At 42.8% G+C, this 143,557-nt stretch overlaps 3 protein-coding genes across 4 annotated transcripts in view; 2 read left to right on the plus strand and 1 right to left on the minus strand.

Annotated features, from left to right (window-relative positions):
• The first annotated feature begins 21,785 nt into the window (after positions 1 to 21,785).
• On the plus strand, positions 21,786 to 103,128 carry SMAD3 (SMAD family member 3). Its single transcript, XM_068410098.1, has 9 exons — positions 21,786 to 22,044; positions 79,466 to 79,659; positions 80,528 to 80,662; positions 81,362 to 81,436; positions 83,708 to 83,758; positions 90,758 to 90,970; positions 92,306 to 92,443; positions 95,383 to 95,527; positions 98,469 to 103,128. The coding sequence occupies exons 1-9, from the start codon at positions 21,839 to 21,841 to the stop codon at positions 98,590 to 98,592; spliced, it is 1,281 nt and encodes a 426-aa protein (XP_068266199.1). The 5' UTR covers positions 21,786 to 21,838; the 3' UTR covers positions 98,593 to 103,128.
• A 3,075-nt stretch (positions 103,129 to 106,203) lies between these two features.
• Positions 106,204 to 127,258, minus strand: AAGAB (alpha and gamma adaptin binding protein). 2 transcript variants are annotated; one of them, XM_068410462.1, is made up of 10 exons: positions 127,168 to 127,258; positions 118,944 to 119,134; positions 117,905 to 118,001; positions 117,029 to 117,118; positions 114,616 to 114,699; positions 110,241 to 110,323; positions 109,689 to 109,782; positions 108,598 to 108,702; positions 108,073 to 108,122; positions 106,204 to 107,565 (listed from the first exon to the last, which is right to left on the minus strand). In XM_068410462.1, exons 1-10 carry the CDS (start codon positions 127,238 to 127,240, stop codon positions 107,488 to 107,490), a joined length of 945 nt encoding a protein of 314 aa, XP_068266563.1. In that variant the 5' UTR covers positions 127,241 to 127,258; the 3' UTR covers positions 106,204 to 107,487. The 2 variants fall into 2 exon arrangements, with proteins under 2 accessions (XP_068266563.1, XP_068266564.1); XM_068410463.1 differs by lacking the exon at positions 127,168 to 127,258 and adding an exon at positions 121,354 to 121,434.
• A 186-nt stretch (positions 127,259 to 127,444) lies between these two features.
• Positions 127,445 to 143,557, plus strand: part of IQCH (IQ motif containing H) — a 65,843-nt gene continuing 49,730 nt past the window's right edge. Inside the window, exons 1-6 of the mRNA XM_068410569.1 lie at positions 127,445 to 127,489; positions 128,124 to 128,240; positions 128,603 to 128,700; positions 129,043 to 129,160; positions 133,562 to 133,684; positions 143,392 to 143,503. Of these exons, the coding sequence (XP_068266670.1) occupies positions 127,445 to 127,489; positions 128,124 to 128,240; positions 128,603 to 128,700; positions 129,043 to 129,160; positions 133,562 to 133,684; positions 143,392 to 143,503 (613 nt within the window). The remainder of the gene's footprint in view (positions 127,490 to 128,123; positions 128,241 to 128,602; positions 128,701 to 129,042; positions 129,161 to 133,561; positions 133,685 to 143,391; positions 143,504 to 143,557) is intronic.

Below are 143,557 nucleotides of genomic sequence, written 5' to 3' on the forward strand. Positions count from 1 at the left end.
TGACCCACATCCCATTGAAGTCTGCGTTTTATTATTAGAATCATTATTATTTGTATTGTGGTAGCATCAAGTGGCCCCAACTGGGAGAGAGCCTCATTGTACTAGGCACTAAACAAACACAGAATAAGAGACACTCCCTTCCCCATGGGATCTGCTGGCAGAGAAGACACACAGAGGGCTGCAGAGGACAGGAAATTATCATTTACTGGCATTTGTTGTAAGTATAACGGCACTTCTGTGCTAATGAGACTGTCTCCCACCACCCTCATTCCCATGGAGGGCCTGATTCAAAGTCTGGTGGAGTCAGTGGAAACGTGGACTTGAGCACAGCACAAGTCAACGCATTTATTTTGCTCCCTTCCTGCATGTCTGTCCACACAGCTCCTAAATATGCAAGAATTCTGGTTTCCAACCACCACTGGCTGAATAAAGATGCAGCCTTGAGACAGAGGAGAGATGGGGAGATACGTTCACACTCCTCCCAGAGCTGGTAAGTCTAATTTTAGGTTTATCAGCCTTGATGAAGTGCTTTTAAAGACTGACCCAGGAGGGAAAAGCTAAGTATGCAGCTGCGCGGTCACGCACAAGGATCGCAAAAGTCTCTCTGATTCCCCCGGCCTTCAGCTTTGTAAGCTGGAGATTACTACAGCAGCCTCAGAAGGGAAACTTGAGACAGATCCAAGGTTTACAGGTCTCCCTGGATTAAGGTCACTTTTTTTAAAAATTGTTTAGTTCCACATTCAAGGTTTTATATCTAAGTGGCTGGGAGTCCCTGTGTACATCTCCAGGGAAAGTGGGGCAGGAAAGGATATTCTCCAGGGACTCAAATCCTAAAAGACAGCCCTTGTGCTGCCAGATATGTGACAAATAATAGTTCAAATTTACGCCATTTTTCATCCTTCTACATTATTCAACTGACTACTACCAGAAGTCCAAGTGTGGCAGGTGATGAGCACTTTGAAATCCATGCAAAATGATGGGAGCTGCAGAAGGAACTTAGCACCACAGCATTGCAGTCAACAGTGCTCTAAGGGAGGCAACACTCCCTGCTTCAAAGGCAAGTCCAAAACCTTACAGTGGGTCGTAGTAGGAGGTTCCTTGCACACCCTAAGCAGTCTGCTCGTGGACTCACATGTAAGACTGTATATTCCCAATGATCTTGCTGAGCCTGACAAAAAGTCTTTGCACAACCCAGCTGAAAAAAACCCCTAGTGCTCCACCGCCGCTCCCTCTGCAATGCGTGGGAGTTTTGCCATTTGCCACGGGCATGACCAAGGCTATTGTTGATGGAGGTGGAACAGAGCTACTCAAATCTCAAGCAGAAAAAAAATCAAATGTGCTGCTAGTGAACTCCAACCTGTGTCGCTGCATTGCTGATCAAGAAGCCCTGAGTCTTTTCTTTCATTCCTACATCTGGCACAAGTCCAGTGGGCAGTGTTGTGCTACTTGGTGCTGGCTGGCGTGGTAGAGCAAGCACTCCAGCCTTAGCCTGTGACCAAAGGCCATCCTAGGGTTATGCTGAGTGTGGATGAGTTTCCACTGTCCGTGCAGGGCTGCTATTTGTCTCCAGCTTGTGAGCCATGTTTCAGACACAACCAACCCACCACCTGCTCTCCCCAGCATACAGGACCGTGGTACAGAAGAAAAACCCTACCACCACACCGCAAAGCCTGAGCCACGGCTATGGGGTCTGTGATGGAAGAGATCAGTGAACGGTGTTTAGCAGGTTGCTGGGAGAGCTGCATCATCTGGCAGATGCTCCTCTAAGACTTGAGGGATGTTCTAGCAAGGGGTGAGACCGGGCAGCTCCCCGCAGCCTTCCCTGAAGTGCCGTGGGCAGCTACCTGCTGGTGTCCCAGGGAAGGTGACATGAGTGCAGGCAAACACAGCAGCTTCTGCCCAGGTTTGTGGCAGCTCTGAGAACAGGAAACTCTCTAGACAATTTTTCAGAGAGGTGTGGGCAGAGAGCCATTTGTAGGCAGAGACCAAAAAGCAAAAAATCTTTTCCAGCGCAAAGTGACCCTTAACCCTTTTCATTGCATACAAAGCATCTACCATCTCTCTGACTTGAATGGTGCTTCTTTTTCACAGGAAGGCTTATTTTGGTACTCAAGCGTCAAAATCAAGTACTCAAATGGTGACGAAGTCAAGTACTCAAAAGGTAGGAAGCACCAGTAAGAAACAAGGATGCTCACTGAGTGTATTTAAACATATATGTGCCCTTGTGTTACGATGTCATCTTCTACTCTATGACTATGCCCATTCTTTCTCGTAGGGCTCCTGTCTCTTTCCATGTACAAACTTGCCTAGTGAACCACTATTCAACCTCTAGCTCTTCCTCGTTGTGCAATGTGTGGCCCCATGCCTTGTTTCTGCACACTACTCAAATCCTGCTATGAAGACAGAATTATTCATTTCCTTATGAGCTCTCTTAGGGCACCGATGACAAGCATGAGCGAATTTATTTTTCACCGTTCCCCTGTGAGATGTGGGGGTGGTATGATGCTTGGTTTATAGATGACATTTGAGGCAGAGAGAAATCAAGTTCAAAAGTATTCACCAATTCTGGGTTTGGACACGACGCGTCTGCGATCGTAGTCCCATGCAGTGCTGCAGCCTTGCGAAGCCCGGCTGTCTTCAGATCCAGTCGGGAGTCAGGAACTCAGCGAATGAAGAATATATATTTAGTGACCATCTGGGAATATTTTATTTAAGTGACTTGCCTAATTCTGCTCAACAATTCTGTGGCAGAGGCAAGAATTTTACAGACATTTCTTCCAGGTCAGTTTTCAGCTGCGTTAACTGGTTCTCTTCCTAATTTCCCCCTTAGTTCACTACATGCTTCACACCTCCTGCAGCAAATGGAGTAGGGGCCCATCAGGTTATGGCCTCCATCACCTTGCAGTCCTAATTCACCACTTAGTAGGGTCTTGCCTGCACGCTGATAGAAAATGTGGGGAAAACAAGGACATGGTTTTATAATTTGTAATAGATGGTTTTGTGGGGGCCACAGGAGGATGACACAGGCAGATCATCAGGTCTGTGTCTTCTCTGGTTCCTTCCACAACTCCTACTCCTTTCCAGTTCCATCTTTCTCCCCACTCCTCTTCTGCGTGTATCTCATGTTCCGTCCTCTAACCCATAGCCAAGATTTCTGCCCTCTCTTCTCTCCTGCGCTGGCGTCCATTCCCAGTTTCATTGCCCAAACTTTGTTCTACAATATTGCCACAGCTTCCAGCTCCTCTCCATGTGTAGCACGTCGGATCCCATGAGCTGCGGTGGCAAAGCCAGGTCTGCTGAGTCTCCCTGAGCACTGGGCTAACGCCTGCTCTGCCAGACCTGGCCATCCACGGAGGACAAGTGAGCATCTAGCAGGTCCCACTTCCAAACTGCAGTTCTTCATTAGTTTGTAACTTGGGCAAACGGGAGTGTTTTTTTTTTTTCCAAAAATACTCCCCTTCCCTTGCCAAATTTCAAGTTTCTCTTCTGGAGAATAAGGATGTTTCTCAGAGGAAAAGTCAACAGAGTTATTGTAAAAAAGGCAAAATAACCTATTTTACTCTGTCCTCATTTCAGAAGTGGCTGAATGGTTTCACTTGATTTAATTTAAATCAAAAGAGCAAATCAATCTCAAGGCAAAGTAGACCATGGCAGGCCTTTGACATGAAGTTTTCAACTCAAGTGATGAAAGTTTGGCAAAGATTTCAGCAAGCCTTAACATCAAGGCAGAGCTATAGCATCACCCGTAATAGCTGTGTTTTACTCAAGGAGACTGTAGTGACCTCATACCATTTTGCAACTAAAGAAAGTGAGACGAGACAGTGATATTAAAGGTATTAAATCATTAAAGATTGCAGAGGTGGTAATCTTTGGTTCAAAGAGTTTGCACGCTCTTGTGCTGCCAGGTCGAGATGGCTGAAGATAGGGCTGAGGGCTGCATCCATCAGCAGGGACACCACCACGCCTGGAGCTCTGTCCCGTACAGGGGCTGTGCTGAGGTTCCCAGAGAGAAAGCTAGACCAAGTCTTTGTAGATCCTTTTCCTTTCATTTCTTATGGATTTCTGGGTGTGGAAGTAGTTTATAACAAAAACTGAATCACTCCCATGTATCTTTTAAAAATAAACAGGCTTTAAAGGGGAAAGCTCTTCTTTGGCGAACGCAGGGCTGACTTGAGTCAGGGACCCATGTGATCACCGAAGCGAGGGGTTGGTAAAGGAAGTGTAGAACAAGTTCTGTCTTGAAAAAGGCAGTGGAAGTCAGGGAAGGGGGAACATTTTATCTGAAGTTTTGACCTGGTGGATGGAGCCATGGCAAGGGGAGCATTCCCATAAAGCAGGATCTATCTGGCTTATCCATGAGACCTTTTCTGAAACCAGTCTCAGAGGTCAGGAGGGGAGGGGTGCTTGCCTTCCTTAAAACTCTCATAGTGACCTACTTACTGTTTAACAGACTGCTGGTGATGCGCTTTGGCTGTGTGGACCTACAAAAACCAGACATCAATTGGGGGACACAATTCAGATGTGGTAAGCGGGCAAATGGTCTCCAGCTTCAGGATTTATCAGCACGGGTCTAAATCCATCCCCAAGGCCTGAAGCAATGGTGCTCTTTCTAGTGGCAGACACTAATCCCAGAAGTCCTTGGTCCTGCAGGTTCAAAAAAAAAAAGGAATCAACCCTTCAAGGCTCTTCTGTACTTTCCTCTTGATGTTAATACTTGCTGCTTAGTTCAGCTTTGCATCAGCACAACTCTTCCCCCATGCACGTGCTTTGGGACAGGTAGCGTTAGTGCCCAGCAGTCCTTTTTAATTGCTGGGCACTTAAGGAAATTTTCACAAGTGGATATATATTGCTCATAAACTTGTCCTCTGAAAAGTCTTCTGTTCAGAGAACAGAGTAACAACCATCCCTTAATATAATATATTTAAACATCATGATAAAAATCCTCTCTGGAGAATCTGACAACATACTATTCCACCGACATTATAATGGATGGTTTTCTTCTTTTAAATGCCTTGCCATTAAAGTTTAATGAGCAATACTTACTTTCATTCTAAACTTATTTTTCTCCTTGACAGATTGGATACTTAGTTTGGATTTGTTAACATAGCTAGTCATAAAAATGTCTGCTTCAAAGAAACTGATAGATACTGTCTTTAGGAAATTGGGCTTTGAAGCCTTATTTGATTTCCATGGCAAAATAAGTTCATATTTTCTTATTTGGAATAAATGAACATGAAGTGCTATACAGAGCAAGCTAATAAGCTCATGCCCCTTTTTATTTGCCTGGAATTTAAGTTTATATCCAGCATAACAGATTGTGTAGCTCAGAAATGTCCTAGCTCAAGACTGTAATTTTTAACGACAGGGGGGTTCATTTGTGAAATTTCTGATCTAGTTTTAGATGTTTGCAGGACTTTCCACCTTCTAATCCTTCACTTTAAAAATATGTAGTGGTACAACGAGTAACCAGAAATGAAATTGTGATTAAGGCTCACATCTTTAAGTACAGGTTATTTATGGCATCACACATCTTAACCAAGCGTCTGGTAAATGTCCTCTGTAGTGTTTCCAGTTCTCATGGTTTTATTTTGAATCTCACAATATTAATATTTCTCTTAACCTTTCCATTTCCTTCCAAAAATTATTTCTATCCTTAAATTTGGAAAGGGAAGGCTCAACTTGTGAATTCTCATGCTTCAAGACAAGTATACATTTTTTTTGAACGATAAAACAAAACAAGCTGTGAGGGAGGGATGAGCCTGACTCATGATTTTTCGTACATTCAATTTGCCCTTCCTATGATATCCTCAGACTCTGTCTCTGTGATCTCGCCAAGCTTTGTGCTTCAAGAACAACCATTTGAGGAAAACCTTGACCCCCCCTTAGTGCTGCGGTGCCTAATGGGTTAGTGTGTTGTTAAGAGTTACAGTAGAGAAACAAAGTGAGCGATTCAAAGACTTGAAATGTTCACAGGGGGAAAAAAACGCTGAGCAAGGACATTCAGAATTTCTTTAGCATCATTTCCTTCCAACAGCTGCCGTCGTTACCCTCCTCTCCAAAGCTGAGCTGCAGCACCTACCGCTGAGCCTTTTCCTAGCTCAGACAAGGGCAACAGGCAACCGCTTGGTATTTGAAGGCACTAAGAGCCACTGGAAAAGGAAAAAGCAGACCACAAAGAGACGGTAGAAACCCATACGACATCGCAGCAAACATTTCCTAATTCACTGCAATGCCAGAAGATGATTCACCCCAGTGTTCCTGTTGCATAATCTTCCCCACAGCTCAGGAGAGTGAAACTAGAAAACTGAAGGTCTCGCTGGGCTTTCAGTGACATTTATGCTTAGACTGAACTTTCAGCTCGGAAATTGTGAGTTTTTTTTCTCTGATGACAAAGGAGGGGGAACTGATATAGTAAGGTGTTGTTTCAGAACTGATAAACTAGTGAGTGTACCAGATTGTCATCTCCCTTGGCCCAGGGTAAACCCCGAGCCAGACCCCAGGCTTCATTTACCCTTCCTGACTTTCACACAGGTCTTGTTTCAATGACATTCTGGCCCATTCAGCCTGGTCCCGGGGAGGTCACAGCTGGACCCTGAGAGCTGTGAAGCCCCTCCAGGATCCCCCAAGGCTTGGTTATCGGGGTGGAAGGGACCGTGGGGGGCTCCCCCACCCCAGACCTTTCAGCGGCAGCAGGAGGTCTGGAGGCTCCAGGCACGTGTTTGCTCTGCCTGAGCATCGTGCACATGGTAGGTCCAACGCTTTCCGAAAGCACCAGCCTTGCTGCATGCCTGCAGGATCTCCCGGCCGTGCAGGGAGCCCCGGGCGTAAGCACAGCTGCCAAACTGCCTGTGTAGTCACCGGGGAAATTCCACCCAGGCAGCTGCTTGCCAGAGAGAGCGGGGAGAAGGGAGTGAGAAAGCAGCAGGCAGTAAGGGTCACTACTTCAGAGCCTCTGAGAGGTGTCAGATATATACATCTATGTGTTTTTGCTATTTTATTCCTGAAAATCAAGTGAATTAGTGAAGGCCGCACAGCTTCCAAGGAGTGTCAGGCCGAACACTCTACATTCTTGTTAGACTAAGTTATCTCGGGTTAGTGACTGGGTGCCAGGCATTTTTCTGTGCTGATTTCGAGAATGCTGGTTCAGAAGAGGCAGTGTGAGCAGTACACGAGTCCTCCACACCTCAACAACTTTCTGCTCTCTGTTACACCAGAGTGAACAAGGTCAGTTCCTCCTTCAGGGCAGCATTACTACAGGCAATGTAATTTCTTCCCCTCTCTGTTGACAGTAGAAAAATTTCCTTTATTCAGAGAAGAAGAAAAAAATAAAGCTAAGTATTCTGAGGGTGGCTTTGCTTTTTCTCAGCATCTCCGTTTCTGTGGGATTTCCAGTGCTGCTGTATTTCACGTCCCCTCCTTCCAACCGGTATGCAGCATGGTCTAAATGAGCTGCCACTTGCCAGTTTGCGGGGCAGATAAGACATTTGCTGAGCTCTTGTCTCAAACAAATGCCCTTTTTGGTAGGGACGGGTGCTCCTCAGCACAGCCTTGGCTCTGCAGATGCGTGGCCCCGACCGACGAGGCAGAGCTGTCTCTTTCCTGCAGCAGGGAAATTCTCCTGCTGGCTCTTTGCCTTGTGCTCTGCCCTCTCGCCAGGTCTGGACGTGCCGTTGGTGTCTGAGGCTGTATCTAAACCATCCATGGGCCCAGCCTCGAGGAGGAAAGTGAGTGATCCCCAGGTGATCAGCAACAGCTGCTGTCAAAAGCTATGGGGAATCCCAAAACTAGAGAGGCGTTAGGGTTTGAAAACAAAAGGACAGGCTGAGGGCAACCTCAGCCAAAGGGAGAACACTGTAAGCCTTGTGTTAAGGTTAGTGAAATGAAGGTTCCTCGCATTTTGCTGGTGGAGACCACAAACCCAACAGGCAGCTGCCTGTGGGTGAGAAAGGGCTGCCTGACTCACCGCCTCTGAACGCTTCTTCGTGCCACCATGGGACGAGAGCGGAGAGCTGAAGCAGAGCTTTATTCCTATGAGCTAGGGTGAAGCTAAAGTAAGAGCATATGCCAAAAAGGGAACAAAAACTCATCAACTCAACCACAGCTGTGGCTAGAGAAGGGAAGATGGGGTTTCACAGCCTTTCTCTTCTCTCATGTCAGGACTGCGTACCACAGGGAAGGAGGGGTAACCCACATTGCTACCATCCAGGCACCACCTCTCCATGGCTGGGAGAGAGAGCCTTGCAGCATGATTTCCCTGTCCTGCTACAATCACTGCCCTCAGCAGCAATGTAGCCAGAGAGTTGTGTCATTTGGATGAGGATGAGGATGCAGAGCCCTGCCTGCAGGCAGACATCAAGGTGTAGGTGCCTCCTACATCCCTAAAACTGTTATATTAAATGGAAAGTCATACATGAGCGGTAAGCAGAAAAAGAACAAACTGGGTGCGTTGGTGGAAAGGTCTCAGTTGAGAGCCTGAACAGAGAGATAAAAAGCTGGGCCTGTGTTGGTAAAGATGATGCTAAGAGAGCACGCAAGGCTTAGAGATCATTCTGAGGTCCTCAGCTGCATGATACAGCAAAAGAGAAAATACAAAAATGTGTGTATTTAGAAGCTACCTGAAAGGCCATAAATCATGCCATAAACGATTTGTATGTCACGTTCTGTACACTGAAGATTTCAACTAAAGAGTGCAGCTTTCCCTTGCACTGATGAACACGATGGTGTCACAGTTCACTTAAAGAGATGAAGTTGTTTTGAAATGATGGGAATACCTACCCAAAAGGAAACTTTACAAATCATAGATATTCTGCACTAAAATACTTGTGGAATATTCAAGACTTGGGAGGAGGGAAATGTCTTCAGAACTGCTGAAGGACTGATGCTTTTCAATGCCAAGTCTCAGCTTGGAGCAAGCCTTTATGGCCCAGTTATTAAATGGTGTCTACAAGGTTTTAAATGGAAAGGCTGGCACCACCTTAACTGCAGCAACTCTGGCAGGGGCTGCTGTGACTCTGATACTAACATCAGCCGTGGCTGCAGAAACGGGAAACAGCCTCTTGCTTGTTCCTCATTCTGAAGCACGGAGGGCATATGTGCCGCCCGTGGAGAACCCCTTCTTCCTCTTGTATCCTCTAATTTGTAATCTTTAATATCCTGTTTTAACTGGAAGTTAAGATTTTTAGCTTCATAATGCTGCCCACATACTAGTAGTATGAAACTAAAGCACAGCATTGACTGCACGTTCAGTTCAAAGTCCTGCAAAACAAATACCTGTTTAAGTATTCACTCAAATCCATTCTAAATCAGGAAAAAAATATAAAGATATTTCAGTGTTTTGATGAACAAAGGCAGATTTAAGCATACACTTAATTTATTTGCAGAATGCGGGCCCAGGGCCTGCTCCAGAAGTGTTACGAGATGTTCCCTTTTAAAGAAGATCTTTTAGAGAATTCTCTTTCCAAAGTCTAATGTTATTATTCTATCTTAATTCATTACAAGCTAGACTTTGCCATTTCCATTAATGCAAAACCATCCCTTTGCATTGAGCTGAAAATAGCTAAAAGTAAATATCTAATTTAACTCTTAAAACGAAAAGAACGTTTGGAAGGATATGTTACCAGCCAGTGTAGGTTCTGCAGCGCTCGGTTTCTATTTTATCTGTGTTAACTGCTGTAGCACTCAGGCCTTTGACACGCATTGTTCACTGGAAATGAAACTGCACACTGTCATAACAGTCTATTAACAGCACTGAATTTCTGCAGAACTCTACCTCTTTTTGAGAAGATAACATCTCTCTTTCCTTCCAAGGATAAAATAGCTTCCTTTCTTGCAGCGGTACATATAATGGTGCTATTGCTTGATGGGGATGTCAAGTTCCCTTGACTATTAAGGAGAGGGGAAATGTCTTTGTTACACATTTCTGTTCTCCTTTTATCCTCTTCAAAGAGGCCCCCAGCTCAATCTAAACAAAATAAAGCCAGGGTATCATTTAAAAACAAAACCATTTTGAAAACTCTTTGATCTCCCTGACTTCCTGTTAAATATACAATCGACTGTTTCTCTACACCCTTGACCACTACAGATCTGATTTTCTCTATGGTTTATATTGTCTTTGGCACTACACAAAATTAACATAGCATTGGCTATAAAATCTCTTAAGGACAAAGAAATCCAACCTCTCCTCAGCATCACCTTTGATTTCTGTGCCCGCTTTTTTTCAGCCCTGCAACTTTTCTTTTTCTGTAAGAGGACCCTGAGGTTGGTCTGTCTGGTTTGTTTAACTCAGATTTTCCAACCCTTCTGTCAGCCCATCCTCCCTTTTCCCCAGTCCAGTGAAGATCCCTTACACATGTTAGCCCTGGAAAAACCTCAAGGCCTCTTCACCCACCAACTCTTTTCCTTTTGTATCTACACACTCTTCTGTTTTGTTTTGTTTTGGTTTTTTCTCCTGAGAAGCTTCTCCTGCCCTGCTCCACCAGCACTGCTGCCAGGTGACTCTGTTGACTTTGGTCTTCTCCACCATGGTGACTTTCTCCTCCACTTCTGCCCGAGACTCGCACCATCCTCAGTCTATTCATAATGCCTTTTCTTCTCTCTCAAATGGCTTTATGCCTTCATCCTCATTCCATTGTAATTTGAACAATTGCCTTTTTTCATTTTTTATTTTCTTTTTTTCTTTTTTTTTTTTTGAGTGAGTGAGAACGGGTGGATGGGAACTACACAGTTCGCTGCCAACTTTCTACTCCTTAAGCTTATCTTGCAGCTGTCCAGTGTTCGTCAGTTCTAGTGTGTTAATGACTCAGGCAACATATATTAATTATTTAGGGTGAGAAGGGAGTTATATCTGATGCAGATGAATAGATGGTGAGGTATTTAGGTCTTACTGTACTTGTGCAAAGCACTGCCCATAATCTATCGAGCTATACAAGTAACAACAGGAAGTCTAATCCTCTATACTGGCAAACTGTTGACTTGGTCTCCTCCAGATTTAATTACATTGAAGCAAAACAAAACATTGTAGCTTTAAGGACTAACTGCTCCATTAAGTGTAACAGTTTAAGCAACAGAAATGTTTGCACACAATGGAAACCCACATAATGTTGCTCCATGCACAAATCAGGGAAATTGTTCTCCAGCTTCAGTAACAGCAGACAAAAAGCTCTGTCTCCCACATGGCAGCAGCAACATCTGGGTGGCTGCCTTCAAATTTCTCCCCCTACTTGAGGCCTCTCTGTGTTCAAAGAGCAGGAGAAAGAACGTTGTTTCTCATACCTCAGGTAGCACCAAAAGTGGCAAAGGAGCGTGGTGGGTGCAAGTTTTGACACGACAGTGGGAACTGAGTTTGCACACATCATGGGGAGATTCACTGGCAGAATAATAGATCTCATGGGGCTTTGAATGGCTGATCAGGGAATTTTTATTTTGCAACGTGCTTGGTTTCCTTTCTTGCCTCAGAGGTATTTTATAAAATGAAGCCAATATTTGATAAAATAAAGGCCCCAGAATATCAAAACAAATTTCTGCGTAGCACAGTCACTCAGCTCACCGAGTACCAACCAAACGCAGAGCAAAGGCCAAATTCTCAGCTTACCTAAATCCTTTCAAATCCTGCCTTGCACTGCGCCAGCTTTGCATTCATCCTGCCTTGCAGAGCTCTCATAACCCCAGTAGCAATGGCCCTTTTCAGGATTCTCCTCCCATGAAAGCACAATAAATGACATTGATCATTTCTCAATGACATTGATCCCTGCTCACAGCACCCTTATAGCCTCCTCCCCTTGCTCCCCAGCCCCCGTTTTGTCAGCCAGTGGGAGCTATGGAGAACTGGGCAGTGTGTAAAAGCCACCCTCCATACGATGCCAGGCTCCAGAACCAAGAGATCCTCAGGTTACATCTCAATAATCTTTGAGGAAAACTCATAACTCTCAGAATTATCAGAAGAAATCAAAAATGAGCTGACTAATTTCAAGCGTGCCTCAACCTCCACCCCAGCAATCTTGCTTAAGTTTTTAAAAAACAAGCCAGAAAACAGAAGCAAAACCCAGAAATCAGAGTTGAAAAAGACCATCTTTGTACCACATCATTGCAAATTTAGTTTCTAGCCTGGCTTCCTTTCTTTCAGGAATAGTGCGTGTCTTTGGAAATGGTCAGTTCTGTGAACCTTTGTACCTCCCGTTTATCATTACCACATCTGGTCAGAAAGAGTGATGGCACAGGAGACGAGTTAACCATTTCTCATTTACTGAGTCAGCTTCACTAAAAGAAAGGTCAGCCAGGAGGTCATCCCCTATAGACCAGAGCAGAGATATGGGCCCATTTATTAAACATATGCGTTATCTAGCAGCACATTCAATATCCTGTAAGTATATAGCATAGTGAATTTCTGCCTGAAGTGATTGTTACTAATATTTTCTGTACCCTCTTGTTATAAAAATATTCTTACTTTCAGCAGTTTGTGTACATGACTAAAAGTCAAGTGTTCTGGGCTTAGGCCGTAACAATTTATGCAGTATTACAAGTGATATTGAAATGTATATACATTTTTAATGTGCATTTATATGAGAAAGCAAGGAATCAATGGACATTTAATAACCAAGTTATAGCATTCTGTCTTTTTTAACCCAGGGGTCTTCAGACTCTTTATAAACCCTGATTTCTTGCCTACAATGGGTTTTGGATCAGGCCCCCCAAAATAAAGAAGCCAGTTCTCTGTCACCCAGCTCCTTCTTTGCACTGTAGGCGACAATTACATTATACTTTCTCTAAGTGGGGAGCTGCAAACAACTCTGGTGCCTTTGGGGTAGGCGGTGAAAAGAAGTATGGCTGATTCTAAATAAAAGTTACTTGTCAGATCAACCTTGATAGCGGAGATAATGAGGGCGATCACATGGGAATATATATTCAGGGTTTAGTTTAATCATCGTACCGTATCAGCTGCACTGATCCAGTTCTGCGTGACTAAGTCAAATAAATGTTAGGTAACTGAAATCATCTCTAGCCTCCTTACTTTTCACTGCCCCCTCCAGCACCCACAGCATTTGCTTCAGTGACTTTAAAATGGGTAAATCTATAAAGGAGATCTATATGTGCTGATAAGTAAATAGAGGACAGACTTTTCATGAAGAGGTATCTGAAGTTAAGCTATGAAAGAGATTTCTAAAGGTAAAAAATAGTAGTAAGGTCATAAAAATCACATGTGCCTTTGACAATCTCTATCAAGGCTGTACCCAGGTGCCTAAATTGGCTTTCATCAACTTCACAAGGACTCTCTGAGTGCTGAAGCATGTGATTTTCAGTTCTACTCCCAACTCCATGGGGGAGAAAGCCTGTCAATATTGAAAAAATTGCTCTTTGATACATTACAAAAAGCCCTGTAACAAGTGATGTGGCATTATCATTAAAAAAAAATCCCAAAACCTCATATCAAAACCAACAAGAAGCCTTAGGTAGGCAGCCTTGAGCTTTGGTTTGAAATCTTGATACAGATCCAAATTATGCTGGTTAGCTTATCCTAAAAGAAAGAATAAACAGTGTAGGATCCCAACGTGTTCCAATGAAACAGTGTTTGAGGTTTCCTTAATTTGTTCAGGATCTCATGTAAATATATAATTGATTGCATTTTTCTCCACAGCTCTGGTTTCTTTTGCACTGTTCCTACCTCTCACAAGTTTACTGCAAGCCTCACACAGGTGATGTTTCTTAAAGCCCTTAGCTCCCAGAAACATATAATTGCATCAGAACCTCAGCCTTCATTTTATTTCTCCTCCTACGTGGGCCAAGACAAGGTAAGAAAGATGAATCTTTTGAGATACAAAAAGAGCAGAAAAAAGGGAACAGCATTATTATTTTAATTTAATTGCTACCATTTTAAGTCCATTTGATGATATGCTGGGGTCTTTACTCAGGAGTTTTGAATGCTTGACTTGGTAATTCTGCCTTTAGCCTCCATATCAAGTATTATGCTGTGTGCTTAAACTGAATTTGGTTTGGGTTTAATTTTAATTTAGGGCAGTCTGCCCAGATCGCTTTCCCCTTTCCTGGCAGACTTGGCATTGCTTTAGCAGGGCCCTGAGAGTGTTTCAGCCTCACTAGTAAAGAGCCCTCACACAAAGCACTTTATTTCCCCCCAGAACAAATAAACAAGGAGTAAACATCCCTCCTCTCACACACACATGGAGCAGGAGAGTTTCTTTGTGATTCTCTGCCCCTTCTGTGAAGTTCCTATAGCCTAAGTAGGACCTGAGCTTTATGAAAAAGCAAAGCTGCATTTTTGCAATAGTAAGCACCTAGAAGACTAAAGAAAAAAGTAAACCCAAGGTTTTTGTATATGTACATGCACAGCTTGTGGACTCTCTCCAGTTCAGCTGTGTTTGAGGATCCCCATGTTAATGTGACTGTGTTCTCTTCAAAATGTAGTGAAATCCTCAGCAGAAGAGCAGGCAGACTGCAGTGGTTTGGTTTTCCTTTTTTACACTCTTTTTTTCGATCATGAAGAATGCACTTTCTTGGGTTACACATTAAACAGTCAGGAGGCAAAATCAACACTTGTGATTCTACACGGAGCTTGAAAAGTTGCTCTGCAAAGCATGGCCGTACAGAGCTTCTCCCATAAATCTTCAAGTTATTTTTCTTATCTAAGCAAGCTATGTATAAATATTAACATATTATTCATGGGCAAATAATTCCATGCCACTCCTTACTGCTGCTGCCTTAAAGAGGATTCTTGGTTCAGATGAGAATGACAGTCCCTTTGTGGGGCCTCAACTGCATTTCAGGTTAAAAGAATTAAAACAAAAAAGGTAATGGCACTTCTTAATTAAGGAGACCTCAAAAATGAAAATGTAAGCAGCCTTTAACTGTTGGTTTTAATGTAGAGGAGCCACCACATAAAAACTACTGGGTAAACTCTGTAGTAACTGAAATTAGTAAACTCCCACTTGACTTTGGTGAGGCAGGGCTGAGATCCAAAGCGTTTGTTCTCTGGTGTGTGTGTGGGGACATACGTTACAAGCAGCCTCAAGCTCTGCCCAGGTTCAGCACAAAAGCTCTAGCAAGCGGACAGTGTCTGAGCCACGCGGTTTGAATCTGGGTCAGGATCTCCCTGTAGTGCTGGGGGGGTCGGTTCCAGCACGTTGGGCAGGGTGGTTCCTGCTGCCCAAGGCTGCTGCACAACAGTGGGATTTCCCCCTGCAGCACGGGTGAATTTTTTCATTAAAATGTTGTTTGAGAATCTCCCTTGTGCACAACAAGGAAAAGTGTATTCGTCCAGAAGTGTATTCTTCCCGTCGAGGGTTTGCCATGCCAGCAGTTGTGGACAAGAGGCCATTGGGAGTGGAACATGTGAAAACAGGGGCCTATTCATAAAAATAATATATTTATATTTACTTGTTAAAAGGCCTTTGCTCAGGATCTTTTTTTAAAGCTCAGCTAGATATAAAATGCCCACTTCAAAAGCCAAAATGAAGACTTTAACAGATGTGCCCTGGCAAAAAAAAAAAAAAAATAAGGGTGTAGCACAGCAAGGAATTCAGAAGGGACAAGCAGTTGTATATGGACACAGGAAAAGAATCTCAAACAGAACGCTTGTGGCTGGGAGCTGGAGTTTTTGTTACCTGTAACGAGCCTCTGTGTTTGGGGCTTTGGGGCCTGGCCTACTCCATTGTTTTTTCTGGCTGCAGCTTTTTTACTGGTGCTTTTTGTACCACAGGAGACCGTGTAATTGTACATGGACCCTGGTCACTCTAGCAACCAGAGGAGGGAAATGTCTTGTAAGGAAAAACTTCCCTATAACTGAGAATTTACATCTTATTTGAACTACATGGCATACTTTAAAAAAACGTAAGATTTCAGGTTGCAAGATTTGGAACAGGCAAGTGTTTGTATGTGTGTGTGTCGCACCAAGGAGCAGCCTGACAGCAGCTACTTGTATGCAAAGTCTGGGCAGTGCTGAGCGTTTGCAGGTGCAGAGCTGGGTGTTGAAAATGCTCCACTCCATGCCATCAGGGTATCTGCACGGCCTATACTAGTAGACAGTTTTATCTCCAGGTTAATTGAAAGCATATTAATTTCAGGCTGTTAACACATTTGTAAAGATTAGATCAGGCCTTATCCAAGTAATTGTGGTTCAACCGAGGGCTCAGCCTCAGGAGGCTTTTGTGTCCCTGCGTGTACCTCTCCTGTCCTCCGAGAGCTGTGCAGGGGAAGATGCCGTGGTGTCCCCAGCAACATGCTTTGTTGTCTCATGAAACAAAAAAAAAAAACCAAACCAAAGAACTATCCTCCATACTATTGACTGCTATCTCCTGTTACTTACTGGGCACATGTAAACCATGTTAAAAGTTATCATATAAGGTATATTAAGATTTCAAAGCCAAGCCTTCAATGACCAGGGAAAACCAAAATTAGGATTGCCATTTTCAAAACTCTGCTAGATGTGTGTTTTTAAGGAGGTCCTTCAGGGTCCTGACCACCAGGCCGTCCCGCTTTACTGAAGCAGAGCTCTCAGCAGCTGTGTGTGCCCTGCTGCAGAGCCGACCCCAGGGGAGCAGCCAGACCTCCCCAAAGTGAGCTGCACACAATAAACACGCAGCGTTTTGGCTGAAGTTGCCTCATGCCCCACGAGAGCAGCAACAGAGAGGGGAAAATTCCAGTTTCCCAGGAGAGCATTCACCTGCCCTAACCACAACGCTGCCCTTTCTATTCCTGTATTTCAGTTAATCTTTAGAGGAGCTCTATTCTGTCTCCCAGATGGGATACGGGAGTCTAATGGAGGCCACTTGCACATGTAAGTCAGAAACAGAGAAGTCTTGGTAGGAATGGCCTATCCGTGGCACTCTGGGGAGATCAACTCCAGTTCAGGAGTGTCTACACAAATAATTACCAAAAAATTGGGAGAGGGTATTAGAAGAAGGATCACTCTGGACATGCTGCTGCCTTGTATTTTTTCCTTTGGCAAGAGGTACTGCCATGGTCACAGACAGGATTCTGGCTTAACTAGACCTTTGGTCAGAGGTGGTTGTGTGGTTTTTACACTGCTGAGCCTCCTGGAACATGCAGGTGAATTAGCTTGTGTGTATTAACTATTATGAATTTTCAACAAAGCAAATTTTTATTGTATATGTATGTTTTCTCATATGTAGAGAAGAATAATTACTGTACCCCGAAAGGATTTGTCTGAGCTGTGTGTCTCACAGTGTTGAAGTTAACTCTGAAGACATTAACTTAGACTGACCTTGCTTTTTTCGTGACTCACTCCAAAAGTTATTTTCCTGTAGGTTTGTTCTGAGTGATTAAGATAGGTTTGCTTGCATATAAATGCTGTTCTACATATATATATATATATATTACCTTAACCAAGGAAAGCTCCCACACTTTCCCTTGTTTATGCATATTATATGTGACATAGCTTCAAAGTTAAATGTCATAACCCTTATTTACAAGTTAACATATGAAAATAACCCAATTTAAATCTATTGCCTCATGTTCACTGCTGCCTATCTCACCCTTCAGTGTGGCTGCTACTTACATAACATGGAGCAAAGGGAGTTGAGGAGGTCACAGCTCTCTTAGCTGCCCTGGTAAATCCCTAGCTGCTGTGAACTTTGCAGGTTGTCCACCTGCTTCTCAGCTGTCTTGGTCAGTGCCATTGTAAAATTGTCTTCCACACACAGGTAATGCCCACGTAGGAAATTATACTTAATATTTCAGTCAGTGAGTGAAAGAGATGGGGGCAATACATTAGAAGATGGTTCTCAACCACTCCCTGATTTTCAAACTAGCCACAATTGCATGTTAAGACAGCCCGGGAGCTGTTTCAGCAGGCACCAGGCTCCCCTAAGAACTGTCTGTCGGCTGAGCGTAGCCAGAGAACAGCGTGCTCTGGCCACGCTTCCTCCAGCCTGCCTGTTCCAGCACGCCCCTGCACAAGGGGTGCTGGGGAGGGTGGCGGGAGCTGATGGAACCAGCTTAGTGTCTGCCCGAAAAATCCCTCCCTCCCTCCCTTCTCACTACTTGAAGGGTATAAAGGGAACATAGAGCGAAGCACAGAAGCTGTTCTTCAATCTCTGAAGCTGTAAAAAATATTTCTAATAAAGGTACATGTGAGCTTCAGAGGACACCTTCTCTGTCATGCTGATTTTATATTGTTCTTGAATCAAAGCCCAATTTTTCTTTTTGTGAAAGTAAAAATTAAATTCTGTTCCTATTCATTGATTGATCCTATTAATAAGGTATGTAAAGATTATTTTTTAGTAATTGTTAAGGTGCTAGTGTATTAGTAAAAGGTTAAGAAATACAAGATATCCATAAAGGGTATGGGTTTTTTCTTCGAGTATATGGTTTTGTCACATTATTGCAGACTATATATATCTCTATTTTTTAGTAAGAGCAAACAGCAGTAAGTGGAGTCCCTGAACCTGTATTATGCCACAAATATACAAAACCAATGATTTTTAAAAAGCAAAGAAAAAATTACATCACAAATAAATGCATAAACTTATCCTGCCTAGTGGTGGCTTCCAAGACGTCAGACGCTTTGTAAACCAGCGAACGGATCCAGACCATGCAAAACTGGGACGGTCCTGTCTTTTCCTGTCTGTTAACTTTTCCACTATGAGAGTGTCCAAAACTCTCTGAAATAAAGAATTACTGTCTAGGGGTTCAGAAAGTCATATTTTCATAAACAGTTCGTTCTGACAGGTAACCCCAGCAGGCACACAAGCTGTTCCATAAAATATAATATCCCTAATCTTAAAAATTTATTCTACATCCCAAAACCAAATATTTATTTGTTTTTTAGTAGTGTTCATTGTGCTGCTGGGGCCCAGAGTTTAGATCAGTGATTTAGCTGCCTACACCTCATTTATGAGATTGTAATCAAGCGAGATCCAGTTCGGTTTAGTGTTTAGCAAATTCTATTCACCCTTTTGCCACTAAATCACTGTTGAAGTGTGAGCAAACCAGTCAGCTCTTCCTCTCCTTCCCCTTATTCAAATTTACCCAGTCGATCATTTGTGATATGACAGTAACAAAGTGAAGATTAGCCCATGAATACATACAAAATTCTGGAAGCCCTGCTGAACTGAGGTCAAAGCATGAATTCTGAGTGTAGAGATGAGATTTGAGTATTATTGCAAACTTTCTGGATGAAAAAAGGATGGCATGGTCCCCACGATTTTCTAGCCAGAACAGCTAGAAAGAAACAGAGTCCCCAGCAGAAATCTGCACCAAGATAGCCTTGACGTAGCACTGACTTGCCAGGTCTGAGACAGGTCCTTCACACTCAGTCTTCTTCTGGGCTTCTTTTAGTTGCAAAATGTGCTGGGCCAAGAATTAGGAAAAGATTACTTTAAACTTCACCACGTTTAAAATTGTAGAAAGTACTTATGTCTACATTAAAAAAATCTATCTAACTTTACCATCTGTGTTTCACTTGGTTCACTTATTCAGGTTATTCTCTAAAGTTGGGGAAAAAAAAATTTAAAATGAAAGTTCAGATTCTTAACCAACTACCAGCTATCAGGAGCTAGGCCTTTTCAGAAGAACACAAATATGCAGCAAGTCAATGGCACTAGCAACAGTCAGCAATTCAGGCATCCTGCTTTTAGTGTAATTAGTGTCAAAATTTTTTTGCATTGTTTTAGAGGTATTGAGGAACTGTTTCCTCAAATGATGTTGGGATCATCTACAAGGGTTCCACATCTCTGTACTTCAGGCATCTCAACCAAGGCAGCCAAAAACTGGGTCAGGGCAATGTTCCAAAATTTTAGTGGTGAGCCTTCAAAATTCAAGACACTCAGGGAATGCATGTTGGGGAATAATATGAGAATGCTGGAGGAAAAAAAATGAAGAGAAGAGAGTATTTAGTTTGCATCCAATATTGATATTTCAAAATTTGGTGCTGTCACTTTGGAATAAAACACACGGTTTGTTTTAAATCCCTGTGAAAGTCAAGCTGGTTGCCTCTGAGCCTCAGACACTGTCTGAACCCCTAGGTTCCTAACTTGCCACAGGGCAATCTGTACGGCTGGCTGCTTTGAATCCGCAGGCATGGGAAGTTTTTGGATGCCGGCTTTCGAGGAGTCTCCCCACTGGGTTGCACTGGAACCTGGAATATGAGAATGTGGGTTGGCAAGAACCTGCGTGTCTGGGAGCTGCTGAGCAGCCCCGGAGGCTTCCCAAATTCGGGCTCATCATCATCCCTTCTCTTAGGATGGAGAAAACTGGGGAGCATATCTCAGCTCAAAACCTCAGAATTTGGGAGCTGGGTCCCTTGAAACTTTTACCCCTTTGTTGCTGGGAGGTTGTTGTGAGGAGCTGTGAAGCAGCTGATGTTCAGAAACATGAACTAGCCTCTGTGGAGGCACCTGGTGACTCTGCAGGTGGCCCCCAGCCTCCTTGCTGCTTGCCAGGCTGCTGTGTGTGCCTCTCAGCACCATTTTGGGGTGGTTTATCAGAGGACTGGAGCCCTGAGGAGCTATGATTTGTATTTATGTGTTTTTTAGGGCCTGGGCTCCCTTTTGGCATGGAGGGGGCAACGCTAGAGACTGGAGAGTGTGACAGCCCAGTCTGCCCAGCGATGGAAAGTGAGAAACTGGAAATTTACCTGGATGCCACCCTGAGTCAGCCAAAACCGAAGCATCTCTACAAAACACCTAGATCTGAACAGTTGTCCTCTGACAAAAATATTCCGTCTGAGAATTTCTGACCAGGTCTGGCAGTAAACATCTCCAGGGTGTCATTTGTGCCTGATACAGGGTAAAAATTATTCGGGTACCGGGTGGAAAGATGAGGGAATGGAATAGTAAATTAAAGAGGTTGAAACAAAAACTGCTGATTGCCTGAGCCGGCTGACCAAGATGTGCTCAGCTATCTGTGTGTGGAAACACACCTTTCCACAGAGGAAACAGCCATGGTGAGGGCTGCATCCATCCCACCCTGCCTGAGGTCCCTCTGTCCCTTCCCCTCACCGAGGGGGGCTTTGTCGCTGATGTTTATTTTTGCTGTGTCCCCCTCGATGGGATTTGTTCCAGGCACCGCTCCTGAACTCACTTCTGGGCTTTTATGGCCGCGCTGACCCCCTCTGAGAGCCCACAGCGGCCTTGAGGAGGACGAACCCGCACCGCGGGCCTCCCCCCGGGGAGTCGCCTTCTCGGCGGGTCTCCGCTCTGTGGGGAGGCCGAGGGGCCGCGGCTCGGGCGGGCAGAGCCCCCGCGGGTCTCCCGGTGCGGGGTGAGGGCTCTCCTCCCCGCAGCGGCGGCCATGAGGGGAGCTTCCCGCCCTGCGCTCCCCGGGGGCTCGCGGCGGGAAGGCCGCTGAGGGGGCGCCGCGCGGCAGCGGGGCCGAGGGAGGGAGAGCCCCGTCCCGCCCGGGGGCCGCTGCGGGGGCTGCCGGCGGCGGGGAGGGGGGGAGCGGAGTTCCCGGCGGGCCGGCCGCCTCCCCGCCCTCCCTCGGCGGCGTGAGTGAGCGTGTTTGGGAGGGAAGGAGGGGGTGGAAGCCGGGCCGGGGCGGCCAGCAGGCAATTTGCATGAGAGACAGACTGGGAATGAGCTGGAGTGGGCGCCTCTCCGCGCACACAGAGCGGGGCAGGAGGGGGAGGAGGGAGCTGCCGCCGCCGGGGAGAGGCGGCGAACTCCGGGCAAAGTTTGGTGCCGCGGGCCCGAGGCGCTGAGGCACCGGTGGGCCGGGCGAGCGGAGCGGCGCGGCGCCGGGCCAGGCGAGGCCACCGCCGCCCGGGGCCGGGCTTTGTGCTGCCCGCGGCGCGGCGGGGCCTGCGCGGGGGGCGGCGGGGCGAGCGCGGAGCCAGCGGCGGGGCGCTGCCGGCCCTGCCGGGCGAGCCAGCATGTCCTCCATCCTGCCTTTCACTCCTCCCATCGTCAAGCGGCTCCTGGGCTGGAAGAAAGGGGAGCAGAACGGACAGGAGGAGAAATGGTGCGAGAAAGCGGTGAAGAGCCTGGTGAAGAAGCTGAAGAAGACGGGGCAGCTGGACGAGCTGGAGAAGGCGATCACCACGCAGAACATCAACACCAAGTGCATCACCATCCCCAGGTAGGGGGGGAGCACACCAACCGAGGGGCACAGCCGCCCGGGCACGGCAGCCCCCCCGCACGGCCGCCCCTGCGGGTCCCCCCGGGGCGGGCACGGCGGTGCTCGGAGGCCCTTCGGTAGCAGCTTTCTCCCGAGGGGCTCGGCATGCTCTGGCACAGCCTGGTAGAGGGCTTGTTTTGCTTTCCAGCCCCGCTGCACTCCGGTGCGGTGTTAGTTCTCTCCTGCATGCTCTATCCTGGCTCTATATATAGTGTTTTTTTTAAAAAAAATAACTGGCTACAGAATTGGATTACTGTCTAGTAACAAGAGAGGAAGAAAGGAAGAGGGGAATGTAGGGGAGAAAATATGTCTCCAGCCGAGATTAAAAAAAAAAAGTTGGAAGGGCCCTGGATTACAGTTATACTTACTGTGGATACTCACATTGTCAAAAGTTTCAGCGTGTTTCTCTAGTGCTGTTACATTAAGATTTTCTTTTGATTAATGTATCAGGAAAAAGGTTTTGTTTGGGTTGCTTGGTTTCTTCCATATTAGCTAGACAGATATTACTCTGAAGAGGTCATTTAGAGCCCTGCTGTGCATATGTTTTAAAATTACTTTTTAAATCGGGAATGCAAATGGCATGGCTGAAGGGGATTGTTTGGAGTGCAAAAAAGCATGTGAGGGTGAATATAACTGATTTTTTTTTTCATTTTTTGAATTAACGAAGATTTTATTTTTAGCTTCTGTTCCGAGATCAATCCGTAAGACCATTATAAATCATAAAGGACGTGTATATAAGTATCCCATCTAAAAAATTTCCCGAGTAACTTTCAGATAGCTGGCCACAGGCGGTGTTTTATTGCTGAAGATTTGTTGATTTCTGTGAGCTCAGCCAGATGACTGCTGAGTCTGTTACTGATTGTTGTTTGAGGGTACTTTTTTTTTTTTCCAAACAAAGGCCAAAGTTCATCCCAAATATTTGAATGCTGCATAATTGTATGCTTCTGCGTGAGAAGATATCTGTGTGTGTGTGTATTCATGCTTCTCTCTCGCGCAAACAAATGTATGCTTTCTTGGTTGTCAGAATGATTTAATATGCAGTAGCTAATACAAAGCAGCATCTGTTGCGTGAAAAAGTGAAGCAAGTAGCTTAGAAATGCGGATATTTGGAACTCCTAAAATTTTCTTCCAACAACTATAGTGGTTTTTTTAAAGGAAAAATAAAGTCTCCTTATCTCTTTGGTGCTGAATGACTGTGGTTAAGATTTTGGCCAGTAATGCAAACAGAGCTCCCAGCCTTTGTTAGAGTTACTCTGGCTTCGCCTAGTTGAAGCAGAAATCAAAACCTGTAGAGTTACCACCTGATACAAGTGCCTTAAACCCTATATTTTTAAATTCTTGGTAAGCAGTGTGCTTTCCACATAGATAACACCCTATTTAAACCACTTCCCTGAAATACTTACTATTTCAAAAGAAGAAAATGACTTGAGCAGCCCTGCTGATGTGACCTGGGTATTGGGTCTAGCTGATGCTGTCCTTAGGGAGCAGAGCATGAAGCCTCTTGGTACTTCTTTTTACTAGTAACAAGGTGGTTTAGATAAGGGAGGAAGGTTTTGATATTTTATGATTCAAAGCAAGCAGAGATGCGTGGAGTACAATGCTTTAATTTAGAAAAATAATTTGGGAGGTTGAAAATAAATAACCACACAAGCAGATACCACAAGTCATAAACATTATCACCTCCAGACATTGTCCTGGCTGTTCCTACTGTGCACCAGTGAAATGTCTGTTTCTCCTAGACCTTGCTCTGTTAAAGGAAATCTGTACAGAAAATAAAAGAATTTCATGTTCACTTATGACACAGAGCCTGGATCCTGCAGATCTTAAACCTTGGTGTAGCTCCTTATGCCTTGGTTCTAGTTCTTAAACATGACACTTCATATGTACTTTTATTTTTGTTTAGCATGTATATTACAGAGATCCAAATGAGTGTGGTTAGGTTAGGCTGTGCTGGACCCTTGTTAGCAGCATACTGAGAGGTTAATATCTATATATCAGAGATTGGGTAATGGTGTGGAAATGTGAAACAGCTTGTCTAGAAGTCAATGGCAGAGCTGGAACTATAGCCAGGCCTTGTGACTTTGAGCTGTGTCTTCTCCTCTGGACTCTGCTCTTTGTCCTAATGTATCTGTGAATCTGGTTATTGTATCACTTGAAATTAGCATTTGCAAGACAATTTTAGTATGGTTTTAGGTTGTTTTTTTTTTAAATAATTCTACATATGTCATTTCACTATTGAGTCAAATAAATATGTTGGGGGGAAAAAAGGGGGGAAAACCATCATTGCGAATTAGATCATGTTGTGCATTGTCTGTAATGCATCAGTAGACTGAATTACAGTGGAGCTATGCCAGTGATGACTCTGGCCCAGCAGGAGTAGGGTAAGTCCAAAATTAGCTATTGTATCCATGAGACGAAGCAAGTTTCAGATGTAAAAGTGCTTGAGCTTTGGAGAAACATTGCTCACAAGAATAAGGGCTACGCAGCAAATTCCTGTGGGATCAGGTAGGATTGTTTTAAGAAAGAAAATTAATTTTTGTTGTAGGGCTAAGGAAGTAGAATACCAAATTTATTCCTGCTGTCATTTTTATCTACTTGGAACTGGAAATATACATACTACATTCTATCTCCTGATGGATTATTAAACAATGAATAATTTATTTGCTTGTGTATTTGTTCAGCATGTATTACTTTTCCAAGTGCTCCATTTGTAAGATGATGTGACAGACACCTCAGGCCCCAGGTTTTCTGTTGGAAGGACCTGTGGCAGACAGCAAAAGGCTGCAGAGCCCTTCAAGGATTTCAGTGTAACACTCTGATGTTGGCAGGAATTTTCCTTCTTGTTTTTTTCTACTGCAGCAGGAAGTAATTTCCACCTGACAAACCTACCAGTCTCAGACCGTCTGATTGTTTCTTGTGCCACAGTTACTGGTGCTCGACAGAATGGCTTGTTTAAAGGACCTTCCTCCCTCCCTCGTCTGTCACGCTGCTGCTGAAGCCCGTCCTTCTCCAGAAGGGAGCCGCCTTTAAACCTCTGTGCACTAAGCTGGTGGGCTTTGATGTCAGGAGCTGACCTAGTGAGTTGTAGCAAGCTGGGTCTGCGTGACAGTCTGACATTTTTTCATACTGTGATGGGTGATAAAGTTGAAAACTGACATTCTTTAGCACGTTGAAATATATCCTTTGTAGTAGTTGTGTTGACCTTGAAAGCCCAGCTTTGAGGATGCGTGTTTTCATCACTTTTCAGACAAGCTTGAGGATGGTGTGCCATTAGCACACACCCCAGCACAGCCGGGTGTTTGAATGTGCAGCCTCTCTAATTGACTCTGTGAGCAAGCTCAGGTCTACTCCAGCTGCTGTCAGATTTTTTTCAATTTTTGGTGACTCTATTTGCTTCTGAGACCAAAGAGTACAGTAAGCTTGGTATCTGATGGCAGCAAAGTCTACAGCTGACATTACTACATACCTGCAGAACCCTATGGACTTCACCCTTGGGAGAAGAGCAATGAGTTTCTAATACTATTCCTGATCTGAAGAGAGGCCATGCTGTGCACTGGACAAATTATCAGCATTTTGCTCTGGAAATAAAGTGTGTTAGGCTGAACTGTGATGAGTGTTTAACTCAGCCTATATAGGGATCTGAACTGCAGAAGCCAGGAACATGTGATGAGCATTTAGTAATTTCTAAAAGCTGTACAGTATATATAGTCTTGCTGATATGAGGTGAGATAGTAAATGCTTTGTTTTACCATTATTAGTGGTAATACACATACTAAGACATAAATCTCATGACATTTTGTAATATATTTTCATATGCATATTTTTCTTTTGAACCTATTACTATATTTATTTTTTTTTGTATCACCAGTGGTTTTAGGGGAGCCAGGATTCCTGCATGTAAGGAACACCTTCTTTTAAGTGGTGGGTTTTTTTAATTTAGAAAATAGTTTTGAAGAGAAGTGGATATTATTTCTCGTAGAACTCATCTGATAAGGATAGAATGTATCAACTGAAATGGAAACATGGCACATTTGCTTTATAAAAGCAGCTGAACAAGGTGTTCCTTAAATGATTTACATTTTAGCAGGGAAAACCGGGATAATATATAAGTGATTTTAGGAACATCTTGGGTGTGAGCATACCTTCTGTTGTGTTGGTAGTTGACTGGACAATATTTACAAGAATTGACCATGTTCTTAGGGTTGTCTTGATGCCAGGAAAATACAAAAACTGTAAATATAGTAAGTTGCAGAGGCCTGTCTGCAAGACTGTGAAGTGTGTTCTTCTTTTGAGACTGGTGCCCACCTGGTTTCAGTAACAAGCAAAGGACCAGTCATAGTTTTGTGTGTCCACACACAAATCTGTATATTTTTTAATGCCAATTTTAAACTACCTTGGTTTCAGTTTGGCCCGTCCCTGTATGTGAGGAGCTTTAATATTGCGTAGACTTGTTTAAGAGTGTCAGCACTTAAGATTAGGTTGGTGGAACGGTGGTGCACTGGAGGTGATTACAGTGCAGTCCCTGTGTGCAAACACACTCTAGCTGCCATTACACTTGTTAGCTCCCTCTTGCCGGTAATTTTACTGCTACAAAACTGTGTGCACTAACCTGTGTACTGACCTAGCTTTATGGGCAGGTTTTTACAGCCCTATCCTAACCTTTGTGCTGCCATGACTGTGCTGCTAGCAGTACCCACATGAGCTAGCTTAGCTGTGGCAGTGATAGCTGCAGGGTAGACCCCGCTTTGCAACTGTTTGTAACAAGCTTTTGTGGCATTAATGTGACTGCAGATCAGGTCTAAGAGTGAAAATACAGTAGGTAAGTGGACAGAGGCCTTTAGTCAGGTGTACTTTCTGCCTGCAGTCCCACTTGTCCATCAGTACCTCTCTGCTCTTCCTCCTTGTCATCTCCCCAAAGGTCCCACCCTGCTCTCCAGACACAGAGGTTTCTGCTCCCCGCAGCCACTCCACAGAATCACAGAATCAATCAGGTTGGAAGAGCCCTCTGGGCTCTTCGAGTCCAACCATTGCCCTGACACCACCATGGCAACTAGACCAGGGCACTAAGTGCCGTGTCCAGGCTTTTCTTAAACCCCTCCAGAGATGGTGACTCCACCACCTCCCTGGGCAGCCCCTTCCAACGGCTAATGACCCTTGCTGAGAAGAAATGCTTCCTAATGTCCAACCTGACCCTCCCCTGGCGAAGCTTGAGGCTGTGTCCTCTTGTCCTGTCGCTGGTTGCCTGGGAGAAGAGGCCAACTCCCACTCCACTACAACCTCCCTTCAGGTAGTTGTAGACTGCATCAGAGTTACTGCCTCTTGTATGAGCCTGGATAATAGCATGTGTAGTTGACTTCTAGTCCACTCTACACCATTTAAGAAAACAAAATGCTACTGTTAAGCTAAAGCAGCGATGTCGATACAACCAGTTAGGGAGCCACTACGCATTCCGTTATGTTGGCAGAGACAAGGGACTGGGGAAAGGAGGGAGGTCGGGAGAAGGGGTTGTCCAGCATCGCAGCCCCTTCCCTCAGAGCGGTTGCTGCTGGAATAGCACATCAGACCCAGCCCTTAGTAAGACGTCCTCTGAAATTTGTAATCTCTGTCAGCAGCCAATACAATTCAAAACCTTTTGTCAATATAGATGTTATCTTTTTCCTGAGATGGGCAGGCTAGCTAACATCTTGATTAAAAACTGGTGGTAAAACTCCTCTTGACTTGAAAGACAACAGAGCAGTGTTTATATATAAACATTGATAGGCGAAGGGGAAAAAAGATATTTTACTATTTGTTGAGATGTTTTCAAATATTAATATCTTTGCCTCTTTTTCTTCCCCCTTTTCTCAAGAGACTAAAATATTTAAAATAGCTTCGGAAAGGGCTCATAAGATTCTCATTATATTGTGTAGTAAGTGTTGAATCTTTGTGAAATAAAATGTTTAAAATGGTTGCTTAACTTTTATAGTATTAGGAAAAGACCCTGAACATTGCAGTCATTTAAATATAATGAGAAATAAATGCAAAAAATTGATGAAATCAAGAAATACACACTGTACGGGATTATCACATCAGGGATCCAATTAAAATGAGCTCTTCTAATAAATATTGGTTTAATAATGTAAACTTGCGATAGCTATATTATTGCAACAAAAATAAAATTAACAAGATTTAATGGACTGAGCAGCCATTAATTTTCACTTGTTAATTTATTAGGAGCTTCTAATGCTGTTAGATGCACAATAATGCCATTATCCAGCATGAACTACTTTATGAAATAAATAGGGCTAAACCGTGCTTGAATTAAATTGAAATCAGATTTTATTCCCAAATTATCGTTTTCTGTTTTTTATTTTTTTTTTCTGGCTTTCCTCTATTGAGTGCAATTAAATTTTCAGGGATGGGATGCAGCAGTCTCTTCCAGTAAGGCTTATGAATAGTCCTAATTAACTTTTGTCCTTGTCTGCCTTGATGTGCTGTGTAAAAAGCTTTTTCCAGTCCAAAGCTGATTGTGCTGATTGGCAGTGAAGAGAGCAGACAGGAGCGAGGGGAATAAAGACAGGGCAGAGGTTCTTGTCCAGACACTCCAGTTCTAGTAGGCTGACTCCACCAAGCTTAGCAAATGTTTGCTAATTACATTTTGTTACATGCAGCTTGAGTCCAAACATAAAGACAAGGAAGTTGTTAATAATTGGGCTCTTGTACTTGTCACTGGGAGCACAACTTTCTGTGTAACTGAAGAGACAATAATGTGTCAATTATTGCAGTTCGTACTGCTTTTAAAGATGGTTTGAAGCCTTTTAGACCAGAACCTCATTTGCTCACACATCTCTTTGCCATCACTGTCAGAACGGTGGGACTTGCCCTTAGGCAAGCAGGGAAGTTTGATTACTAGTGGTACTGGGGCTCTGTAGAAACAGAATAAAAAGCCAGAGCTCGCTTTTCTTTCTATATTAAAGGCTTGATCCTTCAGAAGCGTAGGTCACAAATGTGAGCAGGGATAAACTACTCGTGTGTGGTAACAGGAGCCCTATTAAACAAATAAACAAAAAAAGGGTAACCCTTATCTTCAGAAGAGCCCAGGCAGGTAAGAAAAAGTAACTCCCTGCTTTTTAGAGGATCACCCAGGAATTGTGTGAGCTCCAGAATATGAAATCTTCATAGTCAACTGAGCAGCCCCCTTAAACCTAAGCTGCTGTAGCTGCTCTGTTTCAGGTGTCCAAATTTGCTCATTTAGTGACAAGGTAGGTTTGCTTATCCTACATGGCTGTGCGTGGTGCAGACAGACTTTAGGCTATTCAAAATTAGTAGGTCAGGAAATCTGTGGGATTGTGTGCCCCAGCAATTGCTCCAAGTGTTGAACCATCATTCCTTTCTCTACAGGGGAGAATTTCCACGTGATTGCTGATACTGGCCTTGCTCACATCAAGGGCGCACTTCTGGAGTAGCAGGTGACAGTGGATAGGAGAGCAATGGGGAAAGGACATGGGGAAATACAGGGAGAAAATGGTAATTGTTGCTTGTGAGTCTGGTTCTTCAACCTGCTTGTGTTCAGAATCATGCTGTTCCACGAGGAGTTAATTTTTAAAGTCTTAGGAGCTGCTGTTGATGTGGAAGACATGACGGAATTATAAATCTCATTGGTGAGGCTCGTGAAAGAACATACTTCCAGTAAAATCTGCCTGTTGGAAATGTAACCTGTGTAAGTCTGGGAAAGGTGAATAGGTCATCCTGATAACTGTTATTTGCGGCTAGAAATACCTTTACAGCTCACTTGCTGTTCAGCACTGAGGTTATGAGGGCAAAGAAGTTTCATGTTTCAGGTAGTCGTGTGACTGGGGTCTGTGTGTGCCTACCTTGTCCTAGGGCACCTGCATGCTCACCACAGATGGGCCGTGTGTCTGACCCTGTGAATGAGAGCATCTACTTTTTGATCTCCAGAGGAATATGCATCAGTTTATGAAAAGTGAGGTCTGTGAATCCTGGAGAGAAGATTTCAGGGGACAAGGTGTCAGGAGAGTCGGTCTATCTGCCTGGGGCCCTTGCTTCTTCCAGCCTTCGGGGTCCTCAGGAAGGAAAGTCTCAGGGTCAAGGTATTAGGTGGACCATCCTTAGCTGACTTCATAATTTGTAGTTATCTAATCTGAAAATTTCATTTACTTTTGCTTACAAATTGTGTCACAGGGAAGGCCAGAGATTATCTTTGAATTGGTGATGTTCGTTAACCGTAACACAATCTTTTTAAAAAAAAGAGCTCAAAAGAGAAATTTCCTCCTTTGCGGCGAAGTTGCAGCCAGCAATGGTTGAATGATGGATGCTGATACTGACTCTCCTTTTTCACAATAAAAGAGGAAAAACTTTGTCCTTCCTGTTCTAGTTGCTTGAACATGAAAAGAGAAATTCACTTACTCTTCACAGATGTAGAACAGTTAAAGTTCACAAAAAATATTGGGCTTAGTAGAAGACATCTGTGGAACATGAAAATGCCTCTTTGTTTTTGTGTTGAATGTGCAACTGTTGTTGCTTTATCTACTTAACAGCTAGAGAACACCTTTTTCCCCAACATTTCCTTTCCCTCCACGACTGGATTTTGTGTTGCTGTGTGGGAAGACCCAACTACAAGCACCTTTGATTTTGTTATACTCGGAAAAAACAGATGTGGTTTTTTTCATAGAGATACAAAGTCTGTGGTTTCCATACATGTGGAACCTGTACAGAAAGGTCCTTTTCTGCTTATTATTTGCTGAACAAATTGTTGTTCCCCTTGAGTCAGATGCATAGCCAATTTGTAGCGCATGTGTAACTATCTGAAAAATTGTATCAGTGTTTAAAAAGACTCTTTGCCTAAATGAAAGGCTAATAAGCAGCTGGAGTCTGAGTCTTTTCCCACTCTTTTTGCATTTGTTTAATTACATGGATTTCAGTAAACTTACTTCTGGTTTACATGCAAGTGAAAGGAGAGTCAGGCCAGCAGAAGCAAGCAGTGAACTGAAAACAGAGGATAGAGGTGTTTGTAGGTTGAATATTATCCAGTTTTCTCTTTTAAATTTAGGGCTTTTGGGGCTTCTCTGGATTCTTCTTTGCAGGACTTGAAGCCTGCCTAGCAGAGCCTATGAGACCTCAGGGCTCCAGTCCCAGAAAGACTGGACTTGTTGGCCCTGGGCTGGAAATCTGGCAGGAAGCCAGGCAGGATTTAGCTGGAAGTTTGTTGAAAATTATATTCTCTGCAAAGCATTTCATTTTTGGAGGAGTTCTTGCTCATGTTTCATGGGGGTTTTCTGATGGGCACTAGTGTGGCTTGGCAGAGGCCCTGCACATTTTGTAGCAGAGATACCATTGGCAGCGGGTTTGGCATTGGCAGTGGCTCCTGATCTGGTGCCTGTGCAGAAGGTGGCATTTGGCAGTTCTCACTATGGGTTTTTTTGCTTGTTTGTTCTTTTTTAACCATTTTTAACCACCTTGCATATCAACAGTGAAGCCCTTATAATGTGCTGCCTCCCTGAGCCCCCTTCCCACCTCCCCTGCTACACAGCAATACAAATACAGGAAGGAGTAGGGGTTTCCTCTTGCATGCCCTTCATAAAGCCCACCCACAATTACAGGCCTTGAGCTCAGAAGAGTACAAGGTCTGTTAATAACATCTATCCTTTCTTTCTTCTCCCACAGTCAGCAGCCTGTTGGAGGAAAGGTCTAGAATAATTATCGGAGTTGGCCTGGAACCTTCAAGCGAAACTCCAGTGAACTCTGGAGACCCCAGGTTAATTACCTTGTTAGAGTTTCATGGGCTTGCAATGGTGAAACTTGCATAGATTTGGCTAATCTTTCTCCATATCTGCTTCATGGGCCTAAATTTACCTGACTCATTGAACATAAGCTTCACCACAAGTCAAAGCTGTCTTATTGTCTGTTAATGTTCTTGTTTTCTGTTCAAAATTTTCTGGCTTTTTTTTTTTTTTTAATGGCCAGTGGAGTCTTTGCAGAAGATGACAGAATGGTGGAAAGTGGAAACCAGCTGATTTGAAACCACTGCATTAGAAACAAGCTTTACAAAACAACTTAATGTAATTTTTTTTTTAAATGTAGGTAATTGCTGTCTGATTATCAAAGCTAATACTACTTTATAGCTGATTTCTGTCGCCAGTAAAAGCCTGCTGGCAGTCTGCAAACTGTTTTGAGCTTTGCTCTGAATTAGATGCTGTAAATACGTGTGTGTAGGTAGGCACAGCTGATCAATGAAGCTTTTTCCCAAATCTGGTTTTGCTTGTTTGGTAGAACTATAGGCTGAAAGTTCATGTGGAGAGTTGCAACTGCATATTTGTTTTTCCCAGTCATAACTGAATTAAGATAGGTTTTCAGTTGTGGATTACTGCCTAATGACTGTACGTTGTGGTTAGGGAAGACTGAAAACATAAGGTTTTGTTCCATACCACTGTGTAACATTAAGCAAAAAGTTTAACCTGCTTGTACCTCACTCTTAACTGCCCAGCAAATGCAGTAGTTGCCTCACAAGGATGTCAGAGAATTTAATAAGTTGTGAAAAGCTCTTAAAACCTCGAGAGGTGAACTGTTGCAAAACGCAATACTTTGCCACTCTCGAAAGCTTTCCGTGGCTGTTCAGCACCTCAGTCGTACTAAGAAAGCAGTTTTAATTTCTGTTGGAAACTTTCTTTGAAAATATGTATGTGCTACGTCAGTGAGAATATTAGAATTCCATAGATGCTTAGCGGTAAACCTTAACTGGGTTTGCATAATATTTATCTATTCATCTCTGTGCTGGTGCCTCCTGTACACAGGGAATATTTTGACTGGTTGATACACATCATACCACAGTGGTCTGCTACTGAGCTTAAGTTGGAAGTCTGTTAGCACAAGTCCAGAGGAAACACTATACATGTTGCCTCATGTTTTCATTTAAGTAATGTTAAATAACCATATGTGAATTTAATGCCATCCAAATACAAATGTTAGATGAAATAAATGTGTGTCTGTCAAGCGATTGTGCTGCTGTTAGTGGACTTTCACACAGCAACACGAGTTGGAAAAACGAAGCATTTCTATACCTATAGCTGTGTCTTTTACTGACCATTTTGGCAGCCACATCTATTTGCTTTTTAACTCCTTTGCATCTGAAGACTTCTGGTGAATTGTTCTGAAAGAGTTGACTGAAAACTAATAGCTGGCCATCTGGCTGGAAACAACATTATTAATTAAGCTTTCTCTTTTAAATCATTTACAAGTTTGAAATAAATGCTCTTTTCAAAGGTATTGAAGCAAGTTGAATTTGAATTCTTGCTGTGGGAAATAGTGTATTTAATGTATCCCATCAGTAAAATTAAGGATCAAGAAGTAATGCTTGGGATGATGATTACTTAGATTTCCTAAGAGTAAAACAACCTCCGGATTAGTCCTTGTGTGTTTTAGATTGTTACTTTCTATGGAGGACAACAATTAAGCTCAGATGCTCTCAGCTACTCCCATTTAAAAATTAATATAAATCTTTACTATGCAAAATTCATTGAGTCCTTTTAAAGACCTTTTCATTATGGTCATTCCCCAACCCGTTGAAGGGCCCATGCCCTGTTGAAGGGAAAATGTTTGTGACTTCTCATTTTATACCATAGATCTTCGAGTCCTTTATAGCAGAAGGATTTTTGTCCCCTTTTGATGATGGGAAGAGTGAAGTTCTGAGAACTTGGTTCACTTACCTGAGGTCCATGGGGGGCAGAGACAAAGCAACATTTAGGGTGCAGACATCCTAAGGCCTGCTACAGTGTTCCATATACAAGGTCAAAGTGGCGTTACTCTTGAGAGTGCATCTTCCCAAGCTCTGGATCGGAAACAGGAGCCAGTTTGAAAGCTGCTCTTTCTGACTCATACCAATAATTCATAATGTAGCATTGATAATTATATTAATAGAACTAATTTTCAATTAAATACAGGAAGAGGCCTGTAGCATTTTAGAATCATAAAATGGTTTGGATTGGAAGGGACCTTCAAGGATCATCTAGTCCAGCCCCCTGCCATAGCCAGGGACATCTTTTACTAGACCAGTGTTCTATAGCATTGACATCAAGTTCACTACAAAAGGGAGGGCTTGCTGGGGAGGAGCTGGGGTTTTGTTTGCTCTCCTCTCTTCCTCATTGCCAACGATTGCTACTCCTGGAGCAACTTGCCAGCGCTCTGTAGATAAGTACAATTTTGTGTGTTTTGTGTTGTCATTGATATTGGTTTCTTTGTTTTATTAAATCTGTTTAACTTCAAACCCATGACTCTCCTTCCTTTTCCCAATTCCCTTCCTTGGTCAGGGAAGGGACATTGGGTGAGAGAAAAACTGTTTATTGTTTAGCCCTGGGTGCGAGCTAAAGGAAGACAGGCATTCACAACTGCTCTGGGGAACCTCCACACAAAGAAAGTATGAAAGTGCTGAGGGTACACCTCCTTGGATACTCGAGAGATGGTATTTCATTATGCTTGCATGTTTTCTAGACTTTCTGCATAACTGATATAACAGTATAACTGATGAGTACAGCTCCTCATTGGCTTGATTTTTCGGTACCTTAAAGGGTACCTGGCAATTCCTACTGCTATGTCTGAGGGCCAGAAGAACAGTCGCAAAGGGAAAACCCTTAAATAATGTTCTGGGTTAAAAGAATAGTTTCATGTAAACATCCCTTCAGTTTCCTCTCTTTAGTTCTCGCTGTAAAATATTTTTCGCTGTAAAATATTGGTGTGTGTCAGACACAAATGAACCCGCAGAAGCAAGTGAAGGCCTTGGAAATTATGGCCTGAAATTGAGTTTTGTAAGTCAGTGCTTTGCATGCCAGGCTCTACTGGTTTGAAAGCCCTGTTGAGATAGCTGCTTCTAAACAGGAATAAAAATAGACATTTGAGTGTTCTGATTTTAGAGAGAGAAAAAAAAAAAAGCATTTATTGGATTATGATTGGCTGGTGACTTTGAACCTGGAGACAGTTTTATATTACAGAGCTTCTCACTCTGCTTATTCTCTCAGTTCCTGTTCTCCCCCCTCTTTTTTTTTTTTGTCCCCTCTTGCTTTCTATTTTTAGGATGGCATTTCAGAGTTTCTGCTGTACTGGCAGGCCAGCTATTCCAGAAGAAAAAGAAAGAGCAAAGGTGGGAGGTAGAGCTAATGAGCACTAATAGTCTGTTATTAATTTGGCTTTTGAGTGCTTATCTTCAAAGTTTAAATGTTTCCAATTTCTCTGATAGTCGATGAAAGCTCTGCTTGCCCTTGAACCATTGATTACATGCATTTTGACAGTCTTTGTGCACTTCAGTAGAAGAGAGGAAAAGTAGGAAGTTTAGGACTGGAGAGAGGCCATTGGAAGTTTTAGGACCATTCTTTGTGCATTTTCTATTTTTTTTGTATATGTGTGTATATATATTATTTTTTTAATATAAATGCAAATAAATAAATAAAAACTTGTGTCCAGTAGAATTAGCTTCAAATAGAAACTGATATTTTAATTAGCCATTCTATGGAGGGAAAAAAAAAAAGAAAGTATTGTAACTTCATTAAAAAAAAAATGTTAATAGTCTATTAACATTTGAATAAGGTAAGAATAGCCCTTGTTTAGTATGTACATGTGCCTGCATAAATGAAATGATGGGATAATGGTTTTCCAGTCAGCTCTAATGCTGATCAGAGATTTGACTTGCTTCAAGGGTGTAAAAGCAAGGAGAGGGAATTGGGCAGGGAGGGAGCAGCTGGTGCATATGGATGCGAAATTCCTCCATCCCTCCTGGTGAAGGGGCTGTGATGGTGTGTGGCCCTGCTAAAGCTGTTTGCTGAGATGCAGCTGACCCTGGGCTTTTTGCTAATTTGTGCCTTTGTGACTTGCATTCTCCTGTGTGTGTGTGTTTTTCTTTGTTTGTTTAGGGGTTGGGGTGGTTTTTTTGTTTAAATATTATTTTTCTTCCTCGTGCTGTGTCTAAGAACCTTAAACAACAGGGAAAGATGGTTACTTGGAGGGCAAGGAAATGAACAAAAATGTTCTTTGTTATGAAAGCAAAAGGTATTACTTAGTGTGACAACGTGTAAAATAGTCTGGGCATAGGTGTTCTTGTTTTTGAAGCCTGAGTGGGACTTGATTTTTGTTATTTGTTCAATAAGTCATATTTTTTCATCTTTGTGACTTCAGGGCTGTCGTTTTTGCACGTGCAGAGCAGCTCTGAATTTATATCACTATGAGAGAATAACTAGGGAAGCGTAAAAGCCTTTGTCGCACTTTTGCTTTAGAATCAGGTCTTGATTTTACAAATCGTATCGTATTTCATCGTTAATTTTGGTTTGCAGTCACTGTGCTACTTGGAGCTATGAAGAATATTTTTCTAGGTTCACTGGAGGGTTGAGTGTTGTCGAAAGTTGGTCCAGTGTAACAGCGTATGTAATCTATTGCTATAAATTAAATCACTGAAGAATTATTTTTAGAAGACAAGGATTATTTCAAAACACAGACCATAACTTTTCTAACAGTGATTCAGTAACTTATTCCTGTTGGTTAAAAATTGCACCTCATGTTGAGTTGGATCCAATGCTAGCTTGCAGGATTTAAAAAAAAATTTATTTTTACAGCAAGTGAGGTGGTCCCTCAAAGGTACTTCAGAGAGAAACACGTCCCTTGGTTCGCAAACCGATACGTGTAGTTTGTTTTGTAGCTGTCGTGGGGACTGAGGTCTGCTGCCTGGTCTGAAGCTGGCAATCCTTTGGGAATGCAGGGTACGGGCTTGCTCATAGGATAACCTTTCTCCAGTTTTGTTTTCTGGTGGTGTCTTCTGGCACAAAAGACTGGAGGAGGAGTAAGAAAGCGAAGTGTTTAAAATTTGCATATGTTTACATCTACTGCAGTAGTTTTCACAGACCAAAGGTGACTAAGGAAACTATGTTTGTGTGTGTTGTGGAGCAGTCTACACGGATGAAACTGCTCATACAGTCTTTTCTTTTGGGAACTTTTAAATAAGTTTTTCACAGGCTGAAGAAGTTGAAAGCCGCTGTGAATGCATGCAGTTGGCTGGTGGATGCATCCAAGCCAGCTTGTTATGTTGGTGGAAGTTGTGATAGCGATAAACCCTGCTTTTATTTGTCAATAATTTTTTGTCTTGTACTTTAGCTCCCAATATTTTCTTAATATGCCAATAAATGGCAGAGTGGATTTGGACAGAGTAGACATCTCAGGCTGCACTTCTGTGTCTCATTAATATTGTTTGGAAGCCAAGTTCATTTTAACAGAAATGACAACTCCAAATTATCTCGTTTCCATGTACTTTTATGCTGTCATATCTCTACATATTATGATAATGATACATCAGTAACATAATTTTATTTATGGTTTCCACTTCTATAAGTGTAGTTCTTGTTACCTACAAACCACTGCAGGAATATTACTCACTGGGTGAACCGCTTGACTTTGAAGAATGATGAAGTGTTTTGTTTTCTCACATCCTACGCCAGTGAGTGGTAGTTTCTTGTCACGGTTGCTAACAGGGGACTGTTCAATACAAGTTTGTGGCTTTACTAGCAAATAGGTATGTTGTGATTCCTGGGTGAACAGGCATCTAACCACATGCAAAGCCATTACAGTTGGCCATTTGGTAACTGCCCTTACAAGGTGCCTCTGAAGTGACTAGCACTGAAGATGCAGACTCCCTTGTGCCTTTTGATGTCCCCTTCAAAGAAAAGACTAAATGATGTCTCATTGTGTAAGGTAAGTAGCCTGTTAGTGGTCATGTCCTCTAATGAAGAACTTGAGCTCTTGAGATATCCTTAGTCTAGCACTTTCCATGAGGGTTGAAAGCATTTTGCGTGCTGGAGCAAGGTGTTACAACAAAGGCGAAATGTGGGTGCAAAACTGTCTGGGCGTTGCTGGACTCTGCAGGGGTTTGGTGTTCTTCGTGTGGAACGTGACTAGTGTGTGACCCTTGTGCAACAAGTAAATGAGCAGCCGTGGAAATACTCCTCCATCTTAACGAGTCTGGCTCTCTGCAATTGGAACATTTGTTAGCACACAGATAAGCTAATTGTACAAGAGGCAACATTACCTGGCGATTGCCTAATCTTCCCACGTGCAATGATCTGCTACCCAGATATCTTGGATAATGCAGATGTGAAGCGTTATAACTTTATGGGACTCTTCATTGAACATTAGCTGGCTCACCAGTGTGCCTTTTGTCAGAGATGAGAATCAGAACGTGGATGTGTAACTGTCACTGACAGGAATTGTGCCTGGAGTATATTGAATGAAAATATGCTGCTTAGAATCTCTTTTCTTTAAGTTACATCAAAAGAATATTGTATAATTTTAAAGTATTGTTACCATCAGGTGATGGTGTTCATATGCATCCCTAATCAACGTGGCATTACTTCCCTTGTCGTTTTGCCGTAGTTGAAGCCCTTCATGAGATTATTTCAGCTAAAACATCTCATCCTCTGGCATTTGGTCTCCTCCTCTGCATTGCAGTAGCAAGACTTAAAGTGATAGATCAGCACCTAATAAAAGTGGGATTATCTCTAAGTAGAATAAATAAGTAGAAAGAGCCTACTGTGGAAATTGTAGCGTTTGCTTGTCGTTGCTGATTCATTTTGTAATACTTGTAGTAACTTTCAGTGCAATAATCAGCAAGGTGAGGGTATTCAGAGGACTTCGTCACTAACTGTTTTTTTCTACTTGCAAACTGTTTAGACTTTGGCTGTTCAAACTGTTCAGATGATCTCTCCCCAGTCATGCAAATATCACAAGCTGTTCAACTTGTTCGTTTATTCTGTCGGAAAGGCAGAGGGGAAAAACAGCCTTGACTTGCACCCTGGAGGGACGCTGTGCAAAACCAGTCTAAGGTTTCTGGGGTGGGAGCTGTGGAGTTTTCTGTTCTTTTGTTTATTATACTTTGCTTTCTGTCATCTCTTAGCAAATAATGAATAACAGTAATAGTATGCTGGGAGACATGAAATCTGGAAGTGTTTATTACAGTATGTGTGTGAACCATAGTCATCACCAGAACTTATTTTCTCACGGACTGGTCTAGTAACTGCCTGGGGGAAGAAGCTTGCAGCTATCTTTGTAATAAGGTCTCAGGGACTCTGGTATTTCTGCTTCCCAGGTTGCCTGTGCAGAGCAATTACTGTCCATTCTGCAATCAACACCTGTCTCTAATTTCCATTAGTAACAAAGGACTCTGCCTGCTCCATAAAACCCTTTGCTGTTTGTGTACAGAGTACTTTGCTTTTACAGTCGGGGGCTAGGAAACACCACAACAGCAGATAAAAGCTAAGTAAAGCAATTGCTGCAGCAGGCCTAAAACAAACATAAAAACTGGTGAGGTTTTTCCTTCCTTCCCTTCGTGGTTTATTTTTGTCTTTATTTTTTATACGGGGGAGAGGTGTGAGTGGGGGATTTATCTCTAAGTGTGAACACTGAAATTTTGTTGGGGTTTGTACACGCTGTTTGTTGGGATTTTTTTTATCACCTTCCCCTCCTCTAAGAACCGCTTTCTTTAAATTAAGATTTCAATGATCTCAGTCCTGCAGTGAGCTTCCCATGGCCAGCCCTGTGTCCACGTAGAGCTGTAGGAAGCCCTTTTGCCCTGTGAACGCTCAGGATGAGTAATAGCAGTCCCACCAAATTCACACGTGCTTGAAGACAGATACGTTCTCAAGAGTCTTGCCAGATTGAGTCTCATATAAGTCAGTGGAACTAATCACACGTCTAAGCCTAACCATATGATTCCCTTCCTAAAATCTGCAGCTGCTCGTGCATGGCGATGGTATTGCCTGAGGTGTTGTCAGATGCATGTGTTTCTGAGGGAGCTGTTTTGCCTGCAGCAATATTTCTTTAATTTTATTTTTTACTTTTCATAGCAGATCTGTTTAACAATGTGGTTGCTGCTACTTTGGACTTTAAAAGCCTTGTGGAGAGGATTGCTTGTAAAGTGAGTTTTTCAGCTTGCAGTGACTGCAGTCTGCTTACTAAATATGTATTTAATATTATTCTTTGGGTTTTTAAAGAAAATTGAACATCGGGTAATTAGTTTAGCTCCTTGTTTCTCAAATCACATCTCTACTGGCAAGCAAATGTAAAACAAGAGGAAGCATTCTGGGAATGAGTAAGGATGCAGCTTCGTATTACATCTCTGATTTAGTCTAATAGTAGATTGCCATTAAAAGGCATAATCCCATCTCTGTCTCTGTGTTTGTCTGCTGCTTGCTTGTGTGGAGTTTACTATAGTTCTCAGAATGTCTTTTTATCTTTATAGCAACAAGATCACCCAGTCTAATATCTTGTAAATCGTGCACTTTTAAATCAGGCTTGTGGGTAGAGTTTTGACTTCTGTGTTGAAATTGGTAGCCTGTACAAGTGTGTCTTCTAGAAAGGCATCCTGTCTTCATTTAAAGATAACAAGACAGAGATTTCGTTATGTTCCTCACTTTTTTCCAACAGCTAATAGTCTCCTCACATTAAAAAATTACCATATTTCATCTGCAATTGGCCTGGTGTCAGCTTACAGCATTGCTTCATTATACCTCTCTCGGCTAGACTGAAGAGTCCTTCAGTATTCACTTTTTCCCCTTCAATAAACATACTCTTACACTGCCGTGAGTCAGTTGTCACTCGGTCATTGTCTTAATGAAAACAGTGGATTGACATTCTCGTATCTTTTGTTTTAAGACATTTTCTTTCACCCTAAGCTGTTTTTGTGGGTATATTTTTACCAAGCTGTACACAGCCAATTGCCTTACAGAAGTCTGAACATACTATGCTTAGAAAATTACCTTTTACCAACCAAATTTCTCTTCTAATAATGGAATGAAACTAAATTCGAGAAGACCTTAAAACTAGATTGCCCAGAGTTATGGTGGTCTTTAATTCTGCTGTTGTCTTCTAATTTTTTTTTTACTGGAGATAAAATTTACCCTGTACCTGCCTCTAGAAGTCCCCCACCCCTCAGATGATGTTAAATTTTGTCCCGTGATGGGGGTTTTTTATGTTTTGTTTTGTGTGCCCTTGTAGCGTGTGCAGTCCTTCAAAGGAGCTTTCTGAAGAGCAGTTGTCCCCAGAAGCAGCACAGCTTTTGGGTCTGCTGGCTTCAAGAGGGTAAAGGCGCCTGAGTAGCATTCTATATTGCTGACTTAGTCTGAATTAAAGTCTGCGGTTTGCCTCGGGATTTGAGAGGGATGGGAGAGAGCATGCTGGAACACGGGTGTCCCCATGGCCTGACACTCTGACTCTGTGGAAACAAAACTTCACAAATTCCTCTGTAGAGGCAGTGGGAGGTGAGGCAGCTTGCCACAGACCTGACATCTGACTCAAGAGGCTTGATCCTTTCCACCTGGAGAAGTCCTGTGATTATTTTTAGTACTTCTGATTCTGCTTAGAAATAGTTTTGAATAGTATGGACTGTTGTGGGAAAGTGGGCAAATTGTCTGGGAAGGTGTCTGAAAAGGTTTTATTAAAAAAAAATGCATCACCTGTGTTGGAGAACAGCACCAGGTCGGGAACAAACTCACATGTGCTCTGCTTACAAGCACCAAGTCAGAGTTTAGATTTGAGTGTGACTTCCTTAAATTTCCCTCTTTCATAAAATTACGGATCTCCTATATTTTCTTTCCAATTTATATTTTTCTCTAAGATGCTAGTACAATTTTTACAGTTTCAAGAGGGGTGTGGGAATATATTAACAATACTTCAAGTTATTTCTTTTGTGGGTAAACTCAGGACAAAAGAGTATCTTGTTGTTTCAAGCTACGCTTAGCATTTCTGCCCTGAGGAGAAGAATATGATTACACAGCATATAAGGCTTGCTTGGACAAGTTGTAATGAATGTTAAATAACTGTTTGGTAGGAGTGCACGTGCTTTTAACTTAATAAATATACATTGTGGTAATGTTAGAGAAGACCTCAAGATTATAATTATTTGAAATATGCTTTACAAGTGCTTAGCAAAGCAAACTAGCTTGTACTCTCAGTCAGGAGCACACGCTCTAAGGAGATGCAAGGAATTTTCATTCACTCCATGTGGTTTAAACCATCAGAAGACATCTGCCTCTCTTTTGGCAGTCAGCTACTTTGCAAGGGCTGTGTAGTGCTCATTGCAGTAAGACTGAAAGATGTACTTAAATACTTGCCTGAACTGGGACTCGTGATGGCAGACTGATCTGCAGGTGGTTTAGGAATCCAAAGTCGCTGAAGACCAGTTGAGCGTTAAGTCACCAGAATGGTGCTGGACTGAGATGGGTGCCCTGAGCCTCCTGCACCTGCAAAACTGCAGTTCCAGGGAATAATCAGGAAGAGGCATTTTGACTGACTGATAGGCTGGTGCTCTTGCAAAGCTTAGAGACCTGGTGGGGTAATGGGGGGGCTATTTGGCTGTGAGCAAGAGGAAGAGTAATTCTGCATTCACCTGAGCGGTTCTGAGGTCCAAAAGCAGCTTCCTGTGCCTGTTATTTCTTTAGCTTTTGTAAAAGCTAAAGTGTTATCAGTATCTTGAGTGTTATCAGTTTGCTTGGAGAAAAAGGGCTCTTGCTGCTGAGCTGGGTGAGGAAGGATGATTGCCATTTTGTGGAATTTTTTCTTTGCTTCATTCTTCTTCTATACTCCAGTGCAGAATGAACTTGGACACTTCTGGGGGATTAAAGTAGGTGGGATTATAAACTGAAAATTGTCAAAAGGTGATTAATACTAGAAGCTCTTTTCTTTTTAATTGCATTGACAGTCTCCAACATAGAGCTTTGGTGTTAATTGTTGTGATGCAAACTCTGTAGGCAAAGCTTAAGGCTGTTGTATTTCTATTCAGGATTTCTCAGACAGAAATGCATGTGCATCTGTAGTATTACACACCCAGTAAGTTTGCAGTTTTGGCAAGGTGTTAGACCTATTGTACTGGGCTGCCCAGATGGTCTCACAGTGTGGGAATTGACTCTACAAAACGTTGTAGTAGCCAAGATGTGTCTTCAAAGCGTCAGACTCGCTGCACGCATTTGCAGTTTGTTTGTACACATGAAATGAACTTATCTGGACTTTCTGGAGCTACCACAACCTGTAGCTTTGACCAGGCTTCGGTAGGTCTGGAAAGCATGAAGAAATGTAGAAAATCTTCAAGCTCTCCCTGAACACCTTTTTTTTTTTGATGAAAAAGACCTGATGGGCCTGGGGAAACCTGTAAAGGCATTAGCTGAAAGCAAGCTGTTTAAAATGGCAATGTGATTCATTTCCACTTAATTTCTTCAGCTAGAGTCAATACTTGGACAAGAACCCTGGGAACCAAGTATTCTCAAATGAGAAGAAAGGAGATGGCTTGCATGCTTTTTGGCTTGTTTCTGCTCAGAATAGCACATACAAATGGAAATTGGTACCCAGCTTCTGCTAACTGGGCCCTAAGTGGGCCCTGTTCTTTCTCTCAGCAGTGGGGGGACTGTTAAGGCCCGTTCCTAGGTACACCTGTAGCATGGTGTGCATTTAGTCATCTTTCACTTCTCTGGGGAAATTTTAGGGTTGTCTTTTTTTCTGTTGAGGGTCCATCAGACAGAAATGAGAGCACATCCAAAGTATAATACATGGGCAACGAGGAAGCGCTAAAGCGTTTTCTGAAGCTCTGGATTTCCTGGGTGTATGCATGCAGTAGCTTGTGGTATCTCCAGTGCTTTGTGGGAGCATATTCCTTACTATTAATTCTCTGTACAGCACATGAGCCTGTTTCCTGTCGGCAGCCTGTTCCCCGCAGGGAAAAGATGTGGTTTAAAAGCAGCCTGCCATTGCATTCCAGGGCAACAATCAGCCAGCTCCCAGCTGCCCTCTTTCCCAGACACTCTTCAGATCTAAGCAGGGGATAGGATGCAAACTGGATGAATTGCCTTTGTGGTAGCAATAGGCCATCTCCAGCCACCATCTTTCCTGGAGAAAGTTTGCCCTCCGCCACGTGAAAGGGAAGGAGAGTGGTGAGGATCCGGCCAGTTGGCTCTTGGTTGAGCAGCCCAGGGTGGGCAGCACAATGTGTGTGTGTGAACTTCCTCCTCGAGAAAATGTCCAGACTCATCATATGCTACAGCAAAATTTATGGGATACTCAGATGTACGGGCTTTTTGGTTTTTGAAAGAAGGACCAGCTTGCAAAACATCAGATGTTGCTGCCAGATGTATTTGGATGTGGTTTGCTTTGTTCTTAAACAATAGACAGTTTTAAAGGAAGAGGAATATTACTTGTGCCCATATGTCCCATTGTTTCCATCACGGGTATAATCCTGGCTACAGAGTTCAGCGTTATACTGCTGATTCTGCTCGTAGCGACTCACACAGTGGAACATTTGTCATCCAGTTTGTTAAATCTTTGATCTCTTTCCTGCTTTTCTGATCAAATCTGGAATTTGCATCCTGTGCTGTAGCAACTGCATGGTTTTGTGAAGCAGTTCTGAAGGAGTAAATTCCATCACTGCACACCTACTAGGTGCTTGGACTGTTAGGTGTAAGCATTTAGTTAGTTCTGCATATTTCTGTCATAGTTTTTCATGCCCCTGTGTTTTACCAGCAGTGATTTCAAAGGAAAATAATATGCAGATTTAAAAAAATATATATTTCTAATGGCAGACCAACAGCATGCATTTAAAAATAATCTTCTGAGTACTCTGTTAAAAAAGAATCAATAAATCCTCCTGAGTGACACTTGCTTTTAATGTAAGCTAGGCATCTTTTTCTTCCATGAGGCTAGATAAAATATACTTTGAAAATGATAGGAAGCATTCAGGAGATGGTGCAGATGAGGGTCATTGGATCATTTAGCTTTTTTTAAATTTGTAATTCTCAGGTCTTAATTAATTTACCTAAGATATCAATGAGTATCTTTCATTTCTCTCTGAAATGCAGGGCTGATCGCTGAATTAAAATAAACAGATACTGTAACACAATTTCCTGGCTGTGTGAACAAAACTTGAAAAACTGAGAGTGATGAAACCATAGTTGGATTAAACGTATTCCTTTACCCATTGGGAATAGGGATAAAATTTCTGTCTTTCAATAGTTTTGTTTTGCCCGTGCTAGTTAAAGATCCTGGGCTGATGGCTTGTGTTACAATGGGTTGAATAGCAGATGGCAAGTATGGAAGTGTAAATTAGCTAGCAGCTGACATGACTTGGAGAGCTATTGATTGTGTTGATACCATTATATGAGGATAAGTGCTAGATACTCAGTCAATCAATAAGGGGAGAATAGAACTTACTTGGAATCATTTCATTAAGTTAACCCATCAAGAGTTCTTCTATACAGTTGCACAATGAACTTTGAATGTTGTTTTTTTTTCCCCAAAATAACGTGTTGCTTTGAAACCTGGACTCTAATTCTTTATGGACAAAAATTCCTAGGCTTTACAATAGCAAAGATTTTATTTTGAAATGTTTTGTCCTTATTTCCTGGACTGTTCACATGCAGGCACACAAAGGTGAGGGGAGGAAGGAGAGTGGGCCAACCATTCCCATCGGAAGAGCCTGGGGGAATCTTTGTTTCTCTCGAGCAATTTCTCGCCGACTTGGGAGTGGTGGTGACAGGTTTTGCAGAAAGTAACATCCCGTTTCCTTGGCCGACGGAGTACTGAATGTCATTCAAGGGTTTTCAGGGAAACAATGGATTTAGCAATGCAGGATTATCATATTGGCTCACCAGCTTGGGTACCTGCCTTGGATCATAGCTGGCATGTGATGCATCATAGGAGTTTCCAGTCCTTCCCGTAAAGATCTTGGCAAAGCTCGCAGCAAAAGAAAATAAAGTCTCTGTGCCTTGATAGAGCACACGGCATAGGATGATTGACTACCTTCCATAGCAAAAAAATTACTCATTTTTTACTCACTCAAAATGGCAATCCCCTTTTTAAATCTGTCTTTAGTATTTGATTTGTTGGCTTTTTTTTTTTTCCTCAAAGAATTATAAAAATTCAATCACGGTAAGGCATAACATGAGTGAAGTGAGTAGAGCAGCAAACCCAAAGCATTGGACTTTTTCCCCAGCCTAGTAAATAAATAGACATGCAGCTTGTGGTACAACGGTGATGATGCTTCCATGACTGTTCCATAGTGTGAAAATGTTACGTTAACACTGGACAAAAGGAAAATACAGGACTTAAGTTCAAGAGAGAGATCTGGCTTCGTGTTCAGTTCTGGGCCCCGCACTTCAAGAAAGATGTTGAGGTGTTGGAGCGAGTCCAGAGGAGGGCGACCAAGCTGGTGAAGGGTCTGGAGGGTCTGACCTGCGAGGAACGGCTGAGGGAGCTGGGGGTGTTTAGCCTGGAGAAGAGGAGGCTCAGAGGTGACCTTAGTGCAGTCTACAACTACCTGAAGGGAGGTTGTGGTGAAGTGGGAGTCGGCCTCTTCTCCCAGGCAACTAGCGCTAGGACAAGAGGACACAGCCTCAAGCTTGGTCAGGGGAGGTTCAGGTTGGACATGAGGAAGAATTTCTTTTCAGAAAGGGTTATTAGACATTGGAATGGGCTGCCCAGGGAGGTGGTGGAGTCACCATCTCTGGAGGGGTTTAAGAAAAGCTTGGACATGGCACTTAGTGCCCTGGTCTAGTTGACAGGGCGGTGTAAGGGCAATGGTTGGACTCGATGATCCCAGAGGTCTCTTCCAACCTGATTGATTCTGTGTTAAAGACCTTCAAATCCAGCTGCTGCTGGATGGGTGACCAATCTGGGAATTACTGTTGTGTGGTGCAAAACTTCTCAAGCAGGTGCTGCCTCTTCGACCCTGGGCAGCGTGGAGGGTAAGCTTTGTGCAGAATATCAACATTTACAGGACGCTGAGGTGAGGCTTTTGTTCCCATCCCTGTCCCGTGTCCCAGGTTCAGCTGTCACTTGGCTGGCTTGCAGCCGAATGGAGCAAATGGAAGTTGAGCTCTGACTCTGAACTCGATGTTAGGTAAAGGAGTGATTTGAAACATAAGCAATTTATCTGTATATTGCTGAGGATTTATTTGTGGCCTGATTTCATTGTTTGGAAATATTTCTGGTTTTATTCCGTGGGGACTGGTTCCTGGGGGGGGCTTTGCTTTCTGTGATTCCACGTCCAAAATTGCTTCTGCAGCTGCTGGAGGCTGTGTGAGCCTTCCACACTCTCCAGCCAGAGAAGGCTATTCCTTTCTCAGGATCTCTCTCCAGTTTTAGCCCAGAGCAGCTGTGTGTGCTGCCCCCAGTCCCTGGAGCCGTATTATATCCAGCAGTGCAAGGAGGCCCCGCTGGGGTAGATGGGCAAAGCCGAGAGAAATGGGATCAGTGCTGCAAGGAAACTGCTGTGGACATGGAGGGCAGGTCCCGTTCCCTCCTGAGTGAAGAAATGAGTTCTGGGTTGGTCTCTTGCTCTTTGACCAGACTGGTTTCATGTTTGCCTTTCATGCCTGAATCGGTGAGGATGCATGTGGCATTATCATTTTGGAACAGAATCACCCAGGAGTTCCATCTCAGATGACTTCTTACTTTCAGTGATTCCGAGACAGAGCTGGGACACAGCTGAGGGACTTGTTCTTTTATACTTTATTTCTTCTTTCCTTTTTTTTTTTGTAATCTGACACTTTTTCTTCTTTTTTTTTAAGTATGCAAAAGAAGTCGGGGCATCTTGTTTTTTAAGCTACCCGTAGAAAGGAGTTAAATTAAATACGTGAAGTGTGACACAAGCTGCCATTCCAGCATTGATTCTGCAATAGAGGAAGGTCTCTCCTAAGGCTTTGAGGAGCAGTAAGAAAGCGCAGGGTGGACTCAAAGAGCCTCCTGTTATTCAGCGCTCAGGAATGCAGAGGCATGCTCCAGCCGGGGTGTGGGCGGCTGTTTGGTTTGCGGTTCTTGCTAGGGGGTGGGTGATTTTTAAAAGCACTTGCTGAATCCGCATTTGGTTGAATAATGGCTACTTTATATACAAATGATAAATGTTAGTCAGAGCGGAGCAAAAGAAGCTTCTTGTGTTGGTCATGGATTTGGCATATCAAAAAAGGGAGAAGGGGGGAAAGAAAAAAAGAGAGCAAGCCTAGGGTTTCGCTGCTTCAGAAACTGCGAAGTTAAACAGAGCTGCATTTATGTTATGTGACATCTTTAAGCCTTTGGCTCTCTCAACTTAATGCCAGATATCTAATTTGGAAATATTTATTGTAACTGGCATATCTTTTAGAAGCCTGTCATCACGGAAAAACTGTCATCAAACTGCCCTTGCTAACTTGTTTCTCTTAAGTGACTTTTTTTTCAGTGCTTCAGAGTTAGATGAATCATTTCTGCTTTCCTATGGCGAGTAGTGGCTGCTACAGAAAAGCTTATAGGATCTGAACTGGATTTATGTGGTGGTTAGTTTATTTTTTTTTTTTTTTTTCATTCTAGAATCAACGATTCTGCAAAATGAGATGCCTGAAGCTGTATTTCTAGATTTTTAAAAGTATCTTTGACTGAGCACCTTGATATTTATTTATTTTCCCCAAGTGCTGGAGGCTCACCAGCCCCTCTTGGAGTCACGCTTTGCTGACCTGATTTTTCAGGTTGCTTTAGTGCATTAATATGGAATGAGGATGGAGTTCTACCTGAAAAAAAGAACAGGTTAGGCATAAAACTCATTTGGGAATGGAATTTTATTTTCCAGCTGACTTTGGTTTTTCAACACTTTATTCACTTATGGCTTATTTGCTATTATTGCTTATTTTGAAAAAGCAAAGCTCGGTGCTCCATGTTTAGCTGAGGTTAATCTCAGTGCCTGAGCGACTGTGATACTGCCTGGGAGATGGCCTCCTGGATCCCATGTTTTTGCACTCCTCCATATCGGCCCTGTTCTCCACCAGGCGCCCAGATTTTGGTGCCATATCCCCAAAAGAGATAATCCACGGCAGATCCTAGGATGTAGAATCCAATAACGGACCCTGCCTTTAGGAAAAAAGTAGGCTCGAAACAAACTACACCGTTATTAGAACATTATTAGAAGGGTCTGGAGGGTCTGACCTCCGAGGAACGGCTGAGGGAGCTGGGGGTGTTTAGCCTGGAGAAGAGGAGGCTCAGAGGTGACCTTAGTGCAGTCTACAACTACCTGAAGGGAGGTTGTAGCGCAGTGGGAGTCGGCCTCTTCTCCCAGGCAACTAGCGCTGGGACAAGAGGACACAGCCACAAGCTTGGCCAGGGGAGGGTCAGGTTGGACATTAGGAAGCATTTCTTCCCAGCAAGGGTCATTAGCCATTGGAAGGGGCTGCCCAGGGAGGTGGTGGAGTCACCATCTCTGGAGAGGTTTAAGAAAAGACTGGCCATGGCACTTAGTGCCCTGGTCTAGTTGCCATGGTGGTGTCAGGGCAATGGTTGGACTCGATGATCACAGAGGGCTCTTCCAACCTGATTGATTCCGTGATTCTAGCAACTCCCAGAAGGTCTGTGGAGTGGTTTAGGTGGGCACAGATGAGGTTGATTTAAAGCAAAATGTTGCCAAGCTTTGCTAGTCTGGTTTGTCACTGCTCTGCTCCTGGGGTGAACATGAGACTTGTTTCAAACTCTTCTTCACTTTGCTTATTTTAAATCACTGTGTGTGAAGCACCGAGACTCAGACCCAAAAGGAACCAACTCAAAACACTCTCGATGACACTGGATTCTGGCTTCTTGCTCTGCTAAACTGCAGAGCCCTTCCTGGGAAGAGTGGATGATAGAAATCCTGGTTCCACTGCAGGAAAAAGGATTTCTCCTATGGACTTCTGTGCAGCTGAAGAGGATTGCTGAGGCAAGTTTTTAATTAATGGCGGGGGGAGGAATCTGCAAATATTTCCTTTTCTGAAAGATGAAAAGGGGGCTGCATATCACTCTTAACGTCAATAATGTTAATAATGCAAAACCACAAAAAGGAAATTAAACTTTAAAAACCATGTTAAAATAACACTGAGGATTTGACTATAGCCCACAGAGGCAAGAAAGTTCAAAGGGAAGACTGAACTTTGTCTGACCCTGATGTGCCTAGGCATTGCAACACAGTTTCTCTGTAATATTATCCAATTTTTAGAGTCTGTACCAGAGCAGGAAGAGGAAGGTCAGTGGCACCGTATTTAAACTTGAAGTCGTTCCCTGTGTAGTTTATAAAACATTAAGAAGACTTTAAAATTGCAACTTAATACATCCAAGCTATCAAATGATTATATATATGTGACTATTTTTATGATACCTATCAGAAAAGTAGAAATCTTACATACAAGTTTTCTGTTTTGTTCTTTTCCCAGAGAAGGTATATGAGCAAAATATCTTCCCCTTGGGATTAATACTCTGTTGTTCCTCTAAACTTTTAGACTTTTAAGTTGTAAATCACTTCACTTGATACAGCTTCTTATTAAAAACCACTAAACTTCTCTGCTCTATCTCCCTGGCTGGTGGTTTGTTTTTTTTTTCTCGTTGTGCTACAGATACCTCCTGTTTGGTATGCATATGAGTGTGGGGAGCTTTTTTTAGTGGCTTTTTGCTACTTTGTAGTTTTGTTACAGGTGTTGGTATTTTTTGGCCCTGCACTTGAAATACTGTTAAGAAATGTAACACTTAACAAGCTGGGAAATTCTTGTGTTAATTAGTGCTGCCTGTCTCACAGGTGTTACAACTGTTTCGCTTTTGGCTTCAAGAGGAGTTTTTAATCAGAGGTTTGAGTGTTCACTTGTGCCTTGGCAACCTCCTGAGGAGATGTATGCCAGCTGCGTTCTTCACAACATACTGGTATAAACTGTTATTGCAAGGAGAGATTAACTTTATGCCTTAACCTCAGTTTTATACTAGTCTAATGAGATGAGGCTGTTTGAACTACTGCTCGGTGCTTGCTCTCTGTTCTTGTTGTATTCACCCTTGAGCCCTGAGCTGAGGTAGTGCGTCCCCACCAGAGCCCGTTCTCTGTGCCAGCAGCTCGAAACTGGGGGGTTCAATATATCCTTTGCTCTGCCCATCAGGCCAAAAGCCTTGTCTCACCTTCCTTACTGTAATGGTTTCCACTTGGTAAAGTGGTGACAGAATTGCAGAGAGCTCCAGTTTCCCCTGGATGCTCACGTCCCTCATTTTTTCTCTCTGGGCTAGTTTTGTCCCTCACCAGTGAGCCCACCTCCGATCTCAGTTTCTTACTGCAATGTGCCAGACACTCAGTGTGACATTCCCCCTTACCCATGACAGTCTCTATGTTTCCATTTCCCTCATTATGTTACACTTTTTCCTTTCCACTTCACTTTGAGGGTACCATGTTCTGGACCCACAGACAGAGTCAACGTGTGTAGATGTTTCTCCGTAACGTGGTGCCATGCTGTTAGCTTGTGCTGTGATCTGCAGGTTTAAGCTGTTGGCAAGATGCCTTCTGCTTTTGGCATCTCCTGTCACTTACAGTGGGTATTTTGGTTTTCACCAGAATTGATAGGGGGATTTCTCACTAATACTCTTAAAAGTTACTGTATTACAGCAAACGCTTGTTTGGAGAAAGGCCAGCAAGTTGTGCATACAGCCTTGTGTGCTTGGCTGACCAAAAAAAGCCAAAAACCAGAGTAGCCCAAAAGATGTAGAGGTGTTTGTGGCCTAGGTTGGAATTTGCAAATGAGTAATATGGTGTACAGAAGTAGCGTGAAGCTGCTCTTAAGGACCCCTGACGTCGTGGTTGGGTAGTTTAGAGTAACTGAATCTGAGAGGAGGGAAGTCCCCACAAGATCCCCGCTTTCACTGGGGAAGCCATGGTGAGCGAAAGCGCAGCGCAGAGCCTCGCCGTCGGCCAGCTGGGTGCCTGCCGTGGGTGCATTCGAAGACTGAGGTCTGCAGTGAGTAGCTGCTCCTGCTTGGCACATCATCATGCGTGTGGCCTTTGTGTAAGGGACTCTGCTCAAGTCGGGTGAAAGGTTGGTGAGTGGAGGTTTTTCCCTAGTCTGTCTGCTTTGATGTTGGCTGTGCAGATCTGTGAGCTCCTCGGTTTCAGTAATGCCGTTTGGAGTGGGTTGTCAAACCCCTGTGGTTTTACTGCGTGTGTACTTCACGTGTGTATTTTATTGATTCCTTAGAGGGTAAATTTTGCTCTTTGTCAGTGTGAGGGGGAGGGTTTTTTGGTGAAGTGCGAAGTCTGCAACGTGGGTACTTGAATTTGGTTTTGTATTTACTTTTTTGGAGAAGCTCCAGTGAAGCTGCTCTCCTCTGAGTAACTCCCAAGGCCTCCTGCACAGGCTGAGCAAATGGAATTCCCACAAGAGACACTCCAAAAAAATGCTTCTTAAATAACAGCCAATTAATAAAAGACTACTGCTGTATATACTCACTCCATACTCATCCAAAATGTATTTGATTATACCAAACCACATAGAGTAGATGGGACAAAGACGTTATAATTTGCAAGGGGGGGTGTCAGTATTTAATTTTTACAGTGACCTGTGAGAGACCCGCAGAGGCTGACTGGTAAAGGGCCATCCACAGAATTCACTGCTGAAGCAACATGGGAATGACGTGTAAGCCCTGAACTGTGAGAAGATTTTTTTTTTTTCCTAAGTTACACTAAACAAACATATCCACAGACACGACTGGCCTGATCCAAAGCCCACGTGCATTTCACAAACTCTTCCTGGCTTTTGGATTAAGTCCCAAGTCTCCGAAGAGGAGCAAGGGAGTTGCTTATTGGGGTTGCGTGCATCTGCCTTTTCTGGGCTCTGCCTGGTACAGCAGGGGTGACTGTTCTGTAAAGAAGATAGCAAGGACGGCATGCATGATAGCACAATCACTTCCCCTCTCTACACACGCACACTTCTAGAAGTTTTTAGGCAGGAGTAACAAGCAGGGAAGCTATTAGAAATGTCTATCAGAATAGCACATATATATAGTAAAGGTTACTCTTTACTGTTGTAAATTATTATAAAGGATTTCATGTCTTGCCACTGTGAGATATAAGATAAAGTTTATTATTTCTTGTTGCACTTTCTGCAAGGAATGTTTACACACATACTTGAAATGGAAATGGCATTAAACATTAGGCATAACAGAAGACTGGGGGACTTGCACTCCTGTTCACATCATAACTTTAGATCAGTTAGTCTCCCTTTGCCTCAGCTGCCTTTCTTCGAAATGGAGCAAATAATTCTTTTGGGAGAGAAGTATGCAAAACTATCAGGCACTTGGATGCTGTGGTAGTGGGGACCATATAGGTACGTAATTGCATATAAAATGCAGTTTTCTTTTTCACGTTATCATAAACACTTTATTGTGTAATGATATAAGGAGGGAAAACAATGCTCTAGAAAAAATGTAGCATTTCAGAATCACGAGCAATGTTTCTACGTGGGGATAGAGTATGGTGTAAAGGCTGCATTGCAGCATCCTTTTATTAGTGAGTAAAGATAATCTATGCAGGTTTTGCCCCAGTCCTGCAAGGAAAGACAGATGCCGTGGTAGCAGGCAGGCAACAAAGTGTGACTCTTGGTAACCCTTGCCCGCTGTGTGACCGCAGCCAGGAAGGGGAATTAAGTTGCATACCAACACTGCCATGCGTGAAATGGGGCTGACGTAGCACTCAAATACCCTTTCTGGGGACTTCTGAGCTCTGCGGGGCAGTAGGCACAGCCATCCTCTTCACTTGCCCTTTCTTACAACATTGCTTTTTTTAGAGGAAGAGCAGACGTAGTCATGGGCAGGGCTAATTTCTTATCCAACAGTAGTTCTGCTTGAACTAGACTCTGTGACGAGGTAAGGCACTCCTGAAGGTTGGCTCATGTATCCACCCCTTCTCCTTTCCTGCCTTTTCTTGGGGAGTAACAAAAGGGATCCCTGCCTCAGTTAGGCATGGGAGGAGTGGAAGACAAAGCTAACATAAAACCTAAACTGGTTCCTAAAGTGGCTAGGTTAGGATTGTTCTGTGGCAAAATATCTCCTGATGCCATATGGAGTCGTAATGGGTCAGCATGTGCCAGGAGGGATGCCAGCAGTCGGAAGAGCATTAGATACCTTACAGGTCGCATGAGGACGATGACGGAGGATTTTCAGCTTGAGCTTCTAAATTACTTAGATTTTTTTAAAGAAGAAACTAACACCAATTTTCAGGAGAAATGGAATCAAAACTTGATTTGCCAAGAGTCATGAGCAGATTAGTAGGAGGAAAAGAGCAGTAAGTAAACATGTTTATTGGGTAAGGTATTTTTAAGGCAAATAAGTACAGCCAATTAGTTATATTTTGGAATGGTGATATTTTTTAAATTTTATTATTGAAACATTCAGTCTCTCAATGACTTCACTTGGATAATTTTAGTCAATTATTTTGTATAACTGTATCTCATGGGAGGGTCCCCTCAGTACAGAGGATCTTGTATCAGTATGTATCCTGACTCGCCACTGAATTTTCTGAGAGTTTCAACAGAGTCATGTGCAGCAAAGCCATTTTGACTGTACATCTGCTAGTGAAGATCTGCCATTTCAGATGACTTTTTGTCTTGCACATATGAATGGGACTGTGTTGTGAGAGCAGAAGATGATGGAAGATGGTAGCATTTAAAAAGGAGGACCCTGCTGAACCTGAGCAATGTGAGTTAGACCTGTGCAAAACCAGGCCAGAGCAAAACAGAACTGCACAAGGATGAGATGTTCTACCACATGCAGGGCTTAAATGTGTCTCTGTGTGTGCACCTTGTCAGCAGAAGCACTTTGCTTGGGAAAGAGGAAAGTCACAATGTTTTGTGTGGGGTTACTGCCAATTTGAAATACCGTCTTGTGCTTGCTTGCCTACCAGCACATAACATGAAGCCCTCATGTTGGTTAGAAATGTAGTTAGATCATGGTTAAGAGTGAAAGGACTTGATTGCATAAACAGAAATAAAACATGAGTAACAACTGGTGGTAGAAAGAGCAAGGAGAAGAAAAAATGTCTTCCTAAATTGTTTTAACCAGTAGCACCCCACGTGAAGGAGGACTTGTTCTTGGGAATGCAGTCCCCTGAGGAGTGGTGAATACATGCAGCTCACAAGTTTGACGAGGTCAAAGCATCCATTTTTAGCAAGCTTATTCTTTTTTTGTTGTTTCGAGGGCTTGGGGTGTTGGGATTTTTTTTTTGGCAGTGCAAGTTGCTTTTACTTTATGATATTTGGGGTGACCTTTGGGCATAATTACTGAGAAGTGTGCATTTTTCATCAATGAAAAACACACACTTGGATATTTTTGGTATTGTGCCACCTATTAGTACCAGTTCAGCTAATGGTGATGCTGACCTTCATTTATTACCCTTCATACTCGATCATTAAGATTTCATTGTCTGGCAATCTATCCTGAAATGCCATCAAAACACATTTCATAATGTAAATGAAAGAAACAAAACCCAGCAATGGTTATTTTAAAAGTGTGCTATATTTCTGCAGAGTGTGGGGAAGATCTTCCCATGAAAGAATGTTAGGCATTACCTGGAAAAATAAAAGTATTAAAGCAAACCTGCAGACAGAAAATATGGAGTGGAATGACAGCAGAGTCGAGGGGGACCCAGCTGCCTCCTGCATTTGCAGACCAGTCCTTTCACACGTAGTCGGTGCCACAGTAGCTTTCCCTGTGCCTACTATGTGGCTACCACTGGTAGCTGCACCTTCTCTTGTTAGTCTCTCTCAAGTTAATGGAGCTATTTGTGGATACAGGGTTATAAAGTCAGAATTTTGGAATTAATTATTCCAAAAAATTGAGGTTCAAGCTATAAATCACGCAAGTGAGGAGGGTGCCAAGCAGTGGTCCGAAGAGAAAACTAATTTCCCGTGCAGCCTGTGTACACACACGATGCCAGCAGCGAGGCAGCGGAGCCCTCCTTCCCATCGTGCAGCCAGGCCAGAGCTCCTGGCTGGCACCTCGCTCTCAAGGTACCTCCGATTTGATCATCTCTAAAACTTACATCTTCACTAGAACCTGCTTCCCCAGCGCTGATAGATGGGTTAATTCCTCCTCACTCCTTTTGGGCTGGCACAAGCGCTTTATCACTGCCTTTAAAAAGAGCCCATTGTGCCTCTCGCCTTCCTGTCTCTGTTTCTTTGTGCCTTTTTCCATTTCTAGATTCCATAGCAGAGGGCTCGTTTGGTTCCTTTCAGGGAACTGCATACTCCCTTGGGGTTTAGTTTCTTTTTCTGGGGACAAATTGTGCCGTGCTGCCATTTTTTCTCAAGCTGCTGCCACTGATGGCATCAAAAAGCTGCAGCCTCCCTCCCCCAACGCCCCTGGGGTGCCTTGTGCTGCTGCACCCTCCCTCTCTCCTGGTTGCCCACATGGTTCCTCAGTATCATTTCATCTCACCTATTACTGCTCTGCATTGAAGAACAGGAGCATACTGGAGATGGGAATCTGTGGCTGGATAACAGAGTATTTTGGGTTTTAACTTTGCCTCTGCCATATCAGGTCACTCTTGGCCTAATTAATCTACTAAGAGGCAAAAATGGTTGTTATCATCTTCTTGAGAAATATTTCCTTCTTTGCAAGTGGAGACTTCCAGGTCTGATCAGAGCCCGTTACCTTTTGTGCTCTTGATAGAAGCCAAAACACTGATTCAATGGGATTTTTTTTTTTTGGTATAGCAATGACCATAGCTATTTATTTTATGAAGCCTGATTATTGCTATGTTCTGGAAGGTGGATTCTGGACAACCATACTGCTAAAATAAACACACTGCTGAAGGCAATCAGCTTGTGGTTAATTAGCAGCCCAGAGAATGAATATGTATCAGTGTTCAGATGTTTGAGTTGGAAGTTCTTTATATGACTTTATAGGCTTGGATGCACAAGCATTTTTTTAAATGCTGAAGGACCACCGAAAATGCATTTTTAAAAGCTTCTTTGAAGGCAGCTTTTTGTATTAAACGGATTGAACTGAGGGCTGGTGATGTCATTTCCCTCATACTTGCTGCAAAACTCTTCTATAAAAGCATAATGTTAGAAAAAACCACAGAAAAATGAGAGAAGCAAAGGCATGTGCCTGAGGAATAGTGTCATCAAAGGCGGAGTGACAGCACCACTCTTGCACCACGGACTGGAAAGGGCCCAGGTGGCGTTTCATGGAATCATAGAATGGTTTGGGTTGGAAGGGACCTTAAAGATCATCTAGTTCCCACCCCCCTGCCACAGGCAGGGACACCTTTCCCACTGAGGAGACGTTTGAAAATCTCCCTTCCTTCTTGAAGCAACGCTGACACCTTTCAGGAAGGGCATCTTGAGGATTCCTGTGATCCTGACAAGAAGAAAACAGCCTTGTTGTAAAACAGCCTTTTAAAACAAAATGCTCCATCGAGAGCAAGTTGGCAGCACCACTGTGTGCTTGCTTTGAGATGTCTGCTGTCTTAAAGCAAGGCACTTCTGATTTGCCTTGTCTGTGAGCTCCTTCAGTAGATTTTTTTTGTGGCTTCTCTTGGTGTTTTTCTCAGGTGTGTGTTCTCCTCAGACAGGACTTGAAGCAACACCGGGAGTTAATGCAATCACTTCAGGTGCATTAAGACCTGCCAGGAATGCTGTTCTTAAGCAGTAATGCATATGGAAAGTCTTGGCATTTTTACTGTGAAAAGAACCTTATGTATAGAATCACTCAGACTCTGTGTGTGGGGAGGAAAGTAATCAAGTTTAAAAAATATGTAGCGCTAAATTTGCCCACACATCTTGTAAACATTCTGTGTAAAATGTAAGTCAAAGTGGTTTAATGTTGTGACAAATACAAAGTAGAACAGAATAATCTTAAAGAAGAAATGTAATGAATCCTTCTATGTAGCAGCCTCCGTTCCTCTGTTTCCTCCCGAAAATATCGGGCAGACCATTTTTAGAACAATATGATAGAAATAACCTTGTGCATTTCCTGCAGTCTGCTGCTCTGAATTTTGGGCAGAGTACACCTTGGGATTTCACTAGTGAAGCTGGAGTACGAGTCCAGGTGGGTTGGGGAAGCTTGGGCCAGGATTGCTTAAATAGGTGTTCAGTCAAATTAAGTCTGTTGAAGCATAAGTGGCCTGATTGGGGGTTTGTTGGGCACCCAGCAGCTCCCTCAGAGCACAAGGAGTCTCGTTTTCTCTTACCATAGATGTTTTGTAATGATTTCCACTACCAAGGCAGAAATCTCTGCTCACCCAGCAGCAGTGTTTCACACCCACTCTTGCTCTCACTGGCCCAGATTCTCAGTTGTGGAGGAAACATCAAGAAGCCGTAGTCCTCAGAGCAGTGCTGCAATCCCTCCACGAGCTGGGGGTGACTGCCGAGAGCTTTCCAGAGCCGCTCCAGCCTGGGGACAGGCCTCTGCCAGCTGCCCATGTGCCCAGGTGTGTCCCTTGTGCTGTTGGGAGGGGACTGGCGTAGTGCTGGCTGCCCTTCCCTGGGAAGTGCCAGGCGGAGGGGTCGAGCTGTGCCTTCCTAAGCTCGCTTTGCATCTTCTGTTGGCTGAGCTGTGTGAGAGTGCAGGATGGGGCTGAGCATCTCCCCTGCTTTGTGAGGTGGCTGCACGTGGTGCTGGGCAGTGCAAAGCCAAGCGAGCTCTCACTGACTTAAGCTTTTTGGATTTGGCCCAAAGAGAATGAGCCTTTTGAACAAAGAGACCTGCTGGCTAAGAAATGCTTTATAGAGCACAGTAGACAGGAGTGATGTTAACCCTGTACCACTACGAGTAACAGAACTGGTCCTTCACATCGGCTGGTGTAACTTCATCGTTTATTTTTAGGGGAAAGACTTTTGAAGTTACCTTTTCCATTCAGTGAAGTTTGGCTTTAAATTTTTTCAACTGTTCCAAGAAAGAAAATGAAATGTTGACTTTAAGCACCTCAGTTAAATACCATGAAGCTGTGAAAGTGCGTGTTTCATAGGGGAAAGTTCGTTTTTTTTTTAATGCAGTAGTTTGCATTTATAGGAAAGATAAACCTAGTCTAAAGTAACATTTCTTTAAGCCTTTTTTGGTAGAATTTGATCAGTGGTTTAAGCAACTGTAACTGATTCCAGGAACACTTCAAAGCAGGCACTTCTCATTGGCCATTTGCAAAATCACCTTCTGAGACTGAGCTCTGGAAATGCATTTATTCATAGAATATGTCTTGCATTAGTCCTCAGTTGGCCAACAAAATTATCTAAGGCACGTCTGAGGCAGCTGCTAAAAAGAAACTTAAAAGGCATTACTGTTCTAGTGAAGATGATGCAATACACTTGTGCTATTATCAGTCTCAAAGGAAGATTAAATGCATTCAAATTAACTTGTTCTGAAGGGTTTTCATTAAGGCCCACCCTTATTGTGCATAAAAGTTTAGGTAAAAGGCGAGTGCCTTTACCTGCCCCTGTTGCTTATCCCGGGCTTGCATGCGATGAAAAAGAACACATGATATTCCATGTTGCTTTTCCTCATCTCCCAGACAAGGCCTCCAGTTGAATCTTTACATCAGGAAGCAAAATGCTAAATATGTTGGTTTTTATTCAGATAAGAGTTTGGAACAGCATAGGGGTGAATATTGTCTTTAAATAAGCACGCATAGTTGTTGCCTTGAGGTACATTAGACAGTATTGCCTGCTGGGGTTGAAATAATAGGTGCTCCCAAAAGAAAATATTGAAGGCCTTTATTTTTGTTTTTTTTAACCACTTCATTATCTAAGATAACAGCCGTGTTTTAAGATTTCAAAGTCTCTTTCATCCTAACAGAATCACAGAATCAACCAGGTTGGAAGAGCCCTCTGGGATCAAGTCCAACCGTTGCCCTGACACCACCATGGCAACTAGACCAGGGCACTAAGGGCCATGTCCAGTCTTGTCTTAAACCCCTCCAGAGATGGTGACTCCACCACCTCCCTGGGCAGCCCCTTCCAATGGCTAATGACCCTTGCTGAGAAGAAATGCTTCCTAATGTCCAACCTGACCCTCCCCTGGCCAAGCTTGAGGCTGTGTCCTCTTGTCCTATCGCTAGTTGCCTGGGAGAAAAGGCCGACTCCTACTCCACTACAACCTCCCTTCAGGTAGTTGTAGACTGCACTAAGGTCACCTCTGAGACTCCTCTTCTCCAGACTGAGCAAAGCATTTAAGGGCTTCCTCAATCCATCTCCTTTCTGCAGAGCCCTCTAAGTACACGCTTAGATTTAAGCAGTTAAATTAATGGAGCTGACGCACGAAGTCTAGGAAATGCTTAAATGTAACATCAACGGGGCGTTTCTGGAGTGCCAACTTGGGTAATGAGGAATTGCTCGCTGGGGACCACACTTGGAGCTTTCTAAACACATCAGCAGGTGAGAATGGCAGCGACGCAGACAGGAAGCAGGTGGCTGGTTTGCTCTACGCCCGCTCATGACAAATGGCACGCTGTCTTCCAAATTCCTGCCTTCACAGCCCTCTGGAGAGTGTGTCATGGCTGGCAGAAAACAATTAAGAAGCCATTACGAGGGAATGCGTTTGCCAATCCGGCACCTGCCACAGCCACCGGATGCACCTTGGCTTATGAGTCAGGAATGCACCAGCCCCAGCCTTGGTCACGTAAGGATTCCCCTGCTGCTGCTGAGCACCCTGGCCCTTCTCCAGCCCTTTTCTTGTCTTTGATTTTTTTTTTTTTTTTCTTATTTAACCTGTGAAGGATTTGGCTCAAGAAAATTCAGTGCCACCTTTTTGCACTGTTTCTGTATCATTGCTGTTTGTTGAGAAATAAATGCCTTAAAACCGTACAATTATTCATGCATAAACTGTGTTTATTTGCAGCGTCAGGTGCTGGTCCTGCCCGCACAGCCACATGCACAGCTCCTGCTCCTCCCACCCGTGGCAAAGTTACAGAGGTTTTGTATAAGCAAATGTGTGCTGTGTGGTGTGCAGGCATCCCACTCAGCCCTCGGCGGCTTCTGGGGGCAAGTGATGGTTTTGTCTTCTCTGCACTGTGCATCCAGGAGCGTTACAGGGTCTTAGTGCCTCTCATAGCGGTCCGTGCTGCTTTTTTATTGCACCAGAGCTACTAAGTAGTAGCTGGCTGAGCAGCCAGAGCTTTTATAGCAGTGAAATTCTTCTGTGGGGGAGTGTGTGGCCCTTGCTGAAGTTTCAAAACCGGAGACAACCGTATCTTCCTTAAAAATAGGAGTAATAATAAAAAACAGATTTAAAAAATCCCTAAGAGAGTCATGATAATTTATCAAGGATGATCTGCAGAGGAAAGCAAAAATGGTCGGTGCTCTTTGCTTTACTGATACATGTATTTCCCCACAGCCTCCTCTTCCTGATGTCACTCTGTGATTTTCAGAAAAATGTCTATTTTTAGTTTTGCACATGTCCTTTCCCCTCTTTCCTTCCCCTGCATGTAAAAAAGAAATAAAATGCTTCCCAGATTTGCCCATCTGGACTTTAGCACACATGTTTTGAAAGTAAAATCTGATTAATTGCTGGATGGAGAACGTGGTGGTGATCTTTTTAATTTCTTTTCCCCATGAAGGCACTTCACACTTCTGGTGTATAATAACTGCTCCTGTGATAGCTGCTCCTTCCTGTTGGTCCATTTCATTTACCTGTTGCATCCTGTTGTAAATGGAAATCACGGTCTCAGGGACTTTCTCTTTTATGCTGGTTGTGTATTAGCCTCGATACTTGATTGGGGTTTAGTGGGGATTAGTGGGTACTACCATAAAACAATTAGCATCCTCAAAAGTCAGTGATCTAGAGGTCTGGAATGGAATTTGCTGAATTCATTGCATGTGCAAATAAGCACTCACTGCTCAGCTGGAGGGCTGTGCTCATTCCCTTCCTGCAAGGTAACTAACCTTTCAGGTTTTGGGAACCTGTTTTTGTCTGCCTTTCTGAATACCCTTACAACTTTACATAGCTCTGGGCGAATTGGAGGCTCTGGGAAAGGATTAGACTGTCTGAATGATCATGTGTATTGTGGTACCCGAGGATTGTTTATGGCTTTTTGTTTTAGGGACTGTTATGCATAACTGCACTGAATGCTTTTAAAGTTTGACTTCCATTCGTGGGGAGTGTTTGCAGAGTCCTTACATACTTTCACAAGAGGGACATATTACATGTATTTTATGGAAAAGCATTGAGACCAAAGGGGATGATTTTGCTAAGAATAAAAAACCTAAAAGGAATCTGAAGGTTTTGAGAATTTGGGTCTAATTCGCCCACATCTACCAAACAAGAAGTGAATCTTACTGTCCTGTGGTGAAGAACTGTGCCCCCAGTGCTTCACTTTTTTTTCAGTCTCATACGGCCTTTACCATTCTCTCATTTATGCTGAACAAAATATTTTCCCCTTCAAGCCCAAATTTTGCAAATGGGAACAAGGACTGCAGGATATAGTGTCTTCTAGTTACTCAGGGCACTTCTGTTGTTTCTTTGATAGCTGGGTAGATAAAGGAGATAACAGCAGCCCTTCACTGGCAGCAAAGAGGAGGAGCGTTTTTAGAAGACTTAAAAACCACTGCAAGGAACCACGGTGGGGTGAGTCAGCACATCTCCAGGCTGGGTTTCCTGCTGCGGGCAGGGCACAGAGCTCCTACAGGTGCTGGCCTTAGAAAATGGATGGTAACACCATTTCCTCCTCCCCGAGGCAGCCCAGCTGTGCTCCCACCAGGTTTCTTCTTCCAATATAGAGGAAGGTATCTGGGATGAGAAGTGTAGTGGCTCTGGGATGAAGGCTGTCGTTTATTACACACTACTGTCCTACTCCTCGTATGGGTGGCCTGTTTTGTACAATAGTGCCAATCGCATCGTGGTGTTTACAGAGCAAAGACAGGATGTGCGCCGGCCTGTCTCAGTGCATTATCTGCTCAGGGTATATTTTTAGGCTCTTGCTTCCATGACAAAATATTCAGTGACAGTATATTTGCCTACAAGCCTTTGAAGGTCTGTTTTTGCCTCATGTAAGAGTTCCCATTTTGGGGATTTAGCCAGCATTTAAGCAGCAGCGTTACCTTTTACGTCATCTCCATAACGTTTCTGGAAACAAACTGTGTGTTGCTTTCAGTCAAGCCACAGGTCGTGCCTTAAAAAGGCTGAGTTTGTGGCCAGCTGACTGCTGCTGGGTTCTTCATGCCAAACGCCTTGTGGCGAGCGTTATGAAAGCAATAGGATGTGTGTGTGGTGCTGTTAATTACAATAAACATAACAGCCCGTGGAGTAGCTGCTCTCAGGGGCCGCTCCTCGAGCTTGTCTTACAAGTAAGCCCGTATTCATAGCAGTGGGAAGACCTGCCCAGCGATCCTCAGTTCATTCAGCAAAGCAGGAGCAGAGACCGTTGTTGCAAGCTTTGGAGCTGAAATGTGAAAAAGGAGTGCTCGGAGGAGGACAGAGACTTCTGGTGTGAAGAGCTGGGCCAGAACTGTGGAACTTTCCACCAGCAGAGACAGAGCTAGTTCCCTGAGCTCAGCATATTCAAAGCCTGAATGCAAAACTCATCTTTTCCTTGAGGGTTTTTTTTTTTTTTCACAGGCTCACAATGGATAAAAATAAAATCTTAAGAACTAATCCAGTTAAGCTTTTTCTTGCCGGCTGAGAAGAGAGACAGAAAGAACAATAAACATTTTGTTTCTTTTTTGCAATACTGGTCAGTGGTGTCAGATACAACAGAAGTAAAGAGGTCACGTAAACACATAATTTGGAGCTGGATACACTGCGTTAGGGGTCTGGGTGGGAGACTGAAATTTCAGCAGGGATGGAACCAGGGCAAAGCCATGTGGGCACGATGGCTTAGATGACTGAAGAAGACAAATCTCCTCTTTCGGGCTCATCTATAAATCAGTTATCATTTGTTCCTTATTAATAATTTAGCTGCCAATAATGTGCTTATTGCTTTAGAAGTGGGGAAGAATACAGACCGTCCCTGTACTGAATAGCTGGCAGACTAAAAGATGCAAGACAGTGCTCATGGGAATATCCAGAGAAAACTGTAACCGTGGGCTATATTAATTACTTTAATCTTTTTGCACCATCTCCTCCCCGTAAACCTTTTTATCTGCTTGCATCATGTTGGTAGTGTATGGCTCAGTTTAACTGGCCTTTCCAAAGGATCATCCTTCCATCTCATCAAGGCTGGAAGGTTTTTCGGTGCCCCAGTGTAATGCTAAAAGCTGCCCAAGGCAGGGAGAGAGGACAAGGTGGGGAGGGAAGGAGAAGCCAAGGGGAAGCATGAGGTGGATGTCCAGTCTGGGTAAGGAATCTGGGAGGAGGAGGGAAGCTGCAGTTGGGATAAGCTCTCGGATATGGGATATAAAGAGGGCTGGAGTGCCTTGAGGACAAGGCTCTAGGCTGTTTGAACTTAATAACTCGTAGAAGATACCAGCCAAATTCAGAGAGGAGTGTGATTGATGGGTCAGAATGATAATTTTAGCAGCTGTGTTTTTTGATGGGTTGGAGGAACAAGATACTTATCTGATGTGCCAGAGAGGAGGAAGAGATTAGATGGGATGACATAAGGACAGGCGAGTTGTTTTGGTTGCTAAGAGGAAGAAGAAGGGGTAGATCTTCATGTGTTTTTGGGGGTTGTTGTTTTTGTGTCTTCTTAAATGTTGTGCGGGAAAATGTATCAAGGTACAAGTAGTGAACAAAACAGAACATAACTGAGGAGGCTACTAGAGGTGGTGTGGGGCCGTGGTGTGTAGATTCCTAGAGCAGGGTTTAACATCATTGTTACACAGCAGGTCTGTGCCAGGATGGGGATGAAATCTGGGTCTTCTGCCTCCAGTTGCAGGCAGTGTCCTTGCCTTCACACGCCAGCAGCGCTCGGCCAGCGCAGCAGCAGCGCGTTGAAGGTAAGGCATGGCACAAAGCCTGAGTTCATAAGCTCAGCGGGATGTCGGGAGGCAGCGAGGCAGGGACTGCTGCCAGTGCTCTCCCTCACTGAAAGGCAGGAACCTCTGTGGCACAGCCCACTGCTCTCGCTTCCTTACTATACTTTCAAGTGCTGTTTTGGGATCAATTCTGCTCCATAGCACACTATGCTGAAGTGTCCTTTCCCTGGAAGTAGCTAGGAGTGATTTCAGAAAGTTTATCTGTCTGCAGATCCGGAGGTTTGGGAATGGGATAAGGAAAATGGAGAGAGGAGTTGGACTTGCTAGTGTTTAATGGCTCATGGAGAGAGGGAGTTGGATCCTGTTACATACAAAGCAGACAGTTGGTGCAGACTCTTAGTAAATAGACTTAGTGCTGTGAGGAGGAGGTGTGATTGGTCATTGCCTGTGTGTATTTTAGAGCAATCAAATTTGTTTCATGGAGTTGTTTTTTGAGGATGGAGTGGGTGTGTGGACCAAAGGCTTAGTCATGAGGGGAGGGGAAAGAAAACTGTCTTGACTTGTGAAATCAAATATTTGTGACTTACCCCATTGTTTTCTTGTCTTCCTATAGCTTGTGCCCGTAGTCACTTGCTGTAGGAATGAGCAGTGCTGCTAGATCTGTGTGTGGCTTGTATTCTGTTTTGTGGCATTCTGGTGTTCAGAGAGGGTTGCCTGCTGTTTTGCACCCTTGATCCTGTGCTCGCTCTCCCTCATGCCTTGGACAGCCCAGTAAGTATTTAGGGAAGGTGTAGGTAGTGAGACATCTCCCAATCAACAAAACCTGGAGGGTACTTAAAAATGTGTGAATGATTCACTGGAAGGTCCTCTGTTCTCTGAGTCACTGCTGACCCAGGGACCTAGCAAGTGCATTATGCTGCTAAAGAGGAGACATGAAAAAGGCGGCCATAATTGACTGTTACCTCTGTGTGCCTCATCGTGTTGTTTTAGAGAAGCTGGGTGGTGTTCCTGGGTCTCCTGTCTGCATTTCATCTCGAGTAGTTATTATGGTTTGCTTCTAAAGTTTCCCTCAAGCTTTGATTGAGTGAGTGGCGGTGGTCTTCATGTTGACCATGAAAGCGCTGTAGCGTTGCTGTGAGCTGTTAAGCAGCGTTTTAGTGTTACTCACATCTTGGCTATACTACAAAGGTGGACAGATCTATTTGTACACTCATAGAGTTTTGAAAACACTTTAGGATTTCAAGAACTGAAAATTGTTTTGTCTTCTGTGGATTCCCCTTTCAGGTCTCAGCAGAGGGATGCTGGTCTACTGCTGCAGGCCAGGAGGGATCTCTCCTGTGGCTTTAAAGAGCTTCCAGTTTTTATCTAGCGTTATTGCTCAGGCCAGTACTCATGAAGGTTGCCTTTGGGAGTCGGCCTCTTCTTCCGGGCAACTAGCGATAGGACAAGAGGACACAGCCTCCAGCTTCACCAGGGGAGGTTCAGGTTGGACATTAGGAAGCATTTCTTCTCAGCAAGGGTCATTAGCCATTGGAAGGGGCTGCCCAGGGAGGTGGTGGAGTCACCATCTCTGGAGGTGTTTAAGAAAAGCCTGGACATGGCCCTTAGTGCCCTGGTCTAGTTGCCATGGTGGTGTCAGGGCAATGGTTGGACTCGATGATCCCGGAGGGCTCTTCCAACCTGGTTGATTCTGGGATTCTGTTGCCAGATGGCAAGGTGATAGGAGGCCTGGGAAAGAGAGGCCTGTGTGACTACCGGATGGGAGCAAAGAGGAGGAGAGTTGTACTCCCAAACAGCATTCCTTGCCCCTATTGTGAGGGCCAAAACCCCAGACAACAGCCCAGCCGGAGTCCTGTGTGGCTGGCGTTAAAGGCACCGGCCAAGAGGGGCCAAAAAGAAAATGAGGAAGAAAAACCTCCCTTGTTTCTGGAATTCTGCTGATCATTTTCCATAATTTGGCTGATAATGGCTGGCAGTGTCACTGTCACCCTGGACCGGCTGCCAAAGACACCAGGCGCTCGTTCCCCCTGCGTCACCCCGCTCTACCGGCGTTTGACAGAGGACGATGTGAAGTTGGCATGAAAATCAAAAGCAGCTTTAAAATGTGCTCTGGCTTTTTCAAGTACAAACTAATATTTACCTGTGAGTCTGCTTCCCTCCTTGTTCCCCTCTTCTGGCAAGCTCTAGATCTGCTTCTAGTTTAAGCTTAAGGTTTAAGCATTTATCCAGTGAGGTTCCCAGGATGTGAATATTCTTTTTAGTTTGGAGAGGGAAGGGGGAGATGACAACAGGAAAGCTGCTTGAAATGTCTCTCTGTTACTTAAATGTGAGTTTTGATGCAGTTGATATTTTCAGCTGTTCGTCGTGGACACCTCATGGAAAACTTTTGAAAAACATCTCATTTGGGAACAGTTGTGTCTCCTGTGGTGGTTAAAGGGTGACTTGTTTTTGTGTCCTTTTTTTCTGGACTGTTCTTTAATCACTTCTTGCCTCAAGTTTTTATTCCTACTGACATTTACATGAAAATAAGGTATTTGTTTATGTTGATTTCAGCTCCTTGTGTTTTCCTGCTCCTTTTTGTGTCATACCAGTTGGATTTCCATGCAAGAAATAGTAATGATAAAACCTTTACAGGAAAGGTACTGTGCACACACACGCCTGAGATCCTGTTTGGATGATAAGAATGACTTAGCGTGATACTGATACGTGCTTTATGGAGCTGTTATTCATGCCGCCGCGCTGCTCTCCCACACATCCTGCATTAGTCAGAGTTAAGCACTGAAATTCTTCATCCTTGCTTCCAGCCTTATCACCAGCGTGGAGCTGGTGCAGTTTAGGGCAGGGGGGAGTGGAGGATAGAGGGAAAACATCTGTGCTTGTGTGAGTGCTGCAGATCTTGGTGGGGAAATGGTGCATCCTGATGGAGCAACAACATGTGAAAGTCTGATTTTTAGTGAGCAAGGGAATTCCTCGTGCCTCGCAGCACGGGGATAATATTCTTCCCCTCTCCTTTTCTCAAAGTGTTTCAGTGTGGGTTTTTTTAACATAATATGTAATTTAGGGAAGCAGGATTTGGCTTCCATGAATAAGATCATTATCTTGGCCGGACTGGATGGCTGAGGGAGTAACTTTCTCTTGCTGCATGGCACGTCTGCTGGGCTATTACACTGCGAGTGGCAGCCTGAAAAAAACCCTTTCAACTGATCTGTAGATTTACTAGAAGAAAGGAAGCTTTCAGGTAGGCCACATACACAGCTTCCTTTTTTTGCTGTTAAGAGTGTTTGGTGGGGAAAAAAAATATTTCAGCTGAAGCATTTTCCACCTCTCTGGTACAAATAACCCTCTTCTCTTATTGTATAGAAACAGTCCCCCAAAATAAAACTAACAACCCAAGAGCCCCTAGCACCACCTCCTCTCTTTCCTCACCCTCCTCAGATGTGTTGTAAAACGTGATTATGAGACAGAGATGTTTACAGTTTTTCCTCCAAATACACGTGAACTCTTGCAGGCTTGAGCCTCTGATTTCACTAGTAACTACAGACATAAGAGACTGTAAATTACCAACTTCTGTGGGCTTTTAATGAGGCGTTTCATCTTAAATCTGCAGCGTTCCCCTAAGACATCACACTCCTTCAGCTTTACTTTTTAAGCTGGATTTCTCCTGCGTTGCTGGTGAGTCATAATTAAGGAAGTCAGAGTTGTAAAATTAACACAGCCTTCTTCCACTACCCTTTTCACCTCTCTCACACGGCACACACCTTCTGTTAACTCCTTGCGGAAACTTCAAGGCTTGTTTTGGTAGCGGAGGTAGTTCTTTGTCATCGGGACCGAGGAGGAAAGTCTGTGAGAATGTGCTCTGTGCTGAAACACGCAGCCTGCACATGGGAAATGATTCACGCCGAACTGATTCATTAATAACTCGCAGGATGCCGGAGCGGGTCGGAGGCTGGGAAAGCTCGATCGGAAAAGAGAGGTGGTTAATTGTTTGGGAGAAGGGGAGAGACTGAAGGCTAAGGAACCCAGACTAAAGTTTTTGTAAGCAAGCTGCGTTTCATTTAAAGTTGATCAGCCTTAATGAAGAACAGGTCCTCAGCACGGAGCCATCTGAGCACATGTTGCTGTTGAATGGATCCCAAAGGACATCCCTGGGGTGGGGGAGGCTCTTGGGCGGAAGCGTGAGTGTTTGTGGGACCGGGTCCCCTTGTTTGTGGTGTGCTGTTAATTAGTACTGGTTGTGCAAATAATTATGTATCTGAGTTGCTGTTAAACCAGCTTGAAAAGCAATATAACGTAGAGCCAGTGGAATTAATGGTAGACTTTACAGGCCTACGTAATTCAAGGAAAGTACCGATCTCTGTCTTAAGCACCTGAATTGCTTTTGAAAATGGGAGATGGGCACTCTGCAAAATTTCACCCTGGGTCTTGTTATCCCTGCGGGGGAGGTACAAACACAGATGTCAAATCTTGAAATAGCTGCTTTTCAAATTACAGGAAAAGCAGCAACATTTTCACTATATAATAAAGAAAATAACAGCAATGAACCGCAAGTAGCCTCAAACTATTCCAAACAAGATAATTGGAGGCTGTAGCACAGTGTATTTTTAGTTATATCTGCTATAAAGTAAACATGTTCTTTGCCCAGGACCACCAAAAATGTTTCCATACGAAATGTTGGCTTTGTCCCAACTTGATAGAATGCACAAACATTTGTCTGAGAAGTCAGTTCCGACTCCTGGAATTTATATGAAGTTTCTGTTGAAGGCACTGGTGATTGTATATACTGTGAAGCCGAGTCCAAGGTCTTAAAACTGTCATTTTTCAGCACTCACTATGATAATCAGTTTGCTTTTGTTAGCAGATGTATATATTTGGGGCAACAGTTCTTGGTGTGAGATTTCTACCTCAACATTGTGCAGTCCATTAGTTTCTCTTTCAGCAATTAAGCAGCAAATTCTTTTCTTTGTTCTTTTGCTCTGGTTTTAGTTGGGCTGTATTGACAGCTCATGCTAATTTCCAAAGCTCTCCTGACTTCAGTGAAAATAAAAAGCTTTTTTTTCCCTACAATATCAAGAAAATGCATGTTGAAGCTAGATATTAAATGTAAATCAGTATAAGTACCATGGAAGCTAACAGAGTAACTGAGTTTTACAGCAGCTTTTTTTTGATTGCTAGCAGGACCATGTGCTCCAGTTATTCAGTCTTTCTTAAAATACTTTTGTTTTGAATGCACTCGGTGTTATGGAAGATTATCTGAATCTCTTTGGCATTTCCATCCATCCGTTTTCTCCTTATGAAACTCCTCTGAACGTACAAATACACGGACCCGTCAGTATGCCTGGAATCTCCTCGGAGAGAGGAAGCTGCTGGTTCAGTTGGATGAGAATGTGTTGGGTTTTGCATTTCATGACTGGAGTTAAACACAGGATTCTGGGAAGAAATGACGAGCTCATATGAGAAATGACTTTTCAAAAAGGCACGCTCCTTTCGAGAGGCTGACCTTCTTCCTCTCTTTCCTCCACCCCCCGTCCCCTTAAGGCTCAAGCACAAATAAATTTAGATGAGTCTGACACAGATTTGGGCAAATAAACTTTGCTGAAATAAATAAAAGGCCCGGAACTGCTTAGAGAAACTGGATTTAAAATTTAGAGGAGTCTAAATCGCACAAAAAGTCACATTTGCTCCCCAAAAGGTAACTGGGAAAGGGCTTGGATGTGATACCTTCAGAAACACTTCTGGCCTCGGATTCCAGTTACATCCCATATTCTCTACTGATGTATGTTCATGGTAAATTAGTAGTAGTGAATTACCACTTTCTTACCAAAATAAAGCTTGCCTTACCTGCCTCTTGCAGTAGTAACCAGGATAGTTAGGGGTGGTTTTTACCCTGCTTTGCTGACAGCTGAGGGTACCACTGGAGACATTTGACCTGTGGGATTCCTGCTGCAGTGATCAGAAATGGTCTTGTCTTCAGTTTTGTGCCTTTGCTGGGGAATTCATCGCTTTCCTTGGAAATGTCAGTAGTAGGAGAGTAGTGTACCTTTTCAGAGGACTGCCATCCACCTTGCAGGTCCAAGTGCAATTGGAGAAGTGTAGATGGCAGAAATATTGGGATGTATATTAGGAAGTTTAGAACTGGGTTTATGATTAAGCTTTAATTAAGCATTAGGATATACTATGTCCTTTCTGGGGTAGGAGGGTGAAGGACACGCATGGTTGGGCCTCTGAAGCACCTATCTTCTGTGCTACTGGCTGTCAGAAGGAGGAGATGAAAGAGATGTAGGGGCATATAATTACAAAATGGCTAAAAATAGAGGAAAGGGAGCGGGGTTTGATAGCCAGTAGCCAATATCCTGTAGCTGTGGCATAAGCAGAAGTGGTGTAAATAACAGAGATCAGTAAAAAAGTACAGAGGAAAAATATTTAGATTGTGATACTGCATGACAAAAGAAGATCTACCTGTAGCTTTAAAGAAATCTAAATTAAACTAAGCTGTTATTTGCATGCCAGCAGGGAGTACAAGTGGACACAGCTTGGAGAAGAGAGCTGGGGAGTACAGGACAAGCTGAAGGCAGCTTTAGAGAAGCAACAATGGACAGGCAGTTTATGGTAAACCAATAAAACGTACTTATGTCTGAATCTGAAATTAGACTCTGAAAAATATGGTCTCAAGGCACCTGCTAAAGAGCTTAGCATTACTGGAATCTTAATAAATGACTCATGCTGTCATAATCTGATCCTGACATCAACTCTCCGTGCTGTATTTCTTCAGCTTTCGAGTGGGGGAAGGGGAAGTCTGCAAAGCCTTAGTAAAGACTGAGATGTAAATAGGCAGCAAGAAGCCCATGCAAGATATATTGGTAATTTCTGTATTGTCAGCTACTTCTCAAATCCAGAACAAATGAGACTTGAGTAGAAGAATTATGCAGCATCAGAAGAAACAGGAATTGCTCTTTACCTTTAAAATCTTTACCTGATACTGCAGGCTGTAGATTGTAGCAGTCTCTGTTGAAGACTTGATGGCCAGCAGATGCGTGGAGCTGTGCTGCCCGCTGGCTGCCATCCTGTGCTTACCTGTGAGTACACACGCAGCCGTCCCCGAAGGCTGTGATAATCTTTGCACGGGTTCCCACGCTTTGCCCGTTGCTTCCTCATCATGCCTTTGCCGCAGCGCGTCCATCCGCTCCTGTTAGCAACTCGTTGGGAAGGTCAGAAGCATCTGAAGTCAGTTACCATCTGCAAACGTAGAGGAGATGTGTTTTTCTTCTAAATCCAAAGGAGGACTTTAGTGGGAAGAATAAGCAGTCTGGATGAGAGAGTGACCAGCACAAAATATCAGGGATCTTTGATAGCATGGAGGGGTCAGCTGGCTCTGACATAAACTTTTATTTTGCTTTGGGAGAATCACAGAATCAATGAGGTTGGAAGAGTCCTCTGGGATCATCAAGTCCAACCATTGCCCTGACACCACCATGTCAACTAGACCAGGGCACTAAGTGCCATGTCCAGGCTTTTCTTAAACCCCTCCAGAGATGGTGACTCCACCACCTCCCTGGGCAGCCCCTTCCAATGGCTAATGACCCTTGCTGAGAAGAAATGCTTCCTAATGTCCAACCTGACCCTCCCCTGGCCAAGCTTGAAGCTGTGTCCTCTTGTCCTAGCGCTGGTTGCCTGTGAGAAGAGGCCGACTCCCACTGCGCTACAACCTCCCTTCAGGTAGTTGTAGACTGCACTAAGGTCACCTCTGAGCCTCCTCTTCTCCAGGCTAAACACCCCCAGCTCCCTCAGCCGTTCCTCGGAGGTCAGACCCTCCAGACCCTTCCCCAGCTTGGTCGCCCTCCTCTGCACTCGCTCCATCACCTCAACATCTTTCTTGAAGTGCGGGGCCCAGAACTTTTCAAAGAGAATCATTTGACTTCATTGCTTTAGGGGTAGTAAAAACTTACCCTCTCCATAGAGATGCGTTGCAAGTTAGATGTTTGTTAATTCTTTTAATCTTCTATAAATTTAAGGGCTAAGTAGAAATATTATTAGTTTCCTCTATGGCAGTGTGATAATGTGCATTGCAAGCCTCAGTTCGATGCAGCTACTTCTATTTCTAGGACTTGAATGACAGTACTGTTAAAACTGCACCAGAAATTGGAAAATGTAGTGACGCTGAGCAAATTGAGGGGGAAGAGATGGCAAGGGATCAGCTTTTGAATTACAAATGTGCTGCATGGGTCATTTTTTTTTTTGTTCACTGTTGTTCATTTGGCCACTATTCAGGGAAAGTTGAGATTTTATCCAACATCTCAGTGAAGCCCTGTGGATATTGCGGTGCTCTGCACACAAAAGCCAGATTCTGCTACAAGAATAAATGCTTACTTTCCTGGTGTAGACCAGGTGCAGGGCCAGCAAGGAGCTACTTACTGTGTTTTGTGCTTAAGAGAAAATCACAGCCTGTGACCATAGTTCTTAGTGCATTTTAGAGCATACTGGCAACTTATTTGTCATGGTTTTAAAAACCAGCTTCTGCTCCACGTTTTTAATAAGAACCCCTTGGAAATACACAACTTAAACTTTTTCTTCCTGATTGTTTTTCTCCCTGATTGTTTTTCTCTTTTCCTTACCCCTTTCTGCACATGCTGGTGTTACTGGATACTTGAGCTTTCAGGCATTTTGCTCTCTTGGAAGATTAATGACAGGGATACAGAAATGATGTGTTTTGCAAACAGGAGTGTATGTGTGTCAACAAGGGAGGGAATGGATCTCTGATGGAGTAAATCTGAACCTTGACAAAAACCCCTGTAATATCATATTCCTTATATCACTTTGCTTGAATAGCACTACTGCATTCCCCTGATTTCAACTTTAAAGAAGGAGAATGGGAGCAAGGAAGAGATTTCATTACCCATCTAGAGGAAAGAGCTGCAAAATGCGCAAGGAGGAAAATAAGAAATGGCAAGTACATCTTTTGAAGTGTGGGGGTTGGTTTTCTTTCTGTCCTGATTCAGGATCTTACAAATTAAATCAGGTTTAAAAAAACAAAAAGCCACACACGACAACAAAACCAGCAAAAAACCCAACCCCAAAACAACAACAACAAAAAAACCCCAATCAGGCCTGGGAATAAAATTCCTGTTATGCGATGTAATGTTCTCCTATTTACTCCTTGCTCTTTTTCAGACAGTTACAGAGGATTGGGGTTTTTTTTTGTTTCTTTTTTTTAAAAAAAAAGCAAGCTTCAGTGTTTCTGTCATTCTTTTTTCTCCCTTCTCTGTTTTTGCTATTAAGAGCCACTGTTGCCCTTTGTTCTTTGAGCAGCAGTAGTCTGGACAGTTTGGAGTAGCAGTTTTATGTGTTAAACTTTCCTGGTATATGGCTTGTAACACCATATAACGATGGATCAGTCCTGAAGGTGTTGAGCCTGAGGGTTTTTTGGTTTGTTTCTTATGGACACTGCCATGGTGTCCTGCCCATGCCTTGTGCTGTTGTGCAAGCAATTAAATCGCCTGACTGCATTCCTGGAGTCTTGGTCTCTCTTTCTTCATTCAGTATTTTTTAATCTCTGGTTATAACTCCACTCCCTAAGTGTGGAGTAACCTCTTCGCTGGGCACCTCTTGATCATGTTTGAATGCACCGTATTGTAACCCTCAAGCCTTTGACTAACTTCTCCTTGGGCATCTTTTACCAAGCACTGAGTCTTACTAGTTGTTTCCTACATGCAGGTATGGGTGCACAGTCATTGTCTTTATTGCTAACACCCACAACGTGGGCTGGGACAAACATGTGTGAGGCATCAGTCTGCTCTCCTGCCCCAGCACAGCCACAGCGGGTCTGCTGGCCCCATAGTCATCATCAGGTGGGGAAGTGCTGGTCTCTGCCATTCTTCTCAATGGCCTGATCCTTGACATCGTTGAGCCGCTGTCTTCCTCCTCTTTGCTTCTTCTTTGTCTTGTCATATCAGGACTTTGTTTTTCTGAATCATTGTTGAATTCAGTTCTTTGTTATAAACTGCTGCTAACTGGTATCAGCTCAGCAATCTCACTGTGTTCTGGCTTTGGTTTTTATCTTGTAGGCTCTCATAGCCTACACGCTCTCACACTCGCAGGCGGTGATAACTACAGCTCATCATATTTCCCTTAGTAAAACAGGCTTGTGGATCACAATATTTTAGCGTTCGTATCCTGCAAGTTCAGGATACGTGCTAGTTATGAAAGATGCACTAGAAACCCCTCTGGCAGTGAGAGTCTGCGTCACCCGCTCGGTCTAAACATTGGCACTGTGAAAAGAAGAGCTCTTTACAGCCTTTGCTATTTAATCCCACCATGCAATATAGAGACACTTTGAAGACATGCTGTCTCACCAAAATAAATGGTGCTGCTTTTGGAAAGAACCATCCAGTACTGAATTTTTGGCCAAAGAAGCTTTGGTATTTTTAGAAGAAATTCTGTTGGGTAGTATGGAATAATAGATGTGTCAACTCAGTTGTACAGGGAGACTTGCTCAACACAGGCTGCTTAAAAGAAAGGTAAGAGGGAGAAACAATTCAGTAACCCAACAGAAATTTTGATGCTTAGATCCTGCTAATTTTCATGAAGCCTGGATGTGCTGAGCTCTCGTGGTTTGGGGAATACTTCAGCCTTCAGAACAGAACAGACTGTCCTTCTGAACAGGACCAAGAAAGGGTAGAAGTTATGTGCGTTATGGAGTTTATTATCCAATGACTCTGCACATGGATGGGAGAGACACCTGCTTGGGTCATCCCTGAGGGCTGTGGACTCCAGAGATGGTGAGCCAGTCAAATGCATCCTCAGCTGTGGTGCATGCTAACACGAGTATATACTAACGCATCTTGCACCAGCTTTCAGCTTTCATCATGTTCCTTCAAGAACTGTTACAGCCTGCTAACCCGTGAAAAAGTGGATAGTCTTCTGCCAGGTTAGAGACCCGAGCCAGCTAGTGGTATGATTCCGAGGGGGCAGGAGCCAGTGAAGGACGGGAGGAGATAGGGCAGGACTGTGGGAATGGGAATGTGTTGGACAGGACCATCTGACCAAGGCAGTGCTAGGCTGGTAGCTGGGCACAGCTGCCCTTAAGACAGCAGCCGAGATCATTTGTAAGTGAGGTGACCAGGTACTTAAGCCAGTTCTTGTGCTTGATATCAAGCATTTGCATCTACCAATAGGCATTCAATTAGCTAATAAAGACGTGGCAATTGACTTTGGTAACTGAAGTTCTGTATCTACATAGAAAGCTGCCTTTAGTAGAGCACGGTGTTTGCTCATCTAATCTTGTGTCCCATCTCAGCCGTGCCAGTTATTTGTTGATTTGGAGAAAATATTCCTTGAGGGTTGGGGCAGAACAGCAGAAAGAAATAAAGCTGCCCTGTTACTTACCCATGTTCTTCCCAAGAACATGCAGAGGATGTTGTTTTGTCCCAATTCCTGTAACAGAGAGCCTGAGGAGAGATTTCACAATCATAAAAATGTAATTGGTCCCCAGGGCTTTGGGGAAATATAATTTCTTTTACCTTATCTTCTTATTGGGAGGAGAGGGGAGAGGGGGACGTTATTATATTTGGCGTAAGGGCTCCGTGAACCTGGGTGGCAAGGGCCACTGCATCCAGAGAGCGAGTCAGGCATGTAGATGTACTGGGTTATCTTTTGTAAAGACTTCATAGCTTCTACCAAGAACCCTGGGCTGACGGGGAGCAGCGCATTTTACCCTCCTGCTGACTGGGAAGTTTGTTGTAGGTGGTATAAAGAGTTTCTTCTGTCCTGGGAAATGTAGGGAGAGAACCATCCTTGCAAGTAACCCCAAAGTCACATGCACTTTGTGTTAGTCCTCCACTCTCAGCTGCTAACCTCAACCCAGGTGTCTGTGCTGCTGTGGTGTCCATCTGTACTGTGCTGCTGATGGTGACTGGGAACGGTAAGAACACTTGCCACGCTTGTGTCTCCTGTGGGATACTTGGAATAATCTCTCTGAGGCTGCTTTTTTCTCCTTGACCCTCATGTGATAGGACAAGAGGACACAGCCTCAAGCTTGGCCAGGGGAGGTTCAGGTTGGCCATTAGGAAGCATTTCTTCTCAGCAAGGGTCATTAGCCATTGGAAGGGGCTGCCCAGGGAGGTGGTGGAGTCACCATCTCTGGATGTGTTTAAGAAAAGACTGGACATGGCACTTAGTGCCCTGGTCTAGTTGCCATGGTGGTGTCAGGGCAATGGTTGGACTTGATGATCCCAGAGGTCTCTTCCAGCCTGATTGATTCTGTGATTCTATGTTTCAACCTACTCTCTTTTTGTTAAATTTAGTGAATATTTTCACACTTTTGGTATACGTTTTTAACATTTTTCCACACTGACAAGTTTAGGGATCACTTAAGTCAAGTCTTGGCCCCATTGAACTCAATACTAAGATTGCCACCTTCCACAGGAGACCAGTTCTAGACGCTGGCACCCTCCTTGTGGGTCTTCCACCTGGGAAGACTGGTTTCTGCTTTCCTGTCCTCGGAAGGAGCTTGGCGTAAGAGAATGTGCCAGATACTCAGCTGATTGATCACCCTGTCCCAGAGAAGCCTGAAGAGAATGCATGACCCATAAATAACAGGCACAATATGAAGAAAAACATACTATAGATATGTGCTAATAATAATAACTGTGGGCGTTGTGCATTTTTCAGGGCTGTAGGGTACTTGCAGGTTTTAGATGGTTTATAACCTGTCGCAGCAAGTCCCTCAGTGATGGCATAGACTCCTTGTATACTTTATACATAGCAGTAACGTGACGTGTTTTCCTGCTCCCCTAAATCAAGTGCTTGTCACTAATAGCTTGAATTGATTGCTTTTTGCCCTCCTCGTTGTTGTAGCAGTGTTTACAAGAGGTGTGTGTGTTACCAAGCTCTGCCAGGGAAGCTTTTGGGAAAACTCCCTTAGGGCAGCCAAGACGAACGCAACCACTGTTTGAATAATTGTTTGTGTGTTTTGGTTTGGTTTGGGTTTTTCTACATTGGCTGCCAACACAGAGAACCAAGGGAAATAATTCCGAGTAAAATCTCAATTTTCTTCTTTTTTTTTCTTTCCTTGACAAATTAAAAAATAGAAATATTTCATTTTACCCAAACCCCTGAAGTGTTTCATTTCAGCCATTAAGAAAAGCAAGGGAAATGAAGGGTTAGACTTCAAAGAAAGTGCCTGGGGGCAGTTCCCGTTTAGTGGCTCAGGGAGTGGAGCCCTCAATCAGGCTGGAGGAGACCCTGCTCCAACTCCTTCCTCTGCTGCAGAGGGTTTGAACACGCTCGTGTTCAGGAAGGTTCTCTAGGAACTGACTGTTCTGGGGTGAGAATAGGATTAGTTGAAAAATGAGTTGGAGGAGACAGGGGCTAGATGTGACAACAGAAGTAAGCAATGCTGAAGAAAAACTATTTTTTGCTTTCAAGCTACAATTTAGAAAATGAAAGTGGAAGCCCTGCTTGTTTGTGATGTTCGTGAGCACTATTTAAAGAGAAGGTACCTCTGTCAGTTTTGGATGATTTTGTCACAAGGGAAATTCCTGTCCCTCTGTGTTTTAAAAGTCCAGTTTTATTAGCACCTATGTTAAGATGCAATACCTTTCCATGCACAGCATAAATTGTTGGGAGCTGTGCAAATGGCCTGTTCGTCAGGACACGTATAAATGCTTAAGAAGTACCGCTAAATTGATGTATTCTTACTTGCTGTAGCTCTTGTCTCTGCCTCCAAATTAACCTCTTTTCAGAAAATTAATAACTCCAGAGCAGGGCTGTTATATAAAACAAACATTTTACAGTTTTCAGAGAGCACAGAATGAATCAGGTTGGAAGAGCCCTCTGGGATCATCGAGTCCAACCGTTGCCCTGACACCACCATGGCAACTAGACCAGGGCACTAAGGGCCATGTCCAGGCTTTTCTTAAACCCCTCCAGAGATGGTGACTCCACCACCTCCCTGGGCAGCCCCTTCCAATGGCTACTGACCCTTGCTGAGAAGAAATGCTTCCTAATGTCCAACCTGAACCTCCCCTGGCCAAGCTTGAGTCTGTGTTCTCTTGTCCTATCACTAGTTGCCTGGGAGAAGAGGCCGACTCCCACTCTGCTACAACCTCCCTTCAGGTAGTTGTAGACTGCACTAAGGTCACCTCTGAGCCTCCTCTTCTCCAGGCTAAACACTCCCAGCTCCCTCAGCCGTTCCTCAGAGGTCAGACCCTCCAGACCCTTCCCCAGCTTCGTCACCCTCCTCTGGACTCGCTCCAACACCTCAACATCGTTCTTGAAGTGCAGGGCCCAGAACTGGACACAGGATTCAAGGTGCGGCCTCACCAGTGCCGAGTACAGAGGGACGATCCCTGCCCCAGACCGTCTGGCTACACTATTCCTAATAGAGGCCAGGATGGCATTGGCCTTCTTGGCCACCTGGGCACACTGCTGGCTCATGTTTAGCTGGCTGTCGATCAGCACCCCCAGCTCTCTTTCCACCGGGCCACTTTCTAACCACTCTTCCCCCAGATGTACTTCTTGGTCTGCAGACTGGGACCAGGATGCCTCCTTGCAGCACTGTCTCAGCAGGTTTTGGTGACTAGCACCTTCTGGGACTGTGTCAGGATACTGCGTTGGTTGGGCAGACTATGCTTGAGCCTCCTGCTGAAGTCTGCACTCTTCACAGTAGGTTCCCCTGTGCAGTGTGGGATGGGATGTGGTCAGTACTACACATAGTCTAAATTGCTGTCCTCTTTGTGTTCTGCCTGCAGATCATTAGATGGCCGGCTGCAAGTGTCTCACCGGAAAGGTCTGCCCCATGTGATCTACTGCCGGCTGTGGCGGTGGCCAGACCTTCATAGCCACCATGAGCTGCGTGCCATGGAGATGTGCGAGTATGCCTTTAACATGAAGAAGGATGAAGTCTGTGTGAACCCATATCATTACCACAGAGTGGAAACCCCAGGTACTGCTGGCCCTACGTGCGGATACCTCAGCTGCTCGGTACCAGCATAAGGGATTTATAAGTGCATTTTGAAATTGAATAAAGCAGCAGGCGTAGGGTTTTAAAACCAAAGTGTATCTATTATTGATGGTAATCTCTTACTGTACGCCGTAGAATAATTTATGAATCTGCACTCAGGGGGGAGATACCATTTTAAATCGATAAAATCCAAGTCGAGCAGGTTGCGTTGTTGCCAGGTTCCTAATGTGGCATTGTGTGCACGTAAACAACTCACATACTAGATACAAGTATGAGCTATGGCAGTGTTCTGTGCACCCCTAATTGTTGGTATTAAATTAAGGATAAGCTTACTGTTAAGTTGAAGTGGATCTAAGAATAGCTCCCAACACGGCTGAACTTCCTGTTCTGAAGTCTCCTCCTGCCTCTGAAAGAGACTTTCATCTGGAGCTGCAGATAGCTCTGCTGCATGTCAGTACAAATCTGCAGAACCAGTCTGGATGTTTATGCTAATCCTACCTTGCTGTTCCATTTTATGGGAAATTTATTCCTTTTGAATCATGTGGTATAACTTCTCTTAAATGGTTTTTCAAGAAGACCTGTTTCTTTGCCTCAGAAGGGGCAGACGTGGTGTGCTCAGATAAGCTCGTATGCCATCCCCAGCCGAGATGTTTTAAGAATAGCATCTTTAACTGCTGCTGTTTCAGAAGCAAGTATCAAATTGTGTCCCTTAATTAGCGACTTCGGTGTTGCATGTATTTAAGGGTGTTACTCCAAACTGGTTTCTCTTCATTTTCTAGGGTTTTAGTCATTTTATTTTAAAGCTGTTAACGTTGCTGGTCTACCTTTTTTTTCTTCTCCGTTTGTGCAGTGTTACCTCCAGTGCTGGTGCCTCGGCACACGGAGATCCCAGCCGAGTTCCCGCCGTTAGATGATTATAGTCACTCTATTCCAGAGAACACTAACTTCCCAGCAGGTATCGAGCCACAGAGCAACTACATTCCAGGTACAGTATATCTTCCATACAGCGAGCGGAGGAGAGAGGGTCATATTGCACAGTGAATTCTGCCTGTGTGTGCTGAGCTGAATGACTGGGAAGTCCTTCTTTCCATCATTACTATGAAGTTAAGGAGTGGGAACCTGTACAAAAATAGATGAAAGCTGTAAATGCAGCCGCACAAAAGTGCTGTTTATAGTTTTGTTTTGTTTTCTTTGAACTCGCCTCTTCCCTTCAGTAGTACGTACTCAGTTTATTGTGAAATCTGAGGCTGGATGTTCCCTTAGCACGTTTAGATTTGAATGAAATTCAGCCATTTTAACTTGAGTAAAACTCTCTAAATTTCTGATGGAATTGAGCTCTTCTATTTATGTCTCTCTCTTACAAGCAATTTACACCTTATTTGCATGGACAAGCTATGCAGCTGCACACCAGGAGAAGAAAAATATGTGGACAGAAAACTGTCTACATGGCTTAAAGTTTTATGGGACTGAAAATCCGGATTTTTTTGTTTCCCTCCTCCTCTGTTATTCACAAATATGCTATGACTATCATCCTGGTTGTGCCAGCTCCTCCTTTCAGCAGCTTGAGGAAGAAAAGTAATAGGAAATTTAGCTCCTTGTGAATAACAAAGTGAATGTTTTTGGTGTCTAAAATCCAGACTTTGCATCCAGTTGCAATGACAGTATGATCATTTTATGCTTCTAGAAACACCTCCTCCAGGCTATTTGAGTGAGGATGGAGAAACTAGTGACCACCAGATGAACCCCAGCATGGATGCAGGTAAGTCATCTTTTGCCATTTGCTGCAGCTTTCTAGGTCATATCAGAGACGCTTCTGGAGTTTTTCTTCGGGGCACTGAAGATCAGATGGTGGTTTGAGGTATTTTATCCCTGTAGGAGTGCAAATGTAGCCTGACATCTCATGTAAAGCACAGGGCTGTATGGTTTAGAGCTGCTGGTGAAAGGTACAGCGTGTTCCTGTTCTCCCCAACATCCATCATTAGATACTACTAAGCAGGAGCCTGAAACTGTGGCAACACATCTAAGGATGATAGTTTGTGTTGTATTTGTGTTTCTGCAGAGGCATTTTTCTGATCATTTGGTTGTTTACATACTTAAATGTCCAGTTTAACTATATTTGAAATGACTACTAGGAGATTTGTTTTTAAATGGGTTTATCATTTAGTGGGTATATCCCAAAGAAAGTTGAAAGTCTGAGTTCTCTCGTATTGCCAAGAAAACAAGTAACCCCTTGTTTAGAAAGAGAAGCCTTAGTGTTCATGCTAACCTATATCAACACTAAAATTAAACATGCAGGTCTCATCTTTCTGGGAGTAACTGTTTAAGGCATCTTGTTGATCTGAGTGGTGCCACTGCTTGTGAGTAAGAACCACTGAATCAGACTCTGAATACATAAAACTTTTGCTTCAAAAGCAAAAACACATCCTTGGTTAGAAAGGCTGATGCTTTACAGGAGGGATATGCAAATATATGGCACTTACATAGAGACAGACATGCAGAACTTAATCAATGCAACTACTGCACACAAATATCTTGGTCTCTGTGCATTTCTCCAGCCGTAGAGCATATGTGGGATTCTAAAAGAGGGATGACTGATTTGCAGTCTTTCACCGCGGTTACACAGATGGAGGAAGGCAGAGTGGGTTGGTTTGTCTACATCAAACATAAGCCTATTGACACAATCCATTTTAGTGCATGCAATTATTGGTAATGTGGTTGACATGTGGAATGTATGTATGGCTTTCTGGAAAGTGGCCTGGAAGAGGACTGGTCTGGAAGATGCTATAAATACCCAATTTATGTTCAAATGCTATAGCCCTTCCTTCAGATGTTGTGGACTTCCCTCTTTAGAGAAAAACAAATTTTAAAGAAACCAGCCAAACTCAGTATGAGAGGAAAAGACAAAATGGGCTGTACCACCTGTGTGCATCCATGTGGCACCCAGAGACTGTGGAAATCACTCTGGATATCCAAGTGCAGATATTTGAAATACATGCACAGAATTTGTGGACCAAATTGAAATGATTGTGGATAAAATTCTGACAGTTGTTTGGTCAGATCTGTATAGCTTGATCCAATACTCCGTTGTCCCAAACCCAATAAGATTTGTTGATATAAAGGGTATGTTTTCGACTGTTACGAGTATGTTTTGTGCCTAGCGATGTAAAATCAAGCTCCTAAATGCCCAGCTAACTGGGTTTGACTGTAGCTGTCATGATGGTACCTGGAGTTTTGATAACTGCAAGTGAAAGTAAAACAGTCAACTGCATGCTTAGTTTTGAAAATTAATGGGTTAAGCTTAAGTGAATGCATTATGAAGATGCTTAGCAGTGTCGCAGGTGTAGCAAGTTGATATAAGTAATAACATTTGGAAGCTCATGTAAAGAGTAATCACACAGAATCCCAGAATCAATCAGGTTGGAAGAGCTCTCTGTGATCATCGAGTCCAACCATTGCCCTGACACCACCATGTCAACTAGACCAGGGCACTAAGGGCCATGTCCAGTCTTTTCTTAAACCCCTCCAGAGATGGTGACTCCACCACCTCCCTGGGCAGCCCCTTCCAATGGCTAATGACCCTTGCTGAGAAGAAATGCTTCCTAATGGCCAACCTGACCCTCCCCTGGCCAAGCTTGAGGCTGTGTCCTCTTGTCCTAGCGCTGGTTGCCTGGGAGAAGAGGCCGACTCCCACTGCGCCCCAACCTCCCTTCAGGTAGTTGTAGACTGCACTAAGGTCACCTCTGAGCCTCCTCTTCTCCAGGCTAAACACCCCCAGCTCCCTCAGCCGTTCCTCATAGGTCAGACCCTCCAGACCCTTCCCCAGCTTGGTCGCCCTCCTCTGGACTCACTCCAACACTTCAACATCTTTCTTGAAGTGAACAACATCAGAGAAGCTGCTAGTGTCACAAAATAAGACTTAAGTGAGAAGTGGGTTATCCCTCCAACAAGCCTAGGCAGCACTGAAGATTTTGTGCGAGTGTTTTCCCTTGTGCAGATGCCACACTAATAATTATAATGTCTTGATTTTCAGGTTCTCCAAACTTATCACCAAACCCTATGTCTCCAGCACACAATAATCTGGGTAAGCATGTGATCTTGAGAACTGTGTGTAATTACAGTCAAGATAGTGACATTTTAATGATGATGATGTTATTTCTTGAGGTTGTGCAATTTTGATGAGGTTGTGAGCACTCTTGATGTTCCTTTCTCCTAATCCTCTTTATTGTGATAACAGTGGTTCATAGTAACTCTGCATGAAATAAAGAAATCTGAACTTATATCAGAGAGTTAAATAAAAAACAGGAACTGTTGGCAGACAAATACCAGAAAGAATGAGTGAAGGACTGCAGCAAAAATACACTTGTTTAATTACATGAGTTTGCAAGGAACACGTTCGTCTGTTTTGCTGGTGGTTTTGTGATATATTTTTAAAGGAAACAGATTGAGGTTAAATTTTGTCTCCTGGAAAGTTACTGTGTAAATTTGTAGTGCTTACTGGACTCTTTTGCAATATACCAGCGTGCCTAAGGGGCATTCCTAGACCTTGTAGGGATAAAGCAGCCCAGAGCCCTCATGTCCCAGTGCCCTAAACCACTGAAGCAACTGATGGCCCAGGTGTGTGAGTTGTTATAGTATGAAAATGAGCATGGACTGAGCAGAGCAGAGTGGGGGAGGCTCGTTGGTTGGTTGGTGTGCAGTTGGAGGGTCCAAATAAATGGACAGAGGGCAGGACTGCTAGCATATGGAGAGGTGCAGATGTCACAGAAAACCTTACCTGAGTACCAGAGGTGTTTGGGGGGTCTCATGCTCAAATGAGCCTGGAGGAATGTTGTAGATGAGATGCACAAACCACAGATGCACTGTGGGAATTTTCTGACCGAGCAGCCAGTTGGTTTTCTTCAAGCAAACTCAAGTTAGGCTGCAATCTCGAGTTATCTTTCTCCCACCTAACTCCATCCTGGGCACCATGAGATAGTCCAGCCCTAAGTGCTGTACTAGACCTCTGATGGCACTGAATCACTCCATAACCTGTAGACAGTAAATAGGAGGAAAGCTGAAGAAGGAATAGCAGTTGAACAGGGCCTTTACCTTTGAGCTACTATTAGAGGGTTTGTGGCTATTTCTGAACCTCTGTTATCTCCTCAAATGGCTCTGCCCTTTATTTTCATACCTTTTATTTCATAAAAGGTCTGATCTTCATCAGTTTGAGCTCTGGCCCTATTTGAAATTGCTCTGAACGGTCTGTCATAAAAAGCACTCACAGCTCTGGCTAGCTGCAGGATCACTTCTCTACATGTTCATTAAGCCAGCAGACAGAGGCCACTTGAGATTACTCTTGAATAACCATAGCTGTAAAGTTTACATATGCTTTTAATCCTGGCACAGGGTACTTTGACACTGCTCCAAAATTTGTTAGTCATTGGCTGACTTGTGGATATCTTGGGGCTGTTGAAGGGGGGATTACTTCTCTCGTCTTTGTTTTTTTTGCCTTTTTTTTTCCAAAGCGTGGAATCTATTGCCACGGTGCCACTAAATTTTTATTTGCTTTAACTGTTAAAGCCTAAGAAGAGAATACATAGCTGACTTATTTTTATTTCCTTTCTTTTTTTTTTGTTTGAATCCATTATGCTCCAGTGTGCTGCCTAGGAGTTAATGAGAATTTCTAGCATTTTTTTTTCAACCTAAAAATAAAAAGCCAATTACATGTAACAAAACCAACCTGGCAAGTTCACTGTGGCATCTGCCTTACATAAGGAAGAAAGGAGTTTCTAGGAAAGAGGCCCCAGTGCATATCCTTTCTACACTGGTTATTAACCCATGCTGCTCAGCTGATGGGCTGTTGGATGTCTAACGTGCTGTCTGGGGACAAAAACTAAGTAAGAGCAGGTGAAACTGGTTAACCACAAGGGATCTCTTTGTAGTCTAAGGAGCAGACATCAGAAAAGCATTTTAACTTACCAAGGTTAAGTTTTGGAAACCAAATATTTATTGCTCTTAGGCCAGAGCTTCCACAAATTAAGAACTTCTTGTCTCTTTTAAACACTTTATTGTAAATTTTTGCATGTGAGGAAGCTACAAAATAATAAATGAAGTGGCATGTAGCTGAGCAACTCGTAAGCTGTCAAGTGACAGAACTGTCATCATCTGTGCCTCATAGATGGCATATCTAAGGTGAGGAGCTGCTTACAGCAGTGTGGGTGAAACACCAGCAGCCCATCAGACAGAATCACAGAATCAACCAGGTTGGAAGAGCCCTCTGGGATCATCGAGTCCAACCATTGCCCTGACACCACCATGGCAACTAGACCATGGCACTAAGGGCCATGTCCAGGCTTTTCTTAAACCCCTCCAGAGATGGTGACTCCACCACCTCCCTGGGCAGCCCCTTCCAATGGCTAATGACCCTTGCTGAGAAGAAATGCTTCCTAATGGCCAACCTGAACCTCCCCTGGCCAAGCTTGAGGCTGTGTCCTCTTGTCCTAGCGCTAGTTGCCCGGGAGAAGAGGCCGACTCCCACTGTGCTACAACCTCCCTTCAGGTAGTTGTAGACTGCACTAAGGTCACCTCTGAGCCTCCTCTTCTCCAGGCTAAACAACCCCAGACTTTCAGCCTGATGATCTCTGCAGCCCAGAAAGGGGTTGCACAGGCTGCGAGAGCAGAACTTTTCCTCAGCTTTGCAGGTTCTCTCTCCACTTAGAAGTTAGTTGGTGGCTGGTGACCTGCTTCTGCTGTGCTATGTGATTCTGTGGACAAGCAGAACACTCCAGTGTCTAGGGCTGTACTTTGATCTGCGCAAGTTTAATGAGGCTTTCTCTATATGTTTGTTAAGAAAATAGAATAGCAATTTAAAAAACACAACAGTATGCAATGAGGAAACTATCAGCAAGCTCTCAAGAGCAGAATGCGGTGGGGTTTTGGGGTTTTGTGGTTTTGCCCTTAAGAAAACAGTGTCACAGTATTGATGTCCATTTATTTGACCAGAACTACCTGAAGCTTTTAAGACAGTTTACTTTGTGTAAATTGAACTTTGGACTTAAATCCCATGGCCATATTCCAGAGAATTACAAAGGCAGCAAACTAGCATGAGGCAAACCAGCTAGGACGATAGAAGCAAGCTTTGTTTGAGGTGCAAGGTATGTATTTCAGCACAAAGCTGTAAGACTGTAACGTGGGGTTGAAGGAACTTAGGGGGTTTCATCTTTCCATGCACAGACACACAAGTGTTGCAAGGTAACATACTGGGATTTATTTTTTTCCTCCTTTCAGCTTGTGCGTTTGATTTGGTAGCATTGTAGTTTTGGTCCAAACTTTCAGTTGTCAAATTTTCAGTTGTCAAAGCTAAGCTTTAAATGGAAGTTATAGATATCCAGTGATCTCTTCTGTATTCCTGAAATACGAACTGGAGAAAATACAGAAAACAACCAAAAGGAAAGGAGAGCTGCCAGCATTATGTGGACATTCAGAATGAAGTCAGGGAGTTTACGCTGGCCAAGGGCCAGGCCTGAGGTTGCATGTGTATTGTTATTTTGGAGTGAGGCAGTCCCTTGGTGTACAGGAAATCCATTGTCAGTGTTTGCTCCACAAAAGACTTGACGCAAAAGCTGTAAGTGAAATAAGCACATGCCCTGTGGTCAAATCCATCACTAACATAAGCCTCTGTTACTCTCTGTGTTGAAACAATTTCCCAAAGCAGTGGAAAGGCAGCTCTTCTCAGCGTACAGAGGGAAGGGAGGGCACACACCTATTTATCTTTTCATTTCCGAGGAGGGAGGTAGAATTAATGTGGCTGCAACTAATACAGTTGGATAACATATATCAGTAACTCCTGGTATACATTGTGTATCAAATGCATTAACTGAAACTAGGCCAACAACCGCTCTTATGCTTAGAGCACACGTTGTAGAGTGTGCAAAGCAGCCAGCAGATTTTTTTTCCTCCACAGCTGAACAGATAGTACTTTTGTCTTGCAGGGCAGATGCAATGTGGGTAGCAGTGCAATACTCAGTGGACACTTGTGAAAGTGTCCTTTTTTGAATTCTAGTGAGTAAAGGTTGAACTTGCATGGAGATGATTCAGGCAGGATTTACTTGGTTTTAATGCATCATGTTTTAATTGGTTGTGTACCACCTCAGGATTCTTTGGCTTTACAGAATCACACACAGAATCCCAGAATCAACCAGGTTGGAAGAGCCCTCTGGGATCATCGAGTCCAACCATTGCCCTGACACCACCATGGCAACTAGACCAGGGCACTAAGGGCCATGTCCAGGCTTTTCTTAAACCCCTCCAGAGATGGTGACTCCACCACCTCCCTGGGCAGCCCCTTCCAATGGCTAATGACCCTTGCTGAGAAGAAATTCTTCCTAATGTCCAACCTGACCCTCCCCTGGTGAAGCTTGAGGCTGTGTCCTCTTGTCCTAGCGCTGGTTGCCTGGGAGAAGAGGCCGACTCCCACTGCGCTCCAACCTCCCTTCAGGTAGTTGTAGACTGCAATAAGGTCACCTCTGAGCCTCTTCTTTAGCAGAGCTACATTCTCTTACTTCTCCCCAAGCAGTAACTCCATAAATTGAAAATGAATATTCAGGACAGCTCTAACACAAGAGGTGACTCGCCCATCCCATGACAGCTTAAGCTGAAGCTTAAGACCACAAATCACAGGAGAAAGCAGCATCATTAAAAGCTTGGTTGCATATTTTAGACAGAAGTTTTTCTTCAAAATAGGATTTGTTGGTTTGTGTCTTTCCTCAAGTTGCAAATAAGCCGGAAATAAAATTTCCGTACACCCTTCAGTGGGGAATCCACAGTTCCCCTGAGTCACAACCAAGCGGAGGTGGTTTCTGAAGGAAAGGACCACGAAACCATAGAGGGCAATGCAGGCTATGGTGTTTTTATAACCTGAATAGTACCAATCTGAGGACATTACTTTCAGGATCAACAAAAGTTGGTTTGATTTTTCTGGAGCTGAGCAGCCTTTCGATTAGAAAGGCAGTTGCTGTGGAATAAGAGCGCGGTCATGTGGGACACAATCTGTTTTCTTAAGCAGGTGGACACACCTTAAGAGACTGATTAGTGCTGGTATGTGCTGTACCTCTCTACAAATCGCACTGGAGTCCCGTGAAACCCAGAGGCAGTTATGATGTGGACAGATTACTGCTGCAGGTCACAACTGCTCATGGATGAAATGAGCCTGGAGAAATGGAGAAATAGCCTAATGTGGCAGTTTCCAGTGGGAAACCAAATATGTCATACAGGAGAAAAAGGCAGGGACAGTAAACTTGTGTGACTCCTGAATGCGTTCAGTATCTTCTGTGCATGTCAGGAGAGGGGCTTGCTTTAAGCTAAAAAAAAATGTTTAAAATGTGAAGAAACAGCAGGTTTCTTACCAGAGCTCTCAAACTGAGGTAGCAACCTCTGTTCTGTTGAGCTGCCTTCTGTCAGCTTTTGCTTTGGCATTATGTCCTTTTCTGTAAGAGGAAAATATGCTTTTTCTTTTGTGGGTGTAACGTGGAGGAGAGCAGGAACATCGAGCTTTGCTTCTGATTGATAGAGCATTTTTCTTTCACATGATATAATTAAGGAAAGAGAGAGACTGTGAAAGAAGCTGTGAATGGGTATAAGCTCCAAAATTCACGGACTTTGAAGACCTGCTAAGGATTCCAGAGTTCCCCACATGCACTTTTATTCAATTCCTTATTTGCTGTCAGCAAAGCTTGTAACAAAGCAGAAACCTAAGGGGTTTTTTTCTGATTATTAGCTACTTTGGGAACTCATACACCACAATAACGGAGAGGAAACCAGTGTGTCTTTTGGCTGAAGCCAGGCTGCTTCAACCTGTTTCTAAAGGTTACGGAGTAACATCAGGTACCAGTTGAGAAATGACTCTCAAACCTCTGTAGTCAGTGCGAGAGGAGGGTGGGATGGTAAAAACCTGTCTTTGATTTTTTGGAGCTGATCTCTTAAGCCCCAGGTTCGCCTAAGCCTTGCAGGAGCAACAGATGGGAAAGCCTATGGAAAAAGCTGGATTTTGCTGCTTGATACTAACTCTTTGGCCAGATGGGAAGTTGCTGTGTTCTGCTTTTAAGTGCCATGTGAATGTGGATGAAGTCATAAGCTGGGGGGGGAGGACTGGAGGGAATTCTTGTCCTGCTTTTATTTCTTGCACTGAATGTGGGGAATGGAGCACTTATCAATTAGCGTGGTCTGCTTTCCGCTTCCTCTGCTCAGCAGATCCTTGGCTTACAGCAGGACTGGGCACCATCTAGTGCAGTATTTCCAAGAGTATTTGGTTGAGCCTTCCTCTGCTGAAATCTCATTGGCTTCAGTGGGAGCAGTTAAATCATTCGATGCCATTTGAAAGTCCCACCTTTCGTGCGTATGAAGTACTGCCTTCCTGAGACTGCCTCAGTCTGCTCATGAACTTCAGTCCTTTTGCTTCAGTCAAACCATAACCCCAATAAAAGCGATGTGTCGTCACCTATTGGGGAAATGGATTTTCTTTGGGTAATTTGAGATCAAGTGCACTGGAAGAAAGTATCTCATTTTTAAAGCACTTTGATGCCAGTATTACGTACAGTTTAGTGCATATTGCAGACAGCTCCACTGGTTTCATCAGCGCCAGAGAGATCCTAACAGAGTCAGTAAGAACGAAAGCTGGACTTGGTGTAAGTGCACAGCACTGGGGTTCTGGAGACCTGTGTTACTGGAAGGTTTGTGGTCTGCTCTTTCTAAGGTTTTCTGTTTCTTCCTTTTCTCTCCTTTTCTTTTGCCTTTTTTAGGGTACTAGCTACCTAAAAGTGATCTTAAGCTAAGTTTATTTTTTAAATTTTCTCCAAGTATGAGGACAGTTAAGTGACACCCCACTCACTGACTAATATCTTTGACTATTTGTGATTCTCCCATGTGCCAAAAGCTTCAGGGGTGATGTCACTTTCTAGCTGTGGTCCATTAAGATCTGTAAAGTAATTAAAGTTTGGTGGTTAAAGTGAGCCCAAGGAATGAAGCAGAACAATATTTCAACACAGTTGCTTTTTTTCATCTCTCCTGATGGCCTGTGATTCATTTTGCTTTTTCTTTTGTGCAGATCTGCAGCCTGTTACCTACTGCGAGCCAGCTTTCTGGTGCTCCATATCCTACTACGAACTCAACCAGCGAGTGGGAGAGACTTTCCACGCCTCTCAGCCCTCGATGACCGTGGATGGTTTCACTGACCCATCTAATTCTGAACGCTTCTGCCTTGGGTTACTGTCTAATGTGAACAGAAATGCAGCAGTGGAACTCACAAGACGACACATTGGTAATTTCTATTTCCTTGTTTGCATCAGTGTCTTTCAAGGTGGAATGGGGAGACCTGCACATAGAGCTTTTTAATTAGCTAATTGGCATGCAGCTTGCAATGTCTGAATATCTAGGGTGTTTTAGCAGGCTAATCTTCCATAGAGGAACACTGATTTATTATATTTTTATGAAAAAATACAAAAAATGCACGGAGGAACACTAAAATTACTGCATGTAACAGAGACAGAATTTAAATTTTTACATGCACTCTTCTGTATTTGGATGGATATTAGTGATAAACTTGTGTATTCCTTTTCCCTCCTGCACTATTTTATTTTCTAACTGACTGCCCTTTTATAAATGGAAACTCAGCTCCTTGGTTTTAATCTCAATTTCCACTTTTCCTGCTTATACTGCAAGGTAATTTTGTTTTCATTTAAACTAAATAGAACAAATAAAATTTAAACTAAACAGAATATCCCAGGTTTATGCAATTTTAATAAAAGGCAAAATTAAAAGGCTGACGTCTATCAACAATGAACCTGCTTTTTGTCCTGATTTTGCTCCCCTTTATACCATTTCCTGAGCAGTAAACTTTATACAGGAGAATCTTTCCTTACTTATTTCTAATATGATTTCTAGCACCAAAAAAACCCCAATCCCAAAAAACTCACCAAGATTCAGAAATCAGTCTTTAAATTCAGCGGGCTCCGTATGCTTTATGGAAGAATGAAAGCAAGATATTCAAATAGGAATGTAAGACCACAGCAAATGTTTATTTGAGCAACAAAGACATATTCCTGAAATTTATTTCTTTATTAACTGAGATTTTAATAATTTGCATAAACTCCAATGGGAAATGTTTGTTTGTGCTTGTGTACAACATAATCTCAAGCAAAAAAATTTGAAAACGTTGTGTAATTTAATTCCAAATCACTAAATAAATAAATGAACAGTTGTATCCAGCTGTGCTGACTTTCAGAAAAGGTTGAAAACCATTTGTTAACTGATAAAACATTCATATGGAGAATATCAGAGACATATTTGGAGTAAGCAGGGTTTGAGGTGGTAAATTTATGCCATCCAGGCTGTGATTGACACTGGGGCCGGAGAGTGCAATTCTGACTGTATAAATGGTTCCTTCTGCCTTCCTCAGCTTCACTCGCTCACAGAGCAAATGTATTGCTCCCTAGTGGGAGTACCCAGCGGGCCAAAAGAGGTGGTTTTCATTCTCCATCATTCGTAGTTTTGAGAGCTGTCTAATTGCAGACGTAATCTACGTCTCTACCAGCTCTGGCTGGTTTTGCAGGTGAGTGCTCTAAGCTAAACCCCAACTGTGCCCTGTGTTTCCTAGGAAGAGGAGTAAGACTCTACTACATTGGCGGCGAGGTGTTTGCCGAGTGCCTTAGTGACAGTGCCATTTTTGTCCAGTCTCCCAACTGCAACCAACGCTATGGCTGGCACCCAGCAACAGTTTGCAAGATCCCCCCAGGTAAGGAAGTGTGTCCTATCTGTGATCCCACACGGGCTTCACCTTTTACAAACAGGGACTGGCTATGGAGAGCGAGCTCTTCGTCAAGGTCGGCGTGGGTTTGCTGACCTCTGCTCTTGACAGTCATCAGAAACTTGAACCCTGTTATAAGCAACTTGACAACTCGAGCAGGGCTTTTTCTGTAGCATAAAGGATGAAGGCACTGATAAAGGAAGCTACTGTGCATGCTCCAACAACTGTTTGCACTACATTCATGGCAGTAGAAAGAAACAGTGTTTCAGAATCTAAGCAGAACAATTTGCAGAATCTGCCACTTGTTCCAGGCAGTGTTCTATCAGTCTGTTATTGTATTGTAATTACCTGATAGTCAATATAATTTTGTTTGTCCCTATAAGTAAAAGCATATAACATAAGAAATTTTTCTTAATTATATTCACCCATAATAGATAGAAATATTTACTTTTATCTGTTCTGTAGTAAAACTTTCACCTCTCTTTGTGAATTAGTTTTATTCTAGGGAAATTGTATTTGCAGGCAGCTTGTTCTGGTTACAGCAAACGCATGTCTAAAGTATGCTGAAAGATCACAAGAGAATCTATTGCATCTGTCTAGGAAGAAAATACTTTTTTTTTGTTAAGATACATGCAAAAGAGCTCGGATGAGAGGATGCCATTCGAAAGGGGATTTGGCTGTTTAGCTAGGCTTACAAAAGCTAAATTTTTACAGTTAAAAGTATGTATATATTTAAAAAATGAACTTTTTTATTTAGAAATACTTGAATAAAGATTGTCTTTCTTTTGAGAAGAGATCCACACACTGCAAGCTCTGGCCCATCTTAACGGCCTTCCTTTCTCAGATGCTTAGGAAGCAGCTGCCAGTGTTGCAAACATGACTTAATTCTCCAGCCACATCACAAGAGTCCACCCCGGCTGGAGTCAACATCTGAAGACACAAACAGCCCACATTTCCGCTGTAGATTCATCTAAGGCACATTTTTTTGGACTCCAGCTCTCCCCACTTTTGCCACAGTCTTTGGCCGCCTTCTCAGACTCATCTTCAAATCTTTGCCGGGTTTGAAGGAGTTTCTTCATTCCCATATTGACAAGATCAAGTCGTACCCGCTCCTCCCAGACACAGTCGTGGAGAGACCTGTTCCCATCCAGTCCTGACCTCCGAACACCTTGTGATCCTGATCAAGTTTTTTCTTTCCTTGCCATAGCTTTTTCTCCGTGCTCAACCTGGCCCTGATGCTCTCACCCTTCTTATTTTCACCTCTAAGACTGTGATACGCCTGACACAGCTTCCCTTCCAACTCCTGCAAGATACACGGCCCTTGGGCTGTGCTCTTTTATGGTCACGAAAATGGGTAGTTGTTTCTGCAGCTGCTGAGCTGTTGCCTGCGGTCAGGCTTTGCTGTATGCAGTCTGACCCAAAACAGATGACAGTGTGAGTCCAGCCCAAGAGAGTAGGCTCAGAAGTGACTTTAGAGCAATACAATTCATCACCGTCCAAAGGGTTGTTTTTCAGACTTGGCCCATATGTAATCCCAAACGAGCATTAGTTGTGTGCCAAGTTTCAGAGTTTAACTTGTTATCTGGGAAAAAGCAAGCATGGCAACGCTTTTTTTTAAGAGTTGTGTGTTTATTTGTTTATTTAAACCATGCAGAATGTTGTTATATTTCACCTTTATCACCTAAAAACATTGAACGTTGCGTTGTTCTCAGTCTTTTAGCTGGGACTAAACATTGGGGGAAAACTCCACTTTTAAAGGAAGATTCTTTGGTGTGAAAATTACGTTTAAGAGACAATTACAGCAGAAGCAGCTCTGCTACCAGCCATTTTAACCCTGCTGACTGGTTTCTGGCTTGCTGGAGCACTTTTACTCCAGAACTTCTCCGTTACTTCTGCTGACAGACACCATGTAACCCCAACACCAGTGAGTTCCTATTTTTAGCCTGTACATTCCTTTCTTTCAGGCCCCGTAGTGATCGCTGTTGGTAAGTGTTATGGTCATAGTTAGGCTTTAAAATTACAATATGAGGGAAGCGATTGTAAGGGAGATAGAAGGAGGTTCCACATGAGGATCCCAGGAATCACAGAATCAACCAGGTTGGAAGAGACCTCTGGGATCATTGAGGCCAACCGTTGCCCTGACACCACCATGGCAACTAGACCAGGGCACTAAGGGCCATGTCCAGTCTTTTCTTAAACCCCTCCAGAGATGGTGACTCCACCACCTCCCTGGGCAGCCCCTTCCAATGGCTAATGACCCTTGCTGAGAAGAAATGCTTCCTAATGGCCAACCTGACCCTCCCCTGGCCAAGCTTGAGGCTGTGTCCTCTTGTCCTATCGCTGGTTGCCTGGGAGAAGAGGCTGACTCCCACTTCACTACACCCTCCCTTCAGGTAGTTGTAGACTGCACTAAGGTCACCTCTGAGCCTCCTCTTCTCCAGGCTAAACACCCCCAGCTCTCTCAGCCGTTCCTCGCAGGTCAGACCCTCCAGACCCTTCCCCAGCTTGGTCGCCCTCCTCTGCACTCGCTCCAACACCTCAACATCTCTCTTGAAGTGCGGGGCCCAGAACTGGACACAGGATTCAAGGTGCGGCCTCACCAGTGCCCAGTACAGAGGGACGATTACTTCCCCAGACCGGCAGATCTAGGACTGGTCTCGTAGATCACAATCTGCTGTGTGGGCACTAGCATTTGTCGTTCTCCATCCTGTAATGTGGTTTTCTTCCTTTTCAGCATATGAGCTGTGGAAATGTGGCACCCTTGATTCCTTTTTCTGAAATGCTGAGTTTAAACAATCTGTGTATAGTGTCCCATGGTCTGAGGACATGGGAAAGCAGCAGTGAGTTTCTTTCCATCCTCAGAAAGAAATGGATTTCTTAAGCTAGTGAAGTTAATACCTCATTCTTGTCCTGTTCTTTTTTCACAGGATGTAACTTGAAGATTTTTAACAACCAGGAATTCGCCGCTCTCTTGGCTCAGTCTGTAAATCAGGGCTTCGAAGCCGTGTACCAGCTGACCAGAATGTGCACGATTCGCATGAGCTTCGTCAAGGGATGGGGAGCAGAATACAGGTGAGGCCTTTGGAATGAACCTTTGTGGTGTGCTTGTGCTTGCCGTTGCCACTCCTGTATTTCACAGCCTAGGAGAGTGTTCCACAGAGCTTCTGTACCCGGCTTTTAAGATGTGGGGAAGATCTGCATTACTGCTACTCTCTGTAGTAACGCAGATAGGTTGTAGTTGTTCAGAATTTTCTTGGTTTTCCCATCCTATTTGTGTGAAACATATATCATGTGATATACCTGGAAGACCACGTGCATTTGGTCACAGCTTTGTACGAACCAAGAGCTTCAGCTGAAGCACAGTAGATAGATCCAGATGGCCTGTGTGGGAACTAGTGCGTGGTTTTTCTCGTATATGTGATAGTTTGAGAGTCTTATGACTACACTGTTATCAGGACAGGATCAGTGTGAGTGCTTCCTAGTAGATATGGGTTGGGTTTGATGCTTCTTTTAACAGGGACTAATGGGATTAAAATAAAAGCAGATTGGCTTGAAAATTTATACTTGGAAGAACGGTTAAAGTTGCTGCAAAATTATAATTAAATCTCCTCATCCTTTCCTTAGTGCTTGTCGTAGGGCAATGCTTAAATGTGACCAGAGGCAGAGGGAGAAACAGGGTTACTACTTTCCCAGTGAATATTTCAGACAAAAAAGGAGATGCAGTTGGGTCTGATGTTTGGGATTGATGATGTGGTGATTCTGACAACACGGGGACAGCAGGACAGCACGAGGGACGGAGTACTCCAGAGCTTGTGTTACTGTCACCCCGCTGCGTTAGCGAGCAAACGTCCCCAGCGCTTGATAGTACAAGTAGGAGAGGCAAAATCCACTGGAAAATGAACAAGGGAGAAAGCTGACAAGGATTTAAGCCAAATGGGATTTTGAAATACTTACTTGACTGTGTCCCCTTTACATCTGTGGCCTTATTTGAAAATCTGGGGGCAGCCCCTGCCTCCTGGAGCAGCAGACGGGGGAGATGCCGTAGTATCAGCTGGAGCCGGGGCCCTGCACGTTACTCTCCTACTTTCTTCATTTCTCCAGATGTTTGGAGTCCATTTTGTTTTGAAATTGTCTTGCACCCAGGCCAGAGCATTTCAGCCCTGGCTTGCAGCCACAGCTCGTAATGAAATCCAGATGAGCGTGACTTACGGAAAGTCGACCGTCCCATTAGAGTATTGTAGTCAGTGAAACCCTACGCTCGCGCTGACCGCGCCGAGGCTGCTCCCTTGCTCCTTCGTTTCCTTGCCACAAAATACTACATCTGATTGCCTTGGTCAGAGCACGTTTATTTGTTGAACTGATTCATATATGAAAACGTTACTGTGAGAGCTGCATCTGATTGAGCTGCTTAGCCTGCTGAGCAGTCTGGTGGGGTGCTCAGTGCTCTTGTCTGCCGGGGACTTGGTGGAGGGAAGGGGGAGAAGCCAATTGCATAAGCAGCCTCTGTGATACAGAGGTTCTTCTCTGTCCAGTGAGAGCCTGGTGGAGCAGGCTGACGTCATGGAGAGCTTTGAGGGTTTGCCTTTCTGAAGGGCTGGAGCCGAAGTGCTGGTCATCCAGGTGGGAAGGCAGAATGAAGTTTGCCATGATAGATTTGCAGAGGGCAGAAGTGTGGCGGCCCCACGGGTAGTGGTTTTCTGTACAGGGTTGTTGGACTGCTCAGTGTTAGCCTGGTTTCAGGCAGCAAAGGGGAATGCTCTGTGTTAGGGGACACTACTTTTTCCTGGGACCTGAGAGGTTTGTTTGCTTCTCTGAAGCTGACAGAGCTGCTCTGCTCTCCCTGTCCTGCAGCCCTCCTGCCCAAACCGCTCAGGAGACGCCCTTTAACGCAGAGCACTGACCGTTAAGTCGCTGTACAGAAGCCCTGCCCATACGCCCACTCCTGGGGCATCGCCCGGCCTGCCAGCTCCGGTCAGCCGCGTGGAGCTGGGATGGGTGGGGTGCCTCCGGGGACCTGCTGCCATTTTCAGCTCGAGGGATGAGAGATACGGATTCACCAACAGAACCAGTTCCAGCCCTCGGCCAAAGCCTCGCGGAGCCGTACCCCGAGCCCCGCTCCTCCACCCCGCCGGGAAGGGGCAGGGATGGCGTTGGGACCACAGGGCAGCCCCCAGAGCACAGGGACTCTCCCCTGAGGGAAGGGTCCCCTTTTCAGCAGCCGGCCTTGCAGACTTCGGCTCCTCCCTCCCACAGACAGATTCCAAGGACAGTTTCTGTGGGAAATGAGGGTGTAAAGCAAGGCTGTTTCCAGGCTATTTCTCTCTCTTCATAATCTTCCTCCTCCACAGCAGCTGTCCCCGCCTCTCTGCCTGGAACAAGACTTCTGCCATCTCCTCTCCCCTTGCCCTGTGCCTTGGCCTCCCTTCCCATCCTTTCCTCCTCATCTCTTCTGGCTTTACCATCTGGAGACCCTCCATGGGAGGGAGAATAACAACGGAGAGACAGATAGGAGAGGGGGAAGGTGCTTTGTGGCAGGGGAAGGTGAAAGCATGGTGTGTGCTGACCCTGCGAGGCATCCCCCTCTACGGCCACAGCCGCCAACTTTTGAGGGATTGTAAAACACATGGTTTAGTACCTTAAAGATCATCTAGTTCCAACCCCCCTGCCACGGGCAGGGACACCTTCCACCAGACCAGGTTGCTCAAAGCCTCATCACCAGATGCTGCCTGTTTCCAGGGATCTGAGTAGTAAATAGGTTATACAGCGAGTTGCTCCTTTGGGATTGTAGATGTAGAGAGAAGAGGTCGGTTTCTAAAAGGAGTTGGCAGCACGGGCCAGCAGCGTGTTGTAGAGGAGAGAGACGTTCCTTTGGCCCCACATGCAAGACTATTGTCTAAGCAGGAAAGAATGCTTCAGTAGCTGTAAAACCTTTTCACATTTGTAAAGTTTAGTAAGTCACATTTGTGTTCTTTTTTTTCTTCTCTCCCCCCCCCCATCCCCTTCTTTCTCGCAGGCGGCAGACTGTGACCAGTACTCCCTGCTGGATCGAGCTGCATCTCAACGGTCCTCTGCAGTGGCTGGACAAGGTCCTCACACAAATGGGCTCCCCGAGTATTCGTTGTTCCAGTGTCTCCTAAGGAAACACCTCCTGGGGGTGGGTGGGGGGAACAAAGACTCTGGAAAATGGAATTGGCTTAACCCTTAGCAAAATGCATAGTGCATGGAAAACAAATTCCCAGTTATTGAAGGGAGGAGGAAAAAAATCTGCTAAAAAAAAAAAAAATATGGGTTTTCTTCATTTTTGTTTTGTTTTTTAAACTAAATACCCATTTAAGCCACTTCCACTGAAACTATTAGCACTTTGGTTACAATGCTACGGGCCATTGCAGTTAGAATTCGAAGCTGAAGTTTTTCACGACAAAAAAACTGGACTTTGTTTCAGCGGAAAGAAGCCAGTGCTCTGCCTCCAGCCGTCACTCAGTGCTGCTGTGGGCACCCAGGAGCCACCGGCGGCTCGGGGGAAGCTTTCTGTTTGCCTCCCACAACTCCAGCTTGTGTCACGCAGCACCTCGGAAAACCAGATACCATGGGGCTTTGGGGTGACTCTTGCTCGTGCATTCCTGTCGCCACCCACCCGATCCACGCCTGTCCTCCCTGGGACTGCAGCAGCAGGGGGAAAGGAAGCGTTTAAAGCACACACAAAAACTGAATTCCCCCAGTAATGGTCCCAAAAGGAATGAATTCTCCCACGCTGGACTACTAAGGAGGCATCTCTGCTTCATGCCCGAGGGATGCAGCTGATCCCCTGATGGTCGCAGACTGGACTGACATGAAGCAACAGGCCACACTTCAGGCTCCTCCTGATATTGCTGCAGCGACTTTTGACGTGAGCTGCTCACAGACAGACGTTCGTCACTGGGGAGCTCTGCCTGGATTCAGTTAAGCCTTCGTTATCGTGCAGTCTATTTGCATTAACTACAAAGTTTGTATTCTATTTTCTCAGCATGTTGAATGGTATCTGCCACTTCGGAAGCCTTAGGGGCTTAGTGAATTCGACGTCCAGGTCTGCTCTAGCGATGGAAGCGAACAGGCCCTTGCTGCCACTTCCAGCATCTGCAGTTTAATAGGTTATCCCATGCTGTCACACGTGACGGCGCATGAACCAGGACATCTCAGACACAAAAAGCCTCTGTTTAGAACTTATTTCAGCTGACTAAACTGCTCTGAGATGTGGTTTTGCCTGGAGAAATTGGGAGAGTGTGTATTTACTTGTATTATAAAATGTTCATTTTAAACATACATGCTCCAGACTGTTTAATATTTTTTTTTTCCCTGCAGCAACTCTCATGGCAAACAACTTCCACAACTGGAAAAAACTCTTAGCACTTGTTTTTAGGGTTCAAATTTGCCAAATAAGTCTCATAACTTTGTCAGTGCTGTCCAGTTATCTGTTTCTTTATATCTGCATCGCATATCACATGCATTTGTGCCAAAATATTAGCAGGGGGAGGGCAGAAAGTGATAATCAGTTTCCTATGGAAATCTTTTTTTCTTTTTAATGTATGAAAGACAAACACACAGGGTAGATCTGGCTCTGGGAAGGACAGAATCACACCCAGAATCACACACAGACTGGACAGACTCGGATGGACTTTACAGGGGTTTGTGTTAAGGCTTTAGTCCTGCAAACTTTGTGCTCCCAGATGGGAACGCGAGCGGCTCCGCTGAGCTCGGGGGCAGTTTTCCTGCCTGCTTGGTTGAGGTTTGCAGCTTCAGAGAGAGGCTTTTCCCACGTGCCTGTTGCTCTCAGACCGCTCCGTTTATCAGCCCCACCACCTGGTTTGCAACAAACCAACACTTCTGGACCTGAGGCAGCAGCGAGACGGGGTACGAGGGCCCCTTGTTGGGTGGACACAGGACCAGAGAGGCTCATCGCTGGGGTTTGCTTTACCAGGCAGAGCAAGGGATGCTTTAGAGGGTTTTCTTCCAGAAAGAAGAAATGACATTTTGTATCTGAAATTTAAATTCTGAGAAAGATTTGTCAGTGGTGGGTGTGCTCCTGAATGGTCCAGGCACTTCTGAATATCCTCTTGCAGAATTGTGACGGAGCTTTCACTGTGTGACACGCCTTGTATCACAGCGCTGGAGGTTTGCTAGGATTTTTAATTTTTTTTGTTTAGTTTTTGCAATGTGTCTGGTTTTAGTTAAATCTCTGATTGCACGGACTTGTGCAATAGGAGCATCTCTATAAAATACTATTTTCTAGCCACTTCAAAAGCAGGTCTGTGTCATTGTGGACTGATTTGGCATTTCAGATACAGGTTTCTAACATCGTTGCAAACCAAAATCGATCCTGACTTTTGTGGAAGTCCTTGACTTGCTGTTTTAGTGAGAGAGGGGAAAAAATCTGCTCTGTAAAACGGCCCCAGGTTTCCTCCCTGAGTGTCTTTAAGTCATTATTTGCTTATTTTAGTGAGCAAACTGTTTGCGTTGTCCACGTAATCGTGGAGGAAGTTGGATTCTGTGGTGCATTTAAGATGACACCTTAAATTCCAGTGTCAGAGAGTTCATTCCCTGTGTGTGCAGGAGCCCAGCCTGCCCCAGAGGCTCGAACCTGGAATAAACCCTGGCTTTAATAGGAATTTGCACACAGAATCACCTCCTCAGCCAAACTAAGAACTGGACCTGGATTTCCACTAGGAACCAGATTAGTATCTTCTCCTTGATAAAGGATAATTAATTGCTGGCCATTATTAATAGATGCCTTTTGAAAAACAGGATTCAGATGATGAACAAAAACTTTAATTAATCTCACCTCATCATCCCTTAAGTAAAATGACTTCAAATGGAAGATGTAAGCTGCTCTAGCAGGACAGTTAGATAAAACTGAGATTATCTCCACTGAAGTATTAATTTCCTCTCCTCCCCTTTGTTTGCCTTCTCACTAATTCATAAAAGCTTCGTGGTTTCGAAAGTTACCTTATAAAGTCAGATGGAAAGTCCTGTTCCACACAACAAATGCAGAGATAAAGGCTGGGGACGGGGTGTGAGCCGAGGGCTGTTACGGCTGAGCTGAAACGTGCTTAATCACCCCCTTCACGTGGACACTAACGAAGGGAAGAGGCAGCGTGGGGCTGGGATTATCGTAGGCAGCCGTGCCCGGAGGTGCACGTGGCTGCTGCTGGGTTGTACTTTTTTTCTAGAACTTTATTAAAGTAGCTTTGATATGTAGCACAAATGTATGCGATCGGCCATGCCCTAGCTTAGATTACACAGCTCTACTGGAATATCTTCTCATTTAAGGGTAGTCTGGGCTAGTTTTACCAGGATTTCATACATTTTTGTTACTCGTAGAGAGTCACTAGCAGGAACTTTGACTCTTTTTAATTGGTGTAGCCGTACACAAGGGCCTGGCTGCTGGCAGATGATATTGATGGCCTTGTGGTTTTAAATGACTGTGGTGATTTTTTTTTTTTTTTATTATTATTAACGTATTGAACTGAATTGCAGTTTGTATTTTGTGTTAAGCTTATCTTAGAAGTTATCCAGTGCTGTCCATTTGATTTCATCACCAGGAATCAGCATGTGTATGGACAAAGATGGAGCAATCTAATCGTAACAGATTTCCTCAGAGCTCTGGCCACCTGTCTACACCATGCAAAGGCTGGGGGTAACCTTTGAGAAAGAGTTAAACAAATTAGTTTCCTCTCCCATCCAGGACTCCATCTCAAGCAGCAAACATTGACATCCGTGCCCTGTGCTACTTACTAACTGGAGAAGCACAAGGAGCAAAAGGAACACAGCGCAGTGAAGGACTCCAGCCGTGTCACACCCATCCGTGAGCTTCCCTAGTTCTCCAAGGTACTGGGTAGGGAGGAGGAACGGCATTTCCCAAATAAGCTGGTAAGCTAGAGTGAGAAATAATTAGTCGCTATATAGTAGCTGATTGAGCGGTATGGTTAAGAAATTCAGTATATGTTTTTTATTATGTACATGCTTTTGTATTTATGTTGTCTTTCTGGAATATTCAGATGAATCAAATATTTAATTTTTAACAGAAAGGGCAATTAAGGGTTCAGAGTATTAAATCTTTCACCTGTTCCTTTCTGGTGGTTGCCAGAAATGAGGCAGTTACTGATGTGAGAAGAAGAGACTCGCCTCAGAACTGAGCAACAAACCCTGGCGAGTAAAACAGAACGAGGACGTGGGCAGCAGGAGCCTTTGCCTGAGTTGCTGCTTTATCCTTCCACAACCAGTCAGGTTCCCAGCTGGGCCCTTGCCTTGTGCTCTTCGGGTCTGTTCAGATTTATGAGGCTTTAAAAAGACAATAACCTGTTACTCCATAAACGTCTTGGTTCAGCTTACGTTTCCTCCGGTACGTGGGTACTAGAGGAGTCTGCACCAGGCTGCTGCTCCCTCTCCCAAGGCAGGCAGCCGACTTTCTTCACACTAGACTGAACTATTCCCCCGTTGATAGATATGTACGAGCATGTTTGCGTTAGTGTTTAGCTCTTCTTAACCTGAGATTGTATGTTAGTGCCCGACCTGCTTTAGCTTGTTACGCATTACTCACCTATTTTGTTACTAAAGGCCTGTACTATGTATGCCCTCTTATTTCATACGTGAAACTGTAAGTTCTATTTTTGACATTTTAATAAACTTTGATTTGAAAACTGAGGCTCATGAGAAAATAAGGATATTGTAAAAATACACTTAAGGACACAAATTGAAAGCATTTGCAGTTTGAAAGCATGGAGAATTCAGACACAGCAGCATCTTTAGGCACGTGTAATGAAGGTTGTTCCCAGTAATTGGCAAGAGATCTGAGTTACAGGTAAGATCTTAATTGTTTTTACAGTTCGGACAGTTTTGTTCAAGAATTTAAAGCCAGATATAAAAAATAATTTTAAAATAGCAACTAATTATTTTAATTAATGGGATTCAGAGGTGACTAGAAGTGGAGCGCTGTGGCTCAAAGGATTTATTATCAAATTGCTGGAAAAGTCAGATGTAGCTGAACATTCACTCTAACCGGGCTGTACTTTTCACCTTCTGGCTGTGGATTAGGAAGCTCCATGATCAGAAGCGTAGGAGCAGCAGTGGAGTGTTTACTGCTTTGTCCTCAGCATCTTGTCACGAGGCAGACCCTAAAATACCTCTGGTGTCTTTGTGTGGAGGAACTGAAGGCACAGGTTTGGCCTCTCAGTTTAAAAGTGCCCCAGTGTTTATCAAATCGGAGAGGTCATGGTCAGAAGAGACGATGGGAGGTCTCTACTCCAACCTCATGCTTGATCCAAGACTCTCACCAACCCTAGATCAGGTCAGCTGGGCTCTTGTCCAGATAAATCTTGAAGAAAAATCTTAACAGAGCTTCTGCCCACCTCCTCCCCGGATGAGCTGTTCCACGGCTGCATTATGTTCCTAGTGGAAAACTTTTCCTGTCTTCATCTCCCAGGCTGCACTTTGGCTGTTGCCCCTTGTTGTAAGGGCCACGCAAGGAGGCCAGCGCTGAGTCAGAAATTAAACAGCAACTGAGCTTGAAGGGTGGCGGCTGCAGGGTGGTGGAGCCCTTCGCCCCCACCCTGCTCAGCTGTAGAGGATGGGATGCCATGGACGTGTCCCTGCTGCTGCCGTCCTGTCTGGGGCTGTGCCAGGAGGTGACTCGGGGCCACGAAGCGTCCAGCGAAGCAGCTGTTCCACGAGCGGGCAGGTAGTGGGGTCAGGTGCCGTACGGGGGGGACAAAATACACGTGTGCTGGCATCCAGCTGGCCCCAGAGAGGGCATTCTCCAGATGGCGTCACCGAGCCAAGGCACACGATGATCTAATGCTGTGAACTAACGGTCCTCCTCGGGTTTCACCGAGACTCCGATTTTTTTTTTTGTTGTTTTTCCTGACAGAGGATTTACGAGAATATTTTTTCCACTCGCTTTTCCAACAATGTGGTAATAAAAAGGTCTCGTCCAGGTTTTGGACTGGGGTTGCCAAAACTCGAGTGTGATGTAGTAAATCAGCTCTGAGCTGCGAGTTCTGCAGTTGTCACCTGAATCTCTCACGGATTGCAGTACCCCGATCTTCTCATCTGCACTGAAAATGGGAAGCTGAAGCCAAAGAGAGGTTTGATAATAAATGAAAGATCTCAAAGCCTTAGCGAAAAAAAAACTGCACAGAGGTTTCAGTTCAGGCACCAGCTGGGTAACAAGGGTTGGTGTGTACTGGCAGGAAAGCCCTCTTGCAAGGGCTGTCCCAGACCGTCACCAGGACGGGCTGGTACAGGAACACCTCCATGCCAGAGCAGACCTGGGAATGCCCCACCAGCCATCGCCCACTCCCAAACTGGGGGAGCAGGTCTCTGGTTTTACACCTGAGACAGGTGCTTCTGTCCAGAGGTTTCATCCCCGTCTCCATGCTCTCTCCCGGCCCAAGGGAGGGTTTCTCCTCCCCAGGTTCTGCAGGAGGCTCCTGGCACAGGCAGTTGCCCTAGGCAGGCTGCAGGGGAGGAGGGAAGGAGGGGAGGGCAGTGACAGCGAGCCCCACCACGGCTGGGAACCAGGATAGTTAAAACCACTCCTAGTATCTCCTAGCCACAGGATAGTTAAAACCATCTCCTAGTATCTCCTAGCCACAGCTCCCACCTTGATGAACCGTGCCTTTTTAAAGCACAGACTGCATCTACACACTAGACACACATTTACAACAACACCACGTTTGAAAGAGCTCTTCAGACGTCAGTGAGATTTGCACCAAACTCTGATCTGTGCCAATGTTCTGCCAATCTTAGGCAGAAGCAACACGGATGCCTTCCCTGGGGGATGGTGGCTACCAGGCCTACCTGCCACTGAGCCACTTCTGATCACACCACGCTCGCTGCTCCTGTCAGTCCTTGCCCTGCGCTGTCAGAGGCTTGTTCTCCTCGCTGTCTACGCCAAGAGCTGTGACTCTTTCCAGGATGTGTTTCCTGTAACACAAATCTCCTCCTCCTATTTGGAGAAGTGCGTTCCCCAACGGGTAATTCTGATTCCTGGGACAAGGCATCATTTCTGGGAATTTAGCTGCTGCTACCTTGTAAAAAAGGCAGCAAAGAACTTGATTTTAATTTGTGTAATTTTATTAAATTTAAATAAACTGTCACACGTATATCACACGTATGAAGGTATCATATGTATAAAGACTTGGTTTCTAAAGTATTCAAGCACATTTTTCACTGCCTTCAATTAATTTACTCTGCACTTTTGCCATTTATCGCTATTGCACAACAAATATTTAGAAAGGAATAAAAAAGTCTTCAGCTACCATGGAACATGGAAAACTGTTCCCTACTTGGAAGGAAAGACCTTCAGGGCTTTATTACAGCTCTCGGTGCTGGGGAAAAAGGAGGAGAGGCTGGGAGGAGATGGCAAGGCCCAGCAGCTGGTCTGTATTTCAGTGTGGCCCTGGTAGGTGTAAGTCCTGCAACATACCCCTGTAAAAGGAACATTTCTTCTTAAAAACAGGTGTTTTGCTATGGTGGAGCTACTGCTTCGCCTTTGCATGGGAAATGCTTCTCAAACTACTAACACAGCTTCAGTTCTACTCCTGAAGAGTTGAAAACGCTGCAGTTTTCACCCAGGAAATGATTTACAGCATCCCAAGCAGCCTGTTATTTCAGCTTTGCTTAATCTTACAAGAAGAGGCGATGAATGTCCAGAACCACTGTGAAAGTGCTTTCAAGATTTAAAGCCGTCAAATAATTTATGGACAGCCACTGTCTCGAGACTCATGAAATTTATTGACATGAAAAAAACAGACATTGGAAAAGTTAATTTCAAAATTTCTAAACGAGATGATTGCTTAACGCGGAGTATTTTCAGATTGATAAAGGAACGCTCCTGGGGAACACACAAGCCGTGCCATGGGCTATGCCAGACCAGTCCTGACTCTTCAGCAGGGCGTCTGCTGGTGCCTCGATCCGTTGACGCTGTCTGAGAGGTGACTGGAGTAGAAAAGGTGATAGGACGGCATTGACCTTTCCTTTTCTCTCCCTCACCACCCTACGCCTGCCTTGTTTTCCTACTGCCTTGCACATTTATACTCCCCAGCGAGTCTGACAGGTGACAATGTACTAAATCTAAGGACAAAGGAATTTTCTCTAACCCTCGATACCACGAAGCAGCAATTTGAGACGTGTGTACTCTGGTGCCTTCTAATGAACATCCAGGAGTGTAAGTCTGTAATAAATGCACCACATGAGCATGTGGGGTGTTTGAAATCACAGCTTTTCTCTTTAGGGATTTAGGACAGAATTCACCAGCAGAAGGTCTGTGCATCCTGCTGGCCCTTGGCGGCCAAGCACCGCAGGAGGTTTGGGCAGGGAACTTCACCCTGGAACAGCAGCAAAAATGTGTCGTGCGTTTAATCCCAGACTTAGTTTCTAATGGAAACCCAGGGAGTGTGGCACAACACTGACCTTCCAGGGAAGGGCCACATCCTTACACACACAACCAGAATTCAAAGCCTTTGGGCCACTTTTAATAGAGTTGGCGCTCGGCAGGGTCACCCTTGCAGCCCTGGCACAGCAGCCCACACCGGGGAACAATTCAGCAACTTTCTCTTCATGGCTGATATAAATCCTGTTTGTTTTAACTAGTAAGTCAGCTACAAAGCTACATAAAAACATCAAACAGGCCTACACCTAAAATGTTGGTTAGAATTAAGTCATCACTTACCAGCCACATGTAGAAAGATAACTGGTAGTAAATTTATTTAAACTCAAAATAGGAAACAATGAAAACGTTAATTTGAAAAATGTAAACTAATTGTTATTTGCTCTGACTGCATGCATCGCCTTCCAAAATCCTCAGAGAGAGTAAACGACCAGTCAGACAAACCCACTCTAACCATTAGGTGCTGTGGAATGTGTTACTTACTACAATGACGCGGGGAATCCTGTAACCAAAGAAAGCAGCTAAAGCTAAATGGGGCTTTTCACAATAAACCTCGTGGGAAATGATCACGCCTTGAGGGTTGCTCTGCCGCAGACAGCTACAGAAGAACTCAGTTTTCTTCGTCCGAGGAGAGACCTTCAATTTCATCTCTGTCTCCTCCAATTGCCATCCAGAACGCTTTGGCCACCTAACAGAGAAAACAAGATGGGAAAGGGAGAAAAATTCCCCTCAAATGACTGAAGAGTTTGCATTTACCATCCAAAAACCAGAAACTGAGTAGGAGCTAATTAGCAGCCGTGTTTCTAGGTGCAATGCTAATCCTCTCTGAAGTTAAGACATTTCAACACAGAGGCAATAATTTAGAATTCATGGGAGGCACATATGATACACAACTTGTGCTAATTAAGGCATGATTAAATTTTCCTTCAGATCAAGGCTTTTCCACTGACTCAGGTGGAAGCTGGCTTACACCCTCAGTGACCCCAGGGCCAGAAATTGTGAAAGGGGAAAGATTTTTCTGGTGTTTCAAAATTCCAGGTTTGTTATTCAGTTCTTGGGAGATACGAGCCAGTCTCTAGGACTGTGCGGTTTGTTCTTACTACTCTTAACGTAGGAACTCTACAAGAGGAGTAACCATGGCTTAGAAAGGAAACCCCCATTTTTAACAACGTCAATGCCAATTTCCAAACCTCACCTTTTCCGCGTGTAGTTTTCTTTGTTCATGAGGCAACGTTGCAGCTTTATCTGTGAAAAAGAACATGACTCAGGTTATCAACTTCTGAGAGAGAAGCTGGTTTTAGAGGACTACCAAGAAACTAGTTTAAGATCATAAAAATGGGATCTTATTTAGTAACTCTAATTCTCAAACACCGGAAAGCCAATGCTCGTGAGCACACTGGATTTCATCTCCAACATTTGTAACTTTAAACTACAAGATTGGCCCACAATTGTAGAGCTACAAAAAAAAAGTTGTTATAGGTGTGTTTATAGAAAACTGTAGCATCAAAACCAGGGTGACAGCAGTCAGCTGTGCAATATCTACTGCTTTCAAGAGCACTGTCAAAATGAAGGGCAAATTAATGAAAAGATCAGTTACTTATAAAGAACCTCAGACCGGAGAATAAGGATTTGTACAGTCTTCCCAACTCACACGCTGCCCTTCGTGCCAAGTGATCAGTGTAGGTGACCCAGCTCAGTACCTCTCTCCCTGGTACATTACCTTTCATTTCTTTCAGCTTTGAAAACAGCCTTTCAAAGTTCTCCAGGTCACCATCTCTCGTGGTTAGGCTGGCTAACTCCTGAATGTCCATATCCAACGCGGGATCTGCAATAAACCCATATAGGTTGTTCAAGGTAAATTATTTTGTCAGCAGCTGTGAAAGCCATTCTGATAAAACCAGTATTTTAACATCTGCAAATCCTGTTTGCAAATTCCCTCTCCCATAGGAAAGAAAGAAACATTTAATTTACTGATTGTTCATACAGACAACTCGTGGCATCATTACAGCGGTAACTGATTTTGATACATTACATTGCAAGAGCGTTTTTGAGTTCATCCAATAGTTAAGGTTTCTTGCTTATTATAAAATGATCTGTCTAGGAACAGCCACAGAGTAAACTAAAGAGTAATGAGACTGTGCTTAGACCACAACTGACAACACACAACCTTTAGAAGGTCTCCACGTACAACTTGTAAGAAAGTCCCATCTCCTGGAACGCTGCAATTATTCAAGGACCTCAGCAAGGGTCATTAGCCATTGGAAAGGGCTGCCCAGGGAGGTGGTGGAGTCACCATCTCTGGAGGGGTTTAAGAAAAGGCTGGACATGGCACTTAGTGCCATGGTCTAGTTGCCATGGTGGTGTCAGGGCAATGGTTGGACTCGATGAGCCCAGAGGGCTCTTCCAACCTGGTTGATTCTGTGATTCTGTGACCTGTAGCTTAAAACACTTGAACCTCTTAGGACAGACCCAAGCAGAGTGTGCTTCATTCACCTCCTGCTGGGTCAAACTGCAATGATTTCTCTCTGCAACCATAAAGCTTGAAGCTCTACTCTTATAAAGATGTTTCTAGATAGACACAACATACACAACACATGCATCAGGAAATTTCACGTCAGAGCTGAATGTCTCCAGTTGGCAGTACTGCAGGGGCTCTGTCCTAGCCAAACTTGGGCCCATTTTTTCAAGAAGGAGAACACCTCAAGTCTAAACAGCCTCTACTGGCTCTGGCAAGTGCATTTATGCCATACTGTTCATTGAGAAGCCAGTGGCTTTCTGGGACCATCCCAGCCAAGCAGAGAAGGAGCTTACCTACAACGTTGTCAATCTGTAGGTCGTTTGTGCCAGCTCCATCCTCTCTGTTGTCTAAGTGGGATTCTTCTCTGTCTGCTGCTGATGGATTGGACTGTCAGGAAACAAACAGATGTTAGAGTATCAGATAACGCACCTAAAAAGCATCATCAGCAAATCAGGTGCTTCCTGTTTTGACTTCAAAAACTTACTCTTTGTCTTAAACTGTTACTTACTGCAAAACCTGTGTCATGTGTATTATGAAAAGCTACTTTTGCAACACTAAATAGGTACTACATGAAGGTTTTCTATGATATGTTGTTTTTTAAATAACACTATCAAGTGGCAGTTTCTGTTTTGCACAAAATACTGCTCTTGGATATTAATGAAAAACATCATCTTGAATGGAGCTGTTCCTTTAAAATACATTCCAACAGGCTGTGAAGCATCTCTTGAGAAAGGAGGGGGAAAAAAAAAAAAGCCCCCAGTGCCACCACACCAAGTGTGACAACAGGAAAGAGCAACACAAGAAACAGTATGAGCAAAGAAGCAGAAATAGGAATTACTGTTTACTTCTGTGTCTTGGTTCTCTTCTGACCCAATGCTACAGTTGGCACCTGCTAATGTACCGAGCAGACCAAAGCCCTGGGTCCTGTCTGAAAACAAAACAGCTGTTAGTTGGACAGAAGATGCAATACTGTTACAAATAGTTGTAACTGACCAGATAGGATAGAGAATATTTCAGGGAAGACACACACGCACACACAACACCCTCTAAACTGTGTCGGTTCACTTGAAAATTTATTTTAAGCAGAATTTTTTCATATTCTTTAAGCTTTTTTAAAACTGTGTTAACATTTCCTGCTAAATATTACCAGCAGGGAATAGATGTGTAAGCCACGAGATGTGAGCTCTTGTTTCTTCTTATTTCAGGCCCTGCTCTGTTAGGATTTGGTTTGGCATAATATATTATGAGGTGGGGTTTTTTTTTTTTTTTTCTAAGCCATGTTTTCTGCTGGTCTTGTATTGAGTAGTAAATATTTGCAGTTACACAAGGGACTCAGGAGATTTTTCTGAAAATCTTAGCATTTTAGTCAACTGAAAAAGAAATAATGTTAAGTTATTGTACTACAAACAGCCAGGAAACAATGACTTGTGCCAGAAGAAAGATTAAGATCACTTTTTTTAAAAAAATGTGGTTTAAATTAATATTACACTAATGACTAAGCTCTAGAGTCAAATGTTGAGATGATGTCACTTTTATGCACTGTCCAAATTTATTTGCCATTTATACAAAATTTCGTTTTGAAGAGTTAAACGTGTAACTAAAACCATCAGCTCTCTAGAAAACATGTAAACATGTCTCCTTTAGAGAATTACAAGACTCATTTCCTATTTAATATTCCCTGTGCACTCAGGCTGGTGTGTCCTGTCCCAGTCCTCTCCTCCCCGCATGCCCCCCCAGCCCCCAGCAGGTATTTCTTTCAACTGGCTGTTTTATCCAGTTTTACTGCTTTAACAGATCACTCGCCAAGGGTCTGGGAAGCAGTGAATCAGTCTGGCCAAGTGAATTGCCCTAAAACTGTTCAGTTGGAGGACATGGGAAAGCCCCTGAAGTCCGCCAGCTAAATTAACAGGCAATTGAGTGATAAAAGATTGGGACTTGCAACCCAAAGCAAAGCAGCTTCCCCAAGTTTCAGGAGGTTGAGCAAAGAGCTGTCTTTTGAGAAACTGTGAAGATGGACATTCAGCCAACTTCTGAGTCAGCCGAAGCCAGAGTGGGACATTGCAGTCCAGCATGTACTTGAGAGAGAACATTCCCACCTTGGCAGAGGGCTGGATGAAGTGACCTCATCATGTACCTCTTTCATACCTACTAGAGTTCATTCTGCACAGAAAAGGGACAGTGGTTCCGTCCCCACCACATAACCCCAGCCAGCCTAATTACAAAATGCTGTCCTAGTTAGAAAGAACTGGAATCTACAGCAGGGATCTCTGAAAAGCAGCTATTTGTTTCTGGATCCGTGGTTAGGGAGGTGGCAGACATAACACTTGGTTGCAGGCACACCCTTGAAAAAGCCTTCCTATAAACCCTTTTTATTGGATGTCAAAGTTATTTCAACTCCTGGGTGCAATTCAGGAAGCGGGTGATGCCTTACGCAGTGTTCTGACAGCATCAAAGCCAAAAATGATCTCACTCAACGTATTGTAATAGTTGGTGGCTGCACTACGATAAGGTCTATGTAGTGTCACAGGTGTCACTCATTGATAGTTGCAGAGCTCTAGTAGGCTGTGCTCTGCTCATGGCTTGGAGAGTCGTACTTGCTCCCTTCATAGCAAAATGTTTTCCACTGTCTTTATCTACTATTCCTCCATAGTCTGTCTCCAGCTGACACGTGGTGATTGCGACTTCCATACAAAATTGGAATTAAAAAGTCAAAATTAATTATTTGTTTCAATAACTATGTTTAAATAGTTCCCCTAAATCAGGCTAATTCTTTGCGAAGAGAGACAGGCTAATTGCTGGCCCCACCCTATGTAACCAGCTTCAGCTGGGACCACTGAAGAGGGATTTAAGCAGGCAAGCAGCCTCTTTCAGAGGGCAGTAAGTTGTTTCTCTCGTTACCTAGGTCAGCTAGCTTTGCTCTTGAAGGGACAGCTAAGGACAAGAGCAGCACACTACCTTTGTGGGGGGGAGATAGATGGTAGCTGAAGAACTACTCATGCCCTTCTGCACAAGGGGAAGAAACCCACCAGCTTCTCAGACTGAAGAGAGTTCTAAGCCCTGGAGAACCAACAACTTTATGCCAACTACAAAAGAGAATTGCCTTCTGGATACTCTCAGGTAAGCCTGCTTGTTTTTCTTTTAGTAGAGACAATACTGCTTTACTTACTCACAAAGCATGTGGTATCACTTGATGTAAAATGTTTATAAATCAACTATGCTATATTTAATATCTATTTTTATGAATCAGTGTGAGAATGAATGTATTTAACAGAGAAAAAAATCAAAAGGTTAAGAATTTTCTTAATAGGTGTGTGAAAAAACTACTTCACAACTTAAGAAGAAGTGTGTTTGGGTTTAAGATAAAGCACCTTAAAATAATATGGGTTTAGTGCTTGTACTTGAAAAAAGTCACTCCTGCTCTGTCTGTAAGCTTAAATTCTCATAGAAACAGCTGAAGTAAGGCAATGCTGTAGCACTGGCTTTTTGGATGGCTGCTCTTAACATGCTATAAGCTTTTACTACTACACAAATATCTTCTACTCCATGAGAAATCTTCATGTGAAGATGACTGTGTGGTTTCTAAATGGCCAGCAGCTACAGGTAATTTGGTAGGAAAGCTGACATTTGATTTACGTGGCGGCCAATTTCCAGAATCAGGAGGAAGTTGAAAACAAAAGATACGTGACAGGTTGTAAAGAGTTTCATTTTAAGTAAAATGAGCTCAACAATTTCCCTTTGAAGGCACAGTCAGGCTGCAACAGCTTCCAAATATAGCTCACTTCCTGAGGGGTTTGTAGTAACCTGCATCAATGCTGTGTGGTTTCTGTACTGTGGCAATAGGAAATCGGGATTTTCAAGGAGTCTGACCTTTACAGCACACACTACTGATGCATAGGAATTTCCCCCATGAAGAACTGAACATGTGACTCAGTTCTGTTCTTCTGTAATGTGGCATCTGTCAAATGCAGGAAATAGGCTGTTAAGAAAACAGGTTTAGCACCAGGGAGGTAACTTTACACCATCTCAAATGGCTACCTATTTCTCTGCAATCGTTACATAAGTTAGACCCAACCTTAACCTCATTCTGATGAGGTATAAGAAATACCCAAAATGCTACCTTACAAAAAAACTAAAAAATATTATTGGTTTAGTAGTTCTCATCCTAGTTCTACTGAGTGCCAGTAACCATCTTGCAGTTACAGGAACTAGCAGAAGCCTCTCAGCACTTGCAATCATTACACAGTTAAAAGATGTAGGAAGGAAGAAGCCACAACAGTGGAAAACTGTACATCAGGGAGCAGACACTGGAAGGTTGCTAGTGGGATGAGACTTTGTGAAACAAGAAATGTAAGGGCAAGCACTCCACAAAAGTTTAATCTTCCTATGTTTCCTGCAACAGCTTGTGTTATTAGAAAGGTAATTAAAGGTTTTCAAGTAAATGGAAGTATCTACACTTGTAGTAACTCTGGGCTAGCCACAGCATTCCCTTGTCTAATGAGTTTAATCCTAAAGTGTTTTTTTTTCTAAAATTTGACCTCTACCTGATAATCAATTATCTGCACGTAATTATCTGAGCTTGCCTGGCTTTTGTACTGTTTTCAAAAAATTCTGTGGTTTCCATGTCCTCACATGGGGGTTTCTGTAGGGAAGATGCTGCAATGCACTTAGTAGTATGTCCTTCAACAGACATTTGAAATCACTTCTTTGCCAAGTGATCTCATCTCCACACTTGCTATTCTCATCCCTGCTTCAAATTTCTTTTCAAAAAGCTATAACAAATTTGGAATTTAACACTTACTACTTCTACACTAAACCATTCATCAGTTTTTAGACCAAGCTGATAACTACTAGCTATTTGCTGCTAAGAGTTTGGTGGAATAGGCTTTCATTTTTCATTGAAATGTGAAGAGTTAGTGGAATATTTAACTCAAGTTATTGGTAGAGAGCAAGTTAAAGTATGGAGGGAACAGGAACAGATGCTGAAACAGGAATAAATCTCACCCATTGCCTGTGAGTTTCTCTGTGCATCAAGGGCCAATGAAAGCAATACCTGAAACCCTACTATTCCACGTAGAAGGTTGAAGAGTGCTCTAGTTCTCTGTATACTGACGCAGTGGCAGTAGCACTGTAGCTACTCAGCTTTAACTTCTGCTAAAAATACTAAGCCCTCCAGGCCTTGCATTCTCCAGAACTCATATGAGAGGAACCTGTGTTACATACCGCTCTTCATGACTACGTTGGACCACACGTTGGCATTCAAGGCTTGTACAATTCGTTTCACTCCAGTGGACTCTGGAAAATCATCTAAACCAAAAGACAAAGACATTGCACTCCTAACAATTAGACAAAAAACATGTGCCTGAAAGTAAGAAGGTGTGTGTCTGAATGCCTGCCCTATCCTATCACAATCGATATAAATTACTACTTTCATTAGGAAACACAGATTTCTTGCCTTTGCTTCATGAAAGGCCATTGAAATCTAAATGAATGCCTTGCTTCTTGGTCTAGGCTTCTAGGTGTTATGAACTGTGAGCTCTCAGCCTTTTGTAGAGAGATTAAATTCTGAGTGGGTTTTGTTAAATATTTAGCATGAGGCCTACATGGTTAAATACAACATATAAGTCAATTTAATAGTAACAGACAATTTTTAAGTTGCTGTTAAAAGCAAGGCATCTTTTACCCCATATGGGATAAAAATAGATGCTAGAATTACTTTTCCTTCCTTTAGAAAGTAAAGAACATCAGACAACCATTTAAAAAAGGTGCAATGCTTGTTAAAAAAGAAAATGATCATTGTAAAGCTATCTCCACAGCATCCAACTCCAAATGTTCCAGTAATCCTCTGAATTACACTAACTTGAAAGACCAGGGAAAGCATTATTTGGACTTCAACTTATTTACTGAATAAATCTGACACTACTTTGTATAAAGTCAGTTTTCCCATTTCCTCGCTTTAGTCAGCTTCCCATGTTTGTGCAGGTCTCACAAAGCAATAGGGGAAGAAAAAAAAAGATTTGGATACAAAAATGCGATTGCTTAAAAATCCAGCTCTTCTAGGATGACTCAAGGACAGGAGCAGTAATTGAAACTGCCTTTAAAAATGAATTTAAAGCTGTCTGTGACCCCTTAGATCAAATATTTTGCCTTCTATGACACTGCTGTTTCGTGTTGTATCAGAGTCGTTATCAAGAGTCTCAGTTTGGAGTTCCTGTCCTTAATTCACAGTGTGGTCATAGCAAGAGCTCCAGTTTATTTGTGATGAGCTGCCAGAAATGTCATAATTTTTAAACAGATATTGGCCCAGTATGTTTACTGCATCCGTGGGCTCTTTTGTAACTCATACAGCATGTTTATGGGGTAAATATGTTACTCACTGGATCACATTTCCTCCTATGCATGAGTCGCAGTGAATCAACTACCATATTAAAAATCCAGGAAAGAACATGTATCTTAATACTCCAAAAATTAACATCCTGAGTTATTATTCCTATTACTTATATTATTTAAATGGTAAATAGCTTGTTTTTTACAACAGTTATTCAATAGAAAAATAACTTGATTTAGTGTTACTAGTATATCTTTTTAAGGGATAAGAAAACTTCAGTCTAAGGGGTACCAACTTCCAACACTTCTGGTTTCTATAAATCAGAAATATGTGTATCCTTCCCTCCCTGACTAACAGAGTGCCAGAGAAATGCATCCTTAAAGACATGATGGGAGGAGGAGGGGGGTTCTTAGCTACTCAAGACACAATTTTAATCTAGCCTTTAAAGGGGACGGGGGGGTGAAACTTGAGTCCTGGCTTAAAGACCTTTAGAATAAACTAGTTTTGGTGACAACTATGTACTTGGTGAACCTGAAATAGAGCAAATGTTAGTGACTAATTCCACTCCAGCCTGGAAATGGAGTCAGTTGTCTCATTTTGGCTCTACAGAGGTAAGATGTAAACACTTTTGTCTCACTGACATGAGGAGATAAGGGCGATGCTGATAAGGCTGTCAGGAAGTGCGCAGTCACTTTTCAAGAGTGGAACATCACACATCACTCTTCTGACTTTGCTTGATGGGTTTTTTCAAGTTATAAACAAATGGTCAGCCAGTGATTTTGAAACTGGCTTATTTCCTGTGTAAAAGTGCATGCTATTCTAAAATGTTTTTAACAATCTCCCCTTTTCAGCCTGTCATGTCACCATTTGAATAATGTCTATCTTCTCTTGGTGTGTACAATAGTTTTTATAGTTTTTAAAGTAGTTTTTAAAAACACAAAGGATTTTCCTGCCCTTGTGCATCTCTGGTTCTTGGTTTTTAGATTTATTTCCAAAGTGGAATATAAATGCTTCCAATCTATCAATACAGTCCTAGGACTAGTGCCAGAAAAAGGAGCAGATATTATTTTTATGTAGGTGCTACATAAACAGCAGCTGTATTTGGGAGGAGACAAATGGAATTTCTTGGAGGAAATAACCTCCTCCTCCTCCTGACCTTTTATAGCTGAGACTAAGCCTCACCAACTGGGAGCATTCCATGCTGTAATCATGGAGCACATAAATAAAGTTATGCCCCTTGCAATTGTTTAGAAGATATTTTGGTGTGCTTTTTCATTCAAAAAATTAAAACAGAAGTAGCAGTCCTACCATCTTCATCAGGCAGCTCCTCAGGGCTAAGTTCTACCAGTTCAAAGCCATGCTTGATGCACCATTCTTGAGCTTTCTGTCTGTTAACGCCTAAAGTTGGGAAACAAAAATGCATACTAAACATACACGTTTGGGGCTAATATCAGCAGTTGAATCTTTAGGTACATTTTATTCCCTCAAAGTTGTTTGCTTATTTTGGAATGTATGGGGAAAAAGTAGATAGTAGCTGGTGTGGGTCCTCCATTTACCTTGAATTTGATTCCAAAAACTTCAGTTAAACAAACTCCTCTTTTGAATTGTTGGGTTTTTTTCAAACACCATAAATTCATGTGGCTTTGCAGTGGGTACTCAGGGAAATGTAAGTGAAATACCACAGTGAATGAAGACTTCCATTAACTCTAGGTTTGAACATGAATTAAGTTACAGGGGCGTATCTGCACCTTACAGCTTGCTGCTGTATTGCATACACTAATCTAGGACCAATGCAAACATGTACTTGATGGCCAAATAGTCAAAAAAGATGAATGTACTTTCCATTGTAGTTAAGCAACCAACAGTCATCCTCATTCTTCACAAGTGAGGATCATGTATGTCCAGTAATATAAATGCCTTGTTAGGCACCTTGCAGTGCATCCTGGTATACTCATACTAGGAATGGGATACACAGAGCCCATTTTAAGCGAGCTTGTAAAATTCTGATACAGTTTTAACAACAACTAGCTTAAGATTTCTGTTCCTGGTCACGAGAGTAACCTTGCTCAAGCCTAGTCTCACACAGATATTTTGAGAAACAATTGTGTTGCGTAATAATTTATTTTCTAGTTAAATCAAGGTTAATAACCCTAAGTCAGGTTGGACCTTCTTTGGGTTTCATACCATTTTCAGATACTCTGTTACAAACCAGGATCATGACTTCTGGTAACCACTCTTCTGTCAGGGGAAGCCATTCAGAGACACTATCAAGTCCAGACTCCTAAAGGGGGGAAAAAAAAAAAGTTCTTTGGAATATGTCCTCAAATGCTTTAGTTCTTAAACTAGTTTTAAATAATCAATAGTATTAGAATAAAATTAATTAAGGAAATGTGCTAGGCTGCATATCAAGTATGTTTAAGACACTTGTGTTCTAATCGGAGAAGCTGATTTATACACAACTTCCTTCTGATTCTTGACTGACCTTACAGATGAGTTAATCCTACTGCCTCGGACCTCCCTTTCATGTTTATGATTAATTATGCAATCCTCGTGTAGATTAGGAAAGGTTTTTACTTAAGGCTAATCAGGAGTATTTCATTTTAAGCATATCTCGGGTTTAATGTGCTGCTACTCCATCTTCCACACTAAAGTGCATGTTACTGGGGCTGGTGAACTACACCCATTGCTCCAGTTTACTCTGAGACAGCTCTGAGATGTCTGGGTAAAGGTATCTGTGCAGAATGTGTGGTATGCATCCTTTCCTATCTGTGGTAAAAAACAGTTCCTTATTTAGAATTCTTTTTTGTCCCTGAATCCTTCTGGCTTTTGCTAAAGCACTGTTTTCACTGCTGCCAGCTTAGCAGAAACAATCTCTGGTAAAATGATAGCACTAAATCTTGCATTTAGCTCCCTCACTCTTGGCTACCCTAAAGCAGCCTTTTGGAGCCAGCATCAGCTAGGAGTAAAGTTGGAGGTGGTGGGCTGGAGGAGATTTGCCTAACTTAGTGGAAAACCTCTCTTCCAGCTGGAGTGTGATAGTAAAAGGGAAGGAGACTGCTTCCATTGACAGCAGGCATAATTTAACCTTGAACTACTGACAATTAATAGAACAGCCTAAAAGGAATGGATGGCACAAGATGAAGAGTGTAATTTGTGGTTATCACTCTGATAAGGCAACTATATCATACAGATAAAGTAATATAATGAAGCAGAGGAGTCTTACTATTGTGCTGTCGAAGTACACAACGAATGCTTGCACAGATTCAGCAATATCCCCAGTAACAAGATATGTGTTTGGTACCACACAGAGGTGAATATCTGCAGAATAATATTTATTATCTATTGTCCAGGGGTAAAAATTCACTCTTCCACTTGTAGTTGCACCCACAGTAAGGTCATCTTTTCCTGTGATACCTGTATAAACGAAAATTAATGAGAGAGACGATAAAATCAGCATCAAGAAAATAATTTGTCTAGAAAAGCTTGGTACAATGCCAATACAGAGCCATCTTTGCTTACTGTAATAAAACAGTATATATTTAAGACCTTTAAAAATTCAAACTGAATTTGTTACTCTGTCCTAGAGTTTATTATTTAGCTTTCAAAAGAGTTTATCTAGCTTTCAAAATAAAATATGGTACAGAAGCTCTCCAGAAAACAAGCCTTTTTTCATGGAAATGCTTTTTAAAGTGTTAGCCTCAAACTTGCAACCTGTAAACACGATGCATGGAGAGAATACCTAGAGTTTATTTCAGCAGAAACAAACCTCCCATGTTCATTCAGATGTAAAGAACTGTTTGACTGTGACTAAAACCTGAAGGTAACTAATGAGAAAATAAACCAAGTTACTACAATTCAGTTGTAATTCCCATTAAGTTCCATGTAGGAGTTCAACAATTAAAATCCAAGGCAGTGTTTTGCTAATGGGATGTGAAGCGCTGCCCTTCGTGTGGTGGTAGACACCGTCGCAGCGCGCACTGCCATAGCATGACAGCCACCTGGTGGACTTGAATTAATAGTTAGTGGCAGAGCATCCCATCTACACCTCGCTGGGAAGGGCAGAGCATCTTGGTCCAAGCTGGACAAACCTATGGATGCTTTAAAACACAGGTCAATTACATATTAACTTGACTGAGTCATCTAGAATTTCCTTGGGCCAAGACCAACGGCATGAGGTTCAACAAGAACAAGTGCTGGGTCTTACACTTGGGCCACAACAACCCCCTGCAGCGCTACAGGCTGGGGGAAGAGTGGTTAGAAAGAGCCCTGGGGGCGCTGATCGACAGCCGGCTGAACATGAGCCAGCAGTGTGCCCAGGTGGCCAAGAAGGCCAATGGCATCCTGGCCTCTATTAGGAATAGTGCAGCCAGCTGGTCTGGGGAAGGGATCGTCCCTCTGTACTGGGCACTGGTGAGGCCGCACCTTGAATCCTGTGTCCAGTTGTGGGCCCCGCACTTCAAGAAAGATGTTGGGGTGTTGGAGTGAGTCCAGAGGAGGGTGACCAAGCTGGTGAAGGGTCTGGAGGGTCTGACCTACGAGGAACGGCTGAGGGAGCTGGGGGTGTTTAGCCTGGAGAAGAGGAGGCTCAGAGGTGACCTTAGTGCTGTCTACAACTACCTGAAGGGAGGTTGTAGTGGAGTGGGAGTTGGCCTCTTCTCCTGGGCAACTAGCGCTAGGACAAGAGGACACAGCCTCAAGCTTCACCAGGGGAGGTTCAGGTTGGACATGAGGAAGCATTTCTTCTCAGCAAGGGTCATTAGCCATTGGAAGGGGCTGCCCAGGGAGGTGGTGGAGTCCCCATCTCTGGAGGGGTTTAAGAAAAGCCTGGACATGGCACTTAGTGCCCTGGTCTAGTTGCCATGGTGGTGTCAGGGCAATGGTTGGACTCGATGATCCCAGAGGGCTCTTCCAACCTCATTGATTCTGTGAAGAGTTAAAAAAAAATGAAATAAAGTATATGGGTTCTCAAAGATCTTAAGGGTCATATTTTAAAGGTAGTGTGATGTTTCCTGGACATGTTAGAACAGGCTGTTCCCCAAATAGTCTGGACATTAATTTGAAGTTTTCTGTATCTTATCAATAAAAAGGCAGGACAAACTCATTGCCAACGTTGCCATAGAAAGGTTCGATGATTTTTGCAAGTGTAAAGTCTGAGAAATCTAACTGGTGAATGAGCACGGTGCACAAGGCAGCACAGAGGAGAGCACTAAACCAGAAGGATTATTTGCAGCAGTGAGGAGGACACAGGAAAACTGAGGGCAAAATTTGACCTTGGAAACAGAAACCTAGGAGGGAATCTCTTGTCTGGGTTTCATTAAAAAAAAAAAAGGCAAGCCACATCTACATGGTTTTCCCAGGTTAAGAAAGTTTGACTTTTTAATTTGCATGACAATAGCTTTCAGAGTACTTGGTCTTCAGCCAGAGGCTACTCTGTGATAAGACTGTCCAGGTCACCTTGGGGCTGGGGGATGATGATACTGAGTCAATACCAAACAAGCCTTGATTCTGAACTTTGTATTCTTAGAGTTCACATAAATATGGAAGAGACTACCAATACAGCTAACCCAAATCAGTAATCTGGAAAGATTTTAATTCTTGCAGAGCTTTTTTAATCCCTCTTAAGCAGCACACACCAGTTCCAGTGGCACACACAAGCTGTTTCCCCACACTTATCTCGTAAAAACTCGTATGCGTGGATCTCTGCTTGCTCTGCAACACTTCATGGCCATACTGCAGTCCCTTCTGCCAGGGAAACATGAGGATAGCTTTTCAGTTAGTTTTAAACCAAAGTTTTTCAATTCAGGCTACACAAATACATCAAGTCTACTCTTTTTTTAAAAAAAAAAGTAATTTGTTAAACAGATCATCAAATGACAGCATGTCACTTTACAAAATCTATACTTTAATGTACATATTCTATCATAATAAAGGCATTTTGGCAGATGACAAGCTATTTTTTTTCTGCTATAAAACAGTTTTAAGAATGACTAGACGTTAAGTACTACACTGGTATAATTTAGTTTGGTATCTTTGGTATGCAGGACTCTCTTTAATATGTGCCAACTGCTACTAGACTAGTAGTTTCTTTTAAATAGATAGTAGGGCCAACGGAGGTAGCTTTCACTCAGCGTGGATATACTGTGACAAAATTCTAGCAAATGGGAGAGGAAACAAGTTAGGCAATGTCACTGTGCATGTCCAAAAGACAGGGATGCCTTCTCTTTCCAGAATTATCTGTTGCCTAGCTTTTCAAATGCAGGCACAAGCTTAATTTTCTTCCCTGGAAACCAGATGTTTTGTTTGGAGGTTTTGAATGCTGCATAAAATATGCTAGAAATTTCCCTTCGCTACTGTTTTGACAGTTAAAAATAATTAAATAAAAACCAGTTCTAAGCTAACAGAATTGCAAGTCAATGCCACAAGCTAAGAATAAAGGAGACCATAGAAATTATTGAAACACAGAAAAATCAGCAAGAAGACTCAAAGCCAGAGGGAGGAACACAGGGTGAGGAAAGGTGGTCAGCTCAAAAGCCACTCAGTGAAGTTAGACACCATCACAAGAATACAAAAGGAAAGAACTTTTTATAAATAATTTTCAAAAGCTGATATGAAAGAATTCACATTTGCTTTCTAAGGTTTTTTTTTTCCTTGCTAAAGAGTTCATGGACAAATTTAGGCCTCAAAGTACTGCCAGAAGAATGAGGACATGTCCCATTTCCTACTACATGCTACTTGTTCCTGTATTTTAAGCAGTCTTTCATCCCATTGTGCTTCTGATTATCCATCATTGATCCAAAGAGGTTTTGCCAATCCCCTGTGAAATTTCTCTCCCAGTAAAAATGGATGTTGCCCACTAAACTCAAAGGACTGCAGGGACTTTCTGAAAGGATTCAGACTTGCTCTGTCTCAGCCTGCATGTAGGGTTGTAACAAATTACTGCAGAACAGCCTAATTACTCATGGTAGGAAATTAAATGCAGTTTGGGTATCTTGTGAACAGTTCTCTTCCACAAAAGTCACTTAGACCAATTAGGTTTTGGCCTTTAGAGTAAACAAGCAGAGACTACACAAGAAATATACACTGCAACTCAAACTGAGCTGTCAAGGCTATATTCCAAGTTGGAACTAGTTTCAAGGATTACATTTGCCACCTCTGGATTCCAGGATTTTCTTTCCAAGACAGCCTGTATTTTAATGAAAAAAGTAAATTCATCCAGAATAGTTTCATATCTAATTTAGAGAATATTCATCAGAATAAACTCCATTAAGTTTTATTTGGATACAGAATAAATGTCTAGAAAATTAATATGGTAAAAAGAGGTGGCTTGTCAAACTTCTCTAGTGAGTTACTCATTTTTAATTTTAAACTCCCCAGCCATTGAAAGTGTCAGTGGTTTGCCATCCAAAGAGCCTGGAAAACCAACTGAGTCACCCTTTGACCACAACAGCAGGCAGGCCTACTGGGCTGACTTAATTAGCTGGCCTTTTCATGGAGCGGAAGGGGCTTGTTTGGGTGACGGGAATGCAAAGGGACTCCAGATGCATCACCATTAGAGAGTACTAAAAACACGCAGGGAAAAGTTCATGCCACGAGAGAACGTTGCTCAGTGTCATTCAAAAACATGATTTAGAGTTCAAGGTCCTGTAAGAAATACTGCAACTACAAACGCTGGACTTTTTTTTTTACTGAAAGAACTCCTACAATCTTACCAATAAATGCCGAATACTAATTAAGACGTGATGTATTTCAGTGTCCCACACTTCTGTATAAAAGCACTTTGGAGCCTCCAAAGCCCCCATACTAATGCCAACCTACGCAGAGATCACCACCTTTGTTGGACAATTATCTTCCTCCAGTTTATCCCAGGTCATTACTCACTTGCCAGTTTTCTCTCAGAAAACCATTTAAAACCAAACCAGCAACTGACACACAAGATCAGTTTATGGCTCAATCCAGTAACTGGTAGTGACTGGTATCATGTAGCTCAAAGAACCTCCAAACTTCTGGGGAATCTGTCCAGAGGAAAAGGTTTTTTTACTTCCAGTCAGTCAGTCACTAGCTTACGTTTTTCAGCAAATTAATTAGTTGTGCCCTTTCTTTACTCACAAGTATCTATAATTTTTAATAAATTGGACAAAATTCTGACCGATACTTTTGGAAATTAACTTCAGCTATTTACATAAATATTTGCTCTTATACTGATTTAAACTTGTTGACTTTTTCATGAGCTTGCATATAGACAAGATAAACTAAACAATGGTTCAGAAGACAAAGAACAGGACATGGCAAAATTGTAAAACCTAACATCCATTCCCTTCTTGTAACACAGAGGCTTAGTAAGTGCTCTGTAAGTGCAAGGAAGCAAATACTTTTTAAAAGGAGAACCAGAGACCAGAAATAACTTTTCTGAAAAGAGCTGAATAATAATCAAAAAAACAGACATAGATCTCTTGCTGCTTGCAGCAGTGTTCCACGTTCTGTAATACCCAACTGATAATTTAAGCACTTCTACTATATTGTGTGTTTAATAGTAATTTTTTTTCAGAATCATTACAACTTCTCTTTGCAGATTTTTTTTTTCCAAAGGGATTAAGGTATTGATCACTCTTCCTAGTGTTTTTCAGATTGAATACATGCTATAAGAATACAATTCAGTTTTCTACAATGCCCTACGTGATCCCAAGTCCTCTTAGTTGGTAGGTGCACCAAGGAGTTCTTCCATTCTGGGCCTTGAGAGCCACCTGGTGGAATACATCATGAAAAATACTCCTGCAAATTACACATGGAGAACTCAGAAATATGCATTCACCATAGATATTTTGCTGTGGGGGGAGGAGGGGAGTGATAAACAGTCAAAAAAGAAAAAAAAATCACATCAGACAGTATTTATCCGTTGGCCAGCATTTTTAAAAACTAAACCAATCTTATCTGCTGTTTTGTGATAAATATGTCTAAGAGAAGAGCCAGTTCTATTCTGTGCATTTTAAATAGCTTTGTTTTGCCACAGTATCTAGTGAAATAAAGCATTCAGGGTATCCCACAGAAACCTGAAAGGATAAAAATCTAGCAAATGTACCATAATACTCTCCTTATCCTCAAGCCATTTCCTACTTAACAGGATAAAAAGCCTTGTAATTAGCCTGGAAAGTTCTGGTGGGCAGCAGGAAAAATGGGTTCTCATACACCTCCTAGCAGTGAACATTAACCTGTTTCTTTCTACTTACAAACCAGGTTTGCCTCCAAAGAGCAGGGACCAGGGAAATCCAGCAACACAGCAGCAAAAGCAGAGACAACAAGGGTAAGGGTTTGCTTTCATGTTTCTGTTACAGGCTCAAAACCCAACTGCTATATGGATCCTACCAACCACCACAGTATTTAATAGCATATTTAACCCTACGGATTGTATCTCAAACACTGCGCTGCCTCAGAGGTGCCAATGTAACAGTCTTGTTCTCAGCACTGAGCTAAATCATCATCAAATGATGCCTTTAACCTGGTGCGACACTTTCACGCTGTAAAAGCACAAGTTTTGAGAATTGCACCAGCATTTTGTTTCAATCCACCAAACCCCTTCAGCCCAGCCTACTGTAGCCAGCCACAGCTGCCCTGTCCTTATCGGTATATCCTTCAATGTTTTACAACGTTCCTTCTGCTTATGCTCCTGGATCTATGGTCATTTCCCTTCTTATACAAAGAAGGAACTTAAAATTCTCATGGTATTTATTTTAGTAAATGATCATGTTTCTTTCAGGAAGATTTTAATGTATTTTGTGAAGCAACACAATCAGAGGACACAAAGACTCCAGTTTTGGTACTGGAAAACAGTGGAAGCCTAGATGTTTCAAAGTGAGTACTATTTAAAAAAACCCTGAAGTTAAGTTTTAAGACTTTCTCAGATTAAATAGCATTTTAGTGAAGCCTTTTTCTCACCTTCCTTTTTTACTTGTTTAATTTCACTATGATAAATAATCAAAGGAAAGCTATAGGAACCTTGAACAATTTGTTCCAATTTGCTTATACCTTCCACACAAACAAGCAACCAAGAATAAGATTTTACAGAAACTTATTATTCTTTGGTATGGAATCCTTAAATAATTCAATATCAACCCAGCTGCTTTGACAGAGCAGCCTTTGACTGCAGACCTTGTACTGTCATTCTTGTTTCCAAGTGTGGTTTAATGAGATGGAGGAAGCCAGTCCCTGGGGGCAGCCCTGGGCTTTCTCAGGCTCCTAGGTAAGATCTCACTCAGAAACAGCCAAAAACAAATCCAGAAAAGGGCTTGGGGCTGCTGATAAGTTATACATCTTAGTACGCACATCAAACTGTTCATGACAGTTCCCTAAAAAGCAAGGCTGTACTAACAAGCTGTAGCAGCAAAACCACTAAGATCTAAACGGCTTCTTCCTGGAATCCCCTTGATTTTAAACTTAGTAAAAATTCCACCAAAGTTTTCTACTATTAGGTCTTAGTCTCGTGTTCCCTTTTTCAAGCCATAAAAAGGGGAACTGGGTTCCAAGAAAACCACTTGCTACAGAATGAATCCTATGTATTTGATATGGAAAGTGTAATCTACAATTCTGACAACTGCAGAAAGGAGGATTTTTTTTTTTTTAGCTTTCCCTTTTTGGTGCTTCTGCATTGAGATAACAAATGGTCTAATGCATGAGTGCAAGCCTAAGTGAAGCAAGAGTTCAGACCCATCAGGCATTTTAGAAACTCTACCATCCTTAAGGTCCAAGATAGTCTGTTTGCTTCATAAATGGAAAGATGAAACCAAAGGGGCTGTATTTAGGCTGCTTTTGTCTTCCCTTTGCCTACCCTCCTGAGCCACATCGGTTGCTCTGGTGTCCCCCTCTTGTTCTAGGGGCCATCTGGGCCACTGGCATGTCCTGGTGAAACGAGGTTATTTTTGAGCTGTATGTATGACCAGCAGCAAACCTTGTGGTCTCATGAATCTCCATTTGTTGTTGAAGAAACTATTTTTATTCAGTCTCAAGGCAAGCCGCAAATTATTTAGTCCAGGTATAACTTCTGACAGTTTATTCACGCCTAAGACATGGCAAGTGGCCAGCAGGTAACAGAGCATTTGGGGATGTGGGGCTTCCTTGTTTCCCTGTCGGTTTTGGTGGTGATACCGCCTGCTCCTCGGTGTCAGAGGGTACAAAACGCACAATCCGCGGCTCCGCACCGTCTCTCTTAAATAGCTTATTTCCTTAAAGGAACAGGGAGGCTCCTGACGCCCTCCTCAAGGGCAGGGGGTTAAACACCCCAGGCCCGGGGGCAGGTGGCCGCTGTGGGGACGGTGCGTGAGGGGAGGGCAGCCACCCTGAGGGCCCGGGCGGGGGGCTAGGAGCGAGCAGGCCGAGGCCTGCAGCTGCGGGCAGGCCGGGGCCCCGCGGCTGCGCCCGTCCGGGCCCCGCAGCGCGCCGCGGCGACGGCGACTCACGTTTGACGAGCTCCTCGGCCGCGAAGCCGGCGGCGCAGCTGGTCACCAGCGCGAAGGGCCCCGCCGCCGCCATGGCACCCGCCGCCGCGCCCCTTCCGGCCCCGCCGCTACCACCCGGCTGCGGGGTGGGGGGGGAGGCGGCGAGCGGGCGAGCCCTTGCAGGCACAGGGGAGGAGCGGGCTCGGCCCCCGCTTGACGTGCCCTCCCCCCCGCGGTGAGGAGGATGGTGCGGTCCGGCCAGCGCGTCCCGTTGCTAGGGCTGAGGGCGGCAGCCGCCATGGCCGCCTTCGTGGGGCAGGAGGCGGGAGCCGGCCTGGGGCAGGTGGGTCCGGGCAGCGCCCGAGCCGGCGCCGTCCTTCCCCGGCAGCCGTGGGGATGAGCCCCCGCGGGACCCCTCGTGCCCCGGGGAGGCTGCCTCACACCGCGGCTGAGGCGCGGGCGGCGCGGCCTGCTGCTGAGGGGGCGGGAGGGGAGGGCTCAGCCCCTGCGTGAGGGAGCGGCCGGTGAATTCTGGATCAGGGCTTGGGCTTTGTCAGTGTTGTGGCTCTTGGCGTAATGAGACCTTAAACTTTTTTGGTGAACGCGGTGTAAATATACATTTTTGACATGGGCTGACACAGGCTGCCTCTACCTTTCAGTCCCTCTTTGGAGATTTCTGTAGAGTTAAGCCATATGTGCCAAGAGAGATCATTCCTTGGCAAAGGACCTCAGTCCTGAAGTTTATTGCCATTGTTTTGTGAGATTTGTTTTAAAATTAAGTTTTCTCCAGGTTTTCTACAATCAATGACTTTAAAGTCATTGGCTTTGCATTCTCTTATTTATGAAAGTACAGAAGTCTGGGATGTCATGTATTTTTTTTCCTGTATTTAGGAAGCATTTAATTTGGATTAAATCCTGCTACATAATCCCATGGATTTTGGTTATGGGTACGATTTTTGTCATAACTTGCTTTTTAGGTTCAAGAAGACCTTCACAAGCTTAAAGTGAACAATACCAACTTGAAAGGAAATGTCGAAGCTGTGGAGATCAGCGACCTCGAAACAGCAATCGAAAGACCTGAACTTGGGCTGAGAGTAAGTAAAATAGAGCAGATCCAGAAGATGATTCAGTTTTTGAGATCTCTGTCAGTAATTCACTTAGAGTACGTGGAGCCATGTATTTGTTGTCCTGCAAGATCCCTTTCTGATTAGCAAATGATTGGATTCGTCAGACATTACAGTTCAGAATGATGGCTACCTTTTTTTTGGGTCATCAGAATTAACTGATCTTGTGCCTCATGCCTTTAGCCAAAATCAGATTTAGACCAACAGAAGCACAACACCTCTCAACTTTTCAGTCAAGTGAAGATTGGGATTGCTAAATTAACTGAGTGAAATAAATCTGATATCCTTCATACTTTTGTAATAGTCTAAACATTGTTTTTTCTCTCTAACAGAAACATGCTGAAAATTATTTAGATGCTGTAAACAGGCAAGTGGTAACTATTTCTTCTGCTGATGATAAAGAAGTACATTCAAAAGAGCCCCCTAAATGGTAAGTGAAACAGCTGTTTTATTGCAGAGACAAATGCAAGCAGCAAAACAGAAAAACTGTGGTATCAGAATCTTGTAAAGCAAATGGGGGTATTGGCCCAGATGAGGATATTTTGGTCATTTGCTGGTTTGGTTTTATTTTAAGTTAAAAAACAATACAGAATTAATTGTAGTTCTAAGTAGCTACAGCAGCCTTCTGCTAACTTGTGGGTTTTTTTTACTAAATACAAATTTAAATAAAAATACAGTCTTTTGGATTCAACCAGATGGAAGCAGTGTGGGTTTAATAGGTAAAATCAGAGTAATTTTTTAAAACCTCACTGTTTGTTTCTTTCTAAATCAGGGGCCTTCATTTTGGTGGTGCTTCTCAGAAGCAGCTTGTTTTACCACGAGTACCAGTTGAGCCCGTGACTGTCCAGGCATGCAGCAAATCAGCACTACGCAGTTCTCAAAGCTCACAGGTCTGAAATAACATCCTACTAATTCTGCCAGAGACCACATTCAATGAGGCTGGTGTCTTGTAGGTTACCAGCTGATCCCATAATGTTATGTTCTGACTCCACATGGATTCACTTTTTTATACTATACCACCTATGACTGAAAGTATTAAAAAATTCTTAGTAGAATGAGGGGGCTGAGAGATAGGAGCCTGCTCCCAGCCTCAGAGTCAGGATAAAATCTAAGTTAGGAAGGACTTCAAGTATCATCCTGGGTGCATTCACAAGCCTTCCATTCTTTATTCCCCACCCAAGTATATTGTTAGAGTCCTGCAACCAGGTGTTCTGCTTTAAGGTCCCAGTCCTGCAAATGCCATGTACTTAACTGTGATTCTGCAAGGAACATGACTGAAATAAATGGAACTGTATATACTGGAATAGCGTGACCACAGATATAAATGTTTGTGGTGTTTGCGACCAAAAGTGGTTCTCTTTTTTTGTTTTTGCATAAAAGATATGGCAAATTGTGGGAAAGACTTCTGTTTGTGTATAGGGTAGTCACCTCTGTGACAAATATAGGTTTTCTCCTTGAAATCTGATTTTTCACTGTTTTTTATGAATGAAAATCTTGTAAGATCATTTAAAGCCTTCTTAAAATGTTTGCATCTGCAGTATTTTTGCTTTTTTATTCTAAGCAGTGAATTTTGGTGAGTTCAAGGTGATTTCCTCAAAGAGATTTTAAAAACCAATGAAGGTAATTAGTTGAATTGAAAAATACCCATTGTCACAATTTTGGGATATTACTGTTAAATTCAAGGGAGCTTTGAGTGAGAGAGAACCTTAAGAAGAGGCTCTTGTAGTTCTAAGACTGTTACTAGAAGCCAGGGATTGAAACTACTTGAAATGGTATAACCAGAATGAGCAGCCTAACACTTACATTGCTGATTATCTTTGTAAAAGAAATCCCAGTATAAAGTAGTATTAAAATATTACTTACTCTTGAAGTGATGGATAGGGTGCAATGAGATCTCTGATTTTTTTTCCAGACCATATTCCAACCCTGTCCTACATGAATACACTTATATTGTGAGAAAAAAAATTACCAGAGTTCATCTACTCTGTAAACTCTGTATTATGTATTGTCTTTCAACTCTTAATGTACACCAATGAGCTTAATTTACAGTGGAGCACGTGCTCTGTCCTGCCTTGACTTTCTCTTTGTCTTTTCATTCCTGATATTTGTGGCATCTGCTTAGAAATGCATATCCAGTGACATACAAGCTAGCCCTAATTTCCCATTATAAAGCAAATGGCAAACAGTGCTGTTTTGCCAGCTGTTCTACATGCCCAGCATGCCAACATAAAAAGCTTTTATTATTAAATAGTTGTGAAATCCAGCTGGGAAATTATCACCTACAATTCCTTATTTCCTGTCTTTGCCCTACTTGTAGCTATAAACAGTTTTGGGTTTTTTTAAGCAGAGTTTGGTGTTTTTCAAAATTCCTTTCCACTCAAAGGAAATATCAGACAACTGAATAGTCTTCTGTTCGCAGACAGTATTCTTGGGTACGTAGGCTGGAAGAAATCAATGTTTCAATTTGTGGTGGTTCTGAGAGAAATTAATAATTCACGCAGTAATATTTTTGTACTTTGCAGTCCATAGTACACCGTGCAAGAGCAGAAATGGAGAATTAGTTGTAGTAGTTAGGATGAGACAAGGTTGGAGTCAAATAAGCACAGGTGCAATTTTCACATATGCATTGCTAGAATACTTGTCATATGGGAAATAGCTTGCCCACAGGTGTCAGAATAGGCTTAAAATTATTGTTTACTCACACATGCAGTAGTTCTGAGTCATAGCAGCAGCCAGAGAAGACTCTGCAGATCTAGCTCATAGGGGGAATTGTGAAGCACTGTCCCCTCCTTTCCCCTCCTCCCCCCAACTATGTGTTGTAATTAGATTTCTTCTTCTAATAAAGCTTGAGAAACCATAAAGAGGTGTCTTCCTTATGCAGTAATTATAAAGCCTCTGTATAGCAGTGGCTGAAAAGACATTGTTATCCTTAACTGGTAGGTCTATAAGCTAAATTATTATTACTTTTTTTTTTTAAATGCTTACTTGAAAATGCCTGAACTGATGCTTGTGCAGATTTGGTTTTTGGTTTCGTTTGGTTTATTTTTGGTTGTTTTTTTTTTTTTTTCCTAAAAGTTGATACTCTCTGTGACATTTGGAATACGTAGTAGAAGTTAGTATTCTTTTATCATTAATAGAGTTAAAGACGTAGACAAAAAGATGTTTCTAGGGGGCTTTAGAATACGCAAATAGCGTAAATAGACATGAAAAGTGGTTTAGTTACTGGTAATACAGATTGTTTCAAAGATTAATATGATGTAGTCCATTCACAAAGGAATTGGACTCTATTAGAAACCATGCATCTGCCAAACAGAATTACCTAGTGAATGAGATTTGTTGGGTTTACTGCATGATAAAAATGCCCTCCACTCTGAAATGACTTTTGTATTGAAGTAGAACAAGATTTGAACCATTTAACTTACTGAACATGTCCATGTGTTCTGTATATTCCAGTATACTCCACGTTAATAATTGAGCACAACATTCTCCTTGAGCATTGTATTAGTAATAATGCACTTATTTGCCCTGCTGTTCTCATCTTTTCTTGTTCTACATCAAGATGGTTCAAGATAGCTTAAATTTTAGACTGTGGATAATACAGATGGATGGATAATGTAGATGGAAGAGATCCATGATACCATCTGCACCAGCTCCTGCAAATGTAGAATTGTCACTTGCCATACATCTAAGCTGGCAAAGTAACTTTTATAATTTTTTTAATTAAAGTATTTAAATTCTTTTTATCCTGAGTGGAATCTGCCACTTCAGCATTGATCATTTCACTATCAGTCTGAGTGGGGCAGGCTGCATTGTGAATCATCTCCTATTTTAATGGAGAAGGTACTCAATTTTCCCCCAATTCTTGTTTAATAGCACAAGCAGTTTCCTTTCTGTACAGTGGTGTGTTATAGTAATAAAATAAATACCACAAAATCACTGACGAGGTGAAAATTGAACTTTCTGTCTCTGTGCAGCCATGTGGGTAAAAGAGTAATTGGCTTGGATAATAACTTTTGTTCATACAAACCCAAATCTAAATGAGCGCCTCATTGATACATCTGCTTGTAATTACTATCAAAAGAAGAGAATATATTGTGCAGATAAATAAATTAAACCATTTTTAGTGCTTTCACAAAGTAATACAATTGTTTAATAATTCAAATATACCTCTAATGATTCTTAGACTTTTTATGGCATATTTTATTTGTCAAAAAATAGAATTCTGAGATTTATTTTTACATTTATGCAATAGAAGTATCAGCAGAGAGTTCTTGTATAGGAATATGTTTAGTTGGATCTTACTAAGGGAGCTTTTTGTATTCCCATATCCATGTAAGGGGAATTAAGCACGTGCACTGCCAGGCCCCCAGCTCCTCTGAATTCCCTTAGCTCTGGTCATACAGTAGTTTCTGCCATTTGAGGATTCTTCTTTATTTGGCTTAGGTTGGTAAATAAACCCTGGTGGGTGCAGAGTCTAGTTAGCAATGTCATTGCAATAAAAGCATTGGGAGATACTACTACACTTGATACAGGTGTAAACTACAGCACATGCATTAAGATGAACCAAAATGTTTTCAACTTAACCAACTTCTCTAGAAAAAATATATAGCATCACTTCTGGCTTTTATAGAAAAAGTATGTGCTTTAGAGAGTTTTTATAACAGGAAGAAGCTTTAAAAGTCTTTCTCTGTCCATCGGGATTTAAATAATAATTTTTATTAGCAAAATAGCTGAATCCATTCCATGCAGATAACAATGTACCTTAAGAAACTACTATGTTTTAATTCTTATTGCTACAAGGATTTTTTATTTCCTCATTTACTTATAAGCAAGTGCTCGATCTACATCGAGTCAATGGGCCATGACCCATCCAAAGAAGCAGTTCTGGTCCATCAGGTCAATGATTCCTGAATTAAAGTCTCTGGCAAACGTGGCCAAGGTAGATTGGACTCTTATTATCATCTGTAGGAAGAATGCACATATAACACCCTCCCAATAGACAGGGTGGGTATAAAACGTTTGTTATAACGCAGGTATTCACAAATTACCTACGTTAATCAAGTGAGTCCAACCTGATTGTCCTTTCCACTCAAAGTTGAACTCAAAGGTGTGCAAATTTGGATATTTCAGAAATTAATTGAACAAATTTTGGCAAAAGCATATATGTGGATATCAAATAACATGGATTTTTATCATCATTTTGCAATTTTATGAACATTAGCCAATTCCTGCTTATAAACACTTTTGTCCTGGTGCAGTTATTTTAAGAATATGCATATTATATATTTCAGCATCAGCTGGAAATGGATATGAAAATTATGCTTGACCCAGAGACCATCAATAATAAAGCTGTTTTAAAACATCAGGACTACGAGACCAGGCTGCCGCTTATAACTAAGAAAAAAACTGCTCCTGTAAGTAACATATTATCTTATGGGCTTATTAAATGCACTACTTTTCACTATTAAAGTTAATATGTATCAGACCTAAATAAAAAAAATTAAGTGAAAGTACCTCATGATTTCCTACTTTTTGACATTGATATGTAACGATCGAAACATTTTGAGTGATGATACTGGGGAAAACAAACCTGTAGCATAACAGGTTTAGGTAGCAAGACTCCAGTCCAGCAAAAGCATGAGTATACAAGGGAATGTGCATGGTAAGTAATCTCAGTAAAATCAGGGAGTGAAGGTCAGCAAACTGGAGCTTGTGGAGTTCAGGATGTGACCCAAAGATCAAGGAAGAAGCAAAAGGGCTTTTGCCGACAAGAATGGGCTTTCAGTTGTTCATTCTATGGCCATTTCTTAAAAAGACAATATATTCTGTTTTCAAATGATAACAGGCTTGTTAGGAATGAATGAAAAATGCTTGTACTTTGTTTTGATGCTCTTTTTAACTGACTTTTTTTTTTTTTTAAATAAAGCAATCCTGCCACAGGATTGCTGACACTGACCAGAAATCAGTGTCACTGAATCAAAAAAATAGAGGTTATACTGAAAGAGAATCAGAGTCTTAGAGTGACTACATGCATTTAGGTGTCGTTTACATCTTTTCTGACATGATTTGGGAGGGAATGTCAGGTTCTACTTCTTAGTTCCATGCTGGGAGCACTTTCTTTGGAATCACAGAATCAACCAGGTTGGAAGAGACCTCAGGGATCATCGAGTCCAACCGAATGTGAGGGACAGATTCAAATCCTTCCTTTCCATGTCTTGTAGATTCCAAGTGCCCTCACTGTCAAGCTACGAGGTATTCTGAAGCACAGCCTTTCTTTTATTTCTAGTCAAGCTGTTTCCCTTAATACAAAATAATTATCTACCAAAGCTGAGACTGAGCACTTCTACAACACACTCCTCAGAGTACCCTGACTAGTATCCATCAAATCACCCTTCTTTATTCTTTCTGGTCTGAGAACGTTCAAGTTGTGTAAGATTAAGTTTTGATTCTTCCAAATTTGTGTTCTGCAACCGCTGCTCCTCTGAAACAAATGAATATGAAGATGACATTTTCTGCAAAGTCTGCTTTTAAAAAAAATTAATAGGCACAGGCATCCCTCCAAAGATCAATTATGTTCACAAATTTAGCACAGCACTGTGGTCCACATGAAAGAATATGCCCAATGGTCTCATACGAGGATGCTCTTCTACAATTTAATTTATGTAACAGAAGCATTATACAGCAAGCCCAGTGCTGTAAGAGACATTCTAGGGTATTTGGTTTTAAACAACATAAACAGAATCTCTGAATGGCACAGTTGTAAGCTGCCACTTATAAAAAATGATTTTTGAAAGCTGTTGCCCAGACTAAGAGGTGATTTGTCTAACCCTGTGATATAGAGTTAATTAGAAAAAAGCATCATGGCTAATAGCTTTTTAGAACCACTCTAAAACGCTCACAGAGAGGAATATTATACTACTGCAGAGAGCCATGTGTTTTACCACTCTCACCGAAACATACTGATCAGAGAAAACTTCTTAATGTCGACTTAAATTACAGACATTTAGTGTAAATTAGTCAAGGTCTCTGATACATATTTACAGTTGCTAAGGACCTGTTTACGACAGGGAGATGGGCTGAAAAAACAAGTAGGTATTTCTTATCTCTAATTTATTCTACAGCATTTACTGAAGTTTTCGAATCCCATGACACAATCTGTGTTTTGAAATGTTTTAGCTTCACTGGGGGTAAAATTTTGCAATTAGATTTGCAAAATCCACTCCTGAGATTGTGAATTAAGGCATTTTTGTGAAATGTGATCTATAGTAGCACTTAGAGGAATGATAGTTATAGATCACCAATAGTAACTAAAATAAATCGATGTGTGGTTGCAGGTCTAAAATTATATGGTCTTTAGTTTTGAAAAAAATATCAATTAAAGTAGTTACAAGAATTAAGTTAGGTGCTACCTACCCTGTTTTTACTAATCAGCCATTAGAGGGCAATATTTGTACACACACATGTGGGGACACACACACCCCCCCACACACACACACCCATGTACATGCCCTACATATGTACATAAGTTCAAAGATTATTTCTGGAAAAAATCAGTGGCAAAAGGACTCTCACTGAAGTAAATTAAAAACTAATTGCTTGGTTAACTTCATTCAGGTTTTTTCCAAGAGTTGTCAGCATCTGAGTTTTCAAGGAGACCTGAGCATTTTAAAATGTGATGAGATTAAAACCACACTGGTTCTGAGGTGACTAGATAGGTCAAGCACAAATCTACCTGGACTTTTTATTATCCTTTCATTTGAGTAGTTTGAAAAATTATTAGTAAGGATCCCATTGTTTCATGAAAAAGTCATCTTTTCTTGCCCTTTTGGTGTTATAAAGTTGCTGACGCTGGACTTTATGACAGAAACTGAGAACAATTAACTATTGCCCTTTTGTACCTTTTTGGGTCTGATAAGCACTAATGCTTCATCCTCTGTAAAATTCTGTAGTTATCTTAAAATGAAGACTGTAATTCTGTTTGAAACACCATGGGCAGACTGGGCATCACTTTATTTTGTAGCCTATATCTGGATAACAAATGAAAAATGATGAGTAGGTAATTATTAAATATGTATACTTCCCATGGAGTATCTAGCAAAACAAATAGTAATCTGAATTGCAGCAAAAATAATTCTGATGAACTGCTGCAATGTAGAAAAGATTCACAGCTCTACCTTTCATTTTCATAGGACTGCTGTTCTTTTATAGAATTATGCTGGCACTTTTTTGGTCCTTGTTTTCTTAGAAATGTATATTATACTGTAAACTTAGGAACCTTTTAATTTATTCATGAGGTAGAATTTAATATGGTGATGATTTCTAGCCTTTATGAGTTGCATCTTATGTAGTGTGGCTCTAATGGCAATGACAGGGATTCTGTGTTGTGGGGTTTTTTTTAAGCTAGCTTATTTGAGCACAACCATTCTAATCACATCCTCAGTTATTCATTCTTTATTCAGTATTTGCATCATGCTAATCACTAATGCTTATCACTGAAAGTCTATTCATTTCCAAAACTATAAAGTAAGGCAAAGCAGGGCAATCCTTTTCATTTCAAGTGACTAGGAGAAGTTGTAGAAGAAAAACAGGTCTTTCGGACCTCAAAACCTGATTGTGTTTTAAACTTTTATGCATATGGCTATAATTACAGTCAAAGCATAATTTGGCAGTAGTAGCAGAATGAGACTTAAACAAATCGATGTTACACTACAGTAATTCAAAATAAGCTTGCTGCATTTGTATTATGGTATGTAATCATAATAACCAGCACAGTGAATTAATAAAATCTTCTTGTCACTAAAAATAAAAAGGAAATAATTGGTGAGATAGAGTTAACTTAACAGATGACTATAGTCAGCATCCTTTCAACCTAGAAATGGGAATGTGAAGGTCACCCCCATCTCAGATGACAAACGTAGAACGTTTTGTTGGTAAACAAATTAATCTTTTGAAAGGTCACCATTTGTTTCAAGTTTTTATCCAGTTCTTGTCATCTGGAATTGGAGATTGACTGTCATTTTGCTAGGCAGGGGTGCAGCCGAAGCTGCTGAAGCTGTTTCTGTACATATCAGCATTCCTTGACAAAACTCTGTGCCTGATTGTGATGCCATGGGCTGCTGGTTTACAGCTGTCTCCGGACAAGAAGGGAGGCCCACCCCTGAATCCCAATAAGTTGGGCCTGCATATTCTGCCTCGTGTAAGCTGGCCCTTTGCCCACAAGTAAAATGTATCGTAGTTCAAGCCAGCAATTATCCTTCTTACTTCCTTCTGTGCTGCTTCTGTTGCCATTTTCAAAAAGCAGATGTGGGATTCACCAAAGTTCTCCAGCTATTCTCTCTTGCACCTGTTATGGCAGCCTTCTGATGGAGGTGAATTTCTGGGAGAGCTAGCAGCAGGTACATGGAAAACTCCCAGTTCAGAGCCATCTCTGGTTACTTTAGGAGCTTAAAGTAGGTAAGAATAACATGAGACCTGTTGTTGAAGATGCCTAGTTGCTCCATATTGAACATTTTATGTTGGGCTTCCCATTTAAATTGGACTTTATTTTCTGTAGATAAACAAAACCTGAGGGAAATAACATGGGTTAATATCCTAGTATTACATCTAAGGGAAACTGTATTAATTATCAGGTAGATAAAATGATGGACTATGTAAATTGGAATGAGAAGGATATATTTTAATTTTCTACACCATTTTCCTACTCAGAAATCTTCTTGAATAAAAAGACAACCAGTCATAAAAATCGTTCATATTTTAAATCTCCTACAGAGACTGTTACAAATTTGACTCATCTGACTTTAGAATAGTTCCACAGACACTGGTAAGAATTTGTCCTTTACTTAGCAGTCAGTATTTCTGCATTGAATTCCACGTGCTGGTTCTTAGACTCGAAGGACCAAAATCAGGTTATTTGAAACTAGAGTTAAACCCTTTACTTTTTCTCCCCTATTCATAACACTTGCCTACCTGCTGTAGAAAAAAATTAGATTGGTCTGACAAATTTGATCTTGACAGGTTCAAGTTTCTCATTTATTTGTTACTTTCCAGATGTTTATAATAGCTTAAATAAAAATATTTAAGAACTTTTCCAAGAATTGTAGTTAAACCAATAGGGCTAGAATTTCTCAACACATCCTTTGCCCCTTTCTGAAGATAGGTACTATGCTCTTTTGCAGTATTCTAGTATATTTTCCGTTCTACAAGAGTCCCACCAGCAGTTCTGAGATTGCTTTAGACAGTTCTTTAAGTATCCTAGAGTGTATTTTATCAGGACCAGGCAATCTGAAAACCTCTGAGCACTATCTGATCTGTTTTGCCCTTAAGGTAGCCTGAGACCTCTTCCCTTTTGCACTACAATTGAGTGAGTTGTTTCTACTCATAACTAGCTGCTTTTTTAATGATAATTATGAATGTACTTAATTATATCATTTTTTTATTACCCAGAAGTTTCTTCCTACTTGCATCTCATTTTGTCTTACCTGTTTAAGCAAACAAGGTGGTCATCAATATGCCTATTCTCTCTTTTCTGTATGCTTTTTTCTCCATTTGAGATCAATGAAGAACACATGATTTATCAGGTTTGGTAACTTGCTATCCTGCCTATCCTGCTTCATCTCTGGAATAGTTCGATCTTATTTCTGAAGTACATTTTATCTGTGGAACAGATGGATCAGTGGAGTTCCAGTTTCCCTTAGACTTGCCTTCTACATGCTCCTGAGCACACTGAACCTTAGTTCCATTGATTTTATTTTGCTGTGCTTCCTCCTTCCCTTTATAGGGATCATGAACTGTGTACATCAAATCTTGATAGGAACTTCTTAATAAAAAATAGGAAGGTAGATGGCAATTTGGAGAAGATAATTACTACCAAGCTTTGTGGTTTTCTGATATTTACTTCACCAAATCTCATCTATCTAATCTTCCTGGTTGATAAACTGCAGTTTTGACACGTGATAGTACTCATCTTTTCTCTGTATTTAATACTAGTCTCTATTCTTTTACTGGGGGAAAACATATTTATAAATATATTTAAAAAAAAGAAGTTGTTCCTGTTAAATATCACTGTCTAGGTAAAAAGAAAACAAATAGAGAACTAATCGGAAAATCCCTGTGGTGTTACAAGTGCCCTATTTAAAATGAAGCAAAAAGAAAAAACCAAGCGGGAGAGGTTTATCCGCAGGAGAAAAACACTTTAGAAAGGGTAATAGAATTGTTTTCCTCATGTCCCAGGTTAATTACACTCAGAAGTGCTTGAAATGAAAAAATAGTTTTTCAGCACACTCCAAGCATATTTTAAGGCAAGCAAGCCTTAGTCTGCGCTGCCAATTAAGTGCTCCCTTCCAGCCCTATAAAACTATACTTTAAAAGTACCCGTGATGAAGCAGGCTGTGTACTGATTTCGGTAAAGTATACTTGCTGAATTATAATCTTCATAACAAACTTCACTAGAAGACATTATTCATGCAGGAAAATGTTTGAGGTTCCAATCACCTCGTCGCAATAACGGTTGCTTGGGTCCTGCCAGAGAAGAAGCAGGTGAGGTGCCTCCAGGTTAGCACTGTGTAGGGTGTGATCCTTCGCTTCCTTGCTGGTTTGGGTCTGTCTACACTACAAACATTAAACTGCTAGTTAGGAGCTGCTAGTTCTGCAATATGTGGTATTAAATTCACTAGGTTTTGTGTTTATGCCATAGAAGCTGTAGGTGCGAGTAAAGAGTTTAAATTGTGCTGACATAAGCAGGTGGAAGTCTATTGAAAACCTTTTAAAAGATGCAATCTTTTAAATATCTTTTTAAGTTAAATCACTGAATAATGGTAATAAAACTCTATAATGATGCTGAAAGTAAACCTTTTTCTTGCAGTACTTAATATTTTTATTATTTTAAAGGTCTTATTGTTGTAATTGAGTTGGTTTAGTTTTAGTGAAAATAACTGAAGGACAAAAGCATTTTATCAAATTTTGCTTTGATATCTCACTGAAGTCTTCAAGAGGGCAGCTAATGCAAATAGGATGCTGAAAGAACACAGAAGAAGGGGTGGAATTTTCATAGGTAACTGTTTTGGGTCAGCTCCGTAGTTGCACTGCTGCCTGTACTATGTAATGAAGTGAATCATAGTGCAGTGTAAATGAAAGCTTAAATTACATTACAGCTGAATCTGTCCTTATTTTAACGTGACACCTGCCACGGACTTTACAGAAATTAAAGCATACAGCAAAGAAGTATTAAATATCTATCTCCTCTTAAAAAAAATAAACCAAAAAACCTCTAGGCTGCTTTTGAACTTATACACTCCACCTGAATTGCTTTTCTGTGTAGCTTATTACATCTCTATGAACAAAAATGAAATACGTGTGTTTCATAGTGCAGTTTATCATAACAAAACTCCTGGGATTTAAACTAGGATAAAACTGACCAACAGCAAAATCAGTGCTGCTTCCCTGATACAATAGCAATAGCTTGGAAAAAAAAGAGTCCCTGTTTAATTAAATTTCTTTCATTTTATGTATTTTTGTTGTGTCCTCAACAAACTGCAGGGGCTGAGAGTGACTGGAACAGTGTGGTTTATTATTCTCCTTTCTCAGTATCAAGCCACTTACATGCCAGCTGGAATAAAGTTAATCTTTGTTATATGCTTCTTGCTATTGGAACACAAGGACATGAAGATTCATATATCTAGATCCCTTAAAGCATAATGCTTCATAATGGCCACAACTAAAATGAGTGCCTATGATGTCTCTGAAAGATTCTCTATTATGATAAAGCATATATATGTCCTATCTCCTTAATGTCTCCTGTGGACAGTGTTATTATACAAATTGGGAGGAAAAATTGTGATAGTTTATTTTGATCTATCTCATTTCCCTATTAGGTTTATAAGCAGTTCTTTAGAATTGCCTATTCCTTTCTATAAAGTTGATGGTTGATGTTGTTCACTAATTATGACACAACAGTCCTCAAAGATCCCAATCGTGGCCTGGGTCCTATTGTACTAAAAGCTGTACACAAGTATGATAATCAGTCATTAAAACCTAGTATTTTAAACTAGCAAGTCCCAATGTGCTCTATAAAAGAGGTCAACACCATTATTCCCACTTTGCAGATCTATCAATATTTCCTAGCTTTCTGATTTTATGTATTTAATATTATTTTATAGTTTATCATTCATAATGAAATAATTTTTTAAAAAGCAAATAAAACTTTCCAGCACATGGCATTAGGTTGTCCTCCATACAGCTCACCAGTAAGGTTCAAACATTTCTATCCAATGTAAGAATCTCTAACCATTAAACTGATGGAGTAGCTGCTAACAGATTGTCACCCACAAAAGCATGGGACATTTTTTATTGGGCTTCACAGCTATTTGCTGACTAAAGGTGAGACTGTAGGTTCTTGAAGTCCACTCCAAATTGTGAGGGAGATGGATGTATTGCATACAAAGCTGTTTGCTTCCTTTTCCCAGTCTGCCCCAGTTTACCCTTTTCCCATTTTTATCTTGCTCCAGTCCCTCTGTTCCTTGTGGTTGTCTTCTGAGACTGCTTCCAGAACACATCCTAGCCTTATCTGCCTGGTCCTCTGCCAGGCTCCCAACCTATCTACCAGGCTCTTTGCTCAGCCTGTCCCACTATTCTTTCCTAACTCTGCTGCCCCCAGGTCTTTTTCCTTGTCCAGTCTGCCTGCTGGCTTTCCTGTTTGCTCCTGTATGTCCCTCCAACTACCTTTTTTCTTCTTGAGATTAAGAATGTATTCGCCCTGTGTGTTGGCACTTATTTACCCTCCTCATTCAAATTGAGTCGCTTCCTTCTTGTATTGCCTTGACCCAGCGTGGAAGTTACTGGAGAACCTGTAAAGTTGCAGGGGAATTTATAAGCAGCATATATTAGAGCACATCTGATCCCTAGGTAATTTAGCTACTAAAACTAAGAAACCTTTATCTAGATTTCCAAAAATCTGTTGACAGAGTCAGGTTTGATAGGCTAGTGTTAAATTTTCCTTTTGCTTCATAAAACATATAAATTTATTTAAGTCAAATCTTTCACATCTCTCTAGGTTTATCATTGTCTCATTTTTCTAGCATCAGCCAGGTGAGAGGAAGGAGTATAATCTTCTGCTGGTGGTGGTTGACTATCATCACGTGGGAGATCTCAGTGATGTTACTTGCTTTAAGGTTGCATGTGCTGTAGCGCTTTAAACCCACTGAGTATCTAGCTGGCTTTTTCTCTAGGAGTTGAGTACAACCCCCATTGCAAATGGAATAGTATGCGTATTCCTAGTCAGAAAGAAACTGAAGATACTCAGCGTACTGGAGAGAGAAAAAAATGTTAGATGATAATAGTTTTTATATTTATAATACTAAAGTATAAGGTGGCAATATATCTCTATATGTGCGATGATAAGCGTAGCAGCAAGACACATGATATCACTGTCCCAAAGTGATGTGTGTCTGCTTGAATTCCTGGCACTTGGAACCAGCAGGTTCCTTTTTCTCAGGCAAGCACAGGTTAATTGGGGAAATAAGGGAGCTTTAATCCCCACACTAGCACAGCCAGGGTGGCACACGTTTCCACATCACATTATCAGGCTGTGTCATTCCCTGCTGTCCTTGAGGAACCCTGAAACTTCAGAAGTCTGTGATACTGAACTGTTCCCTGATTTGTGAGTAGTTTCACATCTTTTAATTCCATTGGTAGTCTTCCCAGCAAAAATTTACTTATGTATTTGAAAGTATTTCATTTTCTGGTACCTTGCCTGTGTATGCATTTTATATATTTAAAGACTGTTCTGTCAAGAAATATTATGTTTACATTATACTCATTAAAATTGAGCAAACTTCTTGTGATTCCTTTATTAACTACTACACTGATCTTTTGCACAGCAGAAGGCACAAGACCTTAATTGGATTTAATTAACTTTATTTTAAATTACTAAAGTAATGACAGTAGACAATACTGTAGCATGCTCATAAGTAGCAAAAGCAGTGCTTGCACTGTTACATTATTAAATCTTAATGAAACGATTCATAGCAGAAATTACATTTATTATTTATTATTGCGGGAGTAGAAAAGTGTGTCTTTGCAAATCCCAGACTTCCCTTTGCTAAAAGAAGATTCTGTCTCTTCCTAGATGTGTAGTCAGAAGATAGTGAAAGGTCACACAGTTAGCAGCCTTTGGGGTTTGCCTGCCTGTCACCACGTGGATTCTCCCTTACCCCTGTTAGAAGAAGATACAAAGAAAGGTGAGTCACAGAAGCCCACCTGGGTACTGTTGCCACCAGCTGTATGATACATAA

The sequence above is a fragment of the Nyctibius grandis genome, chromosome 11 (assembly GCF_013368605.1).
Source record: "Nyctibius grandis isolate bNycGra1 chromosome 11, bNycGra1.pri, whole genome shotgun sequence".
NCBI lineage: Eukaryota > Metazoa > Chordata > Aves > Nyctibiiformes > Nyctibiidae > Nyctibius > Nyctibius grandis.

Bases quoted from the DNA above. Each gene is read 5' to 3' on its own strand.
- SMAD3 (XM_068410098.1), top strand. From the start codon at position 21,839: ATGTCCTCCATCCTGCCTTTCACTCCTCCCATCGTCAAGCGGCTCCTG. The intron at 80,663-81,361 runs GTACAGTATATC...TTATGCTTCTAG, and splicing joins ACAGAGCAACTACATTCCAG to AAACACCTCCTCCAGGCTAT. The intron at 90,971-92,305 runs GTAATTTCTATT...TGTGTTTCCTAG, and splicing joins ACTCACAAGACGACACATTG to GAAGAGGAGTAAGACTCTAC.
- AAGAB (XM_068410462.1), bottom strand. From the start codon at position 127,240: ATGGCGGCGGCGGGGCCCTTCGCGCTGGTGACCAGCTGCGCCGCCGGC. The intron at 110,324-114,615 runs GTATGTAACACA...TTTTGTTTTCAG, and splicing joins CAACGTAGTCATGAAGAGCG to ACAGGACCCAGGGCTTTGGT. The intron at 107,566-108,072 runs GTGAGGTTTGGA...TTTCTCTGTTAG, and splicing joins GAAAACTACACGCGGAAAAG to GTGGCCAAAGCGTTCTGGAT.